Source organism: Perissodus microlepis, chromosome 4 (genome assembly GCF_051167445.1).
Source record: "Perissodus microlepis isolate ML-2025 ecotype Zambia chromosome 4, ASM5116744v1, whole genome shotgun sequence".
NCBI lineage: Eukaryota > Metazoa > Chordata > Actinopteri > Cichliformes > Cichlidae > Perissodus > Perissodus microlepis.
In genome coordinates, this window is record NC_140464.1 from 25,342,686 (window position 1) to 25,478,215 (window position 135,530).

At 41.9% G+C, this 135,530-nt stretch overlaps 6 protein-coding genes and 1 non-coding gene across 13 annotated transcripts; 5 read left to right on the forward strand and 2 right to left on the reverse strand.

Annotated features, from left to right (window-relative positions):
• Positions 1-2,219: 2,219 nt before the first annotated feature.
• Positions 2,220-5,077, reverse strand: mchr1b (melanin-concentrating hormone receptor 1b). Its single transcript, XM_084926706.1, has 2 exons — positions 4,478-5,077; positions 2,220-4,285 (listed from the first exon to the last, which is right to left on the reverse strand). The coding sequence occupies exons 1-2, from the start codon at positions 4,539-4,541 to the stop codon at positions 3,258-3,260; spliced, it is 1,092 nt and encodes a 363-aa protein (XP_084782832.1). The 5' UTR covers positions 4,542-5,077; the 3' UTR covers positions 2,220-3,257.
• A 2,536-nt stretch (positions 5,078-7,613) lies between these two features.
• Positions 7,614-35,839, forward strand: grb2b (growth factor receptor-bound protein 2b). The gene is made up of 6 exons (XM_084926707.1): positions 7,614-7,787; positions 9,169-9,425; positions 28,920-29,017; positions 31,390-31,512; positions 32,067-32,235; positions 33,610-35,839. Exons 2-6 carry the CDS (start codon positions 9,348-9,350, stop codon positions 33,793-33,795), a joined length of 654 nt encoding a protein of 217 aa, XP_084782833.1. The 5' UTR covers positions 7,614-7,787; positions 9,169-9,347; the 3' UTR covers positions 33,796-35,839.
• Positions 35,840-48,130: 12,291 nt separating this feature from the next.
• Positions 48,131-48,212, reverse strand: trnas-aga (transfer RNA serine (anticodon AGA)). Its single transcript has one exon. It is a non-coding gene; the product is annotated as a tRNA-Ser (tRNA).
• A 674-nt stretch (positions 48,213-48,886) lies between these two features.
• Positions 48,887-76,478, forward strand: bptf (bromodomain PHD finger transcription factor). Of its 6 annotated transcripts, none has more exons than XM_084926711.1 (32): positions 48,887-49,671; positions 51,694-52,516; positions 54,058-54,278; positions 56,589-56,774; positions 56,979-57,161; positions 59,168-59,380; positions 59,466-59,545; positions 59,684-60,036; positions 60,164-60,295; positions 60,497-60,626; positions 60,725-60,860; positions 60,958-61,227; positions 61,323-62,865; positions 63,148-63,272; positions 63,371-63,499; positions 63,624-63,774; positions 63,863-63,986; positions 64,094-64,337; positions 64,804-64,956; positions 65,353-65,492; positions 65,585-65,693; positions 65,777-66,012; positions 66,112-67,276; positions 67,383-68,875; positions 69,028-69,110; positions 69,195-69,420; positions 69,530-70,053; positions 70,149-70,325; positions 70,490-70,682; positions 72,912-72,996; positions 73,256-73,442; positions 74,519-76,478. In XM_084926711.1, exons 1-32 carry the CDS (start codon positions 49,161-49,163, stop codon positions 74,532-74,534), a joined length of 10,341 nt encoding a protein of 3,446 aa, XP_084782837.1. In that variant the 5' UTR covers positions 48,887-49,160; the 3' UTR covers positions 74,535-76,478. The 6 variants fall into 6 exon arrangements, with proteins under 6 accessions (XP_084782837.1, XP_084782834.1, XP_084782836.1 ...); XM_084926708.1 differs by having other exon boundaries at positions 75,576-76,478; XM_084926710.1 differs by having other exon boundaries at positions 65,356-65,492; positions 75,576-76,478.
• A 1,792-nt stretch (positions 76,479-78,270) lies between these two features.
• Positions 78,271-81,823, forward strand: kpna2 (karyopherin alpha 2 (RAG cohort 1, importin alpha 1)). Of its 2 annotated transcripts, XM_084926716.1 has the most exons (11): positions 78,271-78,401; positions 78,624-78,747; positions 78,839-78,979; positions 79,426-79,514; positions 79,622-79,890; positions 80,017-80,111; positions 80,274-80,537; positions 80,645-80,878; positions 80,971-81,153; positions 81,244-81,393; positions 81,502-81,818. In XM_084926716.1, exons 2-11 carry the CDS (start codon positions 78,691-78,693, stop codon positions 81,589-81,591), a joined length of 1,572 nt encoding a protein of 523 aa, XP_084782842.1. In that variant the 5' UTR covers positions 78,271-78,401; positions 78,624-78,690; the 3' UTR covers positions 81,592-81,818. The 2 variants fall into 2 exon arrangements, with proteins under 2 accessions (XP_084782842.1, XP_084782843.1); XM_084926717.1 differs by lacking the exon at positions 78,271-78,401 and having other exon boundaries at positions 78,652-78,747; positions 81,502-81,823.
• A 10,970-nt stretch (positions 81,824-92,793) lies between these two features.
• Positions 92,794-93,654, forward strand: LOC146389065 (uncharacterized). The gene is made up of 3 exons (XM_084924720.1): positions 92,794-92,835; positions 92,945-93,234; positions 93,342-93,654. The coding sequence occupies exons 1-3, from the start codon at positions 92,794-92,796 to the stop codon at positions 93,526-93,528; spliced, it is 519 nt and encodes a 172-aa protein (XP_084780846.1). The 3' UTR covers positions 93,529-93,654.
• Positions 93,655-94,883: 1,229 nt separating this feature from the next.
• Positions 94,884-96,841, forward strand: LOC146389066 (pleckstrin homology domain-containing family F member 2-like). Its single transcript, XM_084926718.1, has 3 exons — positions 94,884-94,958; positions 95,282-95,638; positions 95,907-96,841. The coding sequence occupies exons 2-3, from the start codon at positions 95,392-95,394 to the stop codon at positions 96,500-96,502; spliced, it is 843 nt and encodes a 280-aa protein (XP_084782844.1). The 5' UTR covers positions 94,884-94,958; positions 95,282-95,391; the 3' UTR covers positions 96,503-96,841.
• Positions 96,842-135,530: the final 38,689 nt, after the last annotated feature.

Below are 135,530 nucleotides of genomic sequence, written 5' to 3' on the forward strand. Positions count from 1 at the left end.
TACCACATTGTGTTCATGAACAATCCATTGTGCAGCATAGCAGTGGCTCTGTTTGGCTCAATGCCATTTTCATACTGAGCTACAAATACACCTATAGATGGAAAACATGGAATTACAGGCCCCTGGAAGAGGACACAGCCGTCTGATTTTTCTCTCTGTCATTTTGAATTTCCTACTGTTTCTTTTCAACCTCAATGGGATTATTTTCCACCACTTTGCATTTCTGTGTTTTTTTTGGTTTTTGTCCCTTTGTGACCAATTTATTTACACTAACATTACGTTTACAGCGTTAACGTCGACATTTAATGGAGTCTGAGTGAATGCAAAGCAGGACGTGAGCTTCGCAAAGGTTGGCACAGCAAGAGTTACAAGTATTGGCAGTTCTGTCTGAATCCTCCATTCACAGGAGTTAGAGTAGAGAAAATAACATATTTTTGCAAAAACATCACGCTGCCCTCTGCAGCCCCTGCAGATTCTCTCATTCTGGGTCAGCCTGACCTTGAGCCCCTGCTGGAGTGGATCCGGTGCTCTCTCTCTCTCTCTATCCATATTACTCTTCAAGCATCATTTCATCTAGTTGGCTGTTGAGAATTTGTTTGCTGATAAGTCCCTTCCTGAAATGACCCCCTCCTTCAACCCAGTAACCCGATGCTCCTTAGCCTTGGAGATTCACTCACCCTCATGTTACCTTATGCAGTAAAAACACTACTTTGATTTGTGTGTGCTTTCCCGTTCACCGGATCTGTGTGACAAAAGTCTTGCAATCAAAATCTGAAGTTCATTCTAAAGCTTGATAATCTGTGAATTCATTTAGGGCCCCTCCAGTATTATTACACCGGTTTATGTAATTAAGTCCCTCCGGAGACTTTAACTGAAATTTAAATTCAAAATGCTGCTCTTAGGAGGTGAGACGCGCAGGAGCAGAAAAACACTCATTAGCGGTGCCACGCAGTTTTGTCATCAGGGCTATAACCACAGTCAAAGGTAATCTGTCAGTAGTGTTGACAGTAAATAGGCTGCCTTGAGATTTCACTATGAAGTGTGTGTGTCTCATAATTAAGGAATTACCATTTAAATGAGATGTGATGACAGCTTTATCCCACTCTGCTGGGTTTTGGGGTTTTTTTTGTTTGTTTGTTTTTTGATACTGAATACAGCTACCAATACCTGGAACACTGTCATGACCAGTTTGTTAGGTACACCTGTTCAACTTCCTCTTTGACACAAATACCTAATCAGCCAATCACATTGCAGCAACTCATTGAAGTTAGAAATATAAAGATGGTCTGCTGGAGTTCAAACTGAGCATTGGAATGAGGAAGAAAGGTGTTCAAGTGACTTTGAGTGTGGCATTTGTGAACGCACAATGGGTCAAACTCTGATTGCAGGGGAAACAGGAAACAGAGGCTACAGTTTAGGCATGCTCACCAAAAACGTTTCCTGTTCTGATGAGTCTCCATTTCTGCTATGACATTCAGATGGCTGGGTCACAATTTGATTTAAACAGTATGAAAGGAAGAATCCATCCTGCCCCAGATCAAAGTTTTAGTGGTTTGGGAGAGAACTCCACAGCCCGCCTGAGTATTGTTGCTGATCATGTCCATACCTTTATGACCACGGTGTGACGATCATCTGATGGCTGTTTCCAGGAAAATAACACACAATGTCAAAAAAGCTCAGATCATCACAAATCGGTTTCTTGAACTTGTACTGAACTCAAATAGCCTCTGCAGTCACCTTTGTTATGTGTTAGAATGGGGTATTCACATCATGTCGAGATGGACCAAAACCTCTGAGGAGTGAATTTAGCTCTGAAGACAAGAGAGGGTGTACCTAATAAAGAGTCCACCGAGTGTATATATTATCATAATCATTTACTCTTTTACTTTTTTATTATTACTTTATTACTTTGTTTCCTATGCCATCGAGGATCAAAACAATAAAGATGTTTTGTTACAGTTTCTGTTCATTTCAGCTGCAGTTTGGCTGAATAAATCTCATCAAAACTAACATTTTTCTTCTGATGTTTCACTACTGATAATTAGATGATGTTTCAAACCATTGAAGTGAGAAACTGAAAATTAAATCCACATTTCACTCACCCTTATATTTAGAGATTCGCAAGATCTGTTTAAAAGAAAAAAAGCTGCAATCAAGATGTCCTATCTGATTTTACGGTGCAAAATGCGAGCCTTTAAAGACAAAAATCCATCACACACTGACAAATTCACACACACATTTTATTATTGATTAGAGTAAAACAAACCCACCCACTGGGTGAGACAAGAGCTTTCACAGTAAGCACAGTAAACACAGTTTTCCAGTAGCAGGTAAGAGTTACAGTTACAGTAAGACAGGCTGCACACGGCAACAGCCAATTCACAGTGAGAGTCTCCAAAGCCAGCGTGGAGACAAATGCCTCCAAAAAAAAAAGTCACACAGTCACCAAGGTACAGCAGAATGACATTTGGAGATGCATGAATAATGACATTCAAGCACACACAAAGAGAAGATCAGTATTAAGTCTGCAAATCCTTTGTCTTTGCCAGTGAAGGCGTGCAGTCTGTCCTCGGTGATTGCATGAGAGGAGTAGCTCATCCTCCAAGTGTTACTAGAGGGGTTTTTTGCATACTGTCTCATTAGTGCATAATCTGCCCTCAGCCGTGTGTGCTATTCTTTAATGGTGCAGCTGGCTTGACCTTTAAAATGTGTTAAATGTGCTCACATGCTTTTTCTTCTCCACCACAACATTGATAAATTTACAGTGCACAACACAAAACAGTGACAAATCTGCACTTTTCTGCTACCACGATGTAGTAATTTAAGACACATTAAGTACAACGCAGCTGTGTGATGAAGTTGGCTTTACATCAAACCTTTACACAGATACCATACTGATAAATCAAGAATAGTTTAAACAAAGTCAGATTTTTTTTTTAAATGGCACATGTCAGCTGCAAGTTGCCTATTGTTCCTTTTTTCATTCTCATTCTTTAAAAATATGACGACTACAGATGATACATTAATTCCTCACAACAAACATAAACACGTCTCCAAACTTCACCGGTAATATCACCACTTGGCACATTAACGCAGTGTGTGTGGCATAGAAATTCCTCCTCTTGTCACGTGTTGATGTGAACAGCGGGTGCTTTCCGAGGAGGGAAAGAAAAAAGAGAGACGTCTGTACTGGCAGATGGCTCGTTGCTGGGGGTGGTAGTTAGCAGTGGTCGGGGGTGGCCAGATAGCTGTTAATCTCAGTGCACAGCCACGGTGACGGGCAGCATGTTTTGGAGCAGTTCCCGTGATGACTGCGAGCGGGATGGATGAGAGCTCTCTGGCGCAACCCTCAAACTCAAGCCTTCAGCCTGAGCAGGGGCGACTCTGAAGCCTCTGTGGGGTGGCCGAATAGCTACAATGAACTGCCTCTTGAATGTTTCGCTCAACACAATGTAGATGAAAGGGTTGATGCAGCTGTTGGCATAGCCCAGGCTGATGGCAATGTTGTAGACATACAGGAAAGCAAAGCTGGGCCGCTGTACTCCCAGGTGGGCCAGCTGGAGGATATAATAAGGGGCCCAGCATAAGAAGAAGGCCAGGCAAATGGCCACTGCCATGCGGGTCACCTTTCTTGTACGCACCCTGAGGCTGCGCTGGGGTAGTGGAGCAACTGTGGCTGACATATTTTGAAGAATCTTGAAGAAGACACTGCAGATGACCACTAAAGGAAGAGCAAAGCCCAAGAAGAACTGGTACAGGGTGAACCAGTATGTATCTGTGGCCGGGTTTGGGAGCAGGAGGGCGCAGCCGACCGAGCCGTCCTTGAGACCCATGAGTCCAGTGTACATCCAGACCGGAGTAATGGAGACCAGAGAAAACACCCACACCAGCGCCACTGCCGCCCCTGCCACAAAGGGGGTTCGAACGTGTTTGAAGCGGATGGGGTGGACTGTTGCCAAGTAGCGGTCCAGAGTCATGACAGTCAGAATGTACGTGCTGACGATCTGGCTGTTGGAATCAAGCGCTGTGATGACAGTGCACATGGTGCCACCGAAGCACCAGGAGCCATTGCCCACGAGCTGGTGAATGAGAAAAGGCATGCCAAGGAGAAAGAGGAGGTCTGCGATGGACAAGCTGAAGATAAATATGTCTGGCACTGATGGATGAGAGCAGAACTTGGTCTTCTTCACAATGGTGTAAATGAGAATGCAGTTCCCAGTGATCCCAAAGAAACAAATAACACCAAAGATGCTGGGCATGAGCACATTGTTGTACTGCTCATGATCTGGTAGAAAGGACAGAAACAGAATGTTCTCCATCAGCTTTCTTTTCTTATAGCTTTTTTTCATTCATTTGTTTTCAAAGTCTCAATAACTACTTTTTGCATGAAAATGAACAACATAATATTTCATCTCTGGTGATAAATCTCTATGCATGTGCCCAATTCAACAGAAAAACGAGAAGAAGAAAAGCTTACCTTTTTCCAGATTGTCAGGTGAGCTGAGGTACGAAGAAGATGAATTCATAATGTAGTCCTCCATCCAACCTCGAAGAATAATACGAATATACTCTAAAATAACTTATATATCAGTTTAAGGCAAAGAAGATAGATGAGCTTGAGAAAATACGCATATTTTAAATATACATATACATACAAAAATCCAGCTTAAACTGTTGCTTTATGGCTTTGATAGCAGAGGTTCAGCCGCGCGCGCATGTTTTTGTCGTCCAAGACACTTCAGCAGACACGCGACAGATAAAACGCGCGCGCTCGCGTCAGCTCTGAGTCTGGTATTTGGCAACAGCGAGATAAAGTACCCCGCAACTCGGAGACCCTTAAAAAAATCATCATTCTTATTTCTAAGTTTGTGTCGTCACCCACTGAACAGCTGTGAGCTATACTTTCCGCCGCCAGTGTGAGTAATACTGGAAGTCATTCTTGAGTGAATACCTAATGGACGATATCCTCGCTTCATTCCACCTTATTTTCTTTTTAAAAGCGTTAGCCGTCCGACCAAATAGCTTTATCATTCACAATGCCGTTATGATGGAGGTCACACGATAGGTTATCTGTTATAAACAGTCTAATTAATTGTCCAACTGAACAGTGTCACTCTCCATATTGTTTGCTGTGTAATATTTGGAAAAGATATGCACATTTCTTATCTCAACTGTGCGGTATTAACATATGGCTAAGTACTTCTGGTAGCAACCCTTGCGTGGTTAAAGACAGAAAGAACCCATTTTTGTTTATTCCCACTAGGTGGCAGCATTGTCAAGGTTTTAATACCTCTGCTGTCAAAGGCCAGGATTAAAAGCAGATGTGCAAGAAATGAAAACAGGAAAACAGAAGACCAAATATTCCAGCAATTAGCCAAGTAAAGCTTTATGAGATGGCGTTTATACATATCGTATTTTATGGCCGAAGCCATATGGATCCTTGAACATAATATTGAGAAATTTGCATTCCTGCGTTCTCTAATGTGTCCTACTTTAACCTAGTAGACTAATTTATTACACTGCAGCTAAAATGCATGAATCTGTGTTCTTAATTTCCCATTTCAGACTGAATCAGATGGACATAAATGCATCTAAGTGAGAAATGTGTTATGTATGTGGCTATAGTTAACAGTGATAGTAGTTAATTGTAGTTTGTAGGATAATGATCGATATGGGTGACAGTTTTGTGGCAAGGGGGAACGAACTAGGGTGTGGCGTTGGTAAATGTTTAGTTTACAGTGAACATGTTCACTTCTCTGCCTTTACATATTTGGCAGTCCTTTTGTCTTGTCAGATATGGTGTTGACAATCAGGTAGGCGGTTTAAAGTAAACTAGAAGATGACCAAGCTATAAGGTTAAGCCAGGACACACAGCTGAAAATCTCAATGAAAGTCTGTGAATGAATTAATGCATAGCCATCCTGCAGCTTGCCTGTGACTGAAAGAGAGACTCGAGACAACATGAGACAGCATCACAAGTTTTCAGGGCCATAAAGGTCATTCACTCATTGGAGCAGGTTATGTTCAAGATAACAGATCAACACTTACAAATCCAAAGCCTACTGACCAATCAGGTCTCTCTGAAAACACTGTAGTTATTCCCAGAAGAGCCCACAGATCAATGACTTGACAGTGAGATGGTCTCAAATTTCTAGCTTTCCATTAGGATCAATAATAAGGGACTTTATCGCTTGTTTTATTTTTTTGCTGCCTGCAAGCTTTTTATAACCAATCAATTCTACATGAGAGTCCTAAAGTATTGCAGGCTTGTTGACCTTAAATGCCTTCTATTCACCACAATTATGATTTTTTGGCATCTCACGATCATTAGACACCACAAGATTTTAGCTCAAAGAATAAGGATAAACATATAGTCCACAAGACATGATGATGATGATGATAAATCTTTATCCCGTTTTGGGAGTATTCGTTTGTTACACAACTGAGATGGTGAATAATAATATATTAATGATAATGATAATATTATCTGGTAGGTGCCTCTCTGTCAGATATATTGTGATAGCATGTGGCAGTGGAGCTGAATCAGTGTTAGAGAAGGTGGTCATCATTTTTGCTGCATACATTGAAGGATCTCAGCTTCAACAGGAAAGAGCCATCTCATCCTCTTCTTTTATACAGCTTCTTTGTTTAGCCTGTTGTCAGTGTGGATGCCCAGGTACTTTTAGTCCTCCACCACATCAACATTCATGTAGCCATCCTCTTCTTTCTGAAGTCGATCACCTGTCTGGTCTTATTACCACTTACTACCACTCCACATCATCCTATAGTACTCTATACTCCTCTTTCTCCTGCTCATCACTAACACACCCAACCAGAATCAGATTATTGTCATCAGATTATTTCTATAAGTGCCATGACCTGCAATTGTACTGAACGTCTCTGTACAAACTACACAGAAATGGAGACAGCAGAGTCTCCTATAGAGCTACTATACCGTCACCAAATCAGACAAAGCTCTGCCTAATCTCACAAACTGCAGCCTGGCTATCAGGTAGTCACATGGATTCCTTGTTTACTGACATTTCCTATAGCTTTTCTTTCAGTAGAAGCGGCTGAATCCATTAAGTCCGATCTGTTCACAGGTAGTGATGTTAGTGATAATACTGGCTTGCACAGTTGTCATCTTTTGCCAGCTTTCCTTTCTTTAATTGCAGCTGAGTTTCTTTCATTTTGGATTACATATTTTATTTCCTCTTTTTCTCTCCGTGTTATAGTTTGTTCTTCTTTTGAGGATTATGAAAACAGTTTGGTTCTGCCCATGCTGTGGTGTCACTGCCTCTTGGATAACCTTTCAGAGTGCCATTTTCACGTGATTAGCTGGTGTAATTGCTGACGTTAGGTTTAGTTAAGCCGGATTATTTAAAAGTTATCTTGGCTAAACTGATCTCAGTGCCTTAGTCACGTGGTACAAATAGGTGATATTTAGCTGTTGATAAAAAAAAAGAAATTGAACGATTTAGAGTGAGTGAATCTTAACAACTAGTATGTCTCTGCGAAAATTTATTTTCCTTAACACTGAAAAAGACTAGCAGGGAGGAGCTTACGTACACGGAGGCAGATCCTCCCAGTTCTTTGGAAGGAAGCGGAAATGAGCGTCATAAACCTTATGCTAGTGGCTAGTTTTTTAGGCTTCTAGGACGGGTGTAAGCGACACCACACGTATCTTGCTGGTTGCCTCTAGAGGAAGCAGGGAGTGGATAATTACACGACAGAGTTTTGCTGTTTTTTTTATACAGTGACACTATCGAAACGGAATATCTAAAGTGGTGAGTTTTCAGTACGCGTTTTGTCAGCTCAAAAGTTGTGTATTGTTTTATTTCATGACGTTGTTTTAGTGAAGTTCAGTAACGTTAGCTGGGCTAGCAGTAGCAATAACAGCTTGCGCTATGTTAAAAAAAAAAAAAAAAGATGTTTTCTTCCTTTCCACATATGCTAGCGTTAAACTAGCGACTAGGCCTCGGGTGCTAAGAAACACCCCACACTTATTTCAGACCAGCCACGAGCTTTACGTGATGTCGATGTCATATGGTCCGGTGCGGAAGAATTGAGGTTCGGGTTTGATAACCATACTGCATCGCAGTTATTGTTGTCCGACCGTTAGCCGGCATGCTAGCTGTAGCGTTCTAGAACAGTGGGCGCAGTCTGTTGGCTGGAACGGAATCGATTCACCCGAGCGCGACTAAAAAAAAAAAGCTGTATAAAACCATACTCTGTTGCTCTCCATGCTCTTTTTGAAATGAAAAAAATTCCACATAATTTTCACAATAATATGGGCGTGTGAGAAGGTTGTCATGTTTAAGGTTAGCTACAGTCTGCCTTTGGACTTCAAGCTTCCCTTTTTAATACTAAGCCTAATGCCACCTCTGACAGCGACGATGCCTTTTGTTCTTTTGTTTTCGGTAACGCTGACTAGCGATGAGTTGTTTGGCGTTTTGTTATTGTAAAAGACACAAACGAAAGCGAATGTAGTAACGTTTTGGACTTGATGAGCCGGTGACGGCAACTCGTTTTCTCTAGAAAAATATGTCATGTGTCGTTTGTTATTGCCTAATAGTTAGGTTCTCAAAAATAAAAAGGAAATGCAGATTTTCAAAAGAGGAAAAATGATTTCTCATCCGTTTGGTGTTCCTCTGTGGTCATCTGGTGGACTGTCAGGTTTAAAGGCCTTATTAGACGCACGGTTGTATTAGCGAAAGCCCATCAGGGCTGTACGGTAGCATATTAGCAGTAAACTAATTAGATAGCTTAACTTTATCTGTTTAACTAAATAGCCGTAGGTTTAGCCAGCGTATCACTGTCATCTCTACTTAAGTAACCACCGTCTTATCTTTGATCGGGCCAGGTGGTTGGCTGTCTGGAAGGTCTGTTGAAATTGACACTCGATAGAGTGAACTTTGTTCCCTTATCCTCTGATAATTTCTGGTTAGAGCTTTGCCACTGGTCATGAAATTGTGCTGTGTTTTGGAGGCTGTTCAGAAGTCAAATGGGGATAAAGTTGAATCGTATGTCCAGTATGCATTTTTAGTGAAAATTTAAAGACTAAAAATGCAATATGGTCTATTTTAATTTTGCTTCGTGGGTTAACATTTGCCTGTTTGGTTATATTTGTTCACGTTGGGGTTTTTTGGTTTGTTTGTTTTTTTGCAGGTACCTTTCTGCCACCTTTATGTGAGGTCTCAAACCTAAGGGAACGGGTCATTGACAGGAGGAGAGACGCAGAGAAAGTATTTGATCACAGAAGCCTGGATACATTTTTTATTTTATTTTTTCTCTTCAGTCACTGAAACAGCTGCAGATAAGCAGTTTTACAGCAGGCTATAAGGACCATGGAGGCCATTGCCAAATACGATTTCAAAGCCACTGCTGATGATGAGCTTAGTTTCAAACGTGGAGATGTCCTCAAGGTCAGTGACAAGTATTTGAGCATTAAATGTTAAGATTTGTCTATTTTGCTCATAATTATGAAACTCTGTAAGGTGTATTCTTGCCCTAAGGTTTTGTTATCCATTACTGGCACTGTTGAGTAAAAGTGCCAATAAAGCGAAATCTCGGCAGTAGTGGGCTGTTATAGAAGGAAACAAAATCTAACACATCAGGTAGTTTGGGATGTAGCTCAATATCCAAAGTTCACCACTATCATGTGATTATATGCTTGGTATTTACACTTGATGGCATAACCTTTATGGTTAAATGTTTCTGCTATTTTTAAAATCATGAATTATTCAATTAAATGTATTTCTATAGCACTAAATCACAGCAACAGTTGCTTTAAGGCACTTTATATTGTAGGGTTAGAGCCCTCTAATGGTAGAGAAAACGCCTACAAAGAGACAGTTATTGTAAATGGACATCATCAATGTGACTTTTGAGAAGTCACAATAAGAGACAAAAGCTGTAAAGGTTTCTTTTATGGACTAGTAATATAAACCTGTGGTCAAGTCTTCCTCATCACAGTAAATTGCTTTTGTGGGCAAGGTCTGCTTTGCTTTGTGATATAGGTGGAATGAAATTAGGGGCAATAACATGCAACATGCCAAATTTTGTAGTTTATTATTGGGGGTGGGGGTTGTTTTTGTTTGAGTTTTTATTTTTATTTTGTTGTTTTATCATTTAGTTTTACTTTGCAGTCAGCTTTGGCAGACAAGTTGACGGTTCTGTCAGGGGAATGGGTGCCGTTTTCCCTGAAAAAGAGATTTGAGCAGAGAGTCTTGAAAAGACTTCTTATCACAGCAGGAGGGGAGAGGCCTAGAGGGAGAGAGAAAGTCAGATTAGGAAACACTGAGCTAAATATAAGTTGTATTAAATTTGCATATGAGACGAGGAATTATTGAACTTTTTCACTAATTTCTACTGCCAGCTGTCTTGTCAAGAAATCTCAAGCTTTTCACCAGATGGATGAGTTCCATCCAAGAAATTAATAGGAAATGTTTTTTTTTTTCTTTCAGTTTACATAATTAAACATTAAATACATGCATTAGTGACTGGGAAAGTCACGTACTTCTGTAAAAGACACTTAGAAAAATCGAACACATATGGCAACATTTTATTTTGGGGGTTTTGTTTTCTCTTCTTCCTTTTTCTGTTGTAATTTTCGAAACTTAGATTTTACTTTTCCATTCCTCATAATGCATAAAATATGTTATTTATGTCTTTGAAGAATATAAAATGTCTGACTTTCGTGCCCACCGGGTATGCAGGTTCGAAATTTAAAGAAAACTATTCATGTTCTCATTCATTGTTCCACACTAGTTGATGACCATGGGGTACTATACTGTAAGTGCACAGCTATAAAGGCTACAGAAATAAACGTAATACAGTTTGTCTCAACAGAAAAGGACTGTAAAATGGGGAAAGAAAGTCAGGATGAATGTTGCCCCGAGCAGTGTCCATATTTCATCTGAATCATTTCTTGGCTGCTTTGCCCATAGGACCAATTGTTAATTTTTGTGGAATTGAATGAAAGAATTGGCATGATTTTTGGTAGATACCCCCCCCTCAGTTTCTTTCATCCTCTTTTATCCAGTTTTTTCCTCTTTTTGTGACTCACCTCAGTAGTTGTACATTAGTCTCAGCTTTAAATGTTTCCCCCTCAGGAAACTTGCGATAAAGGGGAACATACTCCTGTCATTCACTGAATTACCCTCGCACACACACGGAGGCATGCTCCACTTTGATGTCTTACTTGCTTTGTTGAGCTTTAGTGAGCCCAGAATCTCAAAATGCATATATGACTACTGAAATGAGATTAATTGGCATTACCTCTGGGAATTTAAGTAATGATTGTATATAATCTTAAGTTATGTGACCTGTGGAGGAGCATGTCACTGAGCACATTTCTTTATTTCAGTGTGGACTGTGCTGAGTAAACTCTTTTGAAAGCGCTTTTTAAATGTTACATGGTTGTTTTGGAATGCTGTCCTCATCAAGATCGTTCCCATTAATTTGCCTAGTTTTCATTTGGAAAATATCTGATGCTTGTGTAACTTGGGCTGCAGTTGCTGCAAGCTCTTTTGTCAAACAAATTTAGCCAAATATACTAGCAGAATTTAGCTTAAGTGTCATGGTGAGCTGACATACTTACTACAGAAATTTGACAGAGAGCCACAACAGAACTGAGAAAAGAGCCTCAGAGAATCTGCACTGATTGCACTGCTGGAGCTCAACAAGACCTCCCTCTCTTACTGTGTCACAGTGTGAGAGGTGGGTGATCCGGTGCTTCATGTAGTGTTTGAACTTTTTTTTTTTTTTTTCAACTGAGAACTGCCTTCTTGTTTACTTGACCTCACCACAGTCATCTCTGTAGCAGGGTTCTGGCTTCTTATGATGGGGGGATTTTTCAGGGTTGGGTTGTCTCATCGCTTTTGTCCTCACCATCTCTGCTGTAGTGTGAAAATAACTTCATCGTGCACTGTACCGCTTACTGAGATTTTTCAGAGTGATGGATGAGCCTCTCAATTGTCCAGGACCTGATGAGAGATTTGCCACCTTCACGCAGTCCATGTTGCTGCCTTGGCCTGGCCCTTGAAAGTTGGAATTTGAATGCCGCAGTCCTGGATGTTATCCAGTGGCAGGATGTTACCAACTGAGCATTTTAAAGGCTTTGTCTACTCATCCATCTTTATGCTGGTCCCTTGGATTTAGAGAGTGTCTGCAGCCTGAACTAGCCTCTGTCACAAAAAGGTGATTAGGTCGTCATACTGGTCTCTAGCTGTAATACTTTTGGCTTTTCACCCCATCCTCTTCTGTGTGTACCATGTGGGTGTTTTTAGGCAACAGAATTCCAATAGTCAGCTGAACGTTTTCCAAGGCCTCTCCTGATAAGGAAAGGCCCTGTCCTGCCACTGGTTAACTCATTGAATTGTAGAGGCCGTCATCTTTGGCTTCTAGGTGTGGAGGCCACACCCCAGTCCATGTTTGGCCGAGTGTCAATTCAGGATATTTGTGTAGCACTCAGCAGGGTCACACTGGACACATTTTTGTGCTTTCACAGGCTCGATGTGGAGCAGCTGTCACACTGGACTGTGCAAATCCGGTTCATCAGCTCCAGCCTTAAAGCCTTGCTCCGGGTCAGTCTAACAGAAGTCTAATGGTAGTGGTCTCAGCTTGTGTCCTCAAATCTTTTTTTGTTGTCTACAATCTCTTTTAGTCCAAGAATCCAGTATTAGATTTAATTTTTCCACTCAAGAGCCTGCTGGACATTAACGATGTAACTATGTGGCTGCCGTTGATAACTGTCAGTTAAGCCTGTACTCATGATTGAGCTAGTAATCAGTCTTAAATTTTTTTCTGTTTTTGTTTTATGCAAGTGGCACAATGTTAAACCTGTAAGAGCAGGATGTTGTGCATATTGTCATTGTCTTTTAAGTGTAGGATAGTCCCAAGTCCTTGAAGATCAGCCTTTGCAGTCATAACTGACCAACCAGCCTTATGTCAGTCTGTAAACTATCTACTGTTTTGCATTAGCTACAGTCATTTTAGTGAAATGAAGATGCGCAAGTTGGTCTGTCTCTTTCTGACTACTTCACTCTGATCTTTACTCTCAGCCTTGAGTCAAACAGTTTGATTACATAAGTTATTTAAACATTAATACCAAATTCCTGTCTTAATTGGTAACATTACGGAGAAAAAAAAAAAGAGAGAGAGAAGGTCTAAACTGTTAAACACATTGATTTGCCTGATGCAACACAGCATACTTCATACATATAAAGAGAGCCTTTCTGAGGTGGACTATAATAGTTGGGGCTCCATTGCTTCCATCACCAGTGCTATCTGGCTGCTGATACTAATACTAAACAGCTTTGCTCTAAGGACAAAGGGTCCCACTCATGAGAGAGCAGCCCTGTGTTAAGGCTTTGCTTGTATGTAGCATCCTTAACTTTACACCATTTTCAGTATCACTCGGAGATGGTGGCTTCACGTTGGCGTTTTTAAACAGCGTCTCATCTAAGGAAACATTCTTAACCACAAATGTCAAAATAATCATCTAGTGGTGTATGAGCTCTGGGTGCAGTACCAGATATACTTGGAATAAAAATCAGTAGTCTTTTACTGAATTGCCTGTTTGACTTAATGTTACTGGTAAATTCTAGTATTAGCTGCTATAACATTAATACACACCTAATATGATGGTGTTGCAGAAATGGTTTGCCTGTATTTTTACATTGTGGCCCTTTGGAAAAGGAGTCTCAAAATCAGTTTTTGAATAAAACGACTTTTATCTTTATCAAATCAGCTTCAAAATATTTCCCAGCTTTTGTCCAGGCAGCATTTAGCCCAGTGTTGGGAATTGTTCCACTGGTTTTAAACGCACCTTTGGTGTGCAGGGCTAGTTTCAGTTGGTACAGTGTTTTGGGTTTTTTTTGTTGTTGTTGTTTTTTTTGGGGGGGGGGGGATCCTATTGGTATTAGAATTGCATTTGGATCATAAGATGCTTTGGCCTGAACACCCACCACATGTGCTGACTTTTTAACTCAATTGGCACTATGGCTAATTTTCAAATCAGTACGTCAAATTAAAGTTTTCTAACTAGATGAAAGTTGTGATGAATGATGCCATACTACAGCAAAAAAAGCTTATTCAGTTTTGTGTGTTGATGCAAATTTATTAGGAATGATTATTTTTCACTAGTGCGGTTTACTGTGGTCAGTCATACTACTTCTTTGTTTTTTTAATGCATAAACTGGTGGCCCCTTGTTAGGCTATTTCTGTTTGCATTCTTGATACTGTTACAGCAACCCATTTAAGAATATCAATCACATTAAAAGGAGTCTTATCTTGTCCACTGTCACAAAGATATTTAGAAGTCATATTCTATTACTGTCAGCCAACTAGCGAGCACTGTGTTTAGCCCATCTGGTTCCCTATTAGGCTTCCGAGTAATTTGCAGCATGGAGTCATACACCAACATTGAGTTGTCTCATTTTTCTAGGTTAGTAAGTTGGGAAATAGAGTGAAATAAGACATGGTCTACCCTTCCAGTGTTTCTTCACAGAACATTTATTTTGCAGTTTGTTTGTTTTTTGTTGTATTTGTTATAAACAGAGTTTTCTTTTAAAGAAGCAACCTAAAATTAAATCCATTTTATAAACTGTCTGTTAAAGTTAAGGCTGTGACTCTTTATTCTTCTTATTTGCTCCTTATCAACAAATGGCAGACGAAGCTGTGACAACAACCTTCCTGTTTTAGCCTTGAAATTCATCGTTACAACTTCTCTTAATCTGACCGTACAGACAGGTTAGTCGTTTAGACTTAAACCCATGCTTAGGTGTTTTCAGATATTCATAATTCTCTGGCATGATTTTATGTGTAAAATGGCTCACAGTACAAGTGTGCTGTGTGTGGGCCCATGACAAATTTGCATAGTGCAGACTAGCTTGGTCTCACAGTGTGATTTCCCATCATGCATAGACAAAAAAGGGGAAGATACCATATCTGACAGCTTACTGTATTTCCAGCATATTTGTGTCATTTTTAACTGTGGTTCTTGTCTCAGTTACAGATGTTGGTGTTCTTTACTTTTTCAGCACGCACGCACGCGCGCACACACACGCACACACACACACACACAGAGGATTCTTTTAGTCAGTTTTCTGTGTCAGAAATTACATCTAGAGGCAAAGCAGCATGCATGAGGAGGCTACAGTCAGATCTGGTCATTGCCCTGAGCACTGCACACTTGTTCTCATTTCTTCTGTAAATAAATAAATAAAGTTTGCCCGTCCTCCTAGTTTGCAGAATTGTCTCCCATTAAAATATCCTTGAACTGCAACTGTAAAATATGCTCTGACAACACTTTAAATAACTAAATAAGTTTTAAATCTGTAGGCAAGTGTTCAAGTTATGCTACTCTGTCAGTATCACATTTCGGGCATTAATGAAATTGTATGTCTTGTATCTGCCAACAAAGGAGAGGACTAATATTTTATTATGCTGAGAAATCAAATACAGAGTGTGCATTCAAAGACTTGTTGACACGTAGGATTGATGATATATGCTGCAGTTTGAACTTCCTTTTGAAAGAAAGAAACTTTGTGAATAGAATGAGTTAGTTTTGGCATTTGTCAGTGAACACTCCTCACCACATTTTCATATATTTCCCTTATCAGGTCAGTTTCTGCTAGCTACATGAAGGTCTTCTCTAAATATGTTTAAGCTGTTGTTTACTCATAAGTTCTAAATTTTGGATGTATTTAGATCACAACATTTGGTTTTGACGTAATCTGAATATTAAGGTGGTTTTCTATTCAAAGAACTGTATTATCACCACCCACCCACTTTGTCCTGGTGCCCCAAACCTATTTTAAATCATACTTGGCTCAGTCTGTGGTAAAGTTGTCTAGTCTGGCCTATTAGCATGTCCATGCATCTATATGATTTGTTAATACTAAAGCTTAGCTGTTTTCACATCCTGTTTGATGTGTCTTCCAACCCCCAGCAACTTCCTGTGTTTCCACAGCAAACTCCGGCAGCACAGTGTGCATGTATTACACTGTAACACTGAGTTTACAAAGAAAAGTACAGGCGTTGCCCTTTCTGACATAGGCAAATAATTTGACAACAATTCTACAGTGAGTATGGTGAGCACCTAGGTTTATCTGTGCTCTTTTTTTCAAAAACTGCTCTATTAATACCCCTCTGTAACAACCTGTTCTTCTTTTAGGAGTTACATAATAAAGGAAGATGGAGCGTTTAGCCAGTTACTTGACTGCTTTCTCACAGTCTCTGCTGCTTAATGACACCCTCGTCGCAAGTTAGGGAATTGATTTCCTTTTGTCCTCTTGACCACTAAATGGAGAAAAAAATATATCAGTGCTGTCTTTTAATGCTTGAATATTTTGAAATGATAAGTCTAACTTAAAAAACTGATGAGCTGTTGTAAGATTTCTCAGGATCCAAATACTGCTATTTTTATTTTCCTTTCCATCATTGGGTTTAGGTTGGCCGCGCTTTACTGTGTATTTCTTGGCCATCTTTGTAAACCAGTGCTGAATTTGACTATGACTAGCTTAAGGGTCAATAAATTCATGCTGTTTCAATAGAAATCCGACTTTTACACTGCCAGAGACTTGTAGGATCTCTGTGTCGTCTCGGAGGCTGCATGTATTGAGATCAGATTTGTGCAGGAGCAGGCTATTTTCTGATTAAGTGTTGAATTTCTGTAGAGAATGATTGGATAATTGGGTTATATGAGCAAATATTGCCTAAGGTTAGTAATGGAGGAAAGTGTGTTTGAACTAGCCTTTTTCCTGTCCTGTTCCTTTGTCATTGTTCAGAGTCAATACACAACAGCAGGTCTGAACAGTTCACATACCGTTGACCCAGCGAGTGCACACTTTGAGCTGATGGCTGCCCAAATGACCATGGTGTACTTAGTCTCTTATGCCTGCAGCTAACACTTGAGTTGAAATCTGCTCTCTTGTATTGGCACTCTCCTTCCCTCTTCTCTGTGGCCTTGCTTGATAGTAACTTGTTAGTGCAATAAATTGTCTGTGCTAAGAGCCATCTGTAGACCATACGCAGCAGTCACACTTTCACAACTGATATTCAGCTACTTGACAAAGTATTTGGGACTGAGTAGACAACATGTAATGTGGCGACACGTGGCATTTGCTTTGTGTGATTGACAGCAGAAAGTAGGTTAGTGCAACTTCTTTTTTTGGGGGGGTGGATCATAAATGTAATACTATATCATTAAATGTAATTAATTGGACAGTAGTACACGGTTTATCTGAAGCTGTCAAAAGTGGCTAATTAACGTAAGTTGTTATAAAACTATTAAAGGGCAGACCTTTAACCCTTTAAGACCTACCATAGAACCAAGTCCGCCAGAGCTTATATTATATTTTTACATGTTGTAGTGCCATTTTTGGGAGCATTTCAAGTTGATATACATCAATACAACCATTATAGCCCAAATTTTAATAATATGTATGCATTAAGTGCATAGTAATTACATAAATTGCAAAAAAGTGCAATAAACTACAAAAAAATTGAAAATTGTTTTTGTTTTGTTAACATATATTTCTAGTTAGAGAAATTTAAGAGGCTTATCCCTCAAAACTGTAAATACAAAAAAGTTGCACAAACTAGTTTCCCACCACGGGAAATTTATTTTAAGTGTCTTCATAGTTTTATTTTTGAAATACACCAATTTTCATATACTGCAGGAAAAACGAAAATAAATATTATAATGTAAATTTGCAAAATAACAGCATATGCATCAAAATAAACTATTTCCAGCAGTGCAATATGAGTTCTAAGCATCCCAGAAACGACACAGAACGTCATAAAGTCAAACATAACTTTTAAAAACACAAGTATAGGCTCATAAGGCCCCGATGGTAAAAAACTACATTTCCGCAAAATGACGTCACTTCCGGTTTCGGGCAGGTCATGGCGGACATGCGATAGTTCACGCCGATGGAGTAGGAAGTGTTATGAACAGCTGATCGGATCAGCAAAGCGTGTTTCTGGAATATTATGTTTTTGTTGCTGCAAGTGCTTTTATGCAGTTTTTGAAAAGCTGTATGTGGAAGGAAACTGTGACCTAGGACAAGCTGATGGCATAAGATGTAAGTACAACTCCTCTGGTTTCATATGCAAAAAAAATTATTGCGCTAGCTTATGTGGTTGCAGAGCTACCGGGATTTAAAAATAGTTACGCAAAGTGGAGCGTGTCCGCTCCGACCGGCTTTAAAGGGTTAAAGTAAACTGCACTGAAATTAAAATGGTTGATGGTGCAGGTGATGGACACTCATTCCGGTTTTTAGCCGTGAACTAAAAGTCCCCTTTATAAAGAGATAGTAGTGTTGACCATGCTTACTTTAAATAGGTACTTCCTCCTTACACGTCTGCATTTGCTAAAAGAAATGTGCGTATACCCTAAAGATGTGGCCATCATAGACTCACATTAGCTCAGTCATTCAGTAATCAGCAAAGGCAATCTGTGTGGCTCATTAAATCAGTCTTCCAAAGTAGTAATGAAGCCAGCTCAAATCTCTTGACTGATTACTGATGTCACCCTCTCCACAAACGGAAAAGCCTTCATCAATACCCTTATCAGTCTATCCTAACAATACATAATATAATTGATATTTTTCTCTCTCTGTATGCCCTCAACCATTTCAGTGGCACAGCAGGTGTAGGTTAGATGTTGTCGCAGATATTTCTGAACAACCCTTGGATGCAGCCTTCAGTGAATTCACAGGGTACCACATAAAAAAGAACGTGTGCACTTTGCAGAAGAAAACATAGCCTCTCTGCTCTGAAAAAGAAATGGCCTCATTTTATGTGATTTGCCCTTGAGGACTTTTCCTAAGCTGATCACAAGGAGTGTGAATCTTCAAAGTGCTCTCTCTCCCTCTCCGTCTCTTTCTTGCTAGCTAGCTATTTTGCTCTCTTGGTCTCTCTTGTCACACTGTTTTTTCTCTTGTTTTTCCTCTCTCTGCCTGATCCTGCGCCTTTCCTTTTTTTTCTCCTCACTAGTCATTCCCTCTGAGTGTTAAGTTAGAGAGCTGTAATTAGGTCTCGCTATTTCTCATCTTCACATCACTCCCTGATGATGCACCATAAAGACACTGACAGCTGTATTTAAACCAAAAGTTATAATTTATTCTCTTTCTGTCCTCCACCCCTTTTGGGTGTCCTCAGCTTTTGTTCCCACTGTGCATAGCATAGATGGCCCACAAAAATTGATATGACCATGGTGACCTGTATTCACTGGCACAACAAAAAAGTCACCTTGGACTTGGACTGCAACTAGCCTAATCTTGTTGCTTCAAGTGCAACAGTTGTTATTAATAGATACAATTGTCTAAACTGTCACGTCTGTTTACTGCACAACAGATCTGTGGTTTTTACGCTCCATCCATTAGAAGGAAGAGTGCACTGAGAATTAAACCTGGTATAAATAGCATCTTGGTGTGAAAGCGCTTTCCTTCTCTACTTTTATATGTGTATGTATAATAAAATCTGTTTAATCATGACAGGGTCCTTTCTAATGATTTTAAAAAGATTGACTGTTCTGTATGGTTTTCTCCATTATTGACAGTTATATCCTAGATCCTATATCACAGACTTAACAATGTGGTGTATGCTGTACAGTGCAGCGAGGAATGCCCAGACCTCTACATTGGAGAGACCAAACAGCCACTTCACAAGCGCATGCAGGGCTCGCAAAATCGCTAGCCCGACGTCCCGGGGCTAGCGATTTTTCCAGTCGGGCTACCAAAATCTGTCTCTGCCCTGCCCGTCGGGCTATCATAGGAAAATATATTTCAATGCTTTTGCATTCTTTCGGAAATGTAGCTGGGTAATTATGTCATTGGCATCGGTGAGCCACTGTCAATATGTGACATATTGAAATCGTGTTTGAATTTGCGCTTGTTTTTTGCTTTCACTTTGCAATCGCGCGAACTGTTTTACAGAGAGCGACAGCACTGATTGGTGAGTGATGATAATTTGCGCACCAATTCCTCTGACATCGTCTTATCAATCGTTAGCTTACTATGCAAACATGACAAGTGAAATCTCCCGCAGCAAGCTTAAACATGTGAGAGGTTGATCGCGCAGAGAATCGCTGAGCGTTATGTGAGTGCGTGTGTAAAAGCAGCAGGATATATATTTTAGTTCTGCTGAGCCAAATAAGACAGGTCAGCGTGAAGAAGTGACAGCCAACGAAAAGCTTACCACAAAACGGAAAGGTTATGACAAATCAGACTATAAGGCAAAAAGAAAGTGCAGCTTTATGGTTTCATGGACAAAAGAATTTCTGTGGCTGCGATATGATGAGCTATATAACCAGGGCTGCACATAAGTGGTCCGCAGGTGCGCATTCGCTGTCAAAATAAAAAACGCGCACAAGATAAGAAGTTGCACCGCGTGTTTGCGTACATAAGATTTTCTGGAGGAGGACAGACATTTGTTTAGAACTCTTAAAGATGTCGAAGAAGCAAGCTCCTTTAAGAAATTACTTTGGTTTTCCTCCACATCCAAAGAAATGTCAGAAGGAGTCCGAACCACAAAAGAAGCACGTATTCTCGGAAAAGTGTTTGCAGGAGTGAGCTGGCTTCAAACAAATGATGAACGCACAGAGATGTGGTGCAGAATGTGCCGTGAAAATCCCACTCTAGCGGACAAAAACAGTGCCTTTTATATGGACGCAAACGCGTGTTGCAACTTCTTATCTGGTGCGCGTCTTTTATTTTGACAGCGAATGCGCACATGCGGACCACTTATGTGCACCCGTGTAAATAACATAATGTTCTGCCGGGTGTGTTGTTGCTTTTCCCTCGATTTCTGAGTCGACAAGCGCCTTTGTTACTGGGACCAGTCATTTTAAGAAAGGCCCCCATTAGAACCCATGAGAAATGCAAGAAATGCATTATTGCTCAGTCTGCAATATCTTTCCCAGAACAAACACCAATTGCAAATAACATACTAAAAATAAACCTGAAAATCAGTTTAGAACAGCGTACTATGTTGCAAAGAGTGAACTACCACTGGCACAATTTAGCAGTCTTTGCAAACTTCAAAAAGCAAATGGCCTCGATCTTGGTTCCACTTGCCTCTTTCCCGTGACTTCAGTGGAAATTTCAAATTCAGGATCTGACACAGACTGATTCATGTCCTACACAGTTCTTACAAGTTCATAGAAATTTCTGTTCAATTAGAACCAAGTATTTGAGTTGATGATTGTAATTTTTATACAATGTTGTAATTTGTGTTTAAACAATTTTTTGATTAATGTTTTGTTTCCGTTACAATATTATACTTTAATGTATAATATTGTAACGGAAACAAAACATCAATCAAAAAATTGCTCTCTTTTTTATTCGGGCTACTTAAATTTATTTTGGGCTACCAAAAACTGAAGAGTCCCTGCCCGAAGGGCTACCAGGGATTTTGAAATTTTGCGAGCCCTGGCATGGCACAACACAGAAGAGCCACCTCCACAGGACAAGACTCAGCAGTCCATCTGCATCTTAAGGATAAAGGACACTCTTTCGAGGATGCCAATGTTCACATTTTGGACAGAAAGGACAGATGGTTTGAAAGAGGAGTGAAAGAAGCCATCTATGTCCACTGTGAGCGACCATCTTTGAACAGAGGCGGGGGTTTACGACACCAACTCTCTGCCATCTATAATCCAGTTTTGAGATCCCTTCCCAGACGCCTTAACGCCCACTCACATCCTGGGCCATCTGACCTCAGGAATTCGCATGATAAGGTGGGGCCAGGTTTCACAATGAACACACCCGAAACTCTGGCTGATTGGGACCCACACCCAGTTTCACACCTTGGCTCAGGCGATTAGAGGATCATCAGGGGGTCCTTTTGTCCCTCTGTGGGGGGATACTCCCACTAGGTTTATATCTGGGACTCTCCACCATTTGACCTTAGAACTGAAGAAGCTTCTCGGATGAGAGGTGAAACGTCTTCAAGTAACTTAAAGAAGTCCAGACGCTTTTCTTTGCAAGCTCCTTTGACTACGATGACCTGGATGACTGAGAACCTTCAGACTCCTAGATGCATTATTCCAGAAATGATAAAGATTTTTCTTTTTCTTCATTACCTTTTACACAATGCATTCATCTTTAACTTTGTTTCTGTTTCTTTCCCAAGGAATACTAGATTGGTACAATGAAAACAATGTTGTTTTCATTTGCTGATTTTCAGTCCATGTAAACTGGTTATTCCCCATGTGCCAGTAAAAGCACTTTGAGAACATATCAGGATTCAGTTTATTTCTGGTTAGATGTGTAATGAGTGTTTGAAAGCATCATTTCTGCCCTGTAATCTTTGCTCCACATTTGGTAGTGACCTAGAGCATTGTTTTAATTAAAATAGTGTTTCATGCCTTGTTTATTAGAATCTAATGTAATCTGTGTCTTTTTGCATCAGGGGCACACTCATTGCCTTCCTGGCTCTTGCCTGCCCTGCTCTAAGTCTGCTACCTCCCTGCTGGGAGCAAAAGAGGTCAAACTCATTCTGAGCTTCTTTTTTTCCCCCCCTCTCCCTTTAACGTCTCTAAATCTGCTGAAGTTTTAATTCTGTCGCTCCATCGGTCTCAAAGTACTGTTATCTCTCTTTTGAAAACAGATGTAGGGTATCTGGTCGGTGATGCATTAGTGTGGTGATTCTAAAGACTATCTCAGGATCCTGTGCACAGTCTTTAATTTGGCACACACACTATCAATCTATTATGCATACCCTAATAATACACTCAAAGGGCTTATGCTTTTCCTGACCTTTTCAGTTTTGTCTGCACAATTATATCTATAGAGTCTGCCATGTTGGTTTGAAATGAGCTTGGTTTGTTCATGAAATTACCCATTATTAAGATAATAATATTATTATTTTGTCTTATAAACTTCAGGAAATGATCTTCCTCTTCAAATGGGTTGCTTTTAAAAAATAAAAAATAATAATAATAATAAAAAAAAAAATATGTAGGCTCTTAGCTTTGGTTCACAGTGTCTTCTTACCTGTGACTTACAGTGAATTTGCTTATTAAAACTGTATACTATTCTTGTGACTGCAAATTTTCTGTGGTCTGATTAGATAACCGAGCAATATTTGAAGTATGCCAAGGTCATCCTGTGCCGTGCAGTCAGAAAACAGATGAGTCTCTATCAGGTCCATTAGAACCAATGGCAGATCCATTAGTCTTTGGCCTGTGAGGGTCAGATGAAGCTTTAGCGTGTCTGTGTTTCTGTCTGGGCCCCTCTCTGACCTGCTGCACATTGAGATTAACCCGCAGTCCAAGGTAATCCCTGCTGCTGATTTATTGCAATCCTGTGTGGACTTTGCAGACATGTGCTTTATTTAGCAACTTGTTTTTTTCTGCAGCAGCTGTGTGTATCCCAGTGTACCTCACTTTCTCGTATTAACCAGTATTTGGTTATATGACCATTTCCACTCATGCTATCGTAATTGTGGATGTGTCTTCTCTTCTTTCATAAGTACATTTTGTAGCTTAAAGCTTGGGATTTAAGGTAATCTCCATGCAATCGTTACATATACTCCATATCAAATACTCACAATAATGAACAGATGACTCTATTGTTGTATAGGCCCTCTGATAGACAGTCACAGCAGCTTTTGGTTAACAGTTTTCTCTCCCAATGTCATGCACATAACAGAAGAATTTAGTACCTAATTTCTGAAGTTTTCATTAGGGATACTTGGCTTTATCAGTCAGAATTTGCCTATAAGGCGCCTGTTGGCCTATCAGCAAATAAGATGACGTTCACTGATGGCAATGCCTGATGGGTGTGTGTCCCATCGACTTGACTGTCCTTATGTTGTGGCTCAAGTTTAATATTTTTAATTTGTAGTGTTGAATTTGCCCAGATAGTGTGGCGAAGAGGTGAAAGACTTTTAAACATTCAAGTGTAATTTACTTGTTATATTTTGTTTTCCATTATTATGGTTTCTGTCATTTCCCCTTTTGTACATTGACATTTTTATGTTTTTTAATCATTGGCAGCTGCAGGGCAGATTATTTTTAAAACATCAGCCCTTTTTAGTTATGCATAAGTGAAGAAATCCTGTTATGTGGCATCATTTTCTGTACATTAGTCTAAATACACGTCCTCTGCAAAGATGACTGGGCTCTGAAGATAAAGGGCATTGAAACACAGCAAGCCTCATTATGACATGGATTTATTCACTGTATTGTACATTTTATTTTATACACACATGCTAAATTAATAGTTGAGGACTGCCATGACATTTATCCATCTATAGTGTGCTCTAAATTTGTGGGTGGAAGTTGTATATTATTTTAGAGTGTGTGATGGAAAGAGCTGGGGGAGGAGGGAGTCTATAGCGGCAGCTGTGGAGGAGATAATCCCCTGCCTGTGTCTCAAATAGAAACTCATACAACTATTGTGGTTCAATCGGATTACAAAGGAAAAAAAATCTTCAGAGAAGGGGAGGGAATGTGTATCATCCACAGAAATGCAATGGCACAATACTTGCTCAGCTTGGACAGGAAAAAAGCACAGTCAGACAGAATGCTGTGGTTGTCTCCTCTATGGTTTCAAAAAAAACTGCCAACCTTGCAAATATTTTATTTCTGCTTTTCCTCATGGACTGCCATTCTTTCAGTTTTGAAAGCCAACCCAGAAGCATTCAAATGGAAACCACTAATAAATAGTTTTTTGACCATGTTAGTTCCCTCTTTAAACATTCACCATGGTAACTTTGTGGCTGGAGGTCCTATAATTTTAACAAAGTCGAGCACATCTTCAGGTTACGTGAGATGATCTTACTTCCTTGCTTAAAAAGTTTAAAAGCTTCTCAGACTGTTTTTCTATGACTCAGGGACATGCTGCTTGAACATTGGAGATAATTTAAATTGGTTTTAAGATTTGAATGCATTTTTTAACTGTTACCTGTTAACTATTTTCTCACAGGTATAAGAAAAAACTAAAGCATACAGTATAATGCAGCAACCTCAGTGCTCTGTTATTAACTTTAGTCATAGACTAGACTTTTTTTTTTTTTCTTTCTAAGTTTGAGTTCAGGAGGCCTAATGGCATGTTGCGGCGTCTAGCAGACAGTCAGTCTCTACAGTGATAGAAAAGAGACATGATTCACAAGTGACAAACTTTAATTCTGGTAAATATATTTGTAACCTACTCTACACTTTACTGTATTTGATTGTGAAGGGGCTCCATTGTTTCTAATGTGATCTTGTCACCTAGCTGAAAATGAAATGTAAAATGCCATTTCAAGTTTCATTTTCAGTTGCACATTCAGTCTCCTTTGCTCATATGAATCTACATGCAACAATTAATCGAGCTGAGAATGTTTTTTTCCTTGAGGGGGGTCAGAGTGGAGGGTGACTTGAACAGCATGACTGATGCTGCTTTGGTTTGAAGGGTGCTTCAGCAGAGTGCCTGCTTGCCAACAAGTGGGCTTGAGCCTGGGTCATGAAGATGAATCATTGCCTTTCTTACTTGTTGGCAACTCTTCATCCTACACTAGAGTACAAGAGCACATTTTGTACTCCTACAGTATTTGTTGCTTTAATGTTTGTTTTTAGTAGATGGGAAGAAGACAACTAAGATTTCTTGCCACCTCTACCTCATACGCGGCACTGCTGAAACCACAGGGTGCACACTGTATGCTGATTTCTTGGATGAGTTCTACTTCATCATACATAGATCAGGCAAATCAGTCACTCGCGCCATCACATGTTGCTCATGATTGTGCGCCCAGGGCGCTGTTTCTGTCTCAAAATGATCCACCCTGTGAGTCAACAATTTATGCGACCATGTACAGTGGATGTACAGTATATGGAGTATGTGTATTACAAAACTGACTTGGCGTTCCCAATATCTCAAAGATATCGTGGGTAATAATCAGTCTTTGCTTTTGACTTTTTCATTAAATCTTCTCTTACTGACGGTGTTTCAGTTGAGCATGGCTGTTAGTGATACAGTTAATGGTTTGATTTCTGCATATTAGTCTGCTAGTGTTGCTCTACAAATTTCTGTCAGTTGATCCAATAGTCTGGGCCATGCAGTAACTTGTGATCAATTATTTAGGAAGCATGAATGTGTGCTCCCCAGATCTGCTCTGTTGATTTGACCCCCACCACTTCTTTTCATTGCTATCATAAAGTTATGTGATTCAGGTAAAACTTTCCCTACCATAAAATGTACTGGGATATTGTTCTCGGATTTAGTCTTACATTTATGATCTGAATTTTTCTGTAGACCTAGGATGACCTGGAAAAACTTGTATTAGAAGCTATAAAATCTCATACAGCCTACCACCAGATTAAACACCTTTTTGTCTTGTCTTGTTATGCTCCACTTGCAGTAACTATTCAGCTTTGTGTTTGCAGAGAACTGAATGATGCCACACAGTATTAGTCTGGGTAGTCTGTCTTTCTAAAGGCTTGTTCTTAAAAGGCCAGTTTTGTGTGCTTGCATCCATCCCAGAGGCTAAGGCCCTTTGACCTGTAGCTCTGACAGTGCTACATTCACTAGGGAAAACACAGTCACTCTTTCTTGTACTTCATTGTACTACAGTTTTCCCTGTATCCGCTGTTGCACATGCGAATATGGACACATCTACCTTTTTATTGCATTTTCTTTTTTTCCCCTCACTCTCTAAAGCCGCTCCCTCATTGAGTAATGCTGGTCTTGTGCAGGGTTAGCAGCTGGGGAGTTGAGGGACAGCTGGCATTCTGCAGGCAAATAGATCCACATCACTCACTGGGCCAACAAGACAGCTGTCTGGGGATGGGCAAAGGGTAAATTGTGAATTTAAGTGGAGGGGAGGGGGCCAGCAAAGTGGGAAAATGTGACTATAATAGAGGGGCACGTTGATGTGTGATGCTGCATTAGGGATGGGGTGCATACTCTAGCTAAAAATATTTTCTCCAAATTATGCAAAGAAAGTGTGATCCAAGATGGTGGGGGGATTTTAGCAGACGTTACTCACTCAGAACTGAACCGTCCTTCAACTCAGATTTCTGACTGGATGACAGAGTGGAGCTTAATGCCAGTACTGCTTTACTTAAAAGCTTCTTAAAGAATCAAACAAATGACAGCTTGGTTGTGTAACATGTGTGTCACATATTTATTTCATTTCAGGCTTTATACACTGCTGGTGCTGGGCATAAGTCATTCTTGGATAGGATTTGAATCCTTTTTGTGTTGTCATTCACATAAAAGCTATGTGACTCTAAGCTAGAGCTTAGTTTCCTTCAAACCTACATGTCAAGATGCTGCTTGAAAGCATAAACATGGTACCAATGTTATGTAATGCATAATTAACTTTAAGGAGGGATGTAGTGTAATTCTTCAACTTATATATTTGAAGCTAAATTATCAGCGAAGGCTTTTCCACAAGGAAATGGAGACCCAACTATTGGGGTCTATTTTACAGGGCATCTGATGCTCAGTATTTTATGCTATTCACAGATCTCTATAATTGTCAGTTTCAGTCAGTGGTGAGTGGTAAAGAAGGTTTGGTAGGGGAGCATCAAAATTTTTAGCTTTAAAATAAGTTTTCCTCTTTGTGTCAGGGAAACAAAGAATCCCTTTTCAAATTTCTCAGCTCTTCATCCCACAGTTGACCATTTAGCGAGGGCAGAATTATGCAACATGCCAGATAAATATCTGCCACTGATATCTCTGAATGCCATCTTATCTGCTGATATGCCGATCTCAGTCAACATGCCAGTATTGGCCAGTACTAATATTTGGCTGCAACACTGAGATTTAAAGTTCTTGAGCATTCCTTATTTACATCTCCCTTCTCTGAGAGTAATTTTTGTTCCTGCCTGCTGTTGTTTAGAATGGCACAGATGTGAGTGCGATGATCTCAGAGTAACACGTTGTGCTGCTGATAATGGAGTACAAACACAAGTTAGGCAACGTAACACAGGAGATTGTTCTGTAGCGTGCTCCTCACACAAACATCATGGAGACAGATTCTGCCCACAGAAATCAGGGTTACAAACCGAAAACTTGTGTTAAAAGCCACACTATCGTTGCGCAATTGTCAACATGCTGTCACAGGTATTTTCTGAAGTAGCTTTTGAAAATTATGTTCTCTGTCTTTGCAGTTAGATTTGTCATCAGTTATGTTCCTAATATTTGTGAAACACCTACACACCTACAACCCCCCCCCCCCTCCCCTACTCGGCAGGAAACGGTGTCTCATCTGAGCACATTTAGAGCATGTCAGGGCGAGCGTGATGCAGTCATTATCTACCATTATACTCCCATCGCACTGAATTGGAGACAAGAAATATATGAAACTTCTGGTAGGCTCTGTAATTGACTAATAATAATAATAATGGATCAAGTGACGTGACATTCATTTAGATTAAGATTTGGGGTTAACATTGGGAAATGCCCAAATACTATTTTTTGGTTGTTTTTTTTTTTTTTTTTTTCCCCCCTCCTTTTCTCTTGCATGACCTCCCTCACACGCATTCATTTAGAGGCACATTAAATTGTGACACACATGGTTGAACCACAAGCCCAGCACACCTGCACTGTGGTTCTGTCTTGTCAGACTTGAATGGCCTCACAGCTGTCTTGTGTCTCTCTGATATTACTGGCTTGTTAGTTTCTATAGCTTTAAAGTTTAGGGCACATTCATTGTTCTTTTGCCAGCTTAAATCTATGGTTGAAGCTACATTTGTTTTAAGCTGCAGGCTGCTTTTGCCTCAGTGTTTTTTGTACTTTGCTAATATTTACCAAAAGCTTCTCTAGTATGCAGTACAATCACCACCTTGACATAACAGGAAATTAAACCAGTTGCCGTAAGGCTCAATTTATAAGTTTGTTTTTCATTTGTTGACATTTTAACTTGAATGACCTCTCTGTTTTGTTTTGGGGGGTTTTTCTTTTCTTTTCCAACACCAGGTATTAAATGAAGAGTGTGATCAAAACTGGTACAAGGCAGAGCAGGATGGAAGAGAAGGCTTCATCCCCAAGAATTACATACAGATGAAACCCCATCCGTAAGTATTGTCACTTAAGCATCTGTACTCTTTCATAGCAAATCATTAAATTGGACATATTAACTGATTTTTGAAGCGTGAACAGGGGAGCTTTTGTTCAGTGATATGCAACCTGAGCAGACTTGACCGAGTGTGAGGGTGAGAGAGAGCCCTTGAGATCACTCCTGGCTTGATCCTCAAGAGGACAATTACCTCTGGACCTGTGCTTAGTGCCAAATTAGCTCTCTCTTTATTAATGTGCTCAAGGCCTCTTACAGTTAATTGAATATTGACCTACTGCAGCATTGCTATCAGATGTGCCTTTCAAAGGAGATCTTATTGATCAGCCTTTTCTTTAGTGTGTGTTTGCCTATCATTTGTACAGATTTAACAACAATACTAAAGTGTTTGCAGAATTTTATTATTGTTATGGGGAATCTATTTTCAGCTGGGCTTCATGCATCTGTACTACTTCAGTCCGTCAACAATAATTATAATTGTATGGTGGTTCTCAACAGTGTGGCCAAAAACTTTTTTTTTTCCTGTTTAAAAACATGTTTCCTTATCTGCTTCATAATGAGCATGCTGTGAGCAGATATTGTGCAGGCCCTCTCAGACACAGTTAATCTGCTGCCATCTGAACCTAAAAACTGCTGAATTTGTTCCCCAGTTGCTTTCCGTAAATGTCAACATGACAAGCTTACTAAGTTGTACATACTTCTCACTTTCAACTCAGCACAAGTCAGATGTTCACTGAGAAAGACAGCCAGGTTGTATATTTACTGTAATGTTTACAGATGGAAACTATTCAATACAGTAGTGAAGTAGAAATGGTAGTGACAGCAGTGATATCGAGTTCTTTGTTTTGAAAATAAAGAGCCAAAGCACCAGGCACTCGCACTCCCCAACAGAAATGCACACACAGCTGTGCTGTACAGCAGTTCGCAGAAGAGCATTTCTGTTTCTCTTACCAGTAGTAATGGTGTTTTGTGGGTTATCCGTGCGGTTATGTAATAATGGAAGAACACAAATGGTTTCAATAATTCCCTCTCACAGAGGTGGACGTGTTTCTGATGCCAGTGCTTCTGTTTTCTTGGCTCCAGTAATTGCTCTGCTATTACTTTTATCAAATAGGGAAAGGGACTCTGCACAGGCTTACTGTCCTGCCAAGCCTGATACAAAGCAGATTAAGAGTTGGCCATTACATTATTGATCTTCACCGATGTGTAAAGGAGCCAAGATTTCGTCTTTGGGCTGACTATACTTTTTAATTATTTACACAAGCAAAAAGCCTTCACTTGCTTTGTCTCCCATTTTTCTCTTCCTCTCTCTGCCAGTCTTTATAAATATCACTCACTGTGATATATTAAGCTGCTTTCACTCACAACAGAAGCACTGCAGCCCTGAACGTTTCTCAGCCTGTCCCACTCAGTCAACCTGGACCCTAAACAGACTTAACCCTGCAAGCTTGTTAGTACAGAGTCTGTGTAGGACTAGATAAGCTAATAGTCTAATAAATTTGCATAGAACACAGTGGCGGGCAGTAAGTGCTGTACCCAGCTTCTCTAACCAAACATTATTTTCACTAGTAAACAGATTTAACGATTGGTAAATGGTAAACAGATTTGCTATATTTTAGAAATGACTACTGGAAGTAATTATCCCAGCATTGTCCTGTGTTCAAGTGTGTAAAAAAAAAAAAAAAAGAGTTTGCACTTTAAAACCTAATAAACACATCTCAAAACCTCAGATTGAATCACTCATTTCTAAGCCAATGTGAGAGTTGAGGTCAAGCTGTGTTTTCATTGCTCTTCATGTGTGGTTTTTAGAAAGATTACGAAAGTCTACGAGTCCCTTTTATCATTAACAGAACCTATTTAATTTTAATATGGAGATCACTTTCCTTTCTTGAAGATAGGACTGACAAGTGCTCGTAACGTTCCCCTTCAGTTGTGTATTCATAAAACACCGCTTTTGGCTTAGTAGATGCAAAAGTCAAGTGAGGTTGCGCAATATTACTGTAAAAGGTTATCAGATAAGGTTTTAAAAGGGACCTACAATACAGATTTATAAATAACTTTCTATAAATGACGGTGTGTGTGTTAAACCTAAGTAGAAGCTTGCAGAAACATGTTTTTTAGTCATTTCTTAAAAGGAAAGAGCAAATGTAGCCGAATTCCACAGACTGGGTTCAAAGTGACTCAGTAGGATGTTGTTTATGGTAAAAACAAAGTAAAAGTTGCTTTTTTTGTTATTTGTTTGTTTTCAATGGATGTAGTCTCAGTCATATTTTGTTCCCTGTATAACTGGGCTTGAAGCCTGCCACCTTTGGGAGAGCTTGGTGTTTAGTATCATCGGTCATGTGACACTGTCCTCTCTGTTTGCCTCTCCAGGTGGTTCTTTGGGAAGATTCCCCGTGCCAAAGCAGAGGAGATGCTAAACAAACAGAGGCACGATGGCGCTTTCCTCATCAGAGAGAGCGAGAGTGCACCGGGGGATTTCTCTCTGTCTGTGAAGTGAGTATCACATAGAAACAACTAGTATCACACTTGGTTATCTATAAATACAGTTTACTATTATCATAATATCAGCACATGGTTTCCTGACATTTGATCAGGTTCCTAAGTTTCCATATTTGGCATGTTTGAGTCAACAAAGCCACTTCCCTATTCTGGGGAAGTCTCAGTGATGCCCTCCAGTGGCCAGTGTTTGCCATGTTGGACCGGAGCCTTCAGTGTTCTTAACTTTACAGCCGACACACACACACATTTCCTCTTGTCTGTCTTTGTTCATTCTGTCCTTCTGGAAAGAACAGTAGGCGACATGTAAAGTTGATGCCAGGATATGGATCTTAATTACTGTCTGAACTGTTCTGATTCCAGTTAGTTGCTTTGGAACAAATGCCAATCTGTTACCAGCATGTTGATTCATTTGACTAATACTTACAAGGCTGTCAGACATCCCTATTTGATAAGTGGTGGTTTGTATGTGTAATTTGCACTGCCTTCAGGGCATCTAGGTACTTCTGTCAGAAGTTGTCGCTTACTGTCCCCTCTGTGACCTTCTCTAGGTTTGGAAATGATGTCCAGCACTTCAAGGTTCTTCGTGACGGAGCTGGAAAGTATTTCCTATGGGTGGTGAAGTTTAACTCCCTCAATGACTTGGTGGAATACCACCGCTTGAACTCAGTCTCCCGCAATCAGCAGATCTTTCTTCGAGATATAGAGCAGGTCCCCCAGGTAAGACGTGACACGCACATAGCGAAATGAGCTGTGGGTTGAAAGTCTTTTTCTTCTCTCCCCCCCCTCAAAAGACTGAAACCACAGTAGCATAAGGTGCAGAAAACACTAAAAAAAACATGCGGTGCAGTGTCTTTGACAGACTACTGTACTTAGATTTTTCTAGACACAGTGTTCGGATTTAAAAGGACCGCACATGAGGGCAGAACCATTAAGACCAATATGTAGTTGTGCACTTTTCATTTTCACTTGCACATCATGCAGTGCACATGTGAGTGGAGGTAGTTGCTTTGATTTCTGACTGTTTAAAGGTATATGAGTAAAACTGAAATGTTATGTTGAAGCAAAATGGAAAACTGTCCCTCAAATTTGTATGTGTGTATTCTGAGGACATGTTTTTGCTTAGATCATTTGCATGAATATTTTGGAGATAATATTGAAATGAGTAATACAGATGCACGATTTGCCTGATCACTCTGTGTTATGTTGTTCTTTCACTGGAGAATACGTACACACAGCTGTCAGTGTTGTGGCAGAAGGTTGATTAAAAATGTCCACAGACCACACAAAAGGTGACCTGCTGTCCTGGATTCCAAATTGGTTATGAACAAGGTTTAGAAAGGAGCAGCTGATTATTTGAGAATTGCAGTTGCATTTTCAGCTAGAGGAGATGATACTCTTCTGAAGCTATTAAAGAACTCTTGGCTAATGTGTCAGTATAAAAACCATAGATGGCAGCCAGAGGTCAGATAAAAATCTAGCAACTATTTCTGTAACGCGTGATCTCTTCTCTGACAACCCTGCATGTTAACGTGCAGCTGTGTTTGGACGCTCGGATTGAATCTTGATGTCACATTGAACTAGCAGTAGTGGTTTTGTAGTGGCGTTAGATGCGGTAAAGCTGCAGACTGAGGGACATGTTGCAGGGTTAGTTGCACAGAGGATGAAGAGGAAACATGAGTCAAACTTAAAAAGATGAGAAGAAGTTGCAGGTAAACTAGAGGAAGAGAGAGACTGATAGAGAGTCAAGTGTATCTGTGGGTGTCGGAGGCAGGTAGTGGGAGAGGACAGAGTGAGGTAGCAAGTGTGTGTGAGCAAAAGCTGCAGACTGCAGAGGTTTCATAAAGATCACAAAGCAGACTGTAAGGAAATGAAATGAAGGAAACTGTTGATTTTTGAAGCTTCACAGAATTGATTGAATTCGTTGTAGTCATGGATATTGTCTGTTATTGTGGCGTTAGGGTGTAGGGTGCTCAGAACATGAATTTTGTCTCGTTTACAGTTGACAGTCAGTGTGGATTCCAGTGTTTTACTTTAGTTTCATTGCGTCCCCGTTGCTGCAGTTTTGCTAACCATCATCTTTCGATCCCGCAGAATCCCACATATGTGCAGGCACTCTTCGACTTTGACCCCCAGGAGGAAGGCGAGTTGGGTTTCCGACGCGGCGACTTCATTCAAGTCCTGGACAACTCTGACCCCAACTGGTGGAAAGGAGGCTGCCACGGCCAAACGGGCATGTTCCCTCGCAACTACGTCACGCCTGTCAGTCAGAACATGTAAACAGTCAGACCATGTAAACAACAACCACCACCACAACAGCAACCATCACCACCATCATCATCATCGTTTTCGATCTCATCTGAACCCCACCCTTCCCAAACCCAACCCCCTTCCCACCTCTCTCTCGGCCATCCCACGATAATGGGAGCAAAGAGAGCGCAAACAACTGAAAGACAGAGAATAAAAATGACAGGAGCAACGCTGTCGTGGGCGACGCTGTGTGGGTGACAGTGAGCAAAAAAATCAACTTTTATATGTGCTGAGAATGTTCACAGTGAACGCTTCAGCGAGGACCGAACTGTCTTTGAGGGAAATCTAGATGCAGCATACATTAGCGTCCTGCTTCAACCGTGAAGATAACCAAATGATTCAACCGCTCCCACAGCTGCTTCTGTCTCCTCCTTAACTTCCTAACAGTCTGCCTTTCTTTTGTTCTGCTTTCTTTGCCACTTTTTGTTTTAATCAACTGAACGAAGAGCCTACTGATGAATCCTAACTCTGTTTTAAAGAAAATACATAAAAATATATAAAATTTAAAAAAAAAAGAAGAAACTGTTTTAGAAATGTACAAAAAGAAGAGAGGAAAAGATGATTACATCAACAATACATAAAGTCTCCATGTTTAAGATCATTGGCACGAGAGAATTGTACATCAGCCTCAGGCTGCATAAATAAATCAATTATAGAGAGAAGTCATTTTTTTAAGAATATATATTATATATTTGTATGTGTTTGTCTGTTTTACCTCTCATCACAAATTGTTTTGGGGTTTTTTCCATTTGTAAATTATGTTCAATCTTCTGTCAGTCTGAATAAGACCTAGTAGCTCTAGAATGTGATGAATTGTCAATTTTGTTTCATTTTTTTTAACCTTTACATTATCTGAAGGCTCTCAGATAAAACCACATGACATTTAAAGGGTCACAAGTTCCATTTGAAAAATGTTTTTGTCTGTAACGCAGAGAAAGTAAAGTCGATTCTCTGAAGAAGTCCTGTCAGGAAGCTAATGTTGAACAGCATAGCAGAGCCATGAATGCTGCAAGAGCTGTCACACAGAGCCCTGTACATAAAGGTCAGCAACCTTTCCGAAAGCCAATATATTTATTGCAGCCATTTTTCTTTTTTACCAGGGCAGTGAATGTAGCTGACCGAGTCTATAGACACAAACATGAGGGAAGCTAGGTCGGAGAACTGAATTTCACAACCACGCAAGGGATTTTAAGACTTGTAGAGAGAAAAAACAGCAAAAATAAAAAGAAATTAGTGTTTATTTGTGAAGAGACTGGTGAATGAGGATATGTAGAGGCAGTTAACACATTCAAACACATTCATTTCATGCATGCATATGCAGACACTCTCCTCCTTGTAATACATGCACGTAGCGTAGAGGCTGAGTTCGGATAATCACGTTGTGTAATAATCACCAGTGTAGATCTGCAGCTGGCACAGATCAGCAGTTCAGAAACCTGAGATTGTCTTTTATGCTTCAATTTGAGAGATCATCTGTAAATGATGTAAAAGATTTTGTTTTGGTTTTTTGTTTGTTTTCTTCGTTCAAAGTTGTGCTGCAGTAAGCACGGTGTTGTCATTTTAATTTCATGTCTGGTCCTGTGTGCGTGTGTGCGTGCATGTTTACCGTGTTTGTATACCTGGTTTCTGTTTTCTTGTTCTCTGGATAGTGCCTTTCTCTCTGGTGTTTCAGTGTCTCCGACCTGCTATTTTGAGCCCCCAACCCCCTCCTGCCCCACCCTCTCTTTTTGGGGCCTGCCAGTCCTGCAGCGAGACAGTGTACATAATCCAAGATGTCCCATTCAGCAACACCCTTCCTCCACCTTCCTCCCGCATCAACCCACCTTCACCTTCCCCTCACAAACATGGAACTCTTCTTATTTAAGTGTCTCTGCTTGTCTTACCTAATCATGTTGTTTTGGTTTTTGCCCTTTTTTTTTTTTTTTTTTTTTTTTTTTTTTTCAATTTGCATTTTTTGTTTTGTTTTTTGTTTTTGTTTTCAATTAATAAAATGCAATTATTAAAAAATGCAAAATTTTTGTAGTGTGTTCTTCTGTATTTGAAATTCCACAGGAACACAAGTTGTTGTTGTTGTTGTTGTTGTTGTTGTTGCCTCAGAAATTCACTCAAGTATAGAAGTCTGGACAAGAGCAATGACCACTGGTACAAGGCAGACTTAATATGCGTTTGCTTTTTTTCTGGCATACACAGTGGCTGCACTCAAATTAAATATGGCCTATAAAACTGAGGTTACCCTTTGAGAGTAGCCCCTCTGAGCCAAAAGCACAAAAGACAATCCCCACACAACTGTTCAAACCTGATTACGAGGGGCAGCAAATCATAAGACGTGGCTTGTTTCAGATTGGATTAAAGTGATGCTCCAATCCCAGCAAAAAGTATAAATAAATAAGGACAATTTTGAAGAGTAAACAATGAAATGCTGCTCTAATAGTTCAAGAATGAAAATGAGTTGGCACCAAAACTTGTCGGTGCTAGCAAAAGGCCACAGTCATCCTGCTGCTTCACATCTTGCAGCGCCTCTGCGGCAGAAAAGCCTTGCATGCAAAGTTCCTCCATGTGCAGTCGTGTCAACTTGCGTCAACAATAAAAATAGAAAATGGCAGCAGTGCCGCAGGAACGCAAGCATTTCCTGAATTGAGTGTCACAGCCACATTTTTTAATACACATTTCCCTGCTCTATCTTCATTTAAAGACATAACACGTCTACACAAATAGTTGGATGTGCTGCTACTGGATTACCACAAGTTTGTCAAGGAGTTTGATCAGAACCACAATCATCTTTATTTTGCAAAGTTTATGTGGTGCAGCAGCTTTGGTTACAAAAGAGAAGTAGCAGTCTAAAAAAAACACATGATGGTGATATCGATCTGCTCGTTTCAATAATTTATTAGAAAACTGAACTTTAATTTTCTAAATTGTTCCAGGTTGAAACACCTACATGTTGTTAGACACTTAGTAGAATGTCGGTGGTAACAGCAGTAAGTGTATATCTGTATGTATCTGTATTTTCAACCTGCTGCTGAGTAACCCGCATCATAGACTGACATATAATGACAAAAATAGCATTTTGTTGTTTTGTTTTTAAACTAAAGACTGCCTATAAAAGATGGCCATGGCTTCTATCTTTAAAAGATGCAGAAGTGACTCAAAGATGCATTTTTCTAACAAGGGGTTGACAAACCTATTTGTCACTTCATGTACGACCTTTAAACACAATCCTAAAATGCACCACAAAGCTGGATATGTTTTAGGGATTGGCTTCTCTGTGATTGACACTGTGCAAACACTCATTAGTCTTGACCTGTCAGCAGAGCAAACCCTCATGCGTCATGCTCGATTTCAAAACAAGCTACGGTGGCTACGCCCACCTTTTATATACAGTCTATACTTTTTTACCATAAAAGGCGATCTTTCTGGCACGAAGTAGCAAATACAGGACAAAGGCACATGGCATTTTCCTTTGTTTGTGGTGTTTCAGGTGGCCCTGCAACAGGCTGGTGACCTGTCCAGGTTGTACCCCGCCTCTCGCCCTGTGACAGCTGGGACAGGCTGCAATGCTGAACTGGATAAGCCGAAGAAGATGGATTGATGGTGTTTTATGTTCTTTAACTTTTCTTTAAAATGTTATTTTTGTGCTAAAAATAGCAAACATTTCAGACCTAAGACTGTATATAAACAACAGGTAAAAAAAAATAACGTTATTGCAGAAATGCCTTAAACTTGCATTCAATCAGCCAAGTGCAACATGTCAAACTGTAGAGAAGTTGTGAAAATGGCCCTCAGCTCCCTTGATCTACAGTACTGTGCAAAAGTCCCAAGCCAACCTGTATTGTTTTATATTTTCCTAAGAAAATGGGAGATACATGCAGCGATTCATTGAAACATGCAAACATACATGGAAATACAAATATAGAAGAAGCCCAAGCCATGATATAGCCTCCAACGTGTTTTACAGATAGCTGTGGATGCTTGCTGTTGAATCTTTCTCCTGACCACCTGTAGGAAAAGTGCTAAAGTGTCTGCAATTCTTAGACACAACAGTGGTTTGCCTCCTGAATTTCTTGACCTTGTATGATTCACAGATTGGTGTTAAATGGCTTAACAAATGTGTATTTTAATGCATAATTTTGTGTTTTATGATTACATAAAGAGTAAAATAGAAAATAAAGCAGTATACAATATGAGCATGCAGAATCCCTTGTCACAGCTGTTTCCCACCACCACCACCAAAAAAAAGGGAAACCACTGGGTGAATTCCATCTTTAATATACAGTCTTTGGACTATATAAATGACTAAATAAATGTGCAACATAAGGTCAAATTTTATCATTTACAAATTCAAGTTTTCATCTGTAAGAGAGAAATGCAATATGACATGCTGTACTTTTAACTTTTAACCTTGCTTAATGTTTTAAATAGGGGTTTTTTCCCCATCTACATTCAGGGCAAGTGGTTTCTCTGCATGTCACTGCAGTATGATAATGAGCTTGCAGACCTGAAACTTGCTATAAGAAACAGATCGCAGCGGCAGGCCCACTTTGATTTTCAGCAGATTGTGCTGTAACTCATTACGACTCACTGAAAGCACAGATTGTTTTATCATCTGTGAATGGGTGTTAAGCATTTATTGGAACCTCAGAAGGAAAAAGCAAACAACGACTTTTTGAGAGTTGCATTCATCAGTACTGATGTGGAAAAGAAACCCGATGTCATACTTAATGAACAGATGTTATTTTTAGACTTTCTGTGCATGCTTAAACTGCAGATAATACAGACTGCAAGTTTGGTGCAGGATTCATGTAAACTCATATACAGGACAGTATGTTTGAAGCGTGCATACAAAACAACATGTGAATGATTTATCCTTTTTAATACACTAGCATTGGGTAATCTCACTCATTCAGATGCAATTTGTGTTGTTGTTGTTGTTGTTGTTGTTGTTGTTGTTGTTGTTGTTGTTGTTGTTTTGGTGGGGGGAGTGGAAGCAGCTTAAGATTCACTCTGTAAAGACAGGGAAGACCAATAAGTATTAGAGCATGTAAGAGTGTGAACTGTCTCTATGTTGGCCCTGAGATGCACCATTGATCTGTCCAGGGATTGGCACCAGCTTCTCTGCCAGCTTATTACATTGTTACTATTATATGACAGTTTTGCCAGGGAGGGGCCACTGGGGGGCATCCAATTTTAGGGGGTGGCCAGTGCCCCCTCTGGTCCCCCCTTGGTGCCGCCCCTGTTCTCCATCACTCCATCAGACCTGTTGATAATACTGTTGGGAATCCTTTGAGAGTCCAGACTCGTGGCAGTGAACCAGTCAGTGAGTTTCTAAGAACGGGTAAGTCAAGACATTAGGCCTCATTTCACTGTAAAGCTTTCCAAATGTCTTTCTGTTTCCTAAGGCACAGATGACGCGGCCGTGTCAGTTGATCTTTAGAAGCAGTGAGGAGGAAGCTCACAATTTCATTTCTCTCAGAGAGAAAACCCCAGGGTGCTCTGCGTGCAGCTCCCTGCTGCAGCCCGGCGAGATCTTTAACAGCACGTTAGCCACGGTCTGCTGCTCTGTCTGCTCCACATTTCGACTTGTAGCACTCAAGAGTGCCACTTAAGCTCTTCCCTTCAGTGTGGCTCCTCTCTCAGCCTTCAGGTTTTTTTGGGGGGGTTGCCACAGACCGCCTTAAACAGACACTGTTACATCAACGCTGCTGTCCTCTTTCTAGCCCGCTCAGCTGGGATGCATCCCGGGTCTGTAGGATAGCGTCCCGCTCCAGTGCATCTATTCATCTTTCTGACATTTACCAGTTATGAAGCCTGATGAGACGCTCACTCTGCCACATCTGTTGACCAGTATAGCGACTGAAATAAAGTGAACGTCAGGGTTTTTCTGCTGTGTATGTTTAAACCTTATACAGTTATAGGCCACTCAGAATTCTGGGAGGCCTTTCAAAAAGTGTAGGGCCTGAGTACAAACTCTGCCCCAGGGGGTTTGGCCTCTCATGCTTGACAAGGCTATTTGCCATATGGTGCTGCTATAGCAGACGACAACAGCAGCGTCAGCTTCAAAGGCTCTCTGCTCTGCTCTGTGGACGCTTTATCACGATTTGAGGATTTACAAGTGAGGAGTGCATGTGACCTGTTTGTGCCATTCTGAGCATTACTATTAAACTCTGTCTGAATACGCGTGTGCATTGGCATAGTTGTTCTTAGATAGATTATATATTTGTGTGTGACTGGATTTGGCCGTTTGAGGAAATGCATGACAGAGAGATATGCAATTTTTACGTGTAAAATACACAAAGCTTATCATCCGATCTCGTAGCTTTTCCCCTGTTTAGGTTATTTGCATAGGGCCACGTAGCATGCTGCTTTAGTACTGAATGGCGTGCTGGAAAGATCTACAGAATGCATGACTTTGGCTCGGCCTCATTTGTCTTTTTGTGGATATAAAAATAATCCTTTGGTATTATTTGTTTTTGGGGTTTTTTCATTGCAACTGTCTTTAAGATAAAAATTAAAGGGAAAACAAGCTGAAACTTTACATAATGTAATGTGACCTTTTAAAAGACTTTTTAAAAAATTCCAGTCGCCAAACTAAATCCTAAAACCAGACCACGTAGTGATGACCTCGGAGTTACTGGCATGACACATGGATTTGACTGGCTGACATTCTGACACGCTATTACGCAATGTTGCAAGCAGAAGCGGTCGTTTTCCTTTCCTCTGTGGTTTTGTGGTGCTGTGCTGTTGTTAGCTTTTGGGCACCACTTCTGGTATTTTGGGGTGGAAATGCCTGGCAGCATTGGTGGAAAACATGCATTTTGTTTTCATAATTAATAAAAAGCACAAGATTTTTCACATGAAACTGTTCAGTTGTCATTTTAAGCCTGCTTCATTGTATTAGAATAGTATTTGGCCATATTATTAGGTAATTTCACATATAAATACCTTTTATTCCATATAAAAAAATCTGTAAAAGTAGAATAAAGAAAATAACTGTATTTTAAATAACTGTCCCATAAAAATACAGAGATTTTAGAGATTTTTATTGCTGCAAATTTCCATTATTTTACTGTACTTTTCTTGCTCCCCAGCTGGCGGAAAAATAAAATTTTTACAGGTGCTTTGTTTGTTTTGTTTAGTTTTTTTTCCCAACAGTGCAGGAGGAATAAGGAAGTATGATACACGGTCTGCCCAAGGCTATGAACCAAATGGGGTTTTAGATTAATTTGTTAAACTGAGTTAAAGAGCAGCTATTAATAATGTAAAACTGAGCGCCAGTCTGCTGAGCTCATCAGAGCCTTGTTTGCTCTGTGCTTACTGTTTACTGCTGTTAAGAACACCTGAGTGGGCAGCGGTCTGCCAGACAGATGAAGGGGGGGGGGGGTACAGTTCTGCAGCGCTATATACATATGGACAGTATTAACATAGGGGAAAAGATATATATATATAAAATGTACAAATATACAAGCCAGTTTTTTAAAAAAAAGTAATATGTAATAAATAGTGTTGTGTATATACAGTTGAGTTATTGCACATAGAATTGGTATTGCACAGTGGTGGTCCATAGAGGAAGTGGGAAGAAAAAAATTTGGGGGGGGGCTGTGTTATCGGTGCATGTGTGAGTTCAGGGTGGTTATGGCTTTGGGGAAGAAACTGTTTTTGAGTCTGTTGGTTTTTGTGCTGATGCACCTGTAGCACTTCCCCGAGGGAAGCAGGCTGAACATGTTGAAACCAGGGTGGGAGCTGTCCTTGATAATGTTTGCTGCTCTGCTGAGGCAGCGGGAGGAATAAATGTCCATCAGGGAGGGGAGAGGGCAGCCGATGATTTTTTGTGCTGTCTTGACCACACTCTGAAGCCTCACTCTATCCGCCTTGGTGCAGCTGCTGTACCATACCGTGATGCAGTAGGTTAGCAGGCTCTCAATGGACGAGCGGTAGAAGGTCAGCAGCAGGTTGGAGTTCAGCTTGTACTTCCTGAGGACTCTCAGGAAGTGCAGCCGCTGTTGGGCCTTCTTGACGACCGCTGAGATGTTGTCTGTCCAGGAGATGTCAGCAGAGATGAGGACACCAAGGAACCGGAAGGTGTGGACCCTCTCCACACACTCCCCGTTGATTTAAAGGGGGGCCAAGTCAGTGCTGTGTCTCCTGAAGTCAACAATGAGCTCTTTGGTTTTCTTAGTGTTCAGTGCCAGGTTGTTTTCTGAACACCAGGCTGCCAGCTTCAGGACTTCCTCTCTGTAGTCTGCCTCGTCTCCCTTTGAGATGAGTCCGACTACCGTGGTGTCATCAGCAAACTTAATGATGAGAGTGTTGTTGTGGGTTGAACTGCAGTCGTGGGTGTAGAGAGAATACAGGAGGGGGCTCAGCACACAGCCCTGTGGGGAGCTGGTGCTCAGTGTGCGAGTGGAGGAGAGATGAGGGCTGAGTCTTACAGTCTGGGGCCGGTTTGTGAGAAAGTCCTTTATCCAGGCACATGTGAGAGGAGGGAGGCCAAGAGTGACCAGTTTGGTGATGAGGATGTCCGGGATGATTGTATTAAAGGCTGAGCTGCAGTCCGCAAAGAGCATTCGGACGTAGCTCTGCCGCTGCTCTAGGTGACTCAGCACAGCGTGGAGGGCTGTGGCGATGGCGTCTTCTGTGGATCTGTTTGCACGGTATGCAAACTGGTGGGGGTCGAATTCTGGGGGGAGGTAATCCTTGATGTGCTGAAGGACTAGTCTCTCAAAGCATTTCATGATTACCGGTGTGAGGGCCACAGGGCGGTAATCATTCAGGCTGGAGATGGGAGACTTCTTCGGCACTGGGATGATTGTGGCTGATTTTAGACAGGATGGGATGGCTGCCTGATCCAGTGAGAGGTTGATCTCTATGTAGGCGTCTGACACGAGATGAAGTTATCAGATCCCATGTTTCATTAGTGTATGTATTTATCTGGCATGCAAAGGCTGACACTTTCCACTCCACTCCCTGCTGGCATCACAGGTAAATGACATAAGCTCCCACATGTTCCTGCCCCGTGGGGACTTTTATGGCTGCGCTAAGTGGAAAACTGCAATACAAAAGTTGCATTGAAAGCCTGCACTTCCCAGCACCTCCAGAACAATATGTCATATTCTGCTGTAACGTAATGTGGCATTTTGTTTAACCACTCTTCATGCAAATATCGCCTGTGTATTGCAAACATTGGTTTCTTTGTGCCCATGCCAGCTTGTTAATGCTGCCTCCAACTATCTCACACTTCAACTTTAGATAAGTACAAGATATGATTTTACTTTATATCATTGTAACACAGCTCCGGATAATTATCCATACTTTTTAAATCGAAGGATTTTAAATTATTGGAGCTCCTCCATCCACAATGTATGCTGAGACCATTTTTTAGTGTGTGACTGCCACCTACTGGTTTAAAGCTGCTATTTATTCTACATGAGAAAAAACAAGGTGTACCTTTATTTGATCAGTTTCAACTCTAATGCTCACCTCCTATGTAGACCTTCTAATTTACATCCTATTATTAACCATTCTAATTCATAATTCGTATATATTATTTGTTTTATACGGTCTGAAATATATATTATTACATCTATAGAATGCAAAATATAAATTTTTCTACACCAAGCAGTTCCCATTTTTAGGGATTGTCACTCAATGGCTTATTGAGCCGCTCCTTGGTGCATTTTGCTCGTGTGCTTATAAATACTTATCTCCTTCAAAGCTCCACGTGATGTTTGATTCGGTGACAACAAGTTGCTCGGTCCCTATACTGTAAGTCAGCAAACAATGTTAACTGCAACATTTCAACTGTGGTGTCTTAAAGAAAACAGGGGTCATTGTCCTGAAGGCAGGGATTCACTGGTAATCAGACATACCGACTCACTTTTGGACCGATGGGCACCGATAGCAGCCCATTCGTTCATTTTCATTACTGACACTGGATTACCCAATCAAATCTCTTCACGCGACAGGCCCCTCCCCTACCTTCGCTTTGCTCTGACGCACCTTGTCGAAACAATTTAGTGAGAAAGAATTGGCGAAAAGATGGAGTTGAAAAACTGAGAGAAAACAATAAGAAGAAACTAATAATTGATGTAGCAAAATGTGTCGAATTAACCGACATGTTAGCTGGACCAGCAGTAGTACCAGCAACCAGAGGTGGGAATTACCAAAGTACAAATACTTCGTTCCTGTAATGAAGTAGAATTTTCAGGTACTGTACTTTATTTGAGTATTTATTCACTGATACTCCATACATTTTAAAACAAATGTACCTTTATTATTATTATTTTATTTTATTTCTTTATTTTCAGTTGTTACAGATGGACAGACATGACTGGGAAAGGGAGAAAGAAAGAAAGAGAGGGAAGAGGGACAGCGAGAAAGGGCATTTTAAAAAAATCACATGGATCACATGTTGAGAGAAGAGAAAAAGAGAAAACAAGCAAAAAAGAGAGCAATATAATAAACACAACACCATCACAATAATCTAGCTAAGTGTAAATTACAGTAAATACTAAATATTGAATGTTATTGTGCAGCATGCAAGACTGACAGTGCACAATGTGCTTTGAGGTAGCAGCCAAGAAAGGTGTAGTTTGTGTCTGTGAACACCCGTGCATACACCTGTGTGCACACCTGTGTGGATGAGTGCGCTTGTATTCAAAAGGTTTCTCCATGTAACGATCTGCTCGAGCGTATGAGGAACCATAGCCCAGTCCCCCAGCGAATGAAGCAGGCATGGAGGAGATCCAGGCCCCAGACATCCAGAGGCCCTCAGAGTGCGAGAGCCCAAGGAGGACCATCAGAAGGGCAACCATGCCACCCTCCTAGGAAGAGCTGAGGAGAGCCCCAGATGAGGGGTCACCTAGCAGCCATGGTGCAGAAGCCAGAGGGGGCTGCTGGCAGCCAAAGTGGACCCCAGGCCCAGAGGCCAGAGGCCCGACCTGACATATAGACACAGACGTACAGGCACACACAGACACAAACGTGCATTCCCACCCTCATGCACACATATACAAATACTCGGCACTCACCCAACGTGGAGACAGACACAAATGGACACTGTACACACAATCACATTCCCCAAACATACTGTATGCCCCAGGTCCAGGGGGAAACCGCACCTATAGACCCAGGAGATGTTACCCTTTTCCCTGGGGTTGAGACAAGCAGACACTACTGGCTCCGTAGTAGCAAAGAGACCCAGCATCCCAGACCCCAATCAGACAGCCATCTCCTCCTCCCAGCCCCTCCGCCCCAATGGCTAACAGAGAATGGGGGTGTGTGAAGAACTTCCCTCTGCCCGCTCATATGTAGTGTTGCTGCGTGCTGTTCTAAAGTGCATTTAAAACACTCGAGGGCAATGTGGTTCCTACCAGAGAGCAGCAGGTGTCAGCACGGCCCCTCCTGAAGACCTTCAATGTCTACATGCATTTAAAATTGAGAAGTGGGCACCGGCGCCAGAGGTGAGGTTGAATACACAGAGCTTTCTCTGGACGCCATATAACATGCCCACCCCCAAGGCCCTATATGTATGTGTTATGAGAGTGTGAGTAATGTGGATGTCTAGGTTGTGGAATAAAATTGAGGCACAGGCAGTCAGAAGGGGACAGCAAATTCAATCAATCAATCAATCAATCTTTATTTATAAAGCACTTTCATACAAAAATGTATCACAAAGTGCTTTACATGGTTAAAAGCAGGCCACCCCACCCTGCCCTCCAACTCACTCCCCACACTCTCATTAACATAAACGATCATGGATACATACACACACACACACACACACACACACACACACACACACACACACACACACACACACACACACAAACACACACACACACTTAAAGAGTAAAATTGGGCTGGGCACACATGAGCCAGGTGAGGAAACACTATCACCTTTCACTTGTAGCGAAGGACATAGTGAAAATGCCTGTAATTTAGACAAGAGTTTCTCTCTCTGATCCTCAGGACCGACGATTAAAACTTCAGTTATGTCCTGGTTAAGCTGTAAAAAGTTTTCTGCCAAGCAAGATCTTATATCTAAAATACAGTTAAAAAGGGCATCCATTGGTCTGGTGTCATCGGGAGACACGGAGATGTACAGCTGAGTGTCATCAGTGTAACTATGGAAGTTCACTCCATGCCTCCTGATGACACCGCCAAGAGGGAGCATATACAAATTAAAAAGTACAGGGCCTAAAACTGACCCTTGGGGCACACCACATGTCATTTTATGGATCTTAGAGGAGCATGTATCCATACTCACCATAAAAGTTCTGTCTGAGAGATAGGAAGTGAACCAGTTGTGTACAGCACCAGAGAGGCCCACCACGTGTTTCAGTCTGTTTAAAAGAATAGCGTGGTCTACTGTATCAAAGGCTGCGCTTAGATCCAGTAGCACCAGGACTGAGAGCTTTTGGGAGTCCCAGTTACATCTAAGATCATTTAAAAACCTTTAGGAGAGCAGTCTCTGTGCTGTGGTTCACCCTAAATCCAGACTGGAATATCTCCAGGATCTGTCTATCATTCAAAAAGTCATTAATCTGAGTAAAAACAAGTTTTTCTAAAATTTTACTTAAAAATGGTAAGTTGGATACAGGTCTGTAGTTATTAACATCATTACAATCCAAATTGCTCTTCTTCAGAAGGGGCCTCACCACTGCCGTTTTAAAGGCAGCAGGGAAGACACCCAACTGAAGAGAGCAATTCATCATGTATAAAAGCTCAGCTTCAAAAAAATCCATAAAGTGTTTTAAAGAGTAAAGAGGGGATTGGATCTAAAAGACATGTGGTGGGTCTCACTGTGGAGAAAACTTTCTTAAGGTTCTCAGCATTAACCAGGACAAAGCTGTCCAGTGTCTCCTCAGGTACAATCGAGCCCTCAGATGTATTTAAAATCATATCACGAGAAGATAAAATATCACATCTGATGGCGCTGATTTTTCCCCTGGAGTGGTCTGCAAACTGCTATCTTTGCCTCAACTGCTAACATTTTGAGAAAATGTTACTTTAGGTTAAACAGTATCATTTGTAGCATTTATGGTCAGGGATTAAAGTGGGCGAGTGACTGCAGGTGTCCTGTGTTGTAGTCAGTATCCGCTGCAGAAGAGGAGGAGCACAAGGGAAGTGAGGTTTCACTATGACATAATGTTTCAGCTGTTTTTCTATCGGCTCAAAAAACTGTGTCACAGTGTGTTGGTAGCTAAAGCTCCGGCTTTACCTTTTATCTCACAGGGACATAAACAAAAAGAAAGCTAACTTCACTCAGAGATAGATAAGAAAGACAGGACCTGGGGGGAAGAAGAGAGGTTAGATTTAAAGGTAATGACTGCTCAGTGATACCTGATAAACTGCTAAAACTATTTTTTATCACATATTTGATTTGTATGTGCAATACTAGCTTGGTGTTATTCAAAAGCTGCATGAAAATGCTGTGTAGGTTTGTGCAAGATAACAGGTTAGTTTGCAGTAGTGTGGTGAATTCACAGTAAAGCACTGCGATGGACTGATAGACAAGTGGCTGCGGTGGTCAGTCTTTGGTTACATCATGAAGCAGATAATGATCTACATTTAGGCTGATGATGCTTAGATTCATTCACTGAATTGAATCGTTATACCAAATGTATACTGTCTAGTATAAAGACACTGTACAGTATAATGTTGGTGTAGGAAATGGAACTCAGTTGAGAAAGCTCTGAATCATCTGCTTACATCTTGTTGAATTCAGTTGTATAAATCCACAAAGAGCAGCAGGTTAGCTGATCACAGTATGAGTTGTTTGTATTTTCCCCACACCGAGCCACTGCAACAGATCTTTGTGTTCCCACGAAATGTTCAAATCTCACTGTGACTGTTCTCATTTTTCTTTTTAGATGGCAAAGTCACATTCTGCAATGTAGGCAACAGAATATATATTCTGTTAAGATGAGTATATTCATTAAAAATAGAAATTAAATTTGGATAACATTTACATTCTCAGGTACCACTATTATTGTTGTCTCATCAGATAAAATGACAAAAAATCCCTCAGAATTTTAGACTACAGCATCCATCTGCGTGTCCGCATGTGCAAACGATTCAAAGTTCCGAGTTTTATATGTGATGTGCGATTTTTTAAACTGCGGTGGTTATGAGAACCACTGTGTGGCAGGGCGCTGTTCTATCATTTTAATGCATTTCATTAAGCCCGTGTTTTCTGAACGCGACACGTCGTATTCAAATGGCTTCATTTCGTGAAAATTCTCCGCTTTTGTGACACGGCATGAGGTAATACACGTCGAAGATATCTTTGTTGAAATGAAAAAGATGACGTTGTCGGCAGGATTCGAACCTGCGCGGGGAGACCCCAATGGATTTCTAGTCCATCGCCTTAACCACTCGGCCACGACAACTCATACGTCCCAATGACACAGACATCAAGTCATAACAAAATTTCCGTTATACTACTAGTTAGACAAATAAAGCATGTTTTGAAGAGTATCTATAAGGCACTAGACGCTGGACCAAGCAGGGAAACGAGAGCCAATCTTAACTCAGTTTTCCGCTTTATACTCGCCTTAATATAACTTCATCGGCTTTTTTAATCTATTTAATCGTGCCAAATAAATAGATTTGCTGAATAATTTCTCTATGTAGTTATTAGAGCATCCTCTCCCCTTTTATTAATACCAAGTGTTTGTATTTGTTCAGTTCTTACGACTTAATATATTAGCACTGCACGTATATAAACTATTGCAATCTCTGAAAGTATGCATCAGCTGAAATCCTCCACACATCCATATGAGCTAATTGGCCAGTTTACAGCTCGTCGTAACGTGTAGTTCTACATTAGGTGCATTACTTTCGATTATTTTGTTGTCGTTTATCTCCCATCTTGACAAAACCTAAAGGGCGGCACTGAGCCATGGAGATGCAGAAAAACAGACGGCCTCAGTTATGTTCGGTTAAAATTAAAATGTAAGCTTATTTCTATAAACTAAACAAAAACAGAAGTGTGACTTTTAACATGAGACTAATTTGGAGTAATTGTCATTTCGGTCATTGTTGCCACTGAGCTGGAAGCAGTGACACCACGTGACTCCTGTAGCGAGGGCCTGCTGTTTGTTCAGCCAGAGAGGCAGAGGAGAAGAAAAAATGGCGGCTCTCGGCGCACCAGAACGGGACGCCGGGCTAACGTTTTGAGCTTTCACACCCGAAAAAGACACGGGGGCTTCACGGGGCCTATTGCACCGTCTGAATCCTCGCCGGTTCAGCTTTGTGGCGGTACCGCTTTCGCTCGCGTTCGTGCAGGCTAAAGAGACGCAAACATTGGGAGCGTAAAATAATAGATTTCGCCTATCATGAGAGGGAAAAGGGGCAGGCCGCCCAAACCGCTACAAACCGAGGAGCCATCTCCAGCTGCGGCCCGGGGCTTGCGACCTAGGAGGAATTTGAAGCCCAGGCTGAGGGATAGCGGGGACGAGGACGCTGAGAGCCCCACAAGGGAGACCGTAAAGACGCCGAAAAAGAGAAGAGGGGGACCGTCGACACGGGGCAGGGGACGAGGGAGAGGTGCTGGTGCTGGTGCTGGTGGCAGAGGAGGCAGGGGTGGTCGTGGAGGAAGGCGGACGCCTGCATCCAAAGCGGTTGTGTACGATGACCACGAGAGCGAGGAGGACGACGATGCTGTCAGCCTGAGGTCGGAGGAAGATGAGTTTATTGAGGAGGAACCTCAGTCCGAGGAGGAAGAGGCCCTCAAGGAGGACTCTGACTGCCTGGAAGATGATATGCTTGAGGAGGAGGAGGAGGATAATGCCAGCTACTGCACAGAGAGTAGTTTTCGGAGTCAGAGCACACACGCCAGCACTCCGGGTAAATAAGCACTTAAATATGGCCACGGGCACGGTGTCTGCACACACTTTGCAGGGGTTTGAAAATGCATCCCGAAATGTTGCTGATGAGTGCAGGAAGCAGTTAGGTTATTGTTCAAAATGGAGAATGCACACAGGCCGCAGTCCCCTCATTAAGGCTACTGCAGGTAGACTGAGGCGGCAGCGGGATCACCAGCTTACCTGGTTGTCACAAACGTCTGTCACCAAATAGCTCACACATATTTCACCTGTAACACCACCGGCCCCTGGCTCCAAGTATCAAATCTGCAAATGCAATCGTCTTAGCTGCTAACGTGCTAACTTTAGCAGGAAATATTAGTATCTAGCTAATGTCTTAATAAGTCTGTGTTCGTTAAAGAACGACACCTGTATGTTTTTTAATCAGTGTTCGCAACATCCAGTGCTTTTTATGAGAGCAGTATGTTCTACTTTCTACTTTGAGTGTTTTATTAGGAGTACACAAAAGAGCCGGCTAACTAACCTAGCCCACTAAGCTAGCATGCTTGTCATTTTTTGACAGCTTGGCTAACTGTAAGTAAATCAATCAAGTTCAAACTTATGAAAACACCGACAGCAACTGTTCTCGTGGTGCAACCGAGTCAGGAAACATTGTATTGGGATTCCTAAGTAGATGTAACAATATTAGCCAGCTGACAGTCACTGTTTTCCTCGATGCAGGGAGGTGGAGGTTCCCTCATTTAGCTAATAATGACACTGGCCATGTGTCGACCCGGCTATGCCAAAGTATCGCTCTAAAAAGTTTCCCACCACTGCCCGATTCTCAAAAAGCTGTGGCGCTGTGTATAATGTAGATACTTGTTTTTTTCAAGTTAAACTCTATATTAAAATAAAAAGTAGTGAAAATAAAAAAATCAACTATCTAAATTTGATTTTTAACCAAAAAAAAGGACATTTAAAAAAAAAGCAGTTGCTCGTTTTGAGTTTGAATCTGGGTTCTCAGTTAGTGTTGTGTTGAATCGCAGCTTCTTTTTAATAGTCGGTAAACCTGAGGAGAGCAAATGCTGTAGTTTCGAAAGTAAAACCATTCCCCATCCCTGCTTGGCACGGGGTTTCAGGGGTAGCCCTGCACAGCTGCCCGTGTTTTATGTTTCACAATGAACCATGGGGTTTCCAGTGGGGAGCTTTATTATAGAGCCATGCTGGTATAATAAGGCTACTTCTTGGTTTTACATTGTCTTACTAAAAATATAGACCTTCCCTTAGAAAGATGGACAGTGATTTCTTTCCTTTCTATTCTCATTGAGCACTCAAAGCACCGTGTGCATGCACCATATGTTGTTCCATAATCTGCATATGTATGTATCATTCATAGTCAATGTAGCCTTTAAAGATGCGCAGGTTCACTAAATTCTCCATAGAAAAGCAGAGAACTCCTTCCCATTGTAAGCCAAAGGCTGAGGAATGGCCTAAACTGCCAGAGTCTAATTAACACGTTACAGCAGGTGTATTGCTTAGGGGTTCTCGTGACTTTTTGTTGCTAGTATCGACTAAAATGAGCTCACATTTTTGAAAAAGCAATGGCATTCTATCGTTTGTTTTTAATGTCACTCTATTCAAGTACTTATACGAGTTTGAATCGTTTGGAAGTTTGTTGCATTGAGATTTTATTTACATCACACAGGACATGGATACATTGGATGCAAGGTTTTACTTTTTGAACCAGACTTGGAAAGTTAACTTTTTTTCACATTTAGGGTAAAATGTTCTATTTTGTCTTTTTATTTGATTTTTTTTCTGGCACATAAGTTTCACAGCCATGTTTGAAAACAATAATAGTTAGAACTACCTTAAAAAATACTACAGGTGAGCATTGTAATATATTGCAAATGTATGACAATTCAAAAGCTGGTGATATCCTTAACATAGTTATTACCATGACAGCTTTAAAAGTAATTGTGTTACTTTTTTCTTTTCTTACGTTGTACTTGGTACTTTGAGGTGCCGTGTTTCTCGTTCACAAATCTCATCGTGTTTCCCACAGGGAGGAAAAAAGGCCGAACTCCCCGACCTCGAACTCCCATTCTTGAAGAGAAGGAGATCCCTCCTCTTGAGCTTCCCGACACCTCTGAGGACCTCCTGGTGCTTAATGAGGAGCTGCTCAATGCCATCTCCATCTACGAGGTGCTACGGAACTTCAGCACGGTGCTGCGTCTCTCCCCCTTCCGCTTCGAGGACTTCTGTGCAGCACTGGTAGGCCAGGAGCAATGCACTTTAATTGCAGAGACCCATATTTCCCTGTTGAAGGCCATCCTGCATGAGGAGGACTCCTCCAACACTACCTTTGGCCCTGCTGACCTCAAGGACAGTGTCAACTCTACTCTGTACTTTATTGACGGCATGACGTGGCCCGAGGTGTTGCGGGCATACTGTGAGAGTGATGTGGAGTACCATCATGTTCTGAAATACCAGGAGGTGGATGATTACCCTTACAGTCCTCTTGGAAGTAAGATTAAGGTGCTGCAGTTTTTGGTGGACCAGTTCCTAACCACCAACATCGCCCGCGAGGAGCTCATGTCTGACGGCAGCATGCAGTACGACGACCACTGCCGCGTGTGTCACCGCCTGGGTGACCTGCTGTGCTGTGAGACCTGCTCGGCAGTCTACCACCTGGAGTGCGTGAAACCGCCACTGGAAGCAGTTCCAGAGGACGAGTGGCAGTGTGAGATTTGTGTGGCGCACAAGGTGCCCGGTGTCACAGACTGTGTGCCTGAGGCGCAGAAATGTAGGCCCTACGTCCGCCAGGAGCCCATTGGATATGACCGCCACCAAAGGAAATACTGGTTCCTCAACAGAAGGATTATTGTGTAAGTCGGAGCCCTCGTTTCCCTCAGTATTATTCTGTGCTGGTCTCTTTGGCTCCGGCAGCTTATTTCCAAGCAGCAAGCATTTGATCATTGTTATTTAAGGTGGTCAAAATCTATTCAGATTGTTATTCTCAAATGTGACTTTGCCCAATTGTAACTTGAATGATGTAACACCAGAGATATTATCAAACCAACCACTTTGCAACTTATTCAGAGAAAAGACTGAAGCACAGTTCGATGAAATGAGTGTCTGTTCGGTTATCTCAGTTGCACTGTAGATTAGATTTGCCCGATTTGCAACATCTAGTTATTTTAGAGTTTTAAATGTCCTAATAAGTTCAGTCATCCTTGGTTTTCTGGCTAATTTTTAGTTAAACAAATGTACTTACATCTACATGGTCTAAGTATAAATGGTACATTACAAGCTATTAATGAATGATACCATAAGCAGACAGGCCCCAGCTTTGAGCATACAACAAAAAAAGACCATGCAGACATAAATGCATAAAGTTGCGTACCATTTTCTAAAAGATGATCCCTCATTAATCGCCCTTTTGTGTTCTAACCTTTAGAGTGAACAGCTGCAGAGAGAAAGTGAAAGTTGTTGGGAAACAATATAAGCTTTCATAAATTCAGTCATTTGTTTGTCAAGAAATTATAGAAGAGCCCTGCAATCCAAGCCCTTTATCTTTTAGTGCCAGTCATGCTTTTCCTGATTGCATCTCATGCCCGGAAATGATGTTGTGTTTGAGCATAGCCTTTACAAACAACAGGTGAAATCAATCTCAGTGCCAGGCAGTATTTGCCATAATCTTTTTAATCTCATTGATTCAGGGAAAAGAAACTTTATACTTGAGCTGAACGCATGATAAAAGCAAAGAATCGAAACCTCTTTAACACCTGGTAGTCATCATTTCTGGTGTGTGGTCTGGTGGTTAGCCCTGTTGCCTCACAGCAAGAAAGTCCTGGGTTCGAATCCACCATCTGGTCGGGGCATTTCTGTGTGGAGATTGCATGTTCTGCCTAATGTCTGCGTGGGTTCTCTCCAGGTGCTCTGGCTTCCTCCAACAGTCCAAAGGTTAATGTAAACTGGCTGTAGGTGTGAATGTGAGTGCTAGCACTCTCTGTGTTACCATGGTGTGACCTGTCTTGTGTGTAACCTGCCTTTCACCCTATGGCAGCTGCTACACCTGAAGAAGATGCAGTGATGATGTTTCAGTTATTCTTTATCTTTATTCTAGCAGTCCAGAATGCCCACCCACCTGCTGTTCAAAGCTTCTGTTTACAAGGGGCAGCCAATCAGCACAAAGCTTCCTTGAAGGGGAAGGAGTTAAAACAGCTTGTTTCAGACTCTGTGTAAGACACATAAGGATTAGTGTGAACTTTGACTCATGCAAAGCTGCTCTATTGGAGCCCAAAAGAAAAATGTGCAGTTGGAGTTCAGCCCTTTTAAATTATATTCTATTTAAACGTTGCACTGTCATAGCCAAGGAAATAATGTTTTTTTTTAATCTAATGGTTAGCCTTTTCTCTCTTCCTAGTGAGGAGGATGGGGAGCATGAGAAGAAAAAGATCTGGTACTACAGCACCAAGGCTCAGCTGGAGGAGCTCATGGAGTTCCTGGATAAGGAGTACTGGGAGATGGACCTGCATGCAACCCTCGAGGAGATGAAGGAGGAAGTCCAGGCTCACATGGACATCACAGAGGACCTTACCAACAAAGCCCGTGGAAACAATAAAGCCTACCTCACTGCAGCCAACGGTACACATCATGGATTTTTTACTTTTGTGCGATAGCTGCAAATGGAGGGAGCTCAGGCTCATAGTAGTGGATTTTCATGCTATAGAGATGTAGAATGTAGCGATGCTTAGCTTGAAATCACTGATTTGACAGTGATCAGAGCATGTGTGACTCGAGCTGTGATACGCTTGCATCCTTGCGCGTTTAGGTCCCGCAGGGTTGCACTCTGAAACACGTCGATGCTTCAGACGATGCTCTGCAGGCAGCAGCACTTTGCATCTCTGACAGTTGGCGCAGAAATGTTAGGTGCTGCCTTTTCTTCCTGCGTCGTGTTCTCTCAGACAGCAAGCAACTGTTTTCCCCTTCTGTTTTCCTCCAGGGAGGCAGTGGTTAGAAGACTTTTGATTACTTAGCCAGCAGTTTCCGTTTGAGTTTGACAGGCTGCCATATCTGTCCTGTGTTTTCTAACAGTTTTCCTGTGTATGTCACAAACTGTTAGATGCTGTGTTTTATTAAGGATCTGCCAAAAGATAGAGGTTTGAGTAGGTATTCTGAAGCCTGAAGAGGAAGAAATTGTTTTGTTTTTTTTAAGCCACTGCAGACAAAAGAGAGTTATGAGTAAAGCTGGTGTTTTTCATCAGTTAAAAGCTTTCTGCAGCTGCACGGTGAGGCCTGCACCTGGTTCGTGTCAGTGGGGACGCAGTTGTCTCTGTCCCAGTGAAAACTAGGTTTATGACACATGATGTCTTTGAGATGTTGAACATTTGATAAAGGAAAATCCACTCCATCTTAAATCTTTATTTATGTTAACTTAATTTTTGCTGGATTAGTGAAGTTATAGAAACATAATGCGGGTTATACTGGAACTGAAAAGTATGATATGGATGCCTTATTCTGTAGTGGACTCTGGAGGATACTATACTCAAATTGGAGCTGGAATTTTTACCTTAATGACTAAGATATAGTCCATTTTAGTTATTTTACAACATTGCCCTTAAATCTGAGCTGTATAAGAGCAGTGACAACAAAATAGTCATCTTTCTTTTAAATGGATTTGCAGATAAATGGAGAAATGAGAAGATGTCTGTCTAATAACTCATATATGAAATAATTAGTCAAGAAAATGATCATGAGATAACTCAATAAGGGAAATGTCAGATAGGCATGCATTGATTGTGATCTCCTGATACAGATTTTTCTTTGTAAGAACTACAACTGACAGCATGACAACTTTTCTTTAATTAACCTTATTATGTTCATAATAAAACCATTTGTTAAACTTTACCATTTCTCTCAAACTGCAGTAAAAGTTACAGGATCTTCGTTTACTTAAACAACCCTGAAAATAAAGCGCTCACCTCCTAGAAAGTGGTACAAAGACCTGAAAATGAGTTGCTGTACGCTCACCTTTACCTGATATATTTCACCTACCACACAAAAGCAAAAGAAGAGCAAAACAAATGTCAGTGCTTGCATAATTTTCCATTGTGTTTATAACTTCACTAAATAAAAGGATACCTAGCTTTTTCTCTTTTTCCACTCTTCGCCATAATTTTCTTTGATCCTTTGCTCATACCGAGGCTGCTGGCTTGTGGCGGGCCTTGACCTTTGGCTGGTTTTAACCACTTTTGCCTTTGTTAGCTTCTTTGAAATATTCATGTTCAGCTGGATGAAGGTGGTTTACGTGTCTGATTAGCTCTGTTGTTCCGAAACTTCGTGGTTAACCTTTTTCATTTTTGTTTTACTGTAAGTACACCACAAATGTGGTGGAGTACAGTAGGCAAAAAGAGAAGCTATTTTAATGCCATTTATACTTGTAGAATTTTTATTTCTATGCCATTCATTGATTATCCTTTTTTTTCCTTTTGTTTTGGTCTGCTGCACTATATTTGTTGGCTCGTTACATCTTCTGTCTTTTAAGAAACGATCAAGGAAATGCTAGAGCCTCTGTGCATAATTTCTTTACAGCGGTTTTTAATTATTCATTATTTCAGTGATGCTGGAATGTAAGCCTCCTGTAAACAATGACTGTCTGCACGTAAACATCTCACAAACATTGGTGGTGTTTGGTTAGATGCTGGTCTGCTCCTCACTGCTATTTAGTACGTCTAACAACATGTTGTCAGACTGTGACAGGCTGGCCGTAGTACATGTTTGTTTATTTATCCCTCGTGCCCCAGAGCAGCAGCTCTGAAAGACCTCTTAGTTTACTTTTAATGCTTTAGATTTAAGACTTAACAGTTTTAAAGTATTACTTTTCTACATCATTTGCACATATGTGTAATTGTTGCCTTCTATGTCGAATGAATGAATGTTTCCGTTTGTTTGTAGAAGTTGTCGTGGAGCGTTTGAAGGTCAGGCGGGAGGCACGGGAAGCAAAGACTCGAGCAGAGGAGCCGAAGCAGGATTCAGATAAAGGCTCTGTAAATGCAGCTGACACTACTGCTGAGTCCACATCGCAGCCCGACAACGGAGAGAGCAAAGCGGTTAAACCGATGGGAGAAGCTGGTTCACAAGGTAAAAAGTTTCTCCGATGTATTTATTTATTTATTTTTTGTTCACCTGCCTACTGGAACTTTCTCCAATTCCTCAAAGTAAAGAGCTAGCCTCCTACACGCAGAAGCTGCAATTCTGTCTGCAGCGTTATCAAAGCAAATTCATTTTTACCTCTAATTGACCCATTATGACTCTTCCGGTGCTGTTCGTCTTGTCGCACCACAGCGGCTAGTGCTCCTCCTGCTGCAGAAGAGAGCTGCGCGTCAGATCCTGACCCGGGCTCTGCCGCGCTGGACACAGCCCTGCCTAAAACAGAATCCATTGAATCAAACAAGGAAGCGCAAGTTTCCCATTCTGGGAGCCAGGAGAGCAGCGAGTCAGCTCCAGATGCGAAGCGGGAAAGGACAGGTACTCAGACTCATGTTTGGTCTGCAGTCCAGCTGTCGTCCTGCACTTCACGCCTTGCTGCTGGGCTGTGCATCCATTATCATCTGTCGCTTTGTTTCCGCTGTTTCTTGCTCACCCTGCCTTCATTTTACCCCGCTCATCTGTTTTGTTGGAATTAGGGTTCGTCTCAAACCTTGTTTTTAAAGACAGAAAAGTCGATCACGCGTAAGAACATTTTTTTAAGGAGCAGAACTGGTCTGATTTCGTCTGAGCAGGCATTTAAACCAGAGAAAGAGTTTCAGTATCATTATATTTTACAGGCTACACCAGTTACAATCTACATGTGTCTGGCCTGATTTATATCAGCAGAGATGAGAAGGACCCTGCCCTAACATCATACTGGGCTCCAGTATCACCATACCTGTGCACAGTAAAATCTTTTTATATATTGCACACATTTGGTTACATTTATCAAACACTTGCAAATGTAGGAATAGAACTGTGGTTTTGTTATACTATAATATAAAAACTAATTCCATTCCTTCCTTAAGTTTTTTAACCATGCAGCTCAGCTGCAACACTTTTTCTGGTCTCCATTTATTTTTTTTCCACTTATAGCTTATTTGTAGTGTTGGCTGTCCGCTCTGTTACGGTTTGCCCTGACTTTAACGGGCTAGTGTGAAACGCTGTGATGCATATTTCCTAGCGGAGGCCGCTCGGGTGCATTCCATGCGTCTCGGTGGGCGTGAAAGAAAACGCTGAAGATCTGGACACAGGGAAACATTTCAAACAAAATAAAACGTCAGTGGCAGTTTTTAAACATCCATCTGTCTCCGAACATTCAAGACCTGACGACACTGGAGTGGCCATAACTGTGAGAAGATGATTTCTCCTTTCACGTCACTGCACAGAAACCCTTCCGTGTGTTTTGCTCCTACGCTTAGCTTTAAAAGAAGGCAGGTGCATTAAGCGCTGCTAGCAAGCTCTCCCAGTTATTCCTGGTGCATTTAATTACTTATCCTGTGCTTTGTGTTGTCTGCTGCACGCTTGGTCTTGAAAAGCATGTCGTTTTTTTCCTCTCTCTCTCTTTTTTTGTTTTTGGCACTGTGATAAACGGCGTCCCTGGCAGCAGCTACCACGCCATGTCTGTCACAAGCAGCTCCTTATTCTCTTTCCAATTTATGGCCATTTGGTCGGGTTCTTGTCGCTCAAGACAAAAGGCTCTTTCCGCCGTTTCCCCACCTGCTACCTCGTCAACAAAGAGCTCCATGTGTGTGCAACGCTCTCCCATCACGACTCTGAGGCAGAGCCGACGTTTTAGGTTGCCGCAGGTGTTCGCCTCATTTTGGAAGTGTCATAGATTTCAGTTATTTTAGGTCTAAGGAAGCTTTGAATTGTCGACTAAGCATTCTTCTTTTATAACAGTTTGTTGGGCATATGCTAATTCACATATACACTTCTTTTTTTCACCTTTTTTTGAGGATTTAATAATTGTTAGTTTTGGTTTGTTCTTTTTGTTCACCAATGTTGTGTACATTTTTCTTTTTTTGATCAGTTATTTACACACAGTTACCACTTACAGCTCACTGTCACTACCTGATCTGCACCATGGGCTCTTTCCGAGGCTACCCTTCACAATAAAAGCTTTAGGCAGATGCACTGCCTAGTTGCTGCACTCTTGGAAGCTCTTACTAATGAGCAACAAAATAAAATCACCAAGTTTTGGGTTTTTCTTTTCCTATTAAGTAAAACAAAAAGCAATTTCATTTTGTTTTTAAAAGAAGCAGTTTAAAAAAATATTTATGGTTAGAAGATGAATATTTTTTTAAGATTTTTTCTAGTTATCAAAATAAAGTCTGACTTTAGTTAAAGTTGCGTGTCTTTAAGAGAAAAAACACTTTAAAAAAGATTTGATTGATTGCACTGCAGTAAAAAAAAAAAGACTTTTACTTCCTAACACCTCGCACTGCTGATACTGTTATTGTTATTGTTAACTGCACTCAGTCTTTTTTGCCGTATTTCTGTAGACGAGGACTCGAAAGAGTCTAGCAGCGAAGTCAGGCGAGCCGGTGATCTGCAGGCACCAACTCAAAATCAACCACAACAGCCGCAGTCGTCTCAAGCGGAGGCAAATGGTGGCAGCAGCCAGGTTCCTGGATCGGCGAGTTCCAAGAAACCCGAGCCACCTGACCTGGCCGATAGGTCCTCTCAGTCCTCTTTTACCAGCCAGGATGGGACAGGTGATAATTAAATGGGCTTTTTCATTTGTGGTGAATTGCCTTTGCCTTGGTGATACTGATAGTGAGTGTGTGTTCTGAATAACAGATGAGTATAATGAAAGGGTCAAGAATGAGCGAGGAGCGGCGCAGGAATCTAATAACCATACGCCCAGAGGGAGCAAGGAGGTGAGGAAGAGGTTTGGTCCAGCTTCACTGCTGAAAAGTGAAATGTGCCACTTTAGTCTGTTGCAACTGTCACCCTGTTGTGTTTTTTAAATATAAAAACGTTTTTTTATGTGCCTTTGTCCTCTGCTCGTGTTTCAGTCATCGCCTGTTCGCTCAGACGTCGAGTCCTTACGTCTCAGCTTCTTGAAAAGGGACCTGACGGTGAATTTGAACAACTTGTTCAAACTTGGCCAAGAGGGTAAATACAGGGTCTACCAAAACCAGTACAGCACCAACGTCCTGGCCCTCAACAAACATCAGCACCGGGAGGACCACGACAAGAAGCGTCACCTCTCCCACAAGTTTAGCTTGACCACCGCGTCAGAGTTCAAATGGAACGGCTCCATCTACGGTTCGAGAAGCCTGACGATCTCCACCCTGCGTCTTACCATCATCCAGCTGGAGACGAACATCCCTGGACCGTTTATGCATCCCAACTGGGCATCACACAGGTACACCTGGGACCAGTGGAAACGCCCCACGTGTAGTTCTTAGACGTGCTACGTTTGGGCAGAGTCGCATTTCAGATATGAACATCACTATCAGTAGTTTTATGCTGCTTGTGTTTGGTGTTTCTAGGACCAACTGGAACAAAGCAGTGCAGATGTGCAGCAAGGCCAGAGAATTTGCTTTGGCCTTGGCTATACTGGAGTGTGCCATCAAACCAGTGGTCATGCTGCCTGTATGGAAGGAATCCCTTGGACACACAAGGTAAACAAAACTAACGTGGCGCTGTGAAAATGTCTGTACAAACAGTAAAACACAACTAAAGGGTTATTTGTGAGTCACTGCACCTGGGATTTCTTCACTTTTTCCTTTTTGGAGTGCACGGCTGACAAACTCGCTAATGACTTTCCTGTTTCTAATACAGTCCTTGTGCTTTATGTCTTTGCTCATGTTTTTTTAATACAGGCTACATCGTATGACCTCCATGGAGCGGGAAGAGAAGGAGAAGGTGAAAAAACGAGAGAAAAAACTGGAGGACGAGGAAACACTGCAGCAGGCCACATGGGTGAAATACACCATCCCCATCAAACACCAGGTACAAACAGCAGCATCTTAACTCTTCTCTGTGTTAATGTGTAAACTACCTCGTCTGAAAACTACTTTTTAACCTCCTCGTAATTTTTTCCAAACAAGGTGTGGAAGCAGAAGGGGGAGGAGTACAGAGTGACGGGGTATGGCGGGTGGTGCTGGGTCAGTAGGACGCATGTGGCCCGTTTTGTTCCGAGGCTCCCGGGAAACACAAACGTAAACTACCGCAAAGAACTGGAAGGTAAGAGATGAAGTAGCTTAATTTCTTAATGGTACTTGATATGTTCTCCTGCGGCTGACGCTTTGGGTGCATAAACTATTTTTGCTGTCTTCATTAGCGGCTAAAATGAGGAAGGAAAATGCAGCAGACTGTACAAGTAAGCAGAAAATGCCAACAGAAATGGAGACTCGGGCAATTCAAAGGACAGCCGACAAGGCCAAAGAACAAGCATCCGTCACAGAGTCATCTCAGAGGGCCTCGTGTGAGGAGGACCATAAATCTGAGAACTCCACAGAGGAGGAGAAGCCTGCAGAAGAGGCGCAGGGAAACAATTCTGAAGCAAAAAGAGAAGATGAGAAAACAGAGTTTTCTTCAAACAACAAGCAGGGTAAGTTTAATTTAAGAATTTTTTTTTTTTGCCTCTATGCTGTCCATGAATGTGCATCTCCATCATCCACTAACCCCTGCTCTTCTTTGTCATAGATAATCCTGATGGCAAAGGCCCTTCCTCACCTGCTGCACATCCTGAGAGGGATGAACCAACCCAGAAACTCGAGCAACCCAAGGAGGAGCCTGCAACATCGAAACTCTTCGCTGACGTCGTGAACGTCAGTGAGGGCTTCCAGCTGCGCACAGTTTATAAGAAGAAAGTAAAGCCTTCCAAGCTGGACGGGCTCCTGGAGCGCCGGGTGAAGCAGTTCACCTTGGAGGAGAAGCAGAGACTTGAGAAGTTAAGACAGGCAGCCGCAAAACCTGCTCCTGTTATTAAGCTTGAAGGATCAACCAAACAGCAGACAGCTACGACTCCGTGCGTTAAAGTAGAAGAGAAGGACGAAAGCCTACAAGTGAAAGATGGCGTGGTTAAAAAGCTTGACTTCGATCAAGAGCACATAAACGCAAAGACAGATGGCCTGGAGGTCAAATCAGAGGAGTTAGGACCTGACAGAGGTCAACAGGAGGAATTAAATTCTGTGCATGGAAACAGCGGGGAGGTTTGTGCCCATAAAGAGGTGAATGGAGGACCCTTAACTAACCCTGGCCTTAACAATAAAAACAACTGTATAACAGAGACATTAGAAAACAGTGAAAAAACACAGAAGTCTGAGAATTCAAAGAAACGTGCCTATGAGGAAGTTGAGAAAGACTCTGAACAGAGTGACACAGAGAGCATGGAGGTAACCCAAAGCAAGACCAGTCCAGTACAGGTGAATGGGAAAACTATGGTCACAGAACCCGTGCACTCAAACCCAGAAACCCGAGATCAAGGTGACGTCAAAGAGCCCGTCAAGTCCCTGATGAATGGAAACCTCTCGCAAAACGATGTATCCGATATATGTCACCCCCCTCCTATGAAAGTCCCAAAATTAGAGAACCATGTTGGAGAGAAAGGAGACTCTGTTAGTAAGAGTGAGGATGTGGCCATGGATACCAAGGAGGCAGTGCCTGTTACGCTTCAGTCTTCAAGCCCTTCTTGCCAGAATAATAAAACTACAGATAATTGCTCTAGTGGTGAAGGTTTGAAGTCCTCTGCCACCAATGACGTTGCCACGAAAGCATCTCAGAACTCCCTGACACCAGACACGCCCAGCAGCACCAGCAAGCTCGATGTGCCCGCAGGAAGTAGCGCCGTTTCCTCCGTTGCCGTTTTCAGCTCCGCCACCCAGCCCAGCTCCGGAACGCCCGTTTCCCAGAAGACTAAACTTCCAGCTGCTGACACCAAAACGGGCGCCTCTGGTTCAGCCAGCTCCATGACAATAAGTAAAGAGTACTCCACCAAAAATCGAGTCAGCCTTCTAAGGTTCTCCAAAACTAAGAAGGCCCGCTCGGGCACAGCCCTGCCATCTTACCGCAAATTTGTCACCAAGAGCAGCAAGAAGAGCATCTTTGTCCTCCCGAACGATGACCTTAAGAGACTGGCGAGGAAGGCAGGCTTCAGAGAAGTTCCCATCTTCAACTACAATGCCAAGCCTGCTCCAGATATATGGCCGTACCCTTCACCTCGGCCCACCTTTGGAATCACATGGAGGTCCGTAACACATTTAACCTTTTCTTGAAATTACCTTTAGATCTACTGCTACAGTATGATGTCATTGCAATAGCCAGGTTGCCATAGACTCAATCCCTCAAATAATTTAGCTGCTTCTCTCGTCTCTCGTCTCGGCTCTCGTCTCACAGTTGGCTGTAGTAGTAGTGGCCACTCAGCCACTGTGATGAACCCCAGTGAATAATAGAGCTGCTGAAAAAAGTTTCATATAAACTGAATTACTGTTGGAAGATTTACTAACTAACAGCTTTGGTGACTGTTCAGGTACCGTCTTCAGACTGTGAGGTCACTGGCAGGGGTCAGTCTAATGCTGAGGCTGCTGTGGGCCTGCCTGAGGTGGGACGACATGGCTGTGAAGCCCTCTGCTGCTGTAGGGACAACACGAAAAGGTTAGAAAATTCTGAGCACATGTTATGTACAGTTTTCTGCTGTGTGTTTTTTATTTAAAATATGAAAATGTGGCAATGTGTTTTATCTTTCACCAAAGAAACAACGGAGACAGACATCACCACAACTGAGATTATAAAACGAAGAGACGTGGGGCCCTATGGCATCCGCTCTGAATACTGCATCAGGAAGATCATCTGCCCCCTCGGAAACAGAGACACTCCCAAAGGTAGAAAACGAAAGTCTGTTTGGGCATGATGTAGGATCTTTGACAAGCTGTTAATGGTCCACTTGAAGAAGATAATCCATTTCTAAACATAATTAATTGTTGCTTTCTGACTTTTTGTGTGCAGAAACCCCCACTCCACAGAGGAAAGGCCTGCGCTCAAGTGCTCTGAGGCCTAAGAAGCAGGAGCCCACTAAACCGACTGGTCCTGTTGCTGTGGAAACGTGGGTGCCTGAGGAGGAGCTGGAGCTGTGGGAGATCAGAGCCTTTGCAGAGAGGTGAGGAACTCCTTCAGCGTCGCCTCTGTATGTTTCTTCATAGCGTCACTGTGTTAGTGAACACTTTACCTTCTTTTTGGTGCCACAGGTTGGAGAGGGAGAAGTCACAGGGCGGAGATCCCTCCAAGACCGGCAGTAGTCTGAAGACAGCGGAGGAGGTCAAGGCCCATTTAGAGAACCAGCTGAAGCAGGCCAGACTGGCAGCCCAGCAGGTAGAAACTCTGCGCACTGCTGTTACACGGGTGTAATCAGAGATTCTGGCTCTGGGTAAAGCGCCGCACCAGCAGAACGTTTAAATGGTTGGACACATTTCTTTCAGAAACGTCTCGAGCAGCAGAGACCGACCACAACTGCCACAACAACCACGACAACGTGCACCACCACCTCAGCCGGCACTCCCGGCACCCCAGTATCGGTGGGCCAGAAGACAAGTCAAATAACTTCAGGAACCAAGATGGTGTTGGCCTCCAAACTGAGCTCTCCAGTCCCGTTCCAGCAAGACAAGAACTTCCATCAGTCTTTTGCTTCCTGGGTCAAGCAGGGTCAGGCTAACAACAGCTCAGGTGAGCAGCTGGAAGATGAGGAGAGCTTTAGTCATCTTCCTTTTTACTCATCATCATCCTCATCATCTGTAAGAGGGAGGAACCGAGGAGGGTGTCATAAGATTTCTTCAGTTTTTACCCTTTTATGTTTTTTCTATTTAAGTAATATTGGCATCCATAACAAATACATCATCTGCACGACTTCAGCGTTTTCATTATCAGTACGATTCGCATGCCAAAAGAATTTTGTGGTTCGTGGTGTCCACTTTGAATCCTGCAAAAATTCTCAATTCTGTATATCCTTTGAGGCATTCATGCAATACCATGTGTCATTAGACTCTAAACCAATATACCCGATACCAAAATATTCAAAACATCAGCCTCCTTATATTGACTCCCAACAGTGGACACCACAGCCGTAGACTGGCTGTTGTGGTGGTCCTTCTTGGGTTACCCATGACCACAGGTGGCGTGGTGTGTCTTGCAGCCTCCACTGTGGCTGGTAGCATCACCACCTCAGAGCAAGCCTTCCAGATCGCTGGTAGCCCAGTGACTGTGGCTGGCCAGGTCCTCGCCGCCAAACTGCCACTGCCCGCTAACAGCAAGATTGTCACCTTGAACATGCCCACTACTCAAGGAGGTAGGGAGCACGAGAATGACATCCATTCCTGCCGGTTTTTGGCGTATGTGTGCCCAAAAATGGATGGTGAAGTATTATGTGAAAATGTCAGACTTGCGTTGAAGTATTGATGCTGAGCTTAGATAATGCCACATTTTCTTTGTGTGTGTGTGTTTTCTTTGTATTCTGAAAAGGTTCTCTGGCTAAAAGCTGATCACTGTTTTGTAAAACTGTTTATAAAGCATTTCTGGTCTTTGGCTTCTGTGTATAAACTACTTTAATCTAGTTAACTGAGTGACGAAGACTTTCAGACACGCATACTCAGTGCATGCTTTTCCCTCCTGTTCTTGTTTACCTGTATCTATGTTCCTAGCACATTTCTGCTTTTTCTCCTTTTAACATAAATGTTCCTGTCAGCAGGTGTAGTGCAGCAAAAAGTCCTGGGTATATTCCCCGCTGGGCCTCCTGCGAACCTTAGGACATACAGCACACTGCATCCTACAACTGGCAACATCAACCTCAGAGCCACAACCTCCACCTCAACCACCCAGCAACAGGTCTTTTGTCCTTCACCCTGTATTTTTCACTTATTAACTAAAGACACTAAGCATGATTGCTGATGTTTTCACCCTTGGGTTTGTTTTTCTAGGTCACCACAGCAGGAGGCCAAACACAGCCCAGTACCGCAGTGAATCAGCCACTCACTCAGTCTACCTCTGTAGGCACAGCAGGGGTCAGAAGTTCAGCAGCTCAGCCAGGTTTGTGTCTGAATGCTACTTTTTATTCTCAGGTTAACATCCCCAACATTTCAATACAAATAATAAATCTTGATCCCTTCCAGGTCAGGTTCATCAGGCTGTGGCTCCGATGGGCCGTGGCCAGCCTGCAGCTGTGCCTGGTTCTACACCTGTGCAGGCAGCTTTGGGTCAGAGGGCTGCAGGTCCTGCACCATCACCGTGTGCTGCCTCCACAGCTCCTGGACAGTCTCCCGGAGCTCCTCCCCAGACACAAAGACCGCAGCAGGGTCAAGTTAAACTCACTATGGCACAGCTCATGCAGCTTACACAGAGTGCACAGGTTTCCCTTACTCTTTCTCTCTAAAAGTAGTTTATAATATCTTAATCTTATAAATATTACTTTAAAAAAATAAAAATGCTTTTGTGTGCAACTCCACAGGGAGGAAACCCAGGTCTGACTGTGGTGATCCAGGGTCAAGGCCAGACCCAGGGACAGCTGCAGATCATCCCGCAGGGTGTAACAGTCATCCCCGGCCCCGGTCAACAACTAATGCAGGCAGCTATGCCCAATGGCCAGGTCCAGCGCTTCCTCTTCACTCCGATTCCACCATCATCTTCAGCTCCAACTTCAGCACCTGCTCCTGCTACCCCTGCCAAACCCACTGCAGTCCAGACCCCCCAAACCCAAATGTCAACTCCTCTTCAACCCAGAGCTTCTGCACAAGTCCAGACGACTCCCTCATCTGTAGCCCAAACCCAAATGACGGCCCCTTTGCCTGCCCCAACGCATGTCGCAGGCCCGACACAGATGCCAAGTTTAGCCCCCACTCCAGCTCCAGTCCCCGTGCAAACCCAAGTCGCAGCCCCCGTGCCTGCTTCCCCACAAGCTGTCGTCCAGGCTGCATCTCAAATGCACCTTTCAGCTGCTACCCCGTCACCCGTCCCTGCACTCTCGCAAATATCCACTCCCATGACTGCTTTGCCACAAGTTGCAACCCACTCCTCCACACAGATGTTGCCCTCCACACCAGCCTCAGCTGTTGCACAGCCCCAGCTGGCATCATCGGTTCCAGCCCTCCCAGCACCAAATGCAGGCCCGCCTATGACTCAGAAACAGGTTTTGACCTCAGCATCATCACAAGCTGACCTCCAACCTGTGGTCCAAACCCTCGTCTCCAGCCTCGCACCCAGTTCTCTACCTACACAAACCCAAACTGCAGGCTCACCACCAGGACAAGCTGCCCCCAGATCCCAAGTCCAGGCACACGCCTTCAGTTCTGCCCCAGGGTTATCCTCCACCCCAGTTCAGGTGCATGCTGCTGATCCCCTGCTCCCCCAGGTTGCTGGTGTAGCAGCAGCTGGTCCTAACTCTGTTCCAGTGCCCATTTCTGCCTCTCTTCCTTCACCTGTCCAAGCTCCCACCCCGGCCCTTGCACCCGTCTCTGCTCCCGTCATAGCCGTCATGTCCACGCAGATCGCTGTCCCGTCCCCAGCCAAAGCTCTTACTCAAATCCAAGCCACAGGTCCTGTCCCCCTCCATGCTGCTGTGGCAAACGCTGTTGTCACACCAGTTACTGCCACCTCAACAACACCTTCAGTGCCAGGTAAAGTGCCCACCATCATCAGCACTGTCCTGTTGTAGTGGACCTTAGAATGGTTTTGCCTTAGTTGACTTTAAAATTTTCTGTTTGCTTCTCTGTCTCGTTGTAGCTTTGACAGAGCAGAGGGCAGCTCAGCCTTCAGGATGGACTCCCACCTCGCCTCAAGCGCAGACTCCAGTTCAGCCAGCTCTACAGGCAGCAGATGCTGTACAGCCACCCGCTCTGGCTGCTGTACCCGCCTCCACCCCTGCTCCAATCGCCACTCACTCCCCCGTTACTCCGCTGCCTCAGGCATCCCTGACTCCTCAGTCTCAAGCACAAGTCCAGCACCCGGTCGTCGTGTCCGTGCAGCAGGTGGCACAAATGCCGGTCTCAGCAGTGCAGGTTCATATGACGGGATTGCCGGTTTCCTCTGTCGTGACCACCATGAGACCCGCTCAGCCTCAGCTTCAGCCCCAAACCCACACTCAGCTTCAACCCCAGTTTCAAGGCCAAATCCGTGCACAGGTTCAGGTTCAGCCTCGCGGCCAAGTCCAACAGTTGCCACACATTCAGGCTCAAGCGCATCTGCAAGCACAACCTCAAAGTCACCCCCAGGTCAGAGTTCAGTTTCAGCCACGAGCACAGATCCAACCACAAACTCAGCAGCCACCCCAAGGGCAAGTACCCCCTCATGCTCAGATTCAACCTCAGGTGCAGTTTCAATCCCAAACAAAAACCTTGCCTCATGTTCAGGCTTCATCCCAGGCCCAGATCCAACCGAGGGTCCAACCTCAGTACCACCACCAGGTACAAGCTTCATTCCAAACGCAGCCGCAAACCCAACCTCAGGCTCAGCAACAGCCTCAGGTCCAATCGCAACCCCAGGTTCAGCCCCAGCCTCAGGTTCAGTCTCAGGCCCAAAGTCAGCTTCAACAGCAGCCTCAGATCCAAACCCAACTCCACCCGCAGGTTCAGGTTCAGTTCCAGCAACAAAGCCAGATTCAAACTCAGGCCTCTCAGCAGCCCCAGGTCCATATTCAGTCACAAGTTCAAACTCAAGTCCAAACCCAACCCCAGTTTCAAGTCCAATCTTCGCAACCAACTCAAGTCCCACAACAGCTTCAGGTCCAAGCCCAACCTCAAGTCCAAGCAAAGCTCCAAGTCCAGTTCCAACCTCAGAACCAAACTCAAGTTCAAACACAGCCTCAGATTCAGGTCCAGTCTCCAATCAGGCATCAGCTCATCACAGTTCCAGGTCTCCAGCAGCCCGTGCAGCTGCTGTCAGCTCTGCCGCCCCACGTTGCAGCCCAGATCCAAGCCCAGATCCAGGCGCAGCAGCAGGGTGGCACGGTTCCTCAGCAGATCAAACTGCAGCTTCCGATCCAAATCCAGCAAACCGGGGGACAAATTCAAGCCCACCAGATCCAGAATATGGTAACCATACAGGCACCGGCAAGCGTCCAGGAGCAGCTTCAAAGGATGCAACAACAACAGCAGCAGCAAGTTCAACAGCAGCAGCTACAGCAAACACCAAAGAAGAAGAAACACCAGGAAGCTAAAAGGGAACAGAAGGAGCAGAACGCACAGGCGATCAGCCCTGGAGACGGCATCCAAAAGCAGGTATGAGTCAAAAGAAGAACAAAAATTAGGGATTTCTCACAAAATTTATATCTGTGTGCAAACGTTAGTTATATAAAGACCTGTTTTAGACCTGACACTGTATTACAATCGAACATATATTAAAATAACTTCTTTGTTTTTTTTAATGTCAGGCGGTAGTGAAGCAGAATGCTACAGCAGAACAGCTGAAACAGAGGAAGACCCTGGCTGCAGCTGAGCGAGAGGAGAACCAAAGGTTCAGGAGCTCGAGTCTGTTAAAACTGTTTAAAACCGATGACGCGGATGAACCAGCGACTAACGCGCTCTTTTCTCTCTTCAGGATGATCGTCTGCAACCAGGTGATGAAATTCATCCTTGACAAGATTGAGAAGGACGAGAAGCAGGCAGCTAAGAAAAGAAAGAAGGAAGAGGTGGTGGAGCAGAAACGCTCCAAGCAGAATGCCACCAAGCTCACCGCGCTCCTGTACAAGCACAAAGAACATCTCAAGGCTGAAATCCTCAAAAAGAGGGCCCTGTTGGACAAAGAGCTGCAGCTGCAAGTGCAGGTGAGCACATCTCCAGCCTTCTCAAACGTATTTTTTTTGGTCTATAGACAGAGAGAGTGGGAATATTCTTGTTTACTTTTATTCCTTACATGTGCTGTCTCCCTCTCAGGAGGAGCTGAGGCGGGACATAGCCAGGCTGCAGAGAGAGAAAGAGAAAGCTCGAGCTGCTATTGCCCAGGCTGCTGCAGCAACAGTCAAGGCTGCCTCTTCCCAGTCTTCCCACTCCTCCCAACTCTCTCACTCCACACATTCCTCTCACAGCACGCGCACAGTGACCTCACCTTCATCGTCCCACAAGCGGAAGAGAGAAGACGAGAGAGACAAAGACAGAAACAGGGAGAGGCATCACGACAAGAGTAAGAAACGGGACAGGGACAAGGACAAAGACAAGGAGAGAGAGCGACACAAAGACAGAGATAAAGACAGAGATCGGGAGAGGGAGAGAGACCGAGAACGGGACAGACATCGGGATAGGGACCGGGACAAGGACAGAGATAGGGACAAAGACAAGGACAGAGATTCCAACTCTTCAAAACACAAGAAGAAGAAGAAGAAGCTGTCTTCTACCTCAAAGGATCACAAGAAGGACACCAAATTGTACTGTATCTGTAAAACGCCCTATGACGAGTCAAAGTAAGCTGTCTTGAGGGGAGGGGGGGCTTGTAATAAGTCATTGTAATTTGACTGTGAGGCACTCTGCTGTCATTAAATCACCTGATTTCTCTCAGGTTTTATATCGGGTGTGACCTGTGCTCCAACTGGTTTCACGGCGCCTGCGTTGGCATCACAGAGAAGGAGGCTAAGAAGTTAGAGGACTTTGTGTGTAACGACTGTAAACGCGGGCAGGAGGGAGGAAGTAATGAGGAGCTGTACTGCATTTGCCGGACACCATACGATGAATCGCAGTAAGTCACCATATAGATGGCTTTACGTTAGCATTGTCTGCTTCCCTCTAATTATAGCACCGCTTTTGTTTTTCAGTCTGTGTCAGACGTTTCCTTTGTTTGCATATTTGTGTGGAGTCTTCCTTCAGTGTGCTAACCGGGATGTGTGCGTCGCTCACCCACAGGTTTTACATAGGCTGTGATCGCTGCCAGAACTGGTACCACGGCCGCTGTGTGGGGATCCTGCAGAGCGAAGCCAATCACATCGACGTGTACGTGTGCCCGCAGTGCCAGTCGACAGAAGACGCCATGACGGTCCTCACGCCGCTCACTGACAAAGACTACGAGGGGTTGAAAAGAATATTACGCTCGTTACAGGTATGAAAGTTTTGGAATTTTTTATATTAACAGTAACAAGGTGGTTTCCAGTGTGTGGGCTGAGGTCAGTGAGAGGTACTTTCAGCTGTTTCCTTATTTCCCACACAAGGTTTTTATTTACCGGTGGGTTGGGGTCAGCACTAGGAATACACAGTGTTGGGCAAGTTACTTTGAAAAAGTAATTAATTATAGTTACTAGTTACTTCTTCAAAAAAGTAACTGAGTTAGTAACTGAGTTACAATATTCTAAAAGTAATTAATTACTTGAAAAGTAACTATTGCGTTACTTTAAAAAAAAAAAACAACTCTGGGGTCCAGGGTATAATTGGCCATTTTTAACTACTTTTGATTTTCCCTCCACATTTTACCTTTAAAAACTATTTACTTTGCCTTGTTTGGTATCATTCTTTCCAGCACAACCTCGCGTGTCTGAATTTACAGTTATGTTTTCATGTTGACATACTGTATTAACACAATTGATCTAAAATCAGACAAAAGACATAAAATCAGAGTAGTTTTTTTTTTTACTGTAACAACCACAAACATGTTTAATGAATCATATTTCATAACTTTAAATGCAAATATAAATTGTCAATTTTAAAATCCTCTGCACAAGTTTTGCAAACAACAAAGTTATTTGCATCCATTTTCCTTTTACCTTGATTTTTTAAATAACCATTTCAAACTATTTACAGAACAATCAGCTGTTCTGCATTCAATAAGATGCCACACAAATTATTTGTGCCACTCCAAAACAATAATTTCTGTCCACTATAGAGGAGAAAATCACAGCCTGATACCTGCAGGTCTGACAGCAGCAGGTGTATCACTCCTGTTTCTACCTGGAGACAGCAGTCGCCTCATTGTTCTGACACACAACACAAAACTATCCACAACACTACACACTAACTACACAAGACAACACATTAACTACACACTCCAAACACGCTAAACGTCAAAAATCTCTCACATCTCAAAACTCGCTCTCCCTCTTTTTCTGCTCTCTCTCTCTCCGTCACTCCTAAAACTTCCCGTTTTTGTTTTTTTTTGTTTGGCTCATAAGCAGAGAGTGCTTGCTGCGCTGTCCTTAGACAGTAAACGTGACGAAACGATTGAGGAAAAAACGCCGCGTATATATTGTTTATCATGACTGGTTTTACATGGCCTATCAACACAATTTATAAACGACTACTTTATTCTTCCTCAGTCAAACAGCAGCACTCATGCGATTGTTTTGCCCCCTTAGCTCCAGGTGTTGTGCCAGAAAGTGATCGTGATTACCGTCCGCGGGAGCGCGCGCAGCTGCTTAAAGCTGTAGCGTCCAGATTACTTACAGCTACTTCCGTGCAACTGATATACGATGCGGTAAGCTGAACACAGCTTCAACCGTCTGTTTGCTGAAAAATAGTAACGGACCGCGTTTTCTTGTTAGTAACTGTAACGGCGTTGTAACGATAGGAATAGTAATTAGTTAGATTACTCATTACTGAAAAAAGTAACGCCGTTAGTAACGCCGTTACTTGTAATGCCGTTATTCCCATCACTAGGAATACATGAGCTTGTCCTGCCCGCAGTCCGAGTTTGTGTCTTTCCTCTGGGAAGCATAGGTGTGACCTTTATAGAAATGAATCCTAGAGGATAAACCTATTGGATTAGGTTAAAATTTTACTGGAGTTTGTTCATTTTATTTTAAATTCCTATTAAGTATTTGCATGGTATTACAATAATATTGCATAATTCATAATTATGCATAATCATTTTTAACCATTATAGTCGTCAAGTAGAAGTCTGATGTAATTAGTAATCTAAAAAAAAGACAGTAATAATGTTAAAGATGCTGTAAACTCTAAAATCAAACCTATTTGATTGTTACTTTGGCTTGGCTTGAAAAGAAAAAGGGAAATGGGGGATGGGGCTGCTTTGAGTCAATTTCTATTTAGGTCTTTTATATTTCAGAAAATGCAGATGGATCCAAAACTGGGTGAAACTGTAAAATCTATAAACTGTAGAAAAAGTGAGTGAAAACTATGGATTTTGAGATTAAAACATGGCAACAAGACACAATAAAAGACTTGCTTTGTCTTTACATTTAAGTGCTTTGATGCTATTTATGTGTGTTTGTTTGTGTAGTCAAGGGATGTTGACAGTGAAGTTTTATTTTATGCCTAAAGTAGTTGCAGTAACAAAACCGGCATCATTTCCTGAATTATTTTTTTTTCCCTTCCCCAGTCTCATAAAATGGCATGGCCTTTCCTGGAGCCGGTGGATCCGCATGACGCGCCTGATTATTATCGCGTGATCAAGGAGCCAATGGGTAAGACTGGGTGACAAAAGGTCATTTAAAAAAAAAAAAAAGACAATGCTTTTTAAAGTATTTACTCACGTGTGAATTCACCACGTACGGGAGAATTTTGTTTTAACTTATTATAATTATTTAGTTTCTCCTCCAGTTACAGAATTTATTTGCTGTTTTTGCCTCTTTGTCAAGTTTGCATAGACATGTGATAAAAAATGTGTAAATGTATGTATTTTTTGTGATGTGAGCAATGTGTCGTGCTTTTCCTTCCTCGCAGACTTTTCCACAATGGAAACCCGTTTGCAAAAGCGACATTATCACAAGCTCACGGAGTTTGTGGCAGACGTGACCAAAATCTTCGACAACTGCCGCTACTACAACCCCAACGACACGCCCTTCTATCAGTGCGCCGAGACGCTCGAAGCCTTCTTTGTACAGAAGCTAAAAGGTTTCAAAGCGAGCAGGTGAGTTTAAGCGCTGCTGGTGCCGCAGACTCGGCCTACAAGTTTCTCTCCTCCATGCTTGTCTGTTTGCTGTAAACACTCGACTGGCCTGACTGGCTTTTTCAGTAATTCTGCCATTTCATTTGTTTCTTCCTTAAAGGGGACCTATGATGGTTTTCCATATTTTCGATACTGTTATGTAATGGTTTATGCTTAGAGCCTATATAGGATTGTTAAGACTAGTACCGATATTTAGTGATTTTAAAGAAATCTGATATTCTGGCCAATATTTAGCATGAAACAAACAGATTTCCTGACATTCGTTCTTGCTAAGGTTGGATCAGCTGGTTGTTTGTCATGTTTCTAATCTGTATTGCCAACAGGGCAGTGCCCTCTGGTGGACAAACCACGCAACATTAACACTCATAACATGGTTGCCAGGTTTTTTGGGGGGTTTTTCTCCCTCAACTTTTTTATTTTATTATTTTTATGTTTTGTTTTTGCCATTTCTCAGCTGTTATAAATGCCAATACCAGTATATCAGCTGTGGTGTATTTATGCTCATATTAAACACGGGTAAGGTTTCAAATAATGAGCAGGTATTCTGTTGCCGCAGTCTTGGCTCTGCCTGATGTCACTGAGAGTCCTCTTTACAGGCATATAAGTCCCACCCACTGCTGTTACAAGGGGCAGCCAATCAGCAGAGTTTTGGCTTAAAGGGACAGAGCAGGGCTGAAATAAGAATTAAGGAATACTTTGAAGTTTTTAAGCTACTATAGTGGACTTTTATTAGGTCCCCTTTAATGTGTGCATTTATGGCTTTCCATTCACGGTTTCTTTTCTTCTTCTTTTGTTTTATAGCACTAGCATGTGTGTAGTGATGATGTTTTACTTGTGCTTTACTTGTACGTTGTAGTTGCTTGGCAGTACTAAAAACCCAAGAGAGCTGACAGACTTTAGGCCATTACATCCAGTGTCTTGGCAAACCTGAGTGCCATGTTTACATCCTGTATTGTGTATCATCTTGCATTAGTGTCTGTTCACTTTTGCTGCATGCCTTTTTGATTTATGCCATCCCATTTTCTTCTTTCTTACAGATTGTCAGATTCTTAAGTGGGCCAGTCTAGCTGGAGTCTGGACTGGATGCTGGGGTCTCTAGTAATATTGATATGAAAGCAAAACAAAAAGAATAAAAAGGCACAAGAACACAAACAAAACACGAGAAGTTTTCAGGAACCCGTTGTGATCACGGTTTTCAGTGACAACACAATGGCAGCCATGTTGACAGGTGTCAGTGATGTAATTGAGGGGCATGCTGTCTTCACATCGTAAACATAGACTGTATATAAAAAAAGAAAGTAGCCCCAACTTCTACTTTTTATCTGCTTTCTTTCTTATAGCTACAGAAAACAAGCCACTGACTTTCACTCTCAGTCAACAGTCTCAGGTTTTATTGAATGCAACATTGTTGCTGTCAAAACTGATAATGGTGAGCCACGGTGGCTACTTCCATCTTTTATATACAGTCTGTGATCCCGAATCAGGAGTCGTGGCCTTTTTGAACAATCAGTCACACTAACGAGGGTTGTGTTCAGTAGAAAATGCATTTTAGTTTCTCATTCTTGTATTTATTTCAGTTCTACACCCGAGTTAATTTGGGAATTTTGACTCAACGGTATAAAGCTGCATATTTTAATATAGAGAGATATTTATAAGACGTTTTGTATACTGCCTCCCTCCTTGAGTTTGATTTTTTTTGTTGTTGTTGTCCTGGCTGTTAAGGTGGTTGTCTTGAATGTATATACCCTTCTTCTTCTTCTTCTTTTATTTTTTTTCTCTAAATCATGTACAGCGTTTGTAAGATATGCCTGTATTTGACTGTTTTAAATAATAATGAAATAATTTTTAGATAGTATTATTTTATGAGACTAAAATGTACTAGACGGAGTAAGGAGTTAGAGCAAAGTAACCTCAGTTTGTAGTTGTGGAAGATTTCTTCACTAATAAAAAGCATTCCCAGTTAATTACACCAACATGGCTGTAGGATCCCATGCAGACCCCTTTGCATCCTCTTGTCTCTTGTCTGATCACTGTTATAGCAATAAACAACCTTGCGAAGGGCTCTCAACTTTCCCCTCTCTTCACGTTCTGTAGGTCTCATAACAACAAGCTTCAGTCTTCTGCAGCCTCTTAGGATACATCGCACATTGCGCGAAACAAAAATGCACTTGCCAAGAATATGGCTTTCCTGAACTGTAACTCTGTGATGGACTCTGCCTCACCCTGTGTTTGGGGTTTGCTCCTCTTCGCGGCTGCAGCGGGAGGTGGTGGTGGTGGGGGGAAGCTGGACAACCAGCTTGCTGCTTTCACGGGATCTCTTTTCCAGGCAGAGCCGCCCTCTGCTCATTTCAGCTGTAAGGGACCTGTTTTTATGGACCTGCTTTCATCAGAGGAGCGAGAACAACTGAGGCATTTCAGAAGAAAGTTTACCTCGGAGAAAAGACTCTTACGAGCTCTCATATTTCCATGTACTTTTTTTTTTTTTTTGATCTGAGTATTTTTATCTTTTTTTTTCTTACTTGGTTTAAAAAGAAGAAGAAAAAGATCCCTCAGACCATTCCTGTGGTCATCATGTCCAATGTAATAGAAACTGAATACTGTCAAACAATGGCTAGGTTCTACTCAGCATAATGAGTAGAGTTTTGTGTCTAAATTCATATATCACAGTGGAGCAATGTTTTTTCTCCCATTTCCACTCATTGTTTAGTCTGATGTGGCATGAAAGATCGTTTAAGTACTAATTATCTGGACATTGATAGTCTGCTTGGTTCAACTTCTATAACCTACTGAAAGTAATAAGCTATTGTAAATGAGTTGCTTTGCAGTAGTGACTGAGAAGGATGATGTATTTGAAGGTTCCTGCCCTGTTTGTTTAACAAAACAAAAAAACACAAAAAAAAATCATCAGATTTTGACTTGATTTTCTTTTCCTTTTTTTTGTATTACAACTGAAGAAATATTGATGTATATGGAACTTAATAAAATGGAAAACACCGATTTCTTTCCTCTGATTTTGACACAAAAGAGATTTTGTTAGTGTCTCTTAACTTGCAGACATAAATCGTAATGTAAAAACTGACAGAAACTCAGGTTATGCTGTACATAACCTGAGTTTCTGTATCTCTATATCAACTGAGTGATCAGCTGACAGAAAATTGGTTAATCTTTTTATAATTGTTTCCTTTTTATTTTATATGAAAATCCCAATAAATATAACCTCATGCTAGCTGATCCTGTACAGAAAAGTAACCATTACAGTTCAAAACAATATGCAGTTGTGGTCAGGAATATATATTCACTTATCGGCACGGATCTCGTGGGCTTGTAATGATGTCCTCGAACTTTTCTTTATCAAGGGTGGAGTGATTGTACAGCGTCTCTTTAATGACTTTAAAAATTGATTTTGGATTTTACTAATCCATACAAGGTCAAAAGTAAACACACATTCCCACTATTATTTGGTTAGCAAGTTCCACTTCGGCCTGACCCTTTTGTTATCCATAAAGAAGTCCTTGGCATAGTTTTGGATATTTGACCACTCTTCTTGGCAGATGTTTATTTAAATTGGCTGATTTCCTGAGACGATTCCAGCTTTAAAGTGTAGAGTTGAGGTCGGGGTTTTGAGGAGGCCGTTCCATAAGCTTAACATTGGCCTGTTCTATCTATTACAAAACCAACTGTGATGTGTGTCTGGGATCATTGTCCTGTTGGAACACCCAGGTGTGTTTGAATTTAAGCCGGTTATTTATTTGAGCCGAAGTTGAAGAATCTGAAGGTCGTCCCCCAGAGCACGATGCTACCACCACCGTGCCTGGCAGCTGGTACAGTGTTCTTGGGTTTGAAAGCCTCACCTTTACCCCTCCAAACATATCTCTTGTCACTGTGGTCAAAAAGCTTAATCGCAAACAAGCAATTTTTAGCTGCGTTTGAATGTTTCCGTTTCGGAGCAGGGGCTTCTCTCTTGGTCGGCAGCCTCTCAGTCCACGGCGATATAAAACCTGTACTTATGTGCAACTGTTTAAACTCATGATCATGGATCCTGCAGTTGTTAAAGAATGCCACTAATTTGTTTAAATGTAAAATTATTCAGAGTTCTTCTGACTTTGATGAATCCAGTGTATGTATCCTGTCAAATTATTTATTTTCATGCTCGCAAAGAGAAACTACCGGTTATAGTCGATCGTGATCACTAATGAAGCAGGCCAAATTAAAGGATGCTGTCGAACATTCAGCGCTACTTTTTAAAAGATTTAAGAGAGTGCATGTATACTTTTGAGCCTGTATTGATTACATATCCAACATAAATCCAAACTTGTTCACCCAGTTCTTCTTTTTTAAAGTCATTAAAGATGTATGCTATACAATCATTGCATCCTGGAAAAAGAACAGTTCAAAGAAACTATTAAAAGCCCAAATTTACCATGACATTCACGGCCATGATGTGTACATCCTCAGACCACACCTGTATTGTTAAACAATGGTTCATAATGTAACTTCCAGATTTATTGTTAGTGTATTTTATTACACGTACTTTTTAAATGTATTCTATTAAAGGTTAGTTAAGACATGAGAAGGTAGTTATTTTGAGGGGGGTTGTTTCCCTGCAAGAGCAGCGTTATAATTGAACAAATATGCACAGATCTGGGAGCGGTGCTACCGTTCCAATATTCAACTCGAAATGTACAAAGTTGGCACAAAACCGACCCGCAGTCAGATCTGACGTAGTAGCACCCACTAGCGAGCTCTCGCGATATTTAAGTGACGACATTTCCTGTGTTCACCGTGATTTTTTTAAACGGCCCAATAAGCAGAGGCGGCAGAATGCTTCAGCTTGAACAGCCCAATCAGAAGGCTCTAAAGCAGGAATTTAAAGGTCTGTGCGGCGTTTTCGATATGCCATAACTTCTGCTCGAGCAACAGGTAAGTATGTGTTAACTCCTTACTGAGACTTTTAAAAGTGTTTTACAATTAAGTTTTGAAAAAGAAGTTGTCTTTCTGCGTGCAGTTATTGCGTCAACTGTATTTTCTACGTAAAACGCTTGCCCGATAGCTTAAGTCAAACAAGCAGTACCGCCATATGTCTTAATGCGCGATCACGAGGCGCTTCCGTGTGCTTAAGGACTTCTTTTAAATGTCTTTCAGGAATAAACACGACTAGACGCTATTTTTATTTTTGCCCACCGCTGTTGACATTTCCTGTTACTTAAAAATGGCTGAGAACTCTCCCCGTCTGAACCAGTTCAAGAACAAAGGCAAAGATGTTAATGTGAGTTTCATCTGCACTATTCACAACTGCCCGCTGAACGGCAAGCTTGTGAGACTTGATTATTTTATTTATATATGTGACATAAATGCAGGAGCTTCGACGCAGGAGGGTGGAGGTGAACGTAGAGCTGCGCAAGGCCAAGAAAGATGACCAGATATTCAAGAGGAGAAATGTGTCTGCGATGCCTGAGGAGGCCACTTCTCCTTTACAAGAAAGAAGCCAGAACTGTCAGGTGAGCACTTGAAAGCATCATTTGCTGTTTTTCTTCAATCTGGCATTGAGTAAAGAAAAAAACGGATCTAGTCCCAACAGCTTGGTGCTAGTGCTGTGCAGTACTGCCAATTTTGATCTGATACTAGGGGCCTCTATTGCCAATATCAATACTAATCATTTTGTTTCCATGGCCACAAAAAACTAGAAATTGAGTGGGTTACATACCATCCTTTAAACTCAGTATCAAGCTTATCGTGCTAGTCAATCAATCAGTCAATACCAATACTGCTGTTGGTATCAATACCATTGGGATTGATCTGCCCATCTCTGTTAGGTTTTTGTATGGGTTGGAGTTCGTTCAGTGTGATATTCATTGTTAACCCACTGAAATGTCAAAATATAGCGACACAAAATCCAGTTTTAAATTTGCATGTCCAATAAACTGCTTTCTTTTGTCCTGTGCAGGGGCTCAGGCAGTGGACGGTCGAGGAGATTGTCGCAGGAGTGAACAGTGGGAATTCTGAGTCCCAGCTCCAGGCTACACAGGCTGCACGGTAATGACTGTGCATTAAAGAAATCATCCTTTTTCTTTTTTTTTTTCCATAAATAAAGGCTACATAACTACTGGCACAGTAACTCTTATGTACCGTTTTGAATACAGGAAGTTGCTGTCTCGTGACAAACATCCTCCCATTGACCAGCTGATCAGCGCTGGTCTCATCCCCAAGTTTGTCTCCTTCCTGGGATATGTGGACTGTCCTCCAATCCAGTTTGAAGCATCCTGGGCTCTGACTAACATCGCCTCCGGGACGTCCGAGCAGACGGCCGCTGTCGTGTCAGGCGGGGCCATTCCTGCCTTTATTAGCCTGGTCACATCCCCCCACCAGCACATCAGCGAGCAGGCGATCTGGGCCCTTGGAAATATTGCAGGTAATTAATATGAAAATATTCATATTTGTTTTTTGAATTTTAGTGGTGATAAAGTCGGGTTTGTTCATATTATTTTTTTTTTTTTTTTTTTTTTTTTTTTAAATATATTTTTCCCCTCCTTTTTAGGTGATGGATCAGCTCTTAGAGACAAGGTCATCAAGCATGGAGCTGTGGCCCCTCTGCTCAGTCTGCTGGCTGTCCCTGACCTCAGTGCATTTAGTGTGAGTGTTGATTCTGTTTCTCTTCATGTTTATATCTGGAGAAAGTTTCAAAAGTTTGACATGATCAGACTCAATCATTTATTCTCCTCCTTGGCCAATAGGTGGTTTCCCAACTCAAATATAACTGACCTTGTGCTCCTCTCATATTTGAAATCTTTGCAGGCTGGCTACCTGAGAAATGTGACGTGGACACTGTCGAATCTGTGCCGCAATAAGAACCCCTCCCCTCCTATGACAGCCATCCAGCAGATTTTACCCGCTCTCGTCCGCCTGCTACACCACGATGACCCGGAGGTGCTGGCTGACGCGTGTTGGGCTGTTTCATACCTGACAGATGGCCCCAACGACCGCATTGAGGTGGTCATCCAAACCGGTTTGATCCCTCGCCTGGTGAAGCTGCTTGGCTTTGAAGTCTTGCCTGTGGTTGTACGTATAAAGTCTTGCTTGAGTTTCTTTTATGTCGTAACTTCTCACCCAGTCCCCCTGATGTGCAGCGACTTGTTCTCACTGCATTTCCTCTCGCCTTTCCTCAGACTCCTGCACTCCGCACCATTGGCAACATTGTGACTGGGACAGATGAGCAGACACAGGCGGTGCTGGATGCTGGATCCCTGGCCATGTTCCCCCCACTGCTTCGCCACAAAAAGGCCAACGTTCAGAAGGAAGCTGCCTGGACTCTGTCTAACATCACAGCAGGAAAGGACTCACAAATCCAAGAGGTCATCAACGCAGGCCTCGTTCCATACATGGTTGAGCTGCTCGCACGGGTATGCTTCTTGTGTGTGTATGTAAAGGTACTTATTTTATACCCTTTATTTTAAATTAAATGATCTATGTGCCTTATGAACTTTGTCTGCAGGGAGACTACAAAACTCAGAAAGAGGCTGTATGGGCAGTTACAAACTTCACCAGTGGGGGCACTGTTCAGCAGGTGGTCTACCTGGTTCAAGCCAATGTGATTGAGCCACTTCTGAATCTCCTCTCCTCCAAGGACAGCAAAACTATTCTTGTCATCTTGGATGCCATTACCAACATTTTCATGGTGAGTTGATATTTATATTTTTGCAAGATTCGATGATGGGGGTTTTTTGTTCTGATGATAAATGACAACACTGGTGTGTTTTGATCTTAGGCTGGGGATAAAATCGGTGAGTCCGACAAGCTGAGTCTAATGATCGAGGAATGCGGTGGACTGGACAAGATTGAGGCGCTGCAGTCACATGAGAATGAGATGGTCTACAAAGCCTCCCTGAACTTGATTGAGAAATACTTCTCTGATGAGGTGGGTTATAGTCCTGGAGAGGTTTCCAAAATGAGCATTTCTGTGCCTTTTTTTTTTTTTTTTTTTAACTTTAATAAGAATTATTTTTATTTTATTTTTTTTTTTAAGGAGGAAGTCGTGCAGAGTGTCATCCCAGAAGCAACCAATGACGGCTATGCATTCCAGATCAGCGAAAGCCAGAGCACTTTCAATTTCTAGATCACTTCTAATACCTCTCCTCTCCCTACTGTACCATCATTTCTATTGTGCGTCCTTTGTTCATGTCTGTGTGACGTTTTACTATTTTGTTTGTATGTGTTGTACATACTGTTTTAACATGGCTGATGAAACAAGTCTGTAAATAAAGTTGTCAGATCGTGTGTGTGGTTTTAGTTTATTGTATCTAAACGGAGTGCTGTAGTCTGAATGTATATAGTGTATTCAAAGTAATGGCTGTTGGTGAGTTTAAATGCTTTTTAAGAGTTTGTGTTAATAAACTTCTAAAGTCACAATGCATTAGTTATAAACAGGAGCCCTGGAAAAGCTATGTAGAGCTTACATAATACATATAGTATAATTTCCTAAAACAGATTCCTTTTTAAAAAAAGTTCATTCCAAATTTCTGGACCGCTGCAGGTCATAGATTTCACAAAAAAAAAACTCAATGGATGTATTAGCATTAACATGTATTAGCATATTAGCCTAGGTATCCCATTTAGCATTTCCATGACTTTTCTGGTCTTTGGAGAAAAAGCTATCCAAATTAGCTACACTGTGCGATGCATGAACACCCAGTTGGTCTAACATGCCTACCAAAGCTCTGATGTGCAAGGCAAACTTGTGGTGTAACCACTCGGGGTAAAGGGCCCATCTATTAAATCTGCTATGCCCTGCAAGGCCAGCTGATGTGTGTCCATAGTGGGAGGTGGTCTATTAATCAACAGATTCATTTAGGCTACCTTTTGGTTCTCCACAGTCAGAGTTTAAAGATGGTTGGTTCCATCTCACCTAGTCTGTGAATTTTGGTGGTTAGTTGATTTTCTGGGTCCACCTCGGAAGTTGGATTGATGGGAAAATGTCATCAACAGTCAGTGGTGCAGGTGGTTGCCAGTCTTCCCCATCCATCTGAAACGTAGCTTCTCTTTTAGACTGGTTTCCACTCCATAGTTGAAATATGTCAGACATATTATTATCTGGGACTGGTAGACCAGGCAATGGTGGCTGGTTGGTGAAACTGTGGAGAAGGACTACTGGCTTCTATGTGATATTTCATCTCCAGCACGGCCGCCTGTAGTCGCCAATTTTTTTCCTGCCTAATAGGTTTTAAAACCTCTACTGAAGCAGATGTAACAGGGTGGTGGATATTATTGTTTTTAAGACAGATAAGGGTTAATGTTTAAAACTGCCTGCGCCCACCTCAATGCGCATCCCCGCAGTAACTCAACCAGTAAGGCTATTTTTGTGCTGTCTGACGAATAGGTTCAGCTCTGTTGTCTAAAAACCAAGAAAAATTGCCTTAAGAAATCTGAAAAAATACCTCAGGGGTTGGAACAGGTCTCTCCACAGGTTTGGGAGGTGACAGTGGCGAAGGAGCGAGCAAAGGCTGTGCCTGGGTAGTGACAAGTGGAGGATTAATAGTGTGAGATGGGTGAGAAGCAGAAGAAACAAACATATCCTAGAGTTCAGCAATCTTTTGCACAATGGCATTTGACAGAGCATGTTTTGATGTGTGCTCAGCTTCTCTTCCTGTAGATCCAGAGAGCGACTCAGCATCTGAGTCCGCTGAGTCCATGTGAGCCTGATCATTCTGTCATAGTCTACAGTACAGACTGGACTCAAGATGCAGAACCCAGAAAGATTCAGTGACGGTGTGTTTATTTACGGTGCAGTAGGGACGGCAGAAGAAATGTTAGTTAGCGTCCAGGGCCCCAGTATTTACAAGTCCACAGAATCATCTCCACACAAGGAGAAACCCACTCTCAGAGACCCACTCAGGATTCCCGCACAGAGAAACGGAAGAGGTGAGGAGATGACACAAGCCAATGCATACAATACCTCAGATTATGAGCCGGTAACACTAACTAGTTCCAGTTCAACAACCAGCTTAAACAGCAGGCAGCTGAGATGATTACCAACAGGTGAGTTGGTTATCTGCATCTTCAATGTGCACTTTATTTACAAATACTGATAACAGGATCGCTTAAGTACCAAGACAAGCACCAATCCACGTAGTACAATAAATAACAGCATTCTTTCTGTGCAAAACTACACAACCACAGATATCACTGCAAACCTTCAGCGGTCAGTAACTGTACTATTAACCAGCTCATTAACGTGACAGGTAAAAAAACAGTTTTTTTCAAACCACTTCAAACGTCTCCTGGAGCTCAGTAGCAGGATATCTAAACATGCATCTGAACTACAGTTACCATTCTGTACACACCGCATTTCCACAGCATCCAGCGATACAAACCTCATTAGGGAAGTAAGATTTAACAAGTTATGTGAGAGTAAGGAGGCACAATGAGACAACAACAGCCAGAGATGCTCACATTAGCCACAACATTAAAACTGCCTGCATAATGCTGTGTACAAGCCCCACTGGGGTGTGGACACAGGCACCTTGGGCTGTGAAGTCTAGCACTAGGATGTTGGCAGTGGATCCTTTGGGAACTGATGGTTGGGGAGTGGGTCCTCAGTGGATCTGGCTCCAATGTGTTCCTTGGATTCTTAATTGTATTTTGATCTTGGAAGTCTGGCAACACCTTGGCTTATTTGTCATGTTTCTCTGGCTGCTCATGTAGTCGGGGGCTGTCACTGTGAGGGAGTGTGCTCAGTCTGTAACAGTGTTTGGGCAGGTGGTCCACGTCAGGATTACTTCCACATAAAACCCAGCACCCGTTAAATCCTAAATAAGTAAGTATAAAGGGCCACCTGGGAGGAAGTAAGTCAGGCATTCTGCAGGTTGATGCTTGGACTGCACAGCAGTGATTACACCTCTTTTCTTACATGTCTTACATCTCTCAGCTTGATGAATGTTACAAGTCCAGACTTTCTAAGGACATATGTGATATTTGAATCTTGCAAAGTACCTGGCTAATGTTTTTGTTAGCAGTCTCCAACAGTGCTGACATGGAAAAAAAAACTTTGTTTGCATTACATTCAGTTTTTACAAATATATGAAAAATAGCTTTTAGTTAAAATCGCTGCAAAGGATTCATGTGGGGCTTAGCTATGCCTAACAGTTCTCTGATTGGCCGACACAGTTTACTCAACTAAAATGTTTGGGGTTTTTTGGTAACCTTTAAGTGCTGCAATTCAACTGCCTGAAACCAGCATGTGATCAGTTGCTATACTGCATTTAAAACATCAGCCGTGCACCTGGTGAATACAGAGCAGCTCATTTGTGATCTCTATGGGTAAACCCAATGAGCATGTGTCCCCACAGACCCCACAGTGTTTTTATCTTGCTTTTCCCTGACACCTAGTGGACACTGATGGGCATGTGGTATGTGATGTATATGACTGAATAGAAAAGCCAACATTTGTGTGGGGTGTTATAAGACATTTCACAGTGTAAAACCACTCTGACCTATGGCACACTGCATACTGTGAAAAGTGTTAATGCTGTTTATTTACTTTATATACTCTGAAGAGTATAACTACTGTATATTTTATCATCATTATTTGATTAGTGTGTTTATTGGACTACAATTAGGCCTCATTTATACCAAGGTAAGCACTGGAAGTATCCAAGTCATTATAAATTCATAAATAATGCTAATAAAAACTGGAAAATTGCAGATTTCTTTTAGTTTCCATATAATGGCTGATCTATTAGAAAGTAATGTATTTATCTCACAGCTTACAGAATGAGAGTTCATAGGTTAGGAGCTTTAGTGGCCCACATGTTGTGCTCAAGCATTTGCACTAAAGAGGCGATCAGTGCGTTTGCGTGCATTACGCTTGGACACGACACTATGTGTAATCTGTCCAACAAAACCCCTGCTGAGCTCTTCACCTCCTTTTAGAGTCACAGTCGCAGGAGCAGGGAGGAAATCAAACTCCAGCATGAAAGATGTGCCGGCTTTGCAAAACTCCTTTTTCCCCCAAAAAAGACCTGCAAGAGATTTGGAGCAGATAATTAAAGATCAAGCCATCATTTACAATAACACACACACACACTTGTACCTCATATAAACGACTGCTCCAATCCAACTCTACATTTTGTGTGTTCATTTTCATAGAATTTAAACAAATAAAATGGTTAATAAATAATTTAACATGAGTCGATAAAACCTTTTGTCACCACTGACAGAGGTGAGACACTGTAGTAGAGAGGCATCCCTCCTTGTTTACAGTGACAGGGCTTAGGAGACAGAGGCATTAGTACGCAGCTACTCTGCTTATTCACATTTCTTAAATCTGTTAGTGTGATAAAACAAAGAGTACCTTGACCATTGCTTACGCCAACCATATTTTTTCTAGCCTGCTCCTAATATGTATTAAAGTCTGGTTACCATGTAGTTAGATGGACGCTAGGAGCTAATTTCTTACTGTAGTACCAGGCAGACTGCACATTTATATTTTATTATGATTGCCTTTCGTGCTATTGCAGCTATATGATGACCCAGAGGTGTTCAGGCTCAAAGCTCATTTAAATTATCTTCAATACTGTCAGTTTCAGCCACATCACTCAGGCTGCTAGTTAGAGACAAAATCCTCTGACTTGTATACAGTGAGTTTGTTTCTACCTCATTGTTCATTTCTGGCAGCTTATGTAAGAGTTTGCTGGCCATAAGCTGAGTGATCACAACTGTCCACAGTTACATATAACATTTGATTTAAAAGCTCCAATTGTAGTTACTAGTTAATATAAAGGGACTTAATATTAAAATCCCAAAAATCAAATGACCCCCTATGGGCAAACACTTGGCAACATTGATAAGGAAAAAATCCCTTTTAACAGGAAGAAACCGTCGGCAGAACCAGGCTCAAGGACGGGCAGCAATCTGCTGTGACCAGTTGGGAGTGAGGGGAAGGAGACAGGACAAAAGACACACTGTGGAGCCAGAGTTTCCTAATAACTAGTATAAACATAAAGACACGAGTGAAGAAAAAACTCAGTGCATCATGGGAACCCCCAAAAAGCCTAGGCCCAATTGCAGGCTGACTAAGGGAGAATCCAGGGTCACCTGATCTAGACCTAATTATATGCTGGAAAGTTTTAAGTCTAATCTTAAAAGTAAAGAGAATGTCTTTCTCCCAACTCCAGATTAGGAGCTGGTTCCACAGAAAACAGGCCTGAAAGCTGAAGGCTCTGCTTCCATTCTGCTTTTAAATACCCTATTAACCACAAATAAGCCTGCAGACTTACTTGTGGTTCCTATAGGCTTGCATTGATACCCAAACTTAATTTGGAGTGTTAATTCAATCCTAAGTCTAACTGGATTGACTCCTAATCAAGTGTAGCCCAAAATTGTCTCGAATCGTTTGACTCGATGGGATTATGTTCCATGGCTCCTGGTGTAATTATATTGTTTACATTAACATAGTAGAATTATACATTTTAAATAAAATTCACAGCACCTGCCTGGGGATTTCACTGTATGTAATGTACAGGAAGGGTTTAGTAAGGAATGGCTTTGGCTCAAAAAAGAAAATCAAATCTCCAAAGATGAGATCACGATGATTGCAGATAGAGAATTTGCAGAATTTGTTGGTCTAAAGCATGGCTTGGCTATTAATTTTCCCAGGGGGCCACATTAGCTTATAAAGAGATAAAATAAAGATCAGGCAAAACTGAGTCGAGTTTATTGGCATAGCAATCCACAAGAGTTCCGCAGGAGATCCATGTACAGCTGATCTATTCAGTCGAGTTCATTTGTTGCGTTTACTGCCCCAAATATCAGCAGCAGCACATTGGTTGCTAGCTGGAGAGCTAAAACTTTTTCCTCTATCCAGAATAATGAGTTCAAGGTGCAGTCATATGGGTTTTTTTGTTTTTTTTTAAGTTTATTTCATGTAAAAAAATGTTATAAATATGTATTGATGTTTGTTTGATTGACGGATTCTGATCTACTTAAAACATTATTAAGCAAAAGTTCTTTTAGTGATGCAACAACAAAGCAGATACTGTATGCCATAAACAGTATAGAGTGAGAATGCATGTCAATGTTATTTAAAAAACACTATAAAAGGGTATGAATGTGTGTGTGAATGGGTGAATGAGGCATGTTTCATAAAGTGCTCTGAGTGTGCAAGTGGAGCAGAAAAGTGCTGTATAAAAAACAGACAATTTACATTTATGTATTATTATGTATTATATAATTGTCCCTTTTTGTTTTATTTAAAATCTTCTTTCAGATGTAACTGTTTTCTGTTTTCAAGACCGCAACAAAACGAATGTCAAAAACTGACCACAGGGTGATATATCAAACTAAAACGTCTTAAATCCATTTCTGAGGCTGGGACAGACAGTGCGTTGCATGTGGATTCATGAGCATGAGCCAACAAAAATGTCACCACAGACTAAGGCACTGCAAACTAACAGAGCATAACAGAGATTTTTATACAGACACCTTTTGGAAAGAAGTTATTACTGCAACAGATCTCTCTAGCGATTGACTTTGGAGCTGTACATAGCTGGTTCCACGGTAAAAGGGTGACACCTATTGGTGAAAGTGGGTAGTGCAGCGGGTTCAGTATAGTGAGTAGAAAGAGAGAATTTGCTACTCTCCGGGCCATTTATAAAATAAGCACAACTTATGAAATCCAGTAGTTTTCAAATACAATGAGCTGCTGTGATATGCTGTGGCAAATAAAATCACTTTTGCTCTGTTTTGACGTATTTTCGTATGATCATTACGCACCACTTTGATGGAGTAATTATGTGGATGTCTAAATATTAAAAAAGCCGCCATAACTGAGGTTGAACTGAGGGAAAAACTCACTAAAAACAATTATTACAGTGATTTTTAACAGTAGGTACAAAAATGCGTGATTTAACATGACAGGTTGCGTGGTTGCTATGCGTCTCCAGGTTCTATTTGCATTGCATCTTTTGGTATAGTTCAGACACATTTCACTCGACGTGTTGTGCAAAGCTATAACGGATTTCTGCAAATTTCTGCAAAAGTAAGACAACTTTCTGCTCAAGACTTCTTGCAGCCTTACAAGTGTCCAACTCCCACGGAGGAAAGCGACCCAGCAACCATCATCCATCATGGAAAATGTGAGATTTTATGACCATTTTCAATAAGTTTTGAATATTTACTCGACGGCCAGAAAGAGTTCACTTTGCAACAGGGCAACATGAAAATATAGACGACATAAATGTGGATAAAAAGCATTAAAAACTTAGGCCTGTGCACGTGGGAGTTATACTTGCATGTTAGACTGTTGCACTGTAGCTGTAAACGGGTAAACTGTGCATAAAGTCATTTAAACTAGTATGTTACCTATAATAATGTTTTCTTTTGTATGTATTAAATGATCTTGTGGCAGACATGTCACCAAAGTTTGCAGCTGGGATAAAAATGTTCAGTTTTTGCTAATAAGTAGAGTATCTTACATCTCGAATTAACTCAAGTGCATAATGATCACCAGGCCTGTTTCTAGCTTTTTTGGGGTGGGGGGTGGGGGTGGGCTGTGCATGTTCCTGATTGGGGGCCTTTATTTTGTATTTAAAACTAAAATCAGGGAATAAAACAAGTAAACACTGAGACTTTATTCACTGTAGAAAAGCTAATCCCCAAAATGTTTATTTACAAATTTGCAAGAAATGTTCTGCAGCATCATTTGAATTTTCAAATTTATACACACTGTCACATCTTTACAGGAGCCACATGTAACTGTGATCATCTTTAAAATCCTCAAAGCTTCTGCTTTTGGGCTTTTTTTAACTAAGGTTTTAATCTCCTTCTTCATTGTGGCTTATGCTACAATTATTCACCTGACAAGACAGTCACCTCTGGGTAGAGGTCCCTCATTACACCACAGCCTAATGATGATCTTGAACTCATTACCCCCCACACACAAGGCAGGGCTCTCCTATTATTGCAGCTTGCTTTTCTTTATATCCTACATGTAATTTTAAACCATATAAGTGCCACACGTGACCAAGCTTAGCCAGTTACAAAGGTATTTTGTGCATCTGCATTGTTCAAAAATGGCAATAAGCAGCAATGATTATAACAGAAATTAGAGTTTAATACAACATGGACTTTGGTGTTTGTTTAGCTTATGCAAATTATTATTTGACATGTCATTTGGGGGTATGCAGCAGTGAAGCTCTAACACGATGAGCCCATACGTTGACACGTCTTTTATTACACTGACCTTGATGCATTGTCCTGGTTTTAGTTCTTATGATTTTATGTGAACATGTTGGATATTTTTTGTCGTTACAATCACTGTGGACAAGTTATTCAACCATGCGAGTGGTTTAAGTAGTTTATGGACATATGAAAGGGTTTGTTATTTTTAAAATGTTTCATGAACTACTAACTGATGTCTGCATTACTGTCATTTTTGTGTATACCTGCAGCTTACTGTGCCCGATCACCTCAAAGACCGTAATTATTATGAGAGAAACACTGCATGCCAGGCCTGTGATGCAAAGAAACCCAGAGCCAGCAGGAAACAACCGTGCTGCAGCAAGGACCAGGTTGGATGTGTAAAATTTCAGGAACAGAATCATTTGAGGGTTTTGGAGTTTGGACTTCATTGTGGTTCATCAAATTTAGATTTTTGTCTTGTTTGAAAAAAATGAGGTCGCTATTAACTACTGACATTCCCTTGTGTGCTTCTGACCTTTCCCCAGGTTGTTAATTCAACCCAGAGGCCCCGGCACCGTGACAGAACAGTCAGTCAGCCCCGGGAAAGGAAGCGAAGCCCAGCATCCAGTTCTTCCCGACCTCCAAAGACCTCAGTGCCTCCCTCTGCAATCTCACATGATGACCTGCCAGTGGCAAAAAAATTGCCCCCCAGACCCGAGCCATGCAGTACTGACCACCAGCCAACCAGCTCCAGTGACAGCCCTTTAAAAATCCACAACCTCTCAGTGGAAGATTATCAGCGAGTCTACCATGAGGAGGTAGATGGCAGCAATGATTATAACAGAAATTATAGTTTAATACAACATGGACTTTGGTGTTTGTTTAGCTTATGCAAATTATTATTTGACATGTCATTTGGGGGTATGCAGCAGTGAAGCTCTAACACGATGAGCCCATACGTTGACACGTCTTTTATTACACTGACCTTGATGCATTGTCCTGGTTTTAGTTCTTATGATTTTATGTGAACATGTTGGATATTTTTTGTCGTGGACAAGTTATTCAACCATGCAAGTGGTTTAAGTAGTTTATGGACATATGAAAGGGTTTGTTATTTTTAAAATGTTTCATGAACTACTAACTGATGTCTGCATTACTGTCATTTTTGTGTATACCTGCAGCTTACTGTGCCCGATCACCTCAAAGACCATAATTATTGTAAGAGAAACACTGCATGCCAGGCCCGTGATGCAAAGAAACCCAGAGCCAGCAGGGAACAACCGTGCTGCAGCAAGGACCAGGTTGGATGTGTAAAATTTCAGGAACAGAATCATTTGAGGGTTTTGGAGTTTGGACTTCATTGTGGTTCATCAAATTTAGATTTTTGTCTTGTTTGAAAAAAATGAGGTCGCTATTAACTACTGACATTCCCTTGTGTGCTTCTGACCTTTCCCCAGGTTGTTAATTCAACCCAGAGGCCCCGGCACCGTGACAGAACAGTCAGTCAGCCCCGGGAAAGGAAGCGAAGCCCAGCATCCAGTTCTTCCCGACCTCCAAAGACCTCAGTGCCTCCCTCTGCAATCTCACATGATGACCTGCCAGTGGCAAAAAAATTGCCCCCCAGACCCGAGCCATGCAGTACTGACCACCAGCCAACCAGCTCCAGTGACAGCCCTTTAAAAATCCACAACCTCTCAGTGGAAGATTATCAGCGAGTCTACCATGAGGAGGTAGATGGCAGCAATGATTATAACAGAAATTATAGTTTAATACAACATGGACTTTGGTGTTTGTTTAGCTTATGCAAATTATTATTTGACATGTCATTTGGGGGTATGCAGCAGTGAAGCTCTAACACGATGAGCCCATACGTTGACACGTCTTTTATTACACTGACCTTGATGCATTGTCCTGGTTTTAGTTCTTATGATTTTATGTGAACATGTTGGATATTTTTTGTCGTTACAATCACTGTGGACAAGTTATTCAACCATGCAAGTGGTTTAAGTAGTTTATGGACATATGAAAGGGTTTGTTATTTTTAAAATGTTTCATGAACTACTAACTGATGTCTGCATTACTGTCATTTTTGTGTATACCTGCAGCTTACTGTGCCCGATCACCTCAAAGACCATAATTATTGTAAGAGAAACACTGCATGCCAGGCCCGTGATGCAAAGAAACCCAGAGCCAGCAGGGAACAACCGTGCTGCAGCAAGGACCAGGTTGGATGTGTAAAATTTCAGGAACAGAATCATTTGAGGGTTTTGGAGTTTGGACTTCATTGTGGTTCATCAAATTTAGATTTTTGTCTTGTTTGAAAAAAATGAGGTCGCTATTAACTACTGACATTCCCTTGTGTGCTTCTGACCTTTCCCCAGGTTGTTAATTCAACCCAGAGGCCCCGGCGCTGTGACAGAACAGTCAGTCAGCCCCGCAAAAGGAAGCAAAGCCCAGCATCCAGTTCTTCCCGACCTCCAAAGACCTCAGTGCCTCCCTCTGCAATCTCACATGATGACCTGCCAGTGGCAAAAGAATTGCCCCCCAGACCCGAGCCATGCAGTACTGACCACCAGCCAACCAGCTCCAGTGACAGCCCTTTAAAAATCCACAACCTCTCAGTGGAAGATTATCAGCGAGTCTACCATGAGGAGGTAGATAGCAGCAATGATTATAACAGAAATTAGAGTTTAATACAACATGGACTTTGGTGTTTGTTTAGCTTATGCAAATTATTATTTGACATGTCATTTGGGGGTATGCAGCAGTGAAGCTCTAACACGATGAGCCCATACGTTGACACGTCTTTTATTACACTGACCTTGATGCATTGTCCTGGTTTTAGTTCTTATGATTTTATGTGAACATGTTGGATATTTTTTGTCGTGGACAAGTTATTCAACCATGCAAGTGGTTTAAGTAGTTTATGGACATATGAAAGGGTTTGTTATTTTTAAAATGTTTCATGAACTACTAACTGATGTCTGCATTACTGTCATTTTTGTGTATACCTGCAGCTTACTGTGCCCGATCACCTCAAAGACCGTAATTATTGTAAGAGAAACACTGCATGCCAGGCCCGTGATGCAAAGAAACCCAGAGCCAGCAGGGAAAAACCGTGCTGCAGCAAGGACCAGGTTGGATGTGTAAAATTTCAGGAACAGAATCATTTGAGGGTTTTGGAGTTTGGACTTCATTGTGGTTCATCAAATTTAGATTTTTGTCTTGTTTGAAAAAAATGAGGTCGCTATTAACTACTGACATTCCCTTGTGTGCTTCTGACCTTTCCCCAGGTTGTTAATTCAACCCAGAGGCCCCGGCACCGTGACAGAACAGTCAGTCAGCCCCGGGAAAGGAAGCGAAGCCCAGCATCCAGTTCTTCCCGACCTCCAAAGACCTCAGTGCCTCCCTCTGCAATCTCACATGATGACCTGCCAGTGGCAAAAAAATTGCCCCCCAGACCCGAGCCATGCAGTACTGACCACCAGCCAACCAGCTCCAGTGACAGCCCTTTAAAAATCCACAACCTCTCAGTGGAAGATTATCAGCGAGTCTACCATGAGGTGGTAGATAGCATGCTGGCGTACGTTTGTCTCCAAATGTCCTGTCACTTTTTAAAATCGCCAGCTCTAATGGTTACAGTATGGTTTTTGACCACATGCATCATTTTGATTGAATTTCTTATTGCAGGTCCAAATATGGCCGCAAACGTCCCTACAGTCTAGAGCTGGCGAGAAGCATTAAGAAAAAGCTGTGGGAGAGACTGAATCGTCCTATGGTGGAGACATCAACTAACGAGGACGGACTTGAAGAAATTGACATGGTGTATGGACAAAAAGTCAAAATCCCACAATATGATTTTGACATTTCGAGTTAGCCAAATCCTCAACATCCACCGAGCAAAAGAGCAAAGGAGAGGTGAATGTAGAGCAGCAGGAGCACTGCTACAAAACATACAATCAAAAACTGTGAAACACACAAATCAACTGTAGATGAAAGCACTGTAAATATATGACAAATGTTTCTGTAAATAGTTCACATGTGACTTTGATGATTAAAATGTAATTTCTGCACAAGTTTGTGTTTCTGTGTATTATAGATATATTCCACTGTGTGTTTGGACAACTGTTTAAGGTCACTGCTGAGAAAATTCATAAAACCTTCATAGGACTTTTATTTTGAAAAATCACTACTTATATTATTATTTATCTGACTCAAAATGGCTCATTTGAAGTCCTTCTTGACCATGATATATATTCAGGCACTGTGAACAAAACATAACATCCAACTTTAATTCACTCGCACCTTTGTCTTTTTAAAGACAACACATTACTTAACTTCCTTGAATAAAGTGTAGAATGCTAGAGATTTATGTCATTCTGTTTGCATACTAAATATTCAATAATCATTCATGTTCTCTAATGACCGGTGCCCAGTGTTGTGCCAAAAAGTGATCGTTTGCCAAAGTGATTTCTGGTATTTGCCAAAAAATAATTGATGGTAACAGATGTAAATGACTTGCTGTCATATAATCTGTCAAACGTTTCTCTCATGAATGAGATCAATTCATTTTGATCCAAAAAGAAACTTCCTTTCATCAGATGTGACTTTTATTCAGCTTTCATTTATTCAGGTAAAAAGTGTCGCTGACATTAAAAATGTCGTTTTCAAACGAGGTCTGGCCTGGAGGGCTGCAGAAGTTACAAAAAAATCACAGTCCTTTAAAAAACTGTGATGTTCTTCAAGTGGCCAAAAAGGACTGGATGGATCTTTATAATGTAGGTACAATAAAGCAGATTCATAGAGCTGCTTTAAAATTTGATATAACATATAACCCATTTTTAAACTCTGTTTACTGCAGCCTATTTAACAATATAAGCAACTATATAAAAACATAAAAAGAGATCTAGACATAAAAAAACACGCAAAAAGTGATTGGCATACGATCACTTTTTGGCACATCAGTGCAGTGAGGCTGTAATTGCTGCTTGTAACCATCAGGGGGCAGTATCGCTAGAGTGCAGTCTTGGAACCTGTAACGAGAATCACCCTTCATTATCATTAGAGTTACATTGCGCCACACATTATGAATATAATAAAGTCCTAGTATATGTACAAATGCTATGAAGTGAAGTTTTAAATAATACCGTTCGTCCAGTTAGTTTTATTTTTCTTTCACTGCTCGCTTGTTTTGATGACGTCAAAATCGCCTTTCCGTTTTCATTCACGGCAGTAAACATGGCGGACAGTTAGCGAAGCCACGGTGTTATATTCAATCCTGGGGGGTTTGGATTTCTCTTTCAGGACGTACGCAAAACGTGTTGCATTGCTTTTGGCACACGGAGGTGTGCGTGTGTGTAGAGGGAGACAATCATACTGTTGATTTTACCGTACACTCTTCTGCTAAATAAGAATTAAGATTTTGTTTTGGAAATAGCAAGTGAAAGTTGTTGTTGCACAAAAGGGAGCTTCCCTCGTTTAAAGCAACTTATAAATATGTAATACTGTATAATCTTTCCACAATGACTCCACTTTTTTTAAAATGTTTTTTCTTTCTTGATTGTTTTGTTTGACCAGTTTCTATTTTTCCAGTAAGTACTGCCTCACTACTCCCTTTTCTTGCCTTCCAGTACAACATGTTTGTCACTTGGACCGCCCCGTTACATCACCACCAATAGTTTAAAAAGGCAGTCTGGAGTTCAGACACTATCAAGCTGCACAACTTGTTCACGCCAAAGAAATGATGGATCACCCAACCTTTGAACGAGAGAACCAAGAGCGTGTGCAGGCGGTGGAGAATTCATTCCATCAAGCAGGGAAGCCCTTGTCCAAGCCGGGCCGGATTCTAATCGGAGAGGGAACTGTGTTAAAGCAGGGTCGCAAGAAGATACAGCAGAAAATCTTCTTCCTCTTCACTGATATTCTGGTGTACGGCAGCATTGTTGTGCTTGGTCGCTGGTACAAAAAGCAGAAGATCATCCCTTTAGGTGAGACATTCATCTGCGTTTCCTGCAGCTAACCTACTGTGAGAAGATTAATGTGAAACTGCCAAAAAACTATTTTATGACCGAAGAGAAAGAAATATAGACAAAAGCTTCAAGAAGAGCCAACACTATTGAATACTGTTCATAATATGACTGGCAGGTAGAAAATAGCAAGTGTGCTGTGCTAATTTAACTTCATATGTTCAGCTTTCTGCTCGTACCACTTTATCCATGTAATTTTTATGTTGTTATCAAATCACTATGATTTTAGAGGACATTGAGCTGGAAGACCTGGAGGACAGTGACATATTCAAGCATCAGTGGCTGATCCGAACACCGAGCAAGTCTTTTTTTGTGTCCGCCCCTTCATACGAGGAGAAGAAGGCCTGGATAGAGCACATCAATGAATGCCAGTCCAGCCTAATGCAGGGCACCAGCCGCAAGCCTTCCAAGAAGTTTGCCGTTTCCTGGATTCCTGATCAGGCTACTTGCAAATGCATGCGGTGCCTCTCTACAAAGTTTGGTGGGGCCAATCGTCGACACCACTGCAGGAATTGCGGCTTCTTGGTCTGCAATTCATGCTCCAAGCAACGTGCCGTTATCGATCACATCCACCCCACTAAAAAGCTGAGGATCTGCAGTTTCTGCTACAAGAATATTAATGAAGAGAAGTTTCGCGACAGGGGAGACAGCGCCGGGAAAAGCAGCTCAGAGGAGGAAGAGTTTTGTCCTTCTGGAGAGGAAAAGGAGAAAGTGGAGGAAGGAGAGATAGGGATCTATTCTCCCAGCAACTGGCTGGACACCAAAAACGGGACTTGGGAACGACTGAGCATTTATGATTACCCAAAGTCAATACAATCACAGTAGCCAATAAACTGCAACAAAGACGCTTTTGAATGGATTCAGATTACACAAAGTTGATTTTCTTACATGAAGTTACATAAATGTAAAGATAAATGTGACGACGTATTATTTGTTTGTGTCTATTTGTGTTTTAATCTTAGGCTGTACACGCAACAATTTGCACTGTAAATAACAAATCAGGAGTGAGTCGAAAAAATCATTTTAAAAAGACAAGAATATATCATCTTTGTACATATTCAGTGCCATTAACCATGCTTGTTAAATGAATAATGCTCCATCTGCCTGTCACTTTGCTGCTGGAACAGCTGAATTTCACAATAAAGGATATTTCTATTCCAAAAAGCACTGTCTTCTCCTTGTGCATGTGACTCTGAATGCACGTTTCTTTGTTTGAATGCATGTAAAGTATTTGCATCCAGTATCTGCTCTTTTGCTGCTCCTTAGCCTCAACAATAAAGTGCAGATAATCAATTTGTGAGAGATGTTATTACAACACTGAAATCTCTCATCATTTAGTAATAAGTCCTCTGTTTAGCCCTCAGAGTCCTATTGGAGCATATTACAGTGTTTTCTTTTACTTCTGTGACTTTTTGGGGTTTTTTATTGTGCAAGTCAAGGTCAGTGAAGTAACCGTATATAGTTCCTCACCCACTTAGGGTATACATTTTTCCAATAAGCATGTATATAAAAACCATTCGGGAAAACACATAGAACCTTTACAGCACCATTGATTTATCATCATTTTTCTTCTCACTGGCATTTTTCATAAATATAACATACAAACATACATATCAAACTGTAGCACGTCCTAGTGTTACAGTACTTGATGACGCTGCTATAATAATGCGGTAATAACAGAATGTGGCTAAACATTTACACTTCTTTTCAAAGATTTAAGTTCATTCTAGTTAATTCTCTGAGTTGAGCACATCCTAATACAGTAGACAGCTCCAAAACAAAAGCCAGTACATTTTTGAGTCAGTCAGCCAGTTTTGAAAGAACGGTAAATCGACTGAAAGCAAAATACTGATGTAGAAATTGTAACTATGTAACAAGAAGTAGACAAATAGCCTTCTAACTAGTGGTGGTTTCTGCACATTTTTTGTATGCAACTCAATTAAAACTAAATAAATTATAAATATTGAATTATTCTGTTAATTTTAGCAGTAATAAGACTTACAGTAAAAGTAAACACTAATATATGTGATTTAAGTATAATAAAACTATTATAAGGTCACAAAAATAAATGAATAAAGAAAATGATGTATAAATGGGTCAAATCTGTCACTGGATCACTGTGCAGTGATATGCAAAGTTCTGGCACCATCAAATATCCTGTTTACCTATGTTCTGTGTTTATTTATTTATTTATTTATTTATTAGGAGTTTTTTTTTGTTTTTCTGGAGTTTTTTTTTGTTTGTTTTTTGTTTTGTTTTGTTTTGTTTTAGAGATGTCATGGCTCCTTAGATCCGTCTGGTCAATGTCTAATACCTGCTGCTAATTTTAAGTAAACCGGTCACCATCTTTATACTAATTTATACTAATACTAACATTTCACTAATTTCTAAAAATCAAACAATCTTTTAAGTTTTTCTAATGCAAGGGTTTCATTAAGTTACCCCTGTTTGATGTTATGATGACCAGTGTTGGTCAAGTTATTTGAAAAAAAATAATTAGTAACTAATTACTGATTACTTCTCCAAAAAAACGTAATCCCGTTACTTTACTGACTGCTTATTTTCAAAAGTAGTTAGTTACTCAGTTACTTAGTTACTTTTTAAAAACATGATACACAACCTGAATAGGCAATAAAGCAATAGACCTTTCAGCCCAATTCTACTTTTTCTGCATAATACATCATACAAAATGTAATCAAATAAAAAAGTCTCTTTTCAAAACTTGTTTTATTAGTTTTAATCTTTTAACTTTGTGCACATTGCATCAAGCAAAAATTAAATTATATGCAACAGTCTTTGACAATTAAACCTATTTTCTGCATATTCCAGAATATAAAATAAGATATATTTTTTTCTGTTTACACTCACTCTTTCAAATAGATGCAAGTAAAACACTCCCTTACTTTACTCATTACTTGAAAAAAGTAATCGGATTACAATGATACATTACTTGTAACGTGTTACTGCCCATCTCTGATGATGACAAGTGTGTGAGTAGCTAAGGCCAAAAACACCCAGTTTCCTGAATTCTTGAAGAACGCTGAAGTTTGCAATACTTCAGGCTGATCGAGCTGATGCAGTGATCTCACTGCATTATCTGCCACATAACCTGATCTTTGCTGATTGACTGGAAGAAATTCATCTGGTTCTACGAAATCACAGTGAGTCATAACGAGGTCAATGTATATGTCCATTTAAGTGACCAAAAATGGCTCCTTGTGCAGTGAAGGGTTTATTAGACTGAGAGGCAAACTGCTTCTCGCTCAGTCATGTGGAATGGTTTCCACAGAACCCATTTAATATCAGCACTAGTACTGATATACTGATCAACACAGAGCATGAAGTACAAATAAATACTTGTTGGTTTAAGAAAAAATACATGAATCCCTTTTGAGAAGTTTAATAGAAGTACAGCCACAAAGACTAGAACACCTAGTGTTCAAAAGTAAAATTACCATATTGTCGGGATGCTTGGGGCTTCCCATGCTTTAATTACAATATGATCAGACACATAGAGCTATTTGTCTGTTTGTATATCTGTCAGCGAATTTCCTGAAAGTGGGTGAAGAGGTGGAGCATGAGGAAATGAAGATCTTGGTACAGATTCAGACTGCTTACTTGAAATATGAAAAATAGGCCACTGGCTTTGGCAGATGATGTGCTGCTTTAACTGTTGAAAGTTTATCCCCTCACCTGTCAGTATCTTGGATATATTTGGCATTCTTTTAATTATTATCATTATTATTATTATTATTATTATGTATAGCAGATATGATAATGTTGGGGAGTAATATTAATTGCTCTTTGAGGTTGACTGATTTATGTGACCATCCTGTGAGAGAAGATGTGTTTTTCATAGTTCTCAGCAGAATGTTGGATCGTCTTCCATGAATTTTCAGCTTATTCATCAGCTTCACTGTGCAAAACGATGCAGTGCTGCCTGGGTCAAGAAATGCATAGTTGTACAATGTTACATTTCCTTTCTTGGCCTTAACTTTCACAGGCACGATTGAAAGTTTGAATTCATCTTTACCGGCCCCAGTAAGAGCACTGGTCTGAATAGAGACTATGGCACGATCTTGAGTTTGTTCCTTTGATTCTTGTTCTTTACTCATTGTCTTTTGATAAATGTGTAACATTTGAGGATGCTTTAAACCACACGTCTTGCAACTGAGGCGCTTTTTGCAGTCTCTACTAATGTGTCCTTTACAAAGACATCCAAAACAGACTCCATTCTCTTTTAGAAAAGTGATTTTGTCTTTTTGCGTTTTTCTTTCCAGCTCTTGACAATTTTCTAAGGTATGTTCACCTTTGCAAAACAAGCAACTCCTTATTTGTGTGGCTCTTTCTTTTTCCTTAACTTTGTCATTTTCTTTTTCAGATGCCATCACAGAGGTAGCAAAAGAACTTTCTTTGAATCTTGTGTGAGTTTGAGACTTACGTTTTCTTGTGTCTCTGTTTGTTGTGCAGATATCCTTGATGTCCCCAAACACTGGGTCAGATGCGATCTTCACTTGTTTTTCTAAAAACTCCACAAGATCCTTAAATGTAGCTTGTCGATTACACTTCTCATGGAAATCACTGACTGCAGTTCTCCACTTATCTCTCTGCCTGTAGGGAAGTTTCTTTGTTATAGCTAACATGTTGGCAGGCATGTCAAGCTCCTGCATATAACTGAGATCTTCCATAGCATTGCAACAGCCTCTTAGGAATATTGTGTAAGCTTGAAGAGCTTTCATGTCCTCTGCTTTTATTGAAGACCAAGCAAGTGCTTTGCTCATGTAAGCCGTGGCAAGTTTATGTTCATTACCAAAATGCTGCCGTAATAAAGACTTTGCCTTTCTGAATCCTGCTTCTGAAGTCATGTGTAGGCGACTCCTTACAAGTTCTCTTGGTTGACACTTTGTGTGTTGTTCCAAATAATAAAGACAATCTCCAGGGTTTTCATTTCTGCTTTCAATGTTGTGTTCAAACGATTTAATAAAAGTCTGGTACTGAAGTGGATCTCCATCAAAAACTGGCATCTCCTTTTTAGGTAATGAAGAAAGACTATGTTGTTGGATTAATAAAGCAGTGTGTTCATTTTGCTTACTCATGACAGATAAGATGTTACAGTCTTCTTCATGACTAGAAATTTGAGAAGATACATATTTATTTTCACGTGAATTTCTAATGTTTGGCTGATATGTCAAGGGATCTTCAGAAAGAGTCTGAGGTTGTGTTGGAACTCTGCCTGTGGTTAAGAGAGATTGTGAGTCTGCAACATTATGCTTCCTAAAGATATGCACATGTTGCCTTTCATGTACAGGATTATCAGGACGAGTATTCAATACTTGAGTTACTTTTTGTCCCTTTTCAAAATATGACTCCATACCATCTGATATTTTTGATAGTTTACTTTTAATACTGGATCCTTTTGAGCCTGCCAGTACTTTCATTTTTGCAACCGTGGCAGCTATATTTGTTTCCAGCTCCAGTTGCTCCCGCTGTCTCCTTAACTGTGCTTCATGTTCCTCCAAGGCGTGTTTATCCTTAAGCGGTTTTTGCCTTACAATCAGTGCAGCTGCTTCAGCTTCAGCCATTATTCGTGCTGATGTTGTACTTGAGGCTCTGGAGTTTGAGCTTGAAGAACTGATTTTACTCTTTTTGCTTCCTACGTTTGAAACACTGTCACCTGGCTGTATTTCATCTTGTATGTCAGAATTTGTTTTAACCTGCTTTGGAGATGTTAAGATGTTATGTTTATTGTTTGTGGAAGAAACCGTCTCCTTTGATAAAACAGTCTCAGCAGAAACAGGCACATCTAAAGTAACAGCAGTAGGCACATTCTCAGCTTTATTGCCTTTTTCCATAAAAGGTCGTCCAGCTTCAAGAAGCCACTGTTTCACATCTTCAACAAAACCATCATTACATTTTGTTATGCGTCCAAACCAATCAATATGAGGAATCTTTAGGAATCAATAAAATGAATGCATCATCAACTGCTTTGGCATTTTTATACAAATCATTCAGTTTTCCCAAGTTAAGCTGCACAGTTTTTGCATTGTCATCATTTTTCATCAATTCTTTAATATCACGTGTTAACCCTTTAATCTTGTTAACATGAGCCTTTCGCTCTTTCTGCAAAGTTTCCATTTTAAAAGCAAGCGCTTTAGCCGTCGGTTTTGCAGATCTTTTTTCTTCCAGTTCATGTTCGGCTTCTTTTATTTCACTCATCGTCACTTTTTCACATGCATCAAAACAACATTATATTCCACAGCTTCAAAGTGCCTGCCTGGCACACCTGGGGTTGGCGATAGCTATTTAATAAGAGAGTACGTGAGAGGGGAGGAGGAGGAGAGACATGGCGTGGTAACCGGTGTGGGCGACGGCCGCGCAGAGCGGCACAAAGGCCCGGCTATAGGCAGCTGGCCGAGGCGTGCGGCAAAGGAGAACGAGACCGGAGATCGCGGACGACCGCGCACTGGAGAGAGTGATCGGGGCTGAGCATAGAGGTCTGTGTTGGTGTTGACGGGAGGTAGCTCCTTGGTGAGAGAGGCCCACGGCAGGGGATTGAGAGGCAGCGGGATGGCGCCTTATGTCCCCGGGACGGCGAGATTATGGCTACGCGTGTGAAAGCACAACACAGTGGCGGGCAGAGTTAGGAGCTCTGCCCATCCGGGGTAAGTCCCGATCAATCCTGTGTAAGACGTACCTCCAGTGGAATCTAAGAATGGTGACTGCCGCTGGCCCTCTCTCCTTTCTTAGTTGGCGCCAGAATGAAGAGGCAGACAGGACGGCGACGATCCTGTTGGTTTCTGCACCGTTTGGACTTTTATGGGACTTGACCTTCATGGCTGAGGCCATTGCATTTTGGCTGTATAGTTTTAATTACTTTTAATGTTTTTAACTTCATGTTCCTGCCTGGCCAGAGTATTTTAGTGCTTTCTTTAAAAATAAATTATAGTTTTAGCAATTTGTGTTTATATTTACTACTTCCCTTGGCTGCTCCACTGCTCTTCCCGTCAAAAGGGTTTCCCTTCTGTGTTAAACTTACCACCTGTGAATCCTCCTATGACACGTGCAACAATTTTCTGTTGACTAAATGTTGCGACTTTCATCCATAAATAAAGCCGCGGCCGGCTGAGTTGGTTGTGTCCCTGTGACGCGCCTCCAATAATCCATAATGAGTCGTACTTGTACTTTGCGCATTTATTTTAAGAACAAAACAAAAACAAACGTTTGCGCTTTCAATCAATTTACAAATAGCGCATGGATTAACTGGTGTGCCAAAAAATGACAGTCAACAGAAAAGTTTGCCCACAAACCACTCACCCAACACACCTGCTGCGAACACCGACATCAGGTAAATAGACTGTGACCACACCTACATGCCATCACCTGAGACGCAGGTAAAGCTATACACCTGTGCCACCATAACTAGTCTAGGCGTGTAGAGACGCACCTAAGGTTGGAGGAGAGAGAGACAAATACCCGCCCTGGTTCCCAAGCCAAACATCCAAAACCAGTTGTGAGTAAAAAAAAAAAAGTGATTTTATTGAAGGTAATGAAGCATAGCTCCAGGGTGAACCCAAGCCAAAATAATAAACCAAACCAACTAAGTCCCACCAGAAAACTAACTAAACCCTAAGAAAGAAACAGAACAAACAAATGACAATACTAACCCTCGCTCCCTAACCCGGAAAACAGGAGAAAACTGTTCCAAAGAAAAAGGCGGCTCACCCCTTCCGCTTCAGCCTAAGGGTGCCCAAACGCTAAGTTAATGCACCAAGAGCGGCTCTCACAGATCACGCTCGCACAAATACACAATAAAAGTATAGGCTGGAAACCAGGGTCAGGACCGCGTCGGCTGCCAAGCTGCTCGCTCGCTCGCTCTACTCTCTCTCTCTCCCTCGGGAGCTGTCAGAGCGGCTTTTTGAACGTGGTCACCTGTTCCATGGTCCAATCAGCTGCTCACTACTCTTCATTAGGGGAGGGACCTGCAAAGAGTCTTAAACACAGTAAAGAGACACAGAACAAAACAGCCCACACAGTGTTCTTATGGCCACAGCCGTAACACCCCCTTCCCAAAATCAAAGACATCTCCGCTGTAGATGTTTTGGACAGTTATGTTTACCGGAAGACACGGGATAGGGCATCCGCTAAAACATTCTCTGTGCCCTTTTTATGGCGGATTTCCAAGTTGAAATCCTGCACCAGGAGAGACCACCTCATTAGCCTTTGGTTCGAGTTCTGCATTCGCATTAGGAATACCAGGGGATTGTGGTCGGTATAAACAATCACAGGCGAGGGGCTGGAACCGACGTACACCTCGAAATGTTGCAATGCGAACAGCAGAGAGAGGGCCTCTTTCTCAATCGTGCTGTACCCTCGCTGATGGACATTTAATTTCTTGGAGAAATAGCCGATTGGGTGATCCACACCATGATGGTCTTCCTGTAGCAATACGGTACCTGCTCCGTTTGCACTGGCATCAACCTCTAATTTAAAAGGGCGTGCAAAATCAGGGGCAGCCAGCACTGGCGCACTGCACAGGAGAGTCTTAACAGCCAGGAACGCACTCCGACACGCAGAGGACCACACAAAAGGTTTCAACACACTAGTGAGGCTGGTGAGGGGTGCGACCACTTCCGCGAAATTTTGACAGAAACCCCGGTAGTAGCCCACCATGCCGAGAAAACGGCGGAGCTCACGCCTAGTCCGAGGGGCAGGGAAGTCCAGTATGGCCTGGATTTTGGCCAAGATAGGGCGCACTTGTCCCTGACCCACCTGTTTTCCTAAGTACGTCACCATAGCTTTACCAAAATCACACTTGGCGAGGTTGAGGGTGAGGGATGCCCTTTCCAAGCGATGGAACACATCAGTGAGTGTCTCCATATGCTCTGACCAGGTGTCTGAATAGACGACAATATCATCTAAATACACTTCACACTTGCAGACGCTGCCCAGAACGATATTCATGAGCCGTTGGAATGTGGCGGGAGCGTTGCGCAACCCGAAAGGCATGACAGTGTACTGGAGAAAATGGTCAGGAGTAACAAAGGCAGAGATTTCGGCCGCACGTGATGTCAGAGGAACTTGCCAATAGCCCTTTAACAAGTCCAGCTTAGTAACAAACTTCGCAGAACCGACCCTATCGACACAATCCTCCATTCTGGGAAGAGGACAGGAGTCAGGTTTGGTCACGCTGTTCACCTTCCGAAAATCTGTACAAAACCGTGGGGTCTTATCCGCTTTAGGCACTAGGAGACACGGGGAACTCCACGCACTAGAGCTAGGAACAGCAAGACCATTTTCCAACAGATAAGAGACTTCTGTCTGGAAAAGAGCACGTTTAGTGGGATTCACCCGGTAGGCATGCTGTTTGACTGGAGGATGGTCCCCCACATCGATATCATGCTCCAGCACGGTGGTACAGGATGGAGTGTCCAAGAAAAGATTAGGATGATTCTCAATCAACCGACACACGTCATTTCGAACATCATCATCTACCTCAGTTAAATGTGACCTTAAATCACGTAGGATTTCAGAATTCCTAAGTCGTGCGCAGCCCACAGCACAACCGAAAACCAAATCATCACCTACTGGGTCATACCGGGTTTCGGAACCTGGCACCCCCACAGTCGCAACTGTTGACACACCACCAGCAAAGTAGGGCTTCATCATATTAATATGACACACACGACACTTTTTCCTTCGCTCTGGGGTGTTGATGACATAATCCGTGTCACTCAATTTCGCCTGCACTGTATACGGACCACTGAACTTCGCCTGGAGAGAAGATCCAGGGACCGGTAGAAGTGTTAAAACTTTATCACCAACCTCAAATTTCCTTTGCACAGCTTTCTCATCAAACTTCCTCTTCATCTTACCCTGCGCTGCAATGAGAGCATCGCGTGCGATTGCACATGCTTTATGCAAACGCTCTCTAAAAGAACTCACATAATCTAACACATTTTCCTTAGGAGCGTCTGTGTCGGACAGGAAGTTCTCCTTGAGCAGTCGCAACAGGCCACGCACTGTGTGACCGAACACCAGCTCAGCAGGGCTAAATCCGAGCGACTCCTGCACGCTTTCCCTCACTGCTAAAAGGAGCAGCGGCAACCCCTCATCCCACTCCTTTTCAGACTCAAGGCAAAATTTGCGCATCATAGATTTCAGTGTCTGATGAAACCGCTCGAGCGCACCTTGCGACTCCGGATGATAGGCACTAGATCTCTGATGTTTAATGCCAAGTGATTGCAAAACTTGAGCAAAAATCTTAGACATGAAATTAGAGCCTTGGTCGGTTTGAACAGCTTTTGGTAACTCGAAAGTAGAAAAGAAGTTCACCAACGCCTTAACAACTGGTTTAACCTTAAGGGTGCGCAATGGAATTGCCTAGGGAAAACGTGTAGCAACGCACATCAAAGTCAAGAGGTACTGGTGGCCCGATTTTGTTTTAGGAAGTGGACCAACGCAGTCGATGAGTATGTGTTCAAAAGGTTCCCCTAAAACTGGAATAGGGTGTAATGGAGCGGGTGGAATGACTTGGTTAGGCTTACCACTAATCTGACAGGTGTGACAAGAACGACAATACTTAGCAACGTCATTCTTCAATCCTGGCCAAAAGAAATGACGCAGAATACGGTGGTAGGTTTTTCTAATACCTAAATGTCCAGAAAAGCTGTCATGGGCAAGACTAAGAACTTTGTGTCGGTACTGTTGAGGCACCAGAACCTGCTTAAACACATTCCAGCCCAGATCACCAGCTGTAGGCGGATACCAGGTACGCATCAACACATCATCCTCAACACTATAAACACGAGGATACTGGTCACTAGAGTTGGCAGCTGAAAAACAACCCACAAGAGTCGGGTCACTGTGTTGTGCCTTTTTGTTAACTCCCAAAGGCAGTTGAGATGTCACTGATGGGCTAATAGACAGCATCGCCTCAGAGTCGCCCGTCAGCGGGTCACAGGTTTTAGATTCAGACTTCGGCTCACCACCAGCGCAGAGAAAAGAATCAGACAAATCAACATCACCATACTTGCGCTTGTGCGCGCGAGTTACAGCGCAGGCAGGGAAAACAGAGGGGGAGCGCTCTGCGGCAGGGTCAGATAACAAAGTATCAGGCACAGGATTTTCAACCACTCTCGGGGTAAAAAACACTTTCCCGTTCGCTAAATCATTTCCCAGAATCATCGCAACTCCGGGCACTGGCAACTGATCGCGCACTCCAACTGGTACCGAACCCGAAACGAGCGGAGATTGAAGAAACACATTGTGTAGTGGTACTCGCAGCACATCCATTTTTACTCCCCAGACAAGAGCATCCGAACCACAAAAAGAGTCATCAGAAAAAGGTAGAATACCCCTCAAAATAAGTGTCTGCGCGGCTCCAGTGTCACGCAAAATCGTGATTGGCACCCGATCCTCCTCTTTTCCGTTCAAAGAAACAAATCTTTCCGACACAAAGGGACGGTAGCTGTCATCAAAGCTTTCACTTCCCACTTCATTGCTAGGTGAAGTGGAAGCAGACATAGAACGAACGAAACCCACACTTTTCGGCTTCTTTACCGTGTGGGCCTGCTCCCTGCGCTGTAGTGATGGGCAAACAGCAACGAGGTGCCCGATTTCATGACAATAAAAGCATTTGCGATCTGACACAGGAATAGCAGCAGAACGTGTCTGGCGCTTAGGGGAAACCCTATAACTTTTGGCAGGATGAGTTGCGGAAGTGTACTCACGGCGCGCCGTCGAAAGTGCAGCACGATGAGTTAACACAAATTCATCGGCAAGGACAGCGGCTTTAGACAATAACTCCACCTTCTGTTCGTTAAGGTACACCACAATGTTTTCAGGGAGACATGTCTTAAACTCCTCCAGCAGGATCAACTCTTTCAGCTGAGTAAAGTTCTCTGCTTTACTGGCAGCCAACCACTTGTCAAATAAGACAGCTTTCTCACGTGCAAACTCCACAAACGTTTGACTGTCGGACTTGCGACAGGCACGAAACTTCTGCCGATACGCCTCCGGGACTAATTAATAAGCCCGCAAAATAGTGGATTTGACAATCTCATAATCCAAACTGTCAGCAATGGAAAGACTCGCACAAACCTCCTGCGCTCTTCCTACTAATTTGCATTGCAACAACAGACTCCAGACATCCTTTGGCCATTTTAAAGTGGTTGCGATGCGCTCAAAAGCAGTGAAATATGAATCAACCTCTCCCTCCCTAAAAGGAGGTACCAAAACAATCTGCTTGCTAGCGTTAAACTGGTCTACGATGGAAGTGTCGGGGAGTGTACTTACAGGGACGGGAACAGCGTCTTTCGCTTGAGAATGATCCAGCTCCATAGCTCGTATGCGGAGATGCATGAGCTCGACTTCCTTAGCCTTAGCCGCCAGCTCCACCTCCTTCAAGCAAAGGGCAAGCTTGAGCTCTTCCGTCACCAAACCCGCCGCAACCTGACCAGTCAGGTCAAATTTAGGAGATTGAACGGCGACAGGAGCTTCCGCCCCCGACGTCATCCGCCCCTTGGAAGGCTTCGGGACGGCCCCAGCAGCTTCCGCCCCCACTGCCGTCTCCAAACTCCCAGACCCACTCGGCGTGGTTTTCTGCCTCCCAAACACTCCCCTGTCCACCAGTTTCTCTATCAAACATTGTTTAATTTCCGCCTTCTTAGAATGCAACGGAACATCCAGATTGAATAAATTAGCCACTACTAACAAATCTGCTTTTCAATGGAGGGCTGTTGCGCAAAATCATCCATGTCAAATGACATCACGAGCAAAGCAACAAAGAAAAACACAACTCTGCAGACAACCAACTGCATCCGCGCACTCCAGAGCCGCAAAACTCGCGCCTACCGCACAGACGAACGAAACACTCCGACTACCCACACCCTCCACGACGTTTCCCCCCACCGCAAACGCAAAAAGGAAACGAACCAATCACACGAACGAAAAGGGACGAGCCCCCATTTATGTTACGCCCCTAGTCTAGGCGTGTAGAGACGCACATAAGGTTGGAGGAGAGAGAGACAAATACCCGCCCTGGTTCCCAAGCCAAACATCCAAAACCAGTTGTGAGTAAAAAAAAAGGTGATTTTATTGAAGGTAATGAAGCATAGCTCCAGGGTGAACCCAGGCCAAAATAATAAACCAAACCAACTAAGTCCCACCAGAAAACTAACTAAACCCTAAGAAAGAAACAGAACAAACAAATGACAATACTAACCCTCGCTCCCTAACCCGGAAAACAGGAGAAAACTGTTCCAAAGAAAAAGGCGGCTCACCCCTTCCGCTTCAGCCTAAGGGTGCCCAAACGCTAAGTTAATGCACCAAGAGCGGCTCTCACAGATCACGCTCGCACAAATACACAATAAAAGTATAGGCTGGAAACCAGGGTCAGGACCGCGTCGGCTGCCAGGCTGCCAGGCTGCCAGGCTGCCAGGCTGCCAGGCTGCCAGGCTGCCAGGCTGCCAGGCTGCCAGGCTGCCAGGCTGCCAGGCTGCCAGGCTGCCAGGCTGCTCGCTCGCTCACTCCACTCTCTCTCTCTCTCTCTCGGGAGCTGTCAGAGCGGCTTTTTGAACGTGGTCACCTGTTCCATGGTCCAATCAGCTGCTCACTACTCTTCATTAGGGGAGGGACCTGCAAAGAGTCTTAAACACAGTAAAGAGACACAGAACAAAACAGCCCACACAGTGTTCTTAGGGCCACAGCCGTAACAATAACAAATAAGCAAAACATAAACATTGACTTTGGCTCTTACAATACCGGCCCCTTTAAATAATAATAATAATAATAATTCATAAAGTATTTCAATGGCCCAGACTTTATTTATAGGTCTGTTTAGGAACCTGGTCGTTGTCTTGATCCGAAGATGACGAACAAATCCCCTTTTGTCCTGGATTGTCTCTTCAATTTTTCCAGTTATCCAGGAACCAACAGGTGGTTTGGAGTAAGTGCTTCAAGGTCATTTGGATCTGTAGAAGCCTTTGTAATAGGACGAGCATTCAAAATGGCTTCAGCTTCACATAAAACAGTCCTGAGGCTCTCTTCATCAAGACTTTGTACATTTAAGGTGGAATTAAGAATCTTTCTCACAGATCTTATAAGTCTTTCCCATACACCTCCATGATGTGAGCCAGCTGGGGGATGGAAAGTCCATTTAATGCCCTTTTGAAGAAGGGTATTGTGTATACGACATTGATTCCAATCTGCTATCATTTCCTTCAGCTCACGATGGGCTCCCACAAAGTTGGTGCCGTTGTCAGATCGCAGTTCTTTTACTTGACCACGTCTGGCAATAAAGCGACGAAGGGCATTGATAAAAGAGTCTGTGTCCAGTGATTATGCCATTTCAATATGAATGGCTCTTGACGCTAAACATGTAAATATCACACCATAGCATTTTACAGTAGTCCTTCCACGTTTCACTAGAAATGGTCCAAAATAGTCTACTCCAACGTACGTAAATAGTGGTTCATCAGGAGTTACTCTGTGTAGGAGCAGGTCTGCCATTTGCTGTTGTCCTGGTGGGGCATTTACGCGCCGACACACAACGCATTTAGCCACAATTTTTCTTATAGGTACTGTGACACCTGAAATCCAGTATTTTTGACGCAGTTTAGATAACATGTGGTTACGACCTCCATGACCCACCGCTTCATGGACATGTTGAAGGATTAGGTTAGAAATGTGGAAGTCTTTGGCCAGAATAACAGGATGTTTTCTCTCTTCTGGCATTGCAGTTCTACTGAGTCGTCCACCAACTCTCAACACACCTTCTTCCAGGATGGGAGTAAGTTTATAAATGTGACTGGTTCTCTTAACATTCGATCCTTTTGTTAAACAGGACATTTCATCAGCAAACCGCTTCCTTTGACAAAAGGAGATTATAGCCATTTCAGCGCTAATCAGCTCCTCAACTTTGAGACTGCTGGTGTCCAGACAGTGTTTCTTCATTTGAAGTTCAAGATTTTGTTCAGGATCATGTTTACTCTGTAGTTTTCTTCTACTGTAATGCAGAAGCAGTTTTTTAACTCTCAGAATCCATGCTACTGCACGCTTCAGCCGAGTCCAGGATGAAAAATATTGAATGAAGTGAGAAATCGGATCCATTTCTTGTGACGTCTGAACAGCATTCACTGTTGTTTTAATTTCTGTATCGCTTGATGATATTTGTTTCACTTCATCAGGATTCTGAGGCCACTCCTCTTGTGGTAGTAGAAGAAATGGAGGTCCAGAGAGCCAAGTTTGTTTATTTTTCAAAAAGGATTGTACCGTTAAACCTCGAGAAGCCATATCTGCTGGATTGTTATCCTTGTCCACATATCTCCAGTGTTGAGCATTTGAAACTTTGACAATCTCAGAAACTCTGTTGGCGACGAAGGTGCGGAACCTTGTTGTTTTATTGTTGATATATTTTAGTACAGATGTGCTATCAGTCCAAAATACTGAGTCCTTCAGTTCCATCTGCAGCTCTTTCTTCCACATTGCATCCATTCTGCTTGCTAAGGTGGCAGCAGTTAACTCCATTCGAGGGACTGTAACTGGTTTTAAAGGAGCAACACGTGCCTTTCCCATAATGAATGCACAGTGTGCCTGGTCTCGTTCGTTCTTTAGTAACAAATAAGCAGTGTTGGGACTAACGCGTTATTAAGTAACGCGTTACAGTAACTACGTTATTATTGTGGTAACGAGCACGGTAACTAGTTATTATGCCAAAATCAGGAACGCGTTACTCGTTACTGGGATTTAAATAGGCTCGTTATTCGTTACTTCGTGTGGTGGCTATCGCGGAGCTTCCACAGATTCAATAACATTAGCAAGTGATGGAAGCCAGCAGGTGGATGAGAGAAAGGGGAGGCAGGAGGAGAGACCCAAAGCGGCCGCCCGTCCGAGTGTCAGGTGAACTGAACTTCGGGTAAGAAGTTATGACCTGCAGTCCATCTGGGTCAGATATGAACCAAGTTTAGTTGGAGTTTATTTTCGTTGTGCTGACTTTTTCGTACTGCGTACTAGCTAGCATGACGGGGTTTCTATACAGCTGGGTGGTGCTATGTTACTGATGTTGAACTTTATTTTGTTCATACGGTTAATTATTAGAGTTGCCAACCGTTCCCTAAAAAACGGAATCGTCTCATATTCAGAGAAAATATTACGCATTTCGTATTTAGGTGAAAAGGAACAGTTTGTCCCGGACTTCAGCTACAATGAAAAAGACTCAAAGCTGGAGTTATTCTGTGTCTTCTTCTCTCATTCTCTCCCCCTCCCTCTCCTGTTGCTACTTTAATCATGAAACTGATCAATGATCAGCTGATCGGCTTTTCTCTCTTGTTTGTTTATCGTCCGCTTTGCGCCAGAAAGAGGAAACCAGCGGATGTCACGTTAAACAACAGCAGCACGTTTGATCAGCTGTTGTTAGAATTTATTTAATATTACTTTCTAGTATCAGCTGATGTTGGCTGGAGCCACAGCTGTAAACCTGCTGGTCATGATATCAGTTTGGTTATCTGGTGAGAGGGAAACATGAAGATGAAACCAGGAGATGTCCTTACTGAATCATCAGAGCTGTGATGGAGAAACAGGTTTACCTTTTAGGTGACATGAATGAGTTGAAGGGAAGTTATGAACTGTTTCTGAGAGACAAATAACACCAGGATCCTTTTCTAAGTAGCTGACAGCTGGCAACTGTGCAGGGGCGGGTCTAGCAAAGTTTTGCCAGGGGGGCAGGTAGGGCATTAAAAGGGAGAGGGGGGCACAAAGAAATACTTTCTTATTCTCATTTAAAATATCTAGCTTTTAATAAATAATTATCTGAGTCTTACAACAAACGATTGATAGATTGATACATATATACCATCAAGACAGTGTACATCACTGTCACAACAGTGTTTGTTGTCATTCAAAGGCTTTATGATTTTTGCTATAATGGTGGGCCGGTCTCTAGTCAAAATGCCCGGGCTGATTTTTTGTCCCAGTCCAGCCCTGTATGCAGCTCATCTGCAGTCTGGTGTTACCTACATCTTCCTATTCGGAAGGCAGAATTTCTGAGTTCTGAGTACAATCAAAAGCACCACGACTGCAGTTTTTGTGTTGGATGTAAAAAGCGCACATGACGCTGTAACGTAGGCTAGAATCATGCGGCGGTCAACGACGGTCCAGGCGTGGGATTTCTCTCGTGGAAATATGCACGTTATTTTTTCCTTTGGTAGGTGGCACAGTGCACTTATGGCAAGTAAGAGAGCTAGAAGACTGGCACTCTTGCTGGGTATCCAGTTAGCAACACATTAACATGAGAAGTCTGAGTAAAACCAAAGTTACTTTCCCTAGTAACTAGTTACTTTGAAAGTAACGAGTAACTTGAAGTAACTGAGTTACTTTTGATGGAAGTAACTAGTAATGTAACTAAGTTACTAATTTAAAGTAACTTACCCAACACTGCAAATAAGTCACTGTTCCATAGCTGTCCTCAGATGCATCTGCGAAATGATGTAACTGAGCAGTTTTTACAGTTCCAAAACTGTTGGTTTTAAAACAACGATCAACCTTAAACTCCTCCAGCTTGTAGAGCTCTTGCATCCAAATAGTCCATTCCTTTATAGCTGCATCAGGTAATGCATCATCCCATCCAATCTTTTTACGACACAGATTTTGCAGACTCTTTTTAGCATTTAAGATTACTGGTGCCAACATTCCTAAGGGGTCATAAACAGAGCTGACTACAGAAAGGATGCCACGTCTTGTCAAAGGTTGATCTCTTAGAGTGATTCTGAACTTGAAAACGTCAAAGTCAACACACCATTGAACGCCCAAAACTCTTTCCACTGGAAGCTCATCACTGATCAAGTCTAGATCCTTGATTTTGTTTGCTCTGTTACTTTCAGGTATTACAGCCAAGACATTACGACTGTTACTTATCCATTTGTTCAGTGGAAAGCCTCCTTTCAAGCATATGGCACAGAGTTCACGATAGAGATCTATCGCATCCTCTTCTGTGGCTGCTGAGACGAGACAATCGTCAACGTAAAAGTTGTTCAAGATTGTATCCACGGCTTGAAGGCTAAACTGTTGTTTATGATCTTCAGCACATTTCCTTAGTGCAAAATTTGCACAACTGGGAGATGATGTTGCTCCAAACACATGCACTGTCATCCTATATTCAACCATGGCTTGAGTGTAATCTCCGTTGGGCCACCAAAGGAATCTCAACATATCTCGATCCTCCTCTGGTATTTTAACCTGATGAAACATGGCTTTAATTTAAGTTGTCCTCTGGTACCTTTTCTGCATAACCTTCAGAGATCATATCTGCCATAAAGCTGTTATAGTCCTGCAGAAAAGAAGAGTTCTTCATAAGTCTTTTCTTCAGATTCTGAAGGCGTTGTTCAGCAACACTTTTATTATCTGGCATGCAGACCTTTAAGTCTTTCAATGGGAGTCCAATATAATAATGACCATTATGTAGCTTAGCAGTATTGGAAACTTTATCCAAAAACTGTTGGTCTTCCTTAGAAGGTTCTTTCTCATCTCTGGCACACTCTGGAAAATCAGTTTTAAACTGCTGATTCCACAGCTCATCAAGTTTCACCACTGAAACTCTATTAACGAGTAAGTGGGCTTCAGTTTGAGTCTCACCCAAAGGTCTGTTTACTATCCAGCCAAGGACAGTTTTAACAGCATACGGTCCGTCTCCAACACTTCTAATGACATCCAGTGGTTCCAGAGCCTTTGGCACATTCGAGCCAATTAGCAAATCAATTTCAGAGTCAATTTCTGGCAGATGTACAGACTTCAAATATGGCCCCCGGATTATATCGTTCTGGTGAGGAACGTTTCCTTTATGCACAGGCATAGTGAACTGAGTATAAAGAATGGGAAGATCACAAAACTCATTCCCGTCTAGTCCAGCGACTTCTAAATCTGCAATAATATCATTTTTAACAACTTTATTTTGTCCCACAGTTCTCAGCAGAATGTTGGATCTTCTTCCATGAATTTTCAGCTTATTCATCAGCTTCACTGTGCAAAATGATGCAGTGCTGCCTGGGTCAAGAAATGCATAGGTGTACAATGTTACATTTCCTTTCTTGGCCTTAACTTTCACAGGCACGATTGAAAGTTTGAATTCATCTTTACCGGCCCCAGTAAGAGCACTGGTCTGAATAGAGACTATGGCACGATCTTGAGTTTGTTCCTTTGATTCTTGTTCTTTACTCATTGTCTTTTGATAAATGTGTAACATTTGAGGATGCTTTAAACCACACATCTTGCAACTGAGGCGCTTTTTGCAGTCTCTACTAATGTGTCCTTTACAAAGACATCCGAAACAGACTCCATTCTCTTTTAGAAAAGTGATTTTGTCTTTTTGCGTTTTTCTTTCCAGCTCTTGACAATTTTCTAAGGTATGTTCACCTTTGCAAAACAAGCAACTCCTTATTTGTGTGGCTCTTTCTTTTTCCTTAACTTTGTCATTTTCTTTTTCAGATGCCATCGCAGAGGTAGCAAAAGAACTTTCTTTGAATCTTGTGTGAGTTTGAGACTTACGTTTTCTTGTGTCTCTGTTTGTTGTGCAGATATCCTTGATGTCCCCAAACACTGGGTCAGATGCGATCTTCACTTGTTTTTCTAAAAACTCCACAAGATCCTTAAATGTAGCTTGTCGATTACACTTCTCATGGAAATCACTGACTGCAGTTCTCCACTTATCTCTCTGCCTGTAGGGAAGTTTCTTTGTTATAGCTAACATGTTGGCAGGCATGTCAAGCTCCTGCATATAACTGAGATCTTCCATAGCATTGCAACAGCCTCTTAGGAATATTGTGTAAGCTTGAAGAGCTTTCATGTCCTCTGCTTTATATTGAAGACCAAGCAAGTGCTTTGCTCATGTAAGCCGTGGCAAGTTTATGTTCATTACCAAAATGCTGCCGTAATAAAGACTTTGCCTTTCTGAATCCTGCTTCTGAAGTCATGTGTAGGCGACTCCTTACAAGTTCTCTTGGTTGACCCTTTGTGTGTTGTTCCAAATAATAAAGACAATCTCCAGGGTTTTCATTTCTGCTTTCAATGTTGTGTTTAAACGATTTAATAAAAGTCTGGTACTGAAGTGGATCTCCATCAAAAACTGGCATCTCCTTTTTAGGTAATGAAGAAAGACTATGTTGTTGGATTAATAAAGCAGTGTGTTCATTTTGCTTACTCATGACAGATAAGATGTTACAGTCTTCTTCATGACTAGAAATTTGAGAAGATACATATTTATTTTCACGTGAATTTCTAATGTTTGGCTGATATGTCAAGGGATCTTCAGAAAGAGTCTGAGGTTGTGTTGGAACTCTGCCTGTGGTTAAGAGAGATTGTGAGTCTGCAACATTATGCTTCCTAAAGATATGCACATGTTGCCTTTCATGTACAGGATTATCAGGACGAGTATTCAATACTTGAGTTACTTTTTGTCCCTTTTCAAAATATGACTCCATACCATCTGATATTTTTGATAGTTTACTTTTAATACTGGATCCTTTTGAGCCTGCCAGTACTTTCATTTTTGCAACCGTGGCAGCTATATTTGTTTCCAGCTCCAGTTGCTCCCGCTGTCTCCTTAACTGTGCTTCATGTTCCTCCAAGGCGTGTTTATCCTTAAGCGGTTTTTGCCTTACAATCAGTGCAGCTGCTTCAGCTTCAGCCATTATTCGTGCTGATGTTGTACTTGAGGCTCTGGAGTTTGAGCTTGAAGAACTGATTTTACTCTTTTTGCTTCCTACGTTTGAAACACTGTCACCTGGCTGTATTTCATCTTGTATGTCAGAATTTGTTTTAACCTGCTTTGGAGATGTTAAGATGTTATGTTTATTGTTTGTGGAAGAAACCGTCTCCTTTGATAAAACAGTCTCAGCAGAAACAGGCACATCTAAAGTAACAGCAGTAGGCACATTCTCAGCTTCATTGCCTTTTTCCATAAAAGGTCGTCCAGCTTCAAGAAGCCACTGTTTCACATCTTCAACAAAACCATCATTACATTTTGTTATGCGTCCAAACCAATCAATATGAGCGTCTTGTTCATCTTTAGGAATCAATAAAATGAATGCATCATCAACTGCTTTGGCATTTTTATACAAATCATTCAGTTTTCCCAAGTTAAGCTGCACAGTTTTTGCATTGTCATCATTTTTCATCAATTCTTTAATATCACGTGTTAACCCTTTAATCTTGTTAACATGAGCCTTTCGCTCTTTCTGCAAAGTTTCCATTTTAAAAGCAAGCGCTTTAGCCGTCAGTTTTGCAGATCTTTTTTCTTCCAGTTCATGTTCGGCTTCTTTTATTTCACTCATCGTCACTTTTTCACATGCATCAAAACAACATTATATTCCACAGCTTCAAAGTGCCTGCCTGGCACACCTGGGGTTGGCGATAGCTATTTAATAAGAGAGAACATGAGAGGGGAGGAGGAGGAGAGACATGGCGTGGTAACCGGTGTGGGCGACGGCCGCGCAGAGCGGCACAGAGGTCCGGCTATAGGCAGCTGGCCGAGGCGTGTGGCAAAGGAGAACGAGACCGGAGATCGCGGACGACCGCGCACTGGAGAGAGTGATCGGGGCTGAGCAGAGAGGTCTGTGTTGGTGTTGACGGGAGGTAGCTCCTTGGTGAGAGAGGCCCACGGCAGGGGATTGAGAGGCAGCGGGATGGCGCCTTATGTCCCCGGGATGGCGAGATTATGGCTACGCGTGTGAAAGCACAACACAGTGGCGGGCGGAGTTAGGAGCTCTGCCCATCCGGGGTAAGTCCCGATCAATCCTGTGTAAGACGTACCTCCAGTGGAATCTAAGAATGGTGACTGCCGCTGGCCCTCTCTCCTTTCTTAGTTGGCGCCAGAATGAAGAGGCAGACAGGACGGCGACGATCCTGTTGGTTTCTGCACCGTTTGGACTTTTATGGGACTTGACCTTCATGGCTGAGGCCATTGCATTTTGGCTGTATAGTTTTAATTACTTTTAATGTTTTTAACTTCATGTTCCTGCCTGGCCAGAGTATTTTAGCGCTTTCTTTAAAAATAAATTATAGTTTTAGCAATTTGTGTTTATATTTACTACTTCCCTTGGCTGCTCCACTGCTCTTCCCGTCAAAAGGGTTTCCCCTCTGTGTTAAACTTACCACCTGTGAATCCTCCTATGACACGTGCAACAATTTTCTGTTGACTAAATGTTGCGACTTTCATCCATAAATAAAGCCGCGGCCGGCTGAGTTGGTTGTGTCCCTGTGACGCGCCTCCAATAATCCATAATGAGTCGTACTTGTACTTTGCGCATTTATTTTAAGAACAAAACAAAAACAAACGTTTGCGCTTTCAATCAATTTACAAATAGCGCATGGATTAACTGGTGTGCCAAAAAATGACAGTCAACAGAAAAGTTTGCCCACAAACCACTCACCCAACACACCTGCTGCGAACACCGACATCAGGTAAATAGACTGTGACCACACCCACATGCCATCACCTGAGACGCAGGTAAAGCTATACACCTGTGCCACCATAACAAATAAGCAAAACATAAACATTGACTTTGGCTCTTACACCTATTTTTGCTACATTAGTACATCACTGACTTTTCTGTTTTTCTGTGCTGAGGGTGCATTCTTTTTATATTAGAATTAGTAGAGTTACAGAGGGTATATAGAGTGTGAACATAAAATAAGAGCTTGATTAGGCTGTAGAAACGGATGAAAATCCAGTAAAGTGAAGAGTGTGGGTGTGTGTGTCTGGCAGGAAGTGAAGCAGGAAGTCTGAATATAGCTTGTGAGCTTGTGAGAGAGGTTTCAAAATGAAAACAGAGGAATTAGAGAATGAAAGTGCTAAGAAATAGTAATGAAAATGATATTAAATAAATGTCTTAGTGTGTTAATACAGGTGCCCATGGACTTGGCTCAACCTCAGATGAGTACAGCGGCAAAATGATAGATTAACATAATTGGAACGACAAACAGGCCAGGCTTTGGCTGAAATTTTACAGCTTCACCTCTCATCCTGCCCTTATCCTGAGGAGAAGCTTAAAGGACAGTCAATCTCCTGATGAAGACAGAAGACAGACAGAACAACACTGTAGATTTGAAGAATTAACAGCAGGCAGAAGACAGTACAACTGACCTAAAACACTGAAGGGTCCAGCAGCATGTATGTTAATGGAACATGTGCTCTGAATTACAAGCTGGAAAGTGTACCAGTGACATGACTGTGTGAAAGCACTGCATTGGACTGTCTGAGTTCATATTTGCCATGCTGGGAGTTAACCGCCAAGAAAAGACTGAAAAGATGAAGAGAGAATGAACAGAGAAGAAGAAACGGCTGATTTGGGCCTGTGTTTGATTTGGGAGGCCACAAAGGAAGCTGTGAGAAGAGGGGACGAGGACCGGTGAGAGGTGAAGGCTGGACGTGTTCAAGTGAAAGTATAGGAAAATTGGGTTGAAAATTGAGGCGGAACTTGTGGGGTTTAGAAATGTCCAGAGCATCGCAACAGAAAGGTGAATTAAAAAAAAGAGAGAGAGCGGGATAAAGAAATAAATAAACTAATAATACATATATGAATAGAAAAATCTTTTGTATATGGCGAGGTGCTGTGGGCACCTAAGTCTGTGATAGTGTAGAATTTTCAAGTCAATACCATGGTTGTATCTACTGAAAATCTCTGTGACGCTTAAATCTCAGTGACCTTGACTTCAAGGTCAGAGGTCAACTTTTCTGAAAATCAGAGGAGTTTCACATTTATAACACAGGTATGTCTACTAGGAGGCTGAAGGGTAGCACTATATATTTATAAACAATCAAAAACAACAATTATTTCCAATTTGTATGGAATTTATTTCTGTAAAGGTGGTATTTTAGGTCTGATTGAAGGACTGATGTGATGGTAAGGTGTCCGCTGCTGCGCTTTGAAGATTGGTAGGCTTTTTTTTTTTTTTTAATTTTCACAAGAATTGCTACTTCCCCTAGAGTTTTGGCCACTCCAACAATCAGAAGATTTCCCTATGAGCAAGCATTTAGCGACAGTGGGAAGGAAAAACTCCCTTTAAAAAGGAAGAAACCTTCAACAGAGCCAGGCTCAGGAAGGGACAGCCCTCTGCCACGACTGGTTGGGGTGGGGGGAGTGAAAATTAAAAAAAAAAAAAGCCAAAGTGATCATTATTGAAGCAGCTTAATTAATTTTTGCATTGTAATTTGCTGTTAATATCATTTTCCAACCCCAGTTTGTGTTTTTATCACTTTTGTCCAGGGTGGAAGATGCCATGCTGGAGACTGATTCAGTATGGTCCTTCAATGTTGATACATGGGATCCTGTTAGAGAGGCCAGGGCTGAAAAAGGGATGCCGGAGAACCTGAGAGGGTGTTATCCGCTGGTGTGCATCCAAGGCCAACATCTCTTTAATTAGGCTGACAAATAAGCGTTGGCCAGCTTCTGGTCCTCGTCTAAACATCATTAGCTGTTCGAGGTCATCCAGACGTGTAAGTATTATGTATCTTGTCTCCAGGGATTCATGTCCTGTCCCTGGAACAGAGCCTTTATATTGTTCTTCCGTCTTAAATGTCCAGCGCTGTTGTTTGTATTTGTCTCCAATGAAATAGTTTTCAGTGTACACGCCAGAGTCTAGCACATGATCTGGTGGCTGACCCTGAGTCTCTATGATGAATTTCAGATAATCATAGTCATTCTCCGAAGGGTAGAGTGGCACCCCTGTAGCAAGCTCCACAGCCACCAGCCCCAGAGACCACATGTCACTTGCTTCATTGTAAGGAAGGCCAAGCATAACCTCGGGTGCACAATAACCAACCGTCCCCACAAAGTCTCCAGGTATCACTGCAGATGCAGGACATGCGAGGCCAAAGTCTATAAGTTTGACTTTGATGGGAGACTCATGGCGGTTTACAACCATGATGTTTCCAGGTTTGAGGTCAGCGTGCACTATTCCCACAGAACCCAGGTGGGACAGAGCATTTGTCAGTTGACCTAAAATTGGCCTGACTTCGCTTATGGGGAGACCCTGGCTTTTCCGGTCTCGTATGTAGTCCCACAGGCATTGGTCAAGGAGTTCAAATTTCAGGCAAACCCGCTCTCCGTCGTGGAAAAAGCCGTTCCATTGAACAATGTTGGCGGCATCTGGATCCAACCTTCGCAGCTGCTCCAGGATGAAAATTTCCACATGTGCCTGTTGCAGAATATCAGGGTCGCTCTTGTTGACTTTAATGGCAACAGCTTGGTTGGTTGTTGTGTCGCGACATTTGGCTACAATACCAAAGCCCCCTTCTCCGAGGAAAGCCTCTACCTTGTAGTGCTTTCCCAAAATGCTCCCTTTAACTATTTCAACCTCATCTGAGCTGAATGATGGACTGGCTGACGTGCGGACGAATACTTGCTGAGAAAATTCAACCGAGTTTTGAAAACTGCAGTTGATTTTCTGTGATCTCTTGCTTTGCAAGTTTGAAGGGTGCTGAAAGACCACAGGGTTTTGTGATATTTCAGCACTCATGTCAATGCACAGGGAACTCTTAGGGTTGAAAAAGGGATGCCGGAGAACCTGAGAGGGTGTTATCCGCTGGTGTGCATCCAAGGCCAACATCTCTTTAATTAGGCTGACAAATAAACGTTGGCCAGCTTCTGGTCCTCGTCTAAACATCATTAGCTGTTCGAGGTCATCCAGACGTGTAAGTATTATGTGTCTTGTCTCCAGGGACTCATATCCTGTCTCATACTGAAATTGTTGGTCAGTCTTAAATGTCCAGCGCTGTTGCTTGTCTTTGTCTTCAATGAAATAGTCTTCAGTGTACACGCCAGAGTCTAGCACATGATCTGGTGGCTGACCCTGAGTCTCTATGATGAATTTCAGATAATCATAGTCTTCATTTCCAGGGTAGAGTGGCACCCCTGTAGCAAGCTCCACAGCTACCAGCCCCAGAGACCACATGTCAATTGCTTCATTGTAAGGAAGGCCAAGCATAACCTCAGGTGCACAATAACCAACCGTCCCCACACGGTCACCAGGCATCACTGCAGACGCAGGACATGCGAGGCCAAAGTCTATAAGTTTGACTTTGATGGGAGACTCATGGCGGTTTACAACCATGATGTTTCCAGGTTTGAGGTCAGCGTGCACTATTCCCACAGAACCCAGGTGGGACAGAGCATTTGTCAGTTGACCTAAAATTGGCCTGACTTCGCTTATGGGGAGACCCTGGTTTTTCCGGTCTCGTATGTAGTCCCACAGGCATTGATCAAGGAGTTCAAATTTCAGGCAAACCCGCTCTCCGTCGTGGAAAAAGCCGTTCCATTGAACAATGTTGGCGGCATCTGGATCCAACCGTCGCAGCTGCTCCAGGATGAAAATTTCCAGTTTCGCCTGTTGCAGAATATCAGGGCGGCTCTTGTTCACTTTAATAGCCACAGCTCGGTTGGTCATGGTATCACGACATTTGGCTACAATACCAAAGCCCCCTTCTCCGAGGAAAGCCTCTACCTTGTAGTGCTTTCCCAAAATGCTCCCTTTAACTATTCCAAGCTCATTTGAGCGGAAGGATGGGTTAGCTGACATGGTGAAATGTGTCGGCTTGATCAGTGAATTGCTAAGTAACGCGAAATTCAATCAAAACTCTCCAAAAGGGTTTGCTTGCTGTCAGGTCAAGGTCCGTTGAGCAACTAAGTTTAACAGAGCAAAGCTCCTCCTACTTAAGGGTTTTTTCTCTCAGCAAGATGATGACATAACAAAGGATCAAAGGCATTCTATTTTGGATCAAAGGTATTCTATTTTGGATCAAAGGTATTCTATTTTGGATCAAAGGCATTCTATTTTTTCAGTTGAAACACTGAAAAAAAATAATGTTTAAACAGGGAGGGCTGTATTTTCTGCTGCAACATCTCAACAGGAGATAATAAGATAAAGACAAGGAAGACTGGTGATCTATCCATATCAGCAACATCGGCAGGTTTCTAGTGCAGGAAGTAATAAAGTCAGCCCTCGTGTTTCCACTACAGGTTGCTTCCATGAATATTTCTGTTTTTGTGGTGGGGGAATTTTTCCTTGTTCCAACGATGTAAACAAATACATTAATTGTGCTTTCCGCAATGACTAGTAATCTTTTTGTCCTACTGTTCATTTACAGAACAGGAAAGGTTTTGTTTGGTTATGATTGTTTTGCAAGAAATACTTCAATCACAGTGGGGTAGTCTTGATTAAAATGTTATATGAGAACTGTGGCACCATGTGTGACCAGATATTGGCATGTAGTCGTCGCCAGACTGTCATCAAACGTGTGAAGTTTGGGACAGACTGGACAAAATACATTTTTAGAGATGAAAATCTTATGTCCAGTGGTAAATGATCAAAATTCCACCACAAACATGGCTTTGACGAAGATGTCCCTTTCTGAAGTAACCCCAAAAAGTTCCTGAAGTAACCAAATGGAATTTAACCAGTGACCTCTCACTTTGCAGGCGAATGTGTAAACCAGCGATGCCTGGAAAACACTAAAACTGTGCCAAAATGTCATTTTACATTCAAAATGGCGGACTTCCAGACTTCCTCTTTGGATTGGGTTCACTGAATCTGTGTGTAATAAATGTCATACACGTATTTCAAGCTGTAAATAAGTTGTTAGAAGTTCATTAAAATTTCTTAAGTGGTGCTGTAGATCCATTTCCGCAGTGCCAGTCACTTTTTTAAAAAAAAGTACATTTTGACCTGATGTGAAGAATGCAAAAAATTTCATTAGTTTGGAAGCACGTTTGGTATATGATATACTTGCCTGACTAATAATAATTTATTATTACTATTACTACTGTTGTTGTTGTTGTTGTACAATGGGGCCTTTCCCCTGTGAATGACCAGCTCCCAGCTAAAATGTGTATTTTGTGCCATTTATAAGGTCAGTGCTTTATCATACCTTAAACTGTGCAGGGTAAAAGCCTCAGTTGCTGGGAAAAGCACAGGTGTATTACAGTTTTTCTGAATTGCTAAAACACTAAACCCCATTGTAAAAACTAAACTGTCAACTATGAAAACTCTTTCATCAAATCAGTCCCACTGTTGCCAAAATCTTAAACACTATTCATCTGGTTAGGACACCATTTGCAAAGCTCAGTCTCCCATTTAGCAAAACTCTAAACACAAAACACACTTAGCAGTGTGGTGCACCTGTTGTCGTGTGAAGGCTGTGTGCAGTAGTGATGTCTCCTGTGTGTCGAAGCTATGAAGCGTGTGTCGGGTAATCTCGTGGTAGTTTTGTAAAGCGCGTATCGAGGCTTGCTTTGATTACGTATGCAGTGATGTTCGAGGCCTCGCTGGCAGTCTGTACCACGTGACTGATTCAGGAACTGGCTCGCCGGTTTGCACCAGATTCTAAATAAATTGGGCAGCAAAACACAGCTGATTCCCCGTCACATTGTGTTGTGGAATTGGATTACGTCCCAGTTACATACTTACTTGAACATTTCTCCTTCGATGGAACCAGCAAGGAAGAGAATATTTGTCTGACAACATTTAGATCTCATCTCTCTTAATATTCAAATATTGAGGAGGGATACAGGAGGGATTCAAAATCACAACACCGGTCCAGGAGAGTCGGTCAAACGATGATTTTAATGAACACACGTGTGGGAGATGAACATTGTACGCAGACAGCATCGAGCTCTCTCTGACAATACACAAGCAGTTGTTTTATACCATCAGGGTTTCATTTTATGACGCTCCCTCATGCGTCAAGCAGATACAATACATGCATAAGTTTCAAAACCACAAACGTTCCATTAACAACTTTAACAAAGTTTGAAAGAACATCTTCTTCGCCTCCACACCAGGTGCTTCCGGTAGCTCATCTCGCTCTCGCTTCTCCAAAACCTCAGGGCATGCTCTGCAGCAAAAACTGTCAATTCTGCAGACTCAAAATGCAGTTGCAAGAAAAATATATCTGAACTCTTACCTAGAAATGAATCTGCCTAAGATGTGTGTGTATATGTCTCCCGACCTCAATTGCACTTTGTTTCACCTCTCACCTCACCTACTAACACTCACAACCAGACAGAGGCCACTCTCATATGTGCAACAATCCACTAAAACTATATATGTAATATATTGAATAAATGCTTTAAATGAATGCCACTACTCAAAGCTTAATATTAAGATTATAAATGAATAAAAGATAATAATGAATAGCCTAGTTATTCAAATAGCATCATCCAAACTGCTCCTCAAAATAACTTACCCTTAGACTCTGCTTTAGTTTCACTTTCACAAGCACGCTCTGCAAAAGCCTACGTTTCCTGTCAGCCTGCAACCTAGTCTTTCACACACTGAAGTCTGGGGCCTCTCCCATACAGACCAACATAACCAGCATATAAACATTTAAGATTATAAAAAGCATTGAACAGCATTTAAGATTATGAATTCAACTCAACAGTTTAAAGTGGTTATAACTGCACCTGTAATAAAGGCTAATTGGGTGCCAATATGTTTAAACGTCTTTTAGTTTATTAAAAAGTGAAGCACCACACACTAGTTTGTGTCATTGTCCAGATGTGCATAAGAATGATTACACAGTTACACAATCATACCAAAACTCTGTCCTGATAGTTTCCACTTTCTCTTTTGTATCAGACATACTGAGACAATATTCGGGATAAATAACCATGAAAACAATTTATTTATTAAGTTTAGAGGTTTACACATCACATCATTATAATCATTGAGCCTATCTGACTTTAATCGTCCACTTGATGGCGCAGTAGAGCCAATGAATCGTCACAATGCTTCGAACCATGAGTCGACCAGTTGGATGGAAAGCTTCAGTTCATCACAAGGCTTCATCTCACCATCACTAATGAAAGCTCTTATAATTTGGCTGCTATTAGAGACCATTGATTTAGGCTCTCTTTGGTTACTACGTGGATCTTTTTTCAGACAAATTAATGAAAAAAATATAATAAATGGAAAAACAGAGTACAAATGTGGACAGTTAACTGGATATTACAGCGCGATTTCAGTGCATAAATACATAAATACAGGTCTGAGACGTAAGTGGGGCAATATTGATAGAGCTCACATGACTCCCTCCTGTTCGTATCCCAGAAATCCACCAGGATTTTAGTGCCTCATATACTGCACAGGTCATTGGCACACCTGTGAGATTCAGGACGACGTGCTAAGCAGTGCTGTGTCACCATCAATAATACACCATATTAATGCAAGGTACAATTACAGCTGGGCTCCGCCACATTTTATTTTAACAGAGGAAATAAAATATGCAGAGCTAGCTGAGTTGGTTGAAATTCAGTTGCTACTTTAAGAGAATTTCATACAAGAATAATTGAAGATGAAATAGGTTATTAAAGCTGTCATCATTGCTTCAGTGCCATATTCTCTCTGCTGTAACTCCGATTTGAAGAGGGGTTGTTTAGGCAACAACTCAGAGCACTAACTATACGATCACTGCCGGTCACTTAGGTGATTTGTTATAAATGTGAAAACAGCTATGCAGGTTTAATGCAAGGAAGTCTTTACTCAGTGTTTGGCATGGGTCCTAAATCAAGGAGGGGTAGTCTGTCAGTCACTGCATTCCTCACCTGCAACTGGAAGTTATCAGAAACATTGGAGACAATACTGAATCCACCAGAGACAGCTGGGACAGGTCCTGGTCATTACCATACAGAAAAGAACGGATTTATTTCAGTTCAGTTCAAATCAATAAGGTGAAGAAAAAACAGAGACTGCATCTTATGGCCTTTAAGCCATTGCACAGCACTGAAACAGCGTTGGTTAGAGTTCTTAATGATATTCTTGTAATCACTGATACTGGATGCTCTACAGTCCTAGTTTTACTGGACCTCTCTTCGCCGTTTGATATGGTGGACCATAACATTTTATTGCTAAGACTTGAGCACACTGTGGGTATTAGAGGCACTGCCCTCGACTGGTTTAAATCATATCTCGCTGATAGATCCTTATCAGTTAACTTAGGCACCTTCTCCTCTTCCTCCGCTCCGGTCTGTTGTGGGAGGTGAAACAAAGTCGCAACAATAGGAAACATTAGAACTGTAAATGTTTTCTTCCTTGTCTGCAGATTAACAGTCCACAGGTTGGGTGCTCGCACTCTGATTCGTTCCCTGGAGATGAAGGAGAGAGAGCTCAGAGGACAGCAAGATGGAGGAGTGAAGGAGAAGGTGGTGCAGCTCAGTGTCCAATCAGGAGTGAGCAGTTCTTTCACTGCCTTCATTGCTGTCAACAAAGACAACAGAGAGGCGATCCAAGGACCTCTGCACCGCAGACATATTCTACCACCCTGTGAGGTTTGTTTAAAGCAAACGAAGCAATACCATGAAAGTGTTGACAGCAGGATGTCAGAGTCAATAGAGAGGACTCAAAAGAGCAACTTCAAATCAAACTATTTATGTAGTAGGTGTTTCTTTGCCAATGTCTTTTCCCTGCATTAGAAAGCAATAAGCCAAATGGAAGTACAACACACATCTATGCATTTCTATAAAAACTGACCTGCCCTGAACTTATAATCTCTCTCTCTCTCTCTCTTTGTTTTTCCTTAAAGTGATGGCTGTCCATTCTTCCTGTAAAAGGTGTAAATATAAACCTGAATGAATGGGAGTAGAAACTGTGTGTGTGCATGAAGACATGCTTGTGTCACTGAGATTTAACAGATTTATGTAGGTTCATGTAGCCAAGTGATAATCATATATAATAATCACTGAATAGTAATAATGTTATTGAACAGGTTAAACATTTAGATATTACAAAAAGTTGCAAAAAAGCAAAAAAAAAACAAAAAACCACACACAGCTGTGAAGTCAGCTGCGCATGAATAACATTAGTGCAATGACAACTTTAATCAGAGTGAGTTCAGAAGATCCAAAAGTGGGACACTAAAAGCAAACTAGTGAAAGCAAAAAGTGACTTTGAAAAATTTATTTCAAGGAATTAAAACACTGATAGGAAAAAAAAGTAAACATGAGAAGAATGGCAATCCTGCAGCGACCAATCAAAGAAGACTGTAATGGCTGCATTGTAAAGTGAAGAAAGCTGATTTTTTTTTTTAGTTTTTCTGAGATATGCAGAGTTTTAACGAACAATTTGAACACTATTATTCATTTACATTATTTGTTCTCAACAGAGATGGGCAGTAATGCGTTACAAGTAACGTGCTACTGTAAACCGATTACAGGCACTTGCCCTGGTGGCCATTCTTTCAGTGGGCATTTCTCAACAACAACTACAAACACTAGTGAAGTGAATGGGCATTTAATTAAATAATGAAAGATTTAATTCAATAATTAATGGCATATTTAATTAATTCATTTTGTCACTCCTGGCCCTCCACACCTCACTGCCGTGATTGTTTGTGTAGTTATTGGATTCTAAAACTACTAGAATAGAATAGAAAACACATAAGATGCAGTCTCTGTTTTTTCTTCACCTTATTGATTTGAACTGAACTGAAATAAATCCGTTCTTTTCTGTATGGTAATGACCAGGACCTGTCCCAGCTGTCTCTGGTGGATTCAGTATTGTCTCCAATGTTTCTGATAACTTCCAGTTGCAGGTGAGGAATGCAGTGACTGACAGACTACCTCTCCTTGATTTAGGACCCATGCCAAACACTGAATAAAGACTTCCTTGCATTAAACCTGCATAGCTGTTTTCACATTTATAACAAATCACCTAAGTGACCGGCAGTGATCGTATAGTTAGTGCTCTGAGTTGTTGCCTAAACAACCCCTCTTCAAATCGGAGTTACAGCAGAGAGAATATGGCACTGAAGCAATGATGACAGCTTTAATAACCTATTTCATCTTCAATTATTCTTGTATGAAATTCTCTTAAAGTAGCAACTGAATTTCAACCAACTCAGCTAGCTCTGCATATTTTATTTCCTCTGTTAAAATAAAATGTGGCGGAGCCCAGCTGTAATTGTACCTTGCATTAATATGGTGTATTATTGATGGTGACACAGCACTGCTTAGCACGTCGTCCTGAATCTCACAGGTGTGCCAATGACCTGTGCAGTATATGAGGCACTAAAATCCTGGTGGATTTCTGGGATACGAACAGGAGGGAGTCATGTGAGCTCTATCAATATTGCCCCACTTACGTCTCAGACCTGTATTTATGTATTTATGCACTGAAATCGCGCTGTAATATCCAGTTAACTGTCCACATTTGTACTCTGTTTTTCCATTTATTATATTTTTTTCATTAATTTGTCTGAAAAAAGATCCACGTAGTAACCAAAGAGAGCCTAAATCAATGGTCTCTAATAGCAGCCAAATTATAAGAGCTTTCATTAGTGATGGTGAGATGAAGCCTTGTGATGAACTGAAGCTTTCCATCCAACTGGTCGACTCATGGTTCGAAGCATTGTGACGATTCATTGGCTCTACTGCGCCATCAAGTGGACGATTAAAGTCAGATAGGCTCAATGATTATAATGATGTGATGTGTAAACCTCTAAACTTAATAAATAAATTGTTTTCATGGTTATTTATCCCGAATATTGTCTCAGTATGTCTGATACAAAAGAGAAAGTGGAAACTATCAGGACAGAGTTTTGGTATGATTGTGTAACCGTGTAATCATGCTTATGTACATCTGGACAATGACACAAACTAGTGTGTGGTGCTTCACTTTTTAATAAACTAAAAGACAGAAATCAGATTATAAGATCTGTGGTGTTGTTGATTTATATTATGGTACTTATCATTTGTGATATTTATTACTGTGTGCATACTTTATTAGGAGAGATGAGATCTAAATGTTGTCAGACAAATATTCTCTTCCTTGCTGGTTCCATCGAAGGAGAAATGTTCAAGTAAGTATGTAACTGGGACGTAATCCAATTCCACAACACAATGTGACGGGGAATCAGCTGTGTTTTGCTGCCCAATTTATTTAGAATCTGGTGCAAACCGGCGAGCCAGTTCCTGAATCAGTCACGTGGTACGGACTGCCCGCGAGGCCTCGAACATCACTGCATACGTAATCAAAGCAAGCCTCGATACGCGCTTTACAAAACTACCCCGAGATTACCCGACACACGCTTCAAAGCTTCAACACACAGGAGACATCACTACTGCACACAGCCTTCACACGACAACAGGTGCACCACACTGCTAAGTGTGTTTTGTGTTTAGAGTTTTGCTAAATGGGAGACTGAGCTTTGCAAATGGTGTCCTAACCAGATGAATAGTGTTTAAGATTTTGGCAACAGTGGGACTGATTTGATGAAAGAGTTTTCATAGTTGACAGTTTAGTTTTTACAATGGGGTTTAGTGTTTTAGCAATTCAGAAAAACTGTAATACACCTGTGCTTTTCCCAGCAACTGAGGCTTTTACCCTGCACAGTTTAAGGTATGATAAAGCACTGACCTTATAAATGGCACAAAATACACATTTTAGCTGGGAGCTGGTCATTCACAGGGGAAAGGCCCCATTGTACAACAACAACAACAACAGTAGTAATAGTAATAATAAATTATTATTAGTCAGGCAAGTATATCATATACCAAACATGCTTCCAAACTAATGAAATTTTTTGCATTCTTCACATCAGGTCAAAATGTACTTTTTTTTAAAAAAGTGACTGGCACTGCGGAAATGGATCTACAGCACCACTTAAGAAATTTTAATGAACTTCTAACAACTTATTTACAGCTTGAAATACGTGTATGACATTTATTACACACAGATTCAGTGAACCCAATCCAAAGAGGAAGTCTGGAAGTCCGCCATTTTGAATGTAAAATGACATTTTGGCACAGTTTTAGTGTTTTCCAGGCATCGCTGGTTTACACATTCGCCTGCAAAGTGAGAGGTCACTGGTTAAATTCCATTTGGTTACTTCAGGAACTTTTTGGGGTTACTTCAGAAAGGGACATCTTCGTCAAAGCCATGTTTGTGGTGGAATTTTGATCATTTACCACTGGACATAAGATTTTCATCTCTAAAAATGTATTTTGTCCAGTCTGTCCCAAACTTCACACGTTTGATGACAGTCTGGCGACGACTACATGCCAATATCTGGTCACACATGGTGCCACAGTTCTCATATAACATTTTAATCAAGACTACCCCACTGTGATTGAAGTATTTCTTGCAAAACAATCATAACCAAACAAAACCTTTCCTGTTCTGCAAATGAACAGTAGGACAAAAAGATTACTAGTCATTGCGGAAAGCACAATTAATGTATTTGTTTACATCGTTGAAACGAGGAAAAATTCCCCCACCACAAAAACAGAAATATTCATGAAAGCAACCTGTAGTGGAAACACGAGGGCTGACTTTATTACTTCCTGCACTAGAAACCTGCCGATGTTGCTGATATGGATAGATCACCAGTCTTCCTTGTCTTTATCTTATTATCTCCTGTTGAGATGTTGCAGCAGAAAATACAGCCCTCCCTGTTTAAACATTATTTTTTTTCAGTGTTTCAACTGAAAAAATAGAATGCCTTTGATCCAAAATAGAATACCTTTGATCCAAAATAGAATGCCTTTGATCCTTTGTTATGTCATCATCTTGCTGAGAGAAAAAACCCTTAAGTAGGAGGAGCTTTGCTCTGTTAAACTTAGTTGCTCAACGGACCTTGACCTGACAGCAAGCAAACCCTTTTGGAGAGTTTTGATTGAATTTCGCGTTACTTAGCAATTCACTGATCAAGCCGACACATTTCACCATGTCAGCTAACCCATCCTTCCGCTCAAATGAGCTTGGAATAGTTAAAGGGAGCATTTTGGGAAAGCACTACAAGGTAGAGGCTTTCCTCGGAGAAGGGGGCTTTGGTATTGTAGCCAAATGTCGCGATACCATGACCAACCGAGCTGTGGCTATTAAAGTGAACAAGAGCCGCCCTGATATTCTGCAACAGGCGAAACTGGAAATTTTCATCCTGGAGCAGCTGCGAAGGTTGGATCCAGATGCCGCCAACATTGTTCAATGGAACGGCTTTTTCCACGACGGAGAGCGGGTTTGCCTGAAATTTGAACTCCTTGACCAATGCCTGTGGGACTACATACGAGACCGGAAAAGCCAGGGTCTCCCCATAAGCGAAGTCAGGCCAATTTTAGGTCAACTGACAAATGCTCTGTCCCACCTGGGTTCTGTGGGAATAGTGCACGCTGACCTCAAACCTGGAAACATCATGGTTGTAAACCGCCATGAGTCTCCCATCAAAGTCAAACTTATAGACTTTGGCCTCGCATGTCCTGCGTCTGCAGTGATGCCTGGTGACTTTGTGGGGACGGTTGGTTATTGTGCACCTGAGGTTATGCTTGGCCTTCCTTACAATGAAGCAATTGACATGTGGTCTCTGGGGCTGGTAGCTGTGGAGCTTGCTACAGGGGTGCCACTCTACCCTGGAAATGAAGACTATGATTATCTGAAATTCATCATAGAGACTCAGGGTCAGCCACCAGATCATGTGCTAGACTCTGGCGTGTACACTGAAGACTATTTCATTGAAGACAAAGACAAGCAACAGCGCTGGACATTTAAGACTGACCAACAATTTCAGTATGAGACAGGATATGAGTCCCTGGAGACAAGACACATAATACTTACACGTCTGGATGACCTCGAACAGCTAATGATGTTTAGACGAGGACCAGAAGCTGGCCAACGTTTATTTGTCAGCCTAATTAAAGAGATGTTGGCCTTGGATGCACACCAGCGGATAACACCCTCTCAGGTTCTCCGGCATCCCTTTTTCAACCCTAAGAGTTCCCTGTGCATTGACATGAGTGCTGAAATATCACAAAACCCTGTGGTCTTTCAGCACCCTTCAAACTTGCAAAGCAAGAGATCACAGAAAATCAACTGCAGTTTTCAAAACTCGGTTGAATTTTCTCAGCAAGTATTCGTCCGCACGTCAGCCAGTCCATCATTCAGCTCAGATGAGGTTGAAATAGTTAAAGGGAGCATTTTGGGAAACCACTACAAGGTAGAGGCTTTCCTCGGAGAAGGGGGCTTTGGTATTGTAGCCAAATGTCGCGACACAACAACCAACCAAGCTGTTGCCATTAAAGTCAACAAGAGCGACCCTGATATTCTGCAACAGGCACATGTGGAAATTTTCATCCTGGAGCAGCTGCGAAGGTTGGATCCAGATGCCGCCAACATTGTTCAATGGAACGGCTTTTTCCACGACGGAGAGCGGGTTTGCCTGAAATTTGAACTCCTTGACCAATGCCTGTGGGACTACATACGAGACCGGAATAAACAGGGTCTCCCCATAAGCGAAGTCAGGCCAATTTTAGGTCAACTGACAAATGCTCTGTCCCACCTGGGTTCTGTGGGAATAGTGCACGCTGACCTCAAACCTGGAAACATCATGGTTGTAAACCGCCATGAGTCTCCCATCAAAGTCAAACTTATAGACTTTGGCCTCGCATGTCCTGCATCTGCAGTGATACCTGGTGACTTTGTGGGGACAGTTGGTTATTGTGCACCTGAGGTTATGCTTGGCCTTCCTTACAATGAAGCAAGTGACATGTGGTCTCTGGGGCTGGTGGCTGTGGAGCTTGCTACAGGGGTGCCACTCTACCCTTCGGAGAATGACTATGATTATCTGAAATTCATCATAGAGACTCAGGGTCAGCCACCAGATCATGTGCTAGACTCTGGCGTGTACACTGAAGACTATTTCATTGGAGACAAATACAAACAACAGCGCTGGACATTTAAGACGGAAGAACAATATAAAGGCTCTGTTCCAGGGACAGGACATGAATCCCTGGAGACAAGATACATAATACTTACACGTCTGGATGACCTCGAACAGCTAATGATGTTTAGACGAGGACCAGAAGCTGGCCAACGCTTATTTGTCAGCCTAATTAAAGAGATGTTGGCCTTGGATGCACACCAGCGGATAACACCCTCTCAGGTTCTCCGGCATCCCTTTTTCAGCCCTGGCCTCTCTAACAGGATCCCATGTATCAACATTGAAGGACCATACTGAATCAGTCTCCAGCATGGCATCTTCCACCCTGGACAAAAGTGATAAAAACACAAACTGGGGTTGGAAAATGATATTAACAGCAAATTACAATGCAAAAATTAATTAAGCTGCTTCAATAATGATCACTTTGGCTTTTTTTTTTTTTAATTTTCACTCCCCCCACCCCAACCAGTCGTGGCAGAGGGCTGTCCCTTCCTGAGCCTGGCTCTGTTGAAGGTTTCTTCCTTTTTAAAGGGAGTTTTTCCTTCCCACTGTCGCTAAATGCTTGCTCATAGGGAAATCTTCTGATTGTTGGAGTGGCCAAAACTCTAGGGGAAGTAGCAATTCTTGTGAAAATTAAAAAAAAAAAAAAAGCCTACCAATCTTCAAAGCGCAGCAGCGGACACCTTACCATCACATCAGTCCTTCAATCAGACCTAAAATACCACCTTTACAGAAATAAATTCCATACAAATTGGAAATAAACTGCGTAATAATTGTTGTTTTTGATTGTTTATAAATATATAGTGCTACCCTTCAGCCTCCTAGTAGACATACCTGTGTTATAAATGTGAAACTCCTCTGATTTTCAGAAAAGTTGACCTCTGACCTTGAAGTCAAGGTCACTGAGATTTAAGCTTCACAGAGATTTTCAGTAGATGCAACCATGGTATTGACTTGAAAATTCTACACTATCACAGACTTAGGTGCCCACAGCACCTCGCCATATACAAAAGATTAAGAGGTGTTTTTTCTAGGCTTTTATAAAGATTACAAAACACAAATAACAAAAATGACAACGCTATTTTGATGTTTTCTAATGTAGCGCAAAAAATTAAACAAACCCAAAAATCTATAAATAAAGCAATTTTTTTTATCTTAAACTACTGGATAACAGCTCTTTTCTAATAACATTGAAGATGCTGTTTAACTGCTTTTCAGCAGTAGTGCCCTACTAATTAAAGACTTGTTACTTATAGAGGTACTTCATAAATAAGAGTAAAAAAAATATAAACTGTTGAGTTTTGAATTATATATTTTGAATGCGTATTTGCTGATTATATTGTTTTAATGTAAGAAAGGCCTAACTCTGAGTACACTCTGTGCCAAAAAGTGCAGACAGGAAACTGCATGCTTTTGCAGAAGCGCTTTTGCAGCTAGAATGAAGTGAAAGTGAAACCATAGTGAGATGGTCCAGTCGTCTGATAGGTGAGCCACAGTCTTGTTTAGCCTCCCTGTACTTCAAGCAGGTACAGAGGATGGCTTTATCAATCCTTAAAAATGGTTCCCATCCGCTAAGGGGTGAATTTCAGCTTCTTTCCTCGGGACGGAGGTTTCTATTTCCGAGATGCAGGACAAAGCGTTATAAAAATAGCTTTGTCCCCGTTGCTGTCACTGAATTAAATAAGAACTGTTTTTGATTCGAAATATTAAATTACTACATATGTGCTACAGGGAGGTTTATATCTTTATTAGGTATGTGTGTTTTTGAAGGGATGCCAAATGCTATCATTTTTCCTGTAAAGCAAATTTACCTTGCCTATGGGTATAAATAAAATTACCTTGACCTTGACCCTCTGGGGTCGCTGGACCCGCAGGCGCGTCAAAATCACATGACCAATTTAAGACGACACAGCTCCAAGATGCAGCACGTCAGAGTCTCCATTTCAACTTGGGTCGAAAGAGCGGACTTCAAACTATATACCAGTTTTTGAATTGTGTCGATGGGCCACGTAAAACCAGAGTTATGATAAAAAATAGACGCTATGTTTTTTTCTGAACAAAACAGTGGTTTTTACAGCGGGAAGAACGGTAAAAACGGCGTTTTCTACAGACATCGCTAGCAAACACTCTCCGCCTGCGAGTGAAAAAAGAAAAAGAAAAAAC

Excerpts from the sequence above, each read along its gene's own strand:
- LOC146389065 (XM_084924720.1), top strand. The coding sequence starts at position 92,794 with ATGTGTAAAATTTCAGGAACAGAATCATTTGAGGGTTTTGGA. Across the intron at positions 92,836-92,944 it reads AATCATTTGAGGGTTTTGGA|GTTGTTAATTCAACCCAGAG; the intron begins GTTTGGACTTCA and ends ACCTTTCCCCAG. Across the intron at positions 93,235-93,341 it reads GTGGTAGATAGCATGCTGGC|GTCCAAATATGGCCGCAAAC; the intron begins GTACGTTTGTCT and ends TTCTTATTGCAG.
- mchr1b (XM_084926706.1), bottom strand. The coding sequence starts at position 4,541 with ATGGAGGACTACATTATGAATTCATCTTCTTCGTACCTCAGCTCACCT. Across the intron at positions 4,286-4,477 it reads ACCTGACAATCTGGAAAAAG|ATCATGAGCAGTACAACAAT; the intron begins GTAAGCTTTTCT and ends CCTTTCTACCAG.
- grb2b (XM_084926707.1), top strand. The coding sequence starts at position 9,348 with ATGGAGGCCATTGCCAAATACGATTTCAAAGCCACTGCTGATGATGAG. Across the intron at positions 29,018-31,389 it reads ATACAGATGAAACCCCATCC|GTGGTTCTTTGGGAAGATTC; the intron begins GTAAGTATTGTC and ends TTGCCTCTCCAG. Across the intron at positions 32,236-33,609 it reads ATATAGAGCAGGTCCCCCAG|AATCCCACATATGTGCAGGC; the intron begins GTAAGACGTGAC and ends TCGATCCCGCAG.
- bptf (XM_084926708.1), top strand. The coding sequence starts at position 49,161 with ATGAGAGGGAAAAGGGGCAGGCCGCCCAAACCGCTACAAACCGAGGAG. Across the intron at positions 52,517-54,057 it reads CTCAACAGAAGGATTATTGT|TGAGGAGGATGGGGAGCATG; the intron begins GTAAGTCGGAGC and ends CTCTCTTCCTAG. Across the intron at positions 70,054-70,148 it reads ACGCCCTATGACGAGTCAAA|GTTTTATATCGGGTGTGACC; the intron begins GTAAGCTGTCTT and ends GATTTCTCTCAG.
- LOC146389066 (XM_084926718.1), top strand. The coding sequence starts at position 95,392 with ATGATGGATCACCCAACCTTTGAACGAGAGAACCAAGAGCGTGTGCAG. Across the intron at positions 95,639-95,906 it reads GCAGAAGATCATCCCTTTAG|AGGACATTGAGCTGGAAGAC; the intron begins GTGAGACATTCA and ends CTATGATTTTAG.
- kpna2 (XM_084926716.1), top strand. The coding sequence starts at position 78,691 with ATGGCTGAGAACTCTCCCCGTCTGAACCAGTTCAAGAACAAAGGCAAA. Across the intron at positions 78,748-78,838 it reads ACAAAGGCAAAGATGTTAAT|GAGCTTCGACGCAGGAGGGT; the intron begins GTGAGTTTCATC and ends ACATAAATGCAG. Across the intron at positions 79,891-80,016 it reads GGCCCTTGGAAATATTGCAG|GTGATGGATCAGCTCTTAGA; the intron begins GTAATTAATATG and ends CCTCCTTTTTAG.